The sequence below is a fragment of the Takifugu flavidus genome, chromosome 15 (genome assembly GCF_003711565.1).
Source record: "Takifugu flavidus isolate HTHZ2018 chromosome 15, ASM371156v2, whole genome shotgun sequence".
NCBI lineage: Eukaryota > Metazoa > Chordata > Actinopteri > Tetraodontiformes > Tetraodontidae > Takifugu > Takifugu flavidus.
Window position 1 is genome coordinate 3,882,289 of NC_079534.1, and position 122,504 is coordinate 4,004,792.

Sequence of the window (122,504 nt, forward strand, 5' to 3'; positions counted from 1 at the left end):
AACATCTGGAGAGGTGATAAACCGCTAACGGACGGAAGCTAATGCGTCGCCCACAACCGTGAAATGACTCCAGTACTCGTCAACGTCACTCTTCAAAAACATTTTATTACAATTATTTATCCTGTAGCCCAACAGCATGGGGGTGGGGGGTTGGGGGTGGGGTAGGGGAGTCTCTATGGCAGGTCACACACACTCACTGACATCATAGTTATCAACCAATCACATCGTTACGTTTACGTTACATCAGGAGTCTCAGACCAGCCGGAGCCAATGACCCCGGCTGCTTATGGGTGTGCACGTGCACGTGCCCGTGCGCCGCTGCTCTTGAGTCTGGGTGGTTGGGACCGGTGGTGGGCTGTCCTGCGTCCTTCAGGGTGTCCAGCAGAGGCAGCGGTTCACGGTCGCTAAACTCCCACCTGTGTCGTCAACATCGTCCCTGTTTAAGATCAGTAAAAAGCATTTTGGACCCATTCCCGTGGATCTTCCTGTCTCACGGCGACAGGCGGCGGCGGCGGCGGCGGCGGGTGGCTGCTAGCATCGCTAACACGGTCAACTGTGCTGCTCGAAAGAGATTTCTCTGACTTTTCAGGCTAAAAATGAGAAAAGGGAAACTCAATTTTGTCTTTTACAAACTAAGAACCCGACATTTGAAACTGAAAATGGTCTAAAGTGACCGGCGCTGCGGTCGTGTCCCACTCCCCACTCGGCCGTCTCTTTAAATCCATTCAGTTTGCATATATATATATATATATATATTATTGAGAAACTCGATCGTTTACCCCGTTTTATAGTACAAATACTTAAGTGACGGAGAAATCTGCCCACCAGGGGGCGCACATCAATATTATAGCCACCCACTGAAAAATACTATTTGCAACATTTTCAACATTTTTCAGTATGACAAAGTGACGCTCGATACAAAGACGGTGAAACATTTACAGGTCTGTACAAAGTCCCCCCCCCACCCCCCCGGGTCCGGCCCTGTCGGTGTTCAGTCGGTGAGACGGTGTGGAGCGGCACCACCCCGCCTCGGACACCTTCGGTTTTCATGGAGCCACTTCCTGTCAGCCGCGGCTCTGAGCCTGAGGTCCTGAGGCGTGACAGGAAGTCGTCTGCCTCCACCTTCTGCTCAGGAACCCCACCGCTAACCGAGTCGGCGCGTGTCGCTTATATAAAATACTCCTTCGGGTTTTCCTCGGAGGCGTCCTGGGACTCGGCCTGGCTGCTGAAGGGGAAATCCGGCCCGTCTTCCTGTTTGACCCCTTTCACTTCCTGGTTCCGGTAGGTCTCTTTTCTCCTGTAGAGGAACCTGCCAGCTATCGCCAGGCCCGCCACCATCAGGAAGATCGCCACGGCGATGACGCCTGCAGGGCAGAGAAGGTCCAGGTTTAATTCACTTCCACACAAAGCCTCTAAAACCATTTTCGCCTCTCTCAGCTGGATCCTCGGCTCCATTTTCACTGCTTTCATTTAATTTAGACTCCAAACTCAATTCAAACGCGCGATGAAGAGGTTGGCGGCAAAGGTTGGAATTAGCGAGCTGGTCCTGTAAAGGTTTAATTAGGGGACACAGTCGGGCTGCTTTAATGGACAACCTGAAATGGCTTCTCAGACTCACCTTATCTGTCTTCACCGTCTCAGATTGAACTTTTACAAGCCTCCACTCTGTTGCTCAGCAGATTAAATTAAAGTTTTAAATGAGTTTCCGATGGACTCATCGGTTTTTACGGGCGCTCGGTGTCTGTTTACGCCGACGCCGTTTCCATTTAACCTTTTCAGACTTCACAAAGCGTCCTGGGTCAGTCTGAGACCACATTTATCACCTCGGCTCATACGATCGGCCAGATTCTGCAAATGTCACAGCGCGGAAACGGGTCCGAGCTGAGATAAGGCTCAAGAGGAGCTCCTCCAGCAGATCAACGGGGAGGGGGGTTCCAGTACCTCCAATCAGAGCCGAGTCGGTCCTGATGGCATTGACTAAAGGCTGACCTGAACCCGCTGAACCGGACTGGTCTACAGCGGAGAGAAAGGAGGAGAGGTGCAGAAGGGAGGAAGATTAAAGTCCAAAACATGCTCCACAGGGGGAAACAGGAAACAGCTTTAGAGACATTTGTGTCCATTCTGCATGAGAGCGGACAAGGTTAGCACATGCATGCTAAGCTACACCACGTTTAGCTGAGGGGAGCTTCTGTGGACCGCCTCCTACCTGTCAGCAGGTGGGTGTCCTCTGTGGCGGACGGGTTGGCTGAAGCCGAGCCGCAGCCGGACCGGAGCAGAGGTCCGGTGATGGTGACGGGGCTGGTGTCCGGGTGGAGCAGCGCCGCTTTCAGAGGGCTGATGGAGTTAAAGCGGACCACCGAGAGGCAGCCGGCAAAACCCAGAGAGCCCAGCCGGAGCAGGTCTGGGTCCAAGTCATCAGACCCTGAAGAGGGACACAGAACAACAGCCAGATGAGAGAGGCGGAGCATCTGTGGGGGTAGAAGACAGCAGGAAGGTCTACGGGCAAACGGCTGCCTCGGCGTCCGACCTTTAACCGGGTTTCTATGACATCACCAGGGTCCTCTTATGTTGGAGCTCCGCCCCCAACACAAAAGCTGCTCGCGCTGCTCATACTCACCGTGGACTTTTCCTAAAACCAGGGACTTTATGGCGTTAAATTCCCCATCAGACGTCAGGTTGAAGTCCTCTCTGGGGTTCTGGTCGATCTGAAACAACCCAGACGATTGTTCGGAGGGTAAATGTGCGGCGTTGGCGATCCCGTCCGTACCGAGACTCCTTTATGATTGCGTCCTTTCCTCGAAGCTAAACTACACCTTTTCAAGCAATGTAGCTTAGCCTTCCTCATGCTAACTAGCTGAGAATTGGAATGCATTAGCCGGTAAACCCTATTAAAGGAGCATTCTCTCAAACGGGGAGCGTCCCTCCCGCAACAGCCGGAAAAGTAGAGCAACAAAACCAGGTCTGTAAGTAGCCCAGAGTCAATTCAGGCGTAAGTGCCTCATTTTTCCGGTGGACGTGAGCTCGGAGGAGAGCACATTATCCGGTCCACACGCGAGAGCACGCCGGCCATCACCGAACGGCGAGTCGGCGCCCTGAGTTGCTGCAAATGATCGAATGATTCAAGGCGACGGCGAAATGGAACGCTCATTTTTCACCGGAGCCCGGCGGCGCAGGGAAAACAGGAAGACGCGCCCGTGTGGAGCGAGGTCGCCTTCAGGGGCGAGGTCGCCTTCAGGAGCCAGGTCGCCTTCAGGGGCGAGGTCGCCTTCAGGGGCGAGGTCGCCTTCAGGGCCGAGGTCGCCTTCAGGAGCGAGGTCGCCTTCAGGAGCGAGGTCGCCTTTAGGGGCGAGGTCGCCTTCAGGGGCGAGGTCGCCTTCAGGGCCGAGGTCGCCTTCAGGGCCGAGGTCGCCTTCAGGGGCGAGGTCGCCTTCAGGGCCGAGGTCGCCTTCAGGAGCGAGGTCGCCTTCAGGGCCGAGGTCGCCTTCAGGGGCGAGGTCGCCTTCAGGAGCGAGGTCGCCTTCAGGGCCGAGGTCGCCTTCAGGGCCGAGGTCGCCTTCAGGGGCGAGGTCGCCTTCAGGGGCGAGGTCGCCTTCAGGGCCGAGGTCGCCTTCAGGGCCGAGGTCGCCTTCAGGGGCGAGGTGACCGCCACACTGGCATCCGGTTACGTGACGTTAAGCTCGTGTATCGTCCGTTATTAACGCGATAAGACAAACCCGCCGACGCAGATACGCAGACGACGCTCTGAGCTTCGTGACAAGGCTGCGGAAGACAAAGACTCGTTTCAGACAAGAAATTTAATCCGACTTTTAGACTTTTGAAGGGAGCCACCGTGTGACCCGAACTTTGGTGTCCAAGGCTATTTTTAACGCTGCCATCTGAAAAATTCCGCGCTCTCTGCGTCCAAATCCAACCGTTTCTAATAATTATTTAAACTTTGCGATAAACCGGTCATCAACATCCTCCGAGAAGGAGAAAGAGAAACAGAGGAATGGAAATGTTCTGTTTGAACAGGCCTCTCTGCTCCTGCTAGAACTTGCTCCACAGGCTCGTTTCGGTGATTCGCCTCGTTTGCATTTTTTTGGTCGCAACTCCCCGAAATCCTGTTTTCCCCGCGGCTTTGTGGCCGGAGCCGTCGGCTGGCAGCAGAACCCTGACAGATCTCGCTGCCAGGGCCCGAGCTGTCAATCAAACCTCACTGGTGCTGGCAGCCTTCCCTGCTGTCGCGCTACTGGATCAGAACCAGAGTTTAGATGCAGATCTGCACAAACTCTGCAGCCAATCACAACACGGGAGAAGTTTTCCGGTGCAAGCTTCCAGTCTGTGTGTGTGTGTGTGGTGTGTGTGTGTGTGTGTGTGTGTGTGTGTCACCTGCACAGACACAGACTCCGACAGCCTCCTGATGCTAACGCTGTGCAGCTGTCCGTTAGCCAGGTGTCTCGCCCGGCTCCTCATCACCTCGGCGTCTCTGCTGGTGTCCAGCTTGTATCTCACCTCCAGCTTATCTTTAGACACAGAAACACACATTTTCCCCAGTTTAAACTTTCCTTTTGATGTCCGCCTCCGCTCATCTCTCCTGCGGCTGGTTCGGCGATGTTATCGGAAGCGCTAAAGCGCTCCATATTAGGAGGATTAGGGCCTGATTCCTTATCAATAACACATCTCCAGATCTAATTAATTTTGCTAATAAGGAGTGGTTTAAGTGCAGATTTCATGAAAGCCGTCAAATCTAACCTTTAAAGATCGGAATCACATGTTGTCCCTCAGAGCTGCAGTTAATCACAGCAGAACCTGACGTCTCATTCATGTCCTTTTGATTTCAAAGCTACTTTTACCAAGACCAACATCTTTGGTAAATTTCTTTTTTGTTTAAATAAATGTATGTGTGTTCTTAAATAACAGCCCTCTGGTGGCAGACGACTTGTTTCTGTCTGAGCAGCGGAAAGAAGCGGAGAAACATTAATGAAAGGGGGAAAAACAGCTCTCAAGATTTAATTGGACACAGCAGCATAAGTGCTTTTACTTGACGGCTCCACGCCACAATGAAAGCCTCAACGTCCCGCTGTCCATCAGCGTTCTGACTCATTACCAGCAGAAAAGAATCCATTTACAGCTAATCCAGCCACGATGTGCCACTTTTACTGGGCTCCTGAGTGCTGCAGGTGCGCTTCGGAATTCAAAATGCTTCCTCCTGCTCTTAAAAGTCGAATTCCCAACTTAATAATTCCAAATAAACTTCTTAAATGCCAGGTTTTAGCAGGAACTTGAGCGTTTCAATAGCGGCCTCTAAAGACGTCCACCAGGCCTGAGTGAGAAGTTCTCCTCTTCCTCACCGTGTTTGTTGATGAGCACGGCGAGGAACTCTCTGTGGTACGAGCTGACGTAGAAGAGCACGGCTGGACTCTGGAACGTCCTGAAGCTCAGGGTCACGTTCTCTCCTCTCAGCGTCACGTCGGTGTAGATGGAGGACGGAACGGCGCTGCTGTTCCTGACCTGCTCGTACGGCTCTTTGAAGGTGTAGCTGACGGACGTCGCCGGCTTGAAGCTGGCTGAAACCTCTGGAGGCCGAGAACAGGTCAAAGGTCACGAGATGGAGCACAAATATCAGGAGTCAGAGCGAGACGGGGCCGTTACCATGGCGAGACAGACTTGGGAGGGAGACTCAGCAGTGATTGGCTGAAGTTTAAGCCAAGTGAAATCTCATTTTGGACCTTTAGCCTGTTGAACATCTGGCGAAATGTCAGAAAAGACGCACAAACTACTGTTGCCTGTTCAAAAAGCTACTAAATTCAGGGCTGAAGGAAAATCTGCAGAGCACAAACAGAAACTCAGCAGGATTAAAATGCTGTTGTAATTTGGGCCAAAGCTGCAGAGCACCCCCCCCCCCCCCCCCCCCACACACACACACACACACACACACACACTTTATTGCTTTACTGGTCTTATTTATAGATTTCTTTGAGGCGGAACGCATCGACTTTTGCGCCTTGCACAAATGCCATTTGTTTCAATTTGAGCCATCCCTCTTGTTTGGCCCTAAAGCTAAATAATCCGTCAATATAAGCAGGAAGTGAGTAATTCTCTTCCCGGCAGAGCGAAATTCACATATTCACACTCTGCACTCGGAGATTCATAATGAATTGTCGGAGGTTGTGCAGCTCAATTCGAGATTCCCACAGCAGCTACACAGCCGGGAGGATAGGGAATGCTGCGGAATGTTCTCCAGGATGAACTGCTCTCTGATGCCCCCCTGCAGAGGGAGGTGAATTAGCATTGTCACGCTCGCCGTCGCTTCCCCGTATGCTGATACGGACGCGGCGGCCCTGATTTAAGAGGGCAGAGAGTCGTCTCAGTGAGGAACACAGACGCATTAAGAGTGCAATGAATGCAAGATCAAAGGAAGGACGCAAAGAGGCCCCGCAACATCAAACAGGCACGATTAGCACGGCAGCCTTTGATGTGGTAGCTAAGTGCCCGCTGACGAGTGTTTAGTGCGTTAAAAGGTTCAGAGGAGTTGGAACGTGTTAATAGCATGCTAGGAAGTCTTAACGCTGCATGTGCACGTGCACGTGCAGCTGCAGAACTTTGCAACAAGAAGCTCAGGATGTTCTTCATCCACTTTCCCCCTTTTAAAGAGCCAAAACCTTCATCTCGGGTCGAATCCATTAGCTTGAATACGGAGTGAAGGATGGAGAGGCGCCGACAGACCAGCAGCTGCAGCAAGAAAAGAACCCTGAAGGCTCTAAAGAGCTCTGATACCTGTGTGGCAGAAGACGCCGGCGTGCGCCGAGAGCCCGCAGTCGCAGTGGAAGCCGTTGACTCGCTCCACGCAGCGCCGCCGTGGTTCTGGCAGAAGGAGCCGTAGCTGCTGCAGTGACCCGGGCAGCCGGGTTGGACCCCCGGTGTGATGCTCGCCCTCTCCTCCAGGTCCAGCGTGACCCCGTTCAGCTGCAGCGAGCGGATGCAGCCCCGGAAGCCCTTCTGCCTGGACGCGGTGCCTCCTGAAAACACGCAGGTCGCAATCAAGACGGCAACAGAAGCACGTTGACGTCAACCGGCCTCCTCTTCCCGACACCCTCGGCACCTAACGGAGCGCCGCTGCACGTTGGATCCTCAGACAGCTCAGCTCCTTCATAGCAGCTCATCAACGCTGAGACTCGTGGTGAGCAGCAGCAGCAGCAGCAGCAGTAGCAGCAGCAGCAGCATCAGTAGTAGCAGCAGCATTAGCAGCAGCAGCATCAGTAGCAGCAGCAGCTACAGCATCAGTAGTAGCAGCAGCATTAGCAGCAGCAGCAGCAGCTACAGCATCAGTAGTAGCAGCTACAGCAGCAGCTACAGCATCAGTAGTAGCAGCTACAGCAGCAGCTACGGCATCAGTAGTAGCAGCTACAGCATCAGTAGTAGCAGCTACAGCATCAGTAGTAGCATCAGTAGCAGCAGAGCAGCAGCTACAGCATCAGTAGTAGCATCAGTAGCAGCAGCAGCTACAGCAGCAGCTACAGCATCAGTAGTAGCAGCTACAGCATCAGTAGCAGCAGCAGCAGCAGCAGCTACAGCAGCAGCACAAACCCACTGGACACTGCTGCAGGAGTCCAAACACTGGTACCGTCACAGACGGCCTGATGTCCTTTTACAGGAACTCAGTGAGGAGGCGGAGGTGAACGGTCCAGAACCACAGAAGGAATCCAAAACAGAAGCGCGGGACCTCATCCAGCAGCACAGCCAGACGTTTGAATGTTAAACAGCAAAGACGCCGCTGAGGTACAACGTTTCCAAAAGGCTTCATTGTAGTCAGACGCTCCAGAGTGCAGCAGAGCGCCCCCTGTGCTTCAGCTGAAGCGTCGCCGGGACAACAAATGAAAGCTAATCTGAAAACGTCTGCAGGAACCACGGCTGAATGCTGCGGAATCCGCTGAGAGACGCTCTGCAGAACTAAACACAAAGATTGTGTTTCCTGATGCCCTCGCAACACCCGAATATCTCAGCGCGCCAGGCGGGCCGGAGAGTCGGCAGCTTATCTGTCTCCAGCAGGCTGACGCTGCTGCGCGTGGAATTTCATAAATATCGGCAATAATGAAGGAGAACATGAGAGAAATCTGCTCTTCATACTGGGGCCGCTAAACTGGGCCGCTAACGGCGTTCGCTGCTGTGCGGCGTCGCATTAGCAACAATTATTTAAGGTTGGCTGGTTGAGTAAATATGAAAACAGAAGACGGATTTGCTGTGGATGAATATTTTATAGTGTCTCGTAAATCTGTGTAGCTGCCATGAATAGAAGTAATAATGTGTCGGGAATGACTGCGCGGATTAGCAAACGTTTGCATTGTTCCACCACAACTGGCTGGATGGGGATCACGGCCTCGGCTGAAGGTCCGACGCAACCTGAGATTTCTGCCGAGTCACTGTTTTACGGTCAAAGTTCTGGAGCAGAAACGGGTTAAAAAATAATAATTAAAAAAAAAAAAGCGCAGCTGCCTCTCGGATGTGCAGACGGTTCCAATTCCGCTGCTCTTTTCCCAGTTAGCTAGTGATGAATCGCAGGTAAACTCTGACCTTGGCGCCGATTTTTGTCTGAGCAAATCCAGCCGATCAATAAACGCCGCTGCTGCTGTTTTCAGCCAAACCCGGTCAATATTTGCCGCTTTCGCCTCCCTCCAGATTATTTTGCTGCTATTTTGAGTGGATGTAAACAACGTTTGCAGAGGAAACCTCAGGGACGGTGCAGCACTTGACCTTTAGCGGCGCCTCTTTAACCCCACCGCTCCAGAATGGGACCGAGGGAGGAGATTAAATGGGGATCGCGTCGCTTCCACTTGGACATTAAAGACCATCCGTGATGGACGGTTGCTCCCGGCTGCACGTGACTGTTGTTCGACGGTCAGAAACCAACGACTCAGCGTTTTCATGCTAACCAGAGGCAGCGCAGCGCCCTGAGGGATCCTCACACATGTGCAGATATCCAGGAATGAAAGAGGATTTAAATCCTGATCACAACATCGGCTGAGTTTGACTGAAACGGACCTATGAACAGCTGGCTGTTGAGCTGCAGGTGGAAGTGTCCCTCGGCCGGAGCTTCCTGCGTGGCGGCGGGGAGGTCGTCCAGCTGAAGCGACGCCTCCTTGATGTTCCGCTCGGCCCGGACTCGGTGCCACCGGTTGTCGTTGAGCGGGACGCTGGAGTCCACGCGGACCTCCAGAGGCCCGTTGCCCACGTCGAAGGAGAAAAGCACCTGAGAGGAGGCTGGAAAATCGGAGGGAAGGAGGACAGAGGTGACGCACAAACATGTTTAGAGGAAGTGAAGGAGAAAATGTCTCCCGGTGATTTGGGCGGAAAAAAGTTTCATCTTCTTCAGCGAAATTTAAACAGTCTCAAATGAATAAACTCTCAGGCACAGAAGATACAAAAGATGTTAGCGAGCGTTCAAATGTAGCCGTGACGGCGGGCGCTAACTGGGAGAACGTTGTTGTTAGCATGAGTGTGTTTCTTCCCAGATTTTACTGCTCATCTGAGGCCTTTTCTGTAAACAGCAGCTTTAACTGGACCTGGTTCCACCAAACGAGCCGGGAGGAGGAAGTTCACCAGGAACGTGGTCTAATTACCTCTTAACGGCAAAAACAAGACAGCTCCCAACCAGCAGCGTAGCTACAGTTGTCACAGGATAATAAACAGAAGATGTTCTGTCCCGATCACGGATGAGCTGGGAATGTGTGTGTGTGTGTGTGTGGGGGGGGGTCTAAAGGTTTTATTCTGGGCCCCAAACACACGACCATAACTCAGTGGGTGCCGGAATGTCTTCAGGAATTCAACCTGAACCTCTGTCACTTCCCATCGCACCTCCAGATTCCCAAAAGGGCGAAAGAGGCAGGAAAAATGGAAGTAAAATTGTTTCTATTTCCCGTTTCTGAGCGGCGCGGAGCCGAGCGGGGCTGCTGTTCTGCTGCGGCGCCGACAAAAGACTGGAGGGGAAGCACCCAATCATCCGTCATCTTTTGTAGGCGGAAGGAGAAGATGTATTACTACAGGAGCGCGGAACAAGATGAAACAATATCTCAGCTACCCGCAGTAAGTCAATTTTGGGAAATTGTTCTCCAGCTCGCAGCGGTTCGGAGCGAAGGTGGAAACCTGCAACAGCGAGGCGGTATTCAGGGCAGGAAGGACCACAGCGTGAACGATTTCCCTGAGGAGAGAGGCAGTTAGGGCGCCACCGCTGGTCCCCTTGAAGCCCAGCTTCCTTCGAAATACTCCCGAGGACGACCGGAAAATAGTCCGGAAAAAGCTTAAAGAGGCGCCTCAACCTGAAGATGAGCGTCCGTCAGCGGGTCTCTACTCACAGCTCAGCTCGATCCGGATGAAGTCCTTGATTCCCAGGTTTTCCAGGAAGACCCCGGAGGAGGCCGTGGTTTTGAACAGGAAGGAGATGTCTGCGCTCAGCTCCCCGTGGAAGGTGGGGAAGTGCAGGTACGACGTCTCCCTGTCGAAAAACGCGGCGTTCCAGAAGTTTCCTGAGGGAAAAGGATGAAACGCGGTCGGTGTCAAGGAGGGACGGTTGCACAGGTGGGAATGCCGAACAGGAACAATAGAATTTGATCTCTGCTGCTGGGATAAAAGCCATAAGGTGGAAGATTCCTATCATTGTGTGTAACCAGGCAACTGGACAGCCGGCTGGACTTACTATCTCCATGACAACGGAGCGGGCCCACCCTGTAAGCTGCCTCTGAGCCGGGCCTCTGGATGTCACCCAGCAGCAGAGACCGGACCGGGAGGCTCTCCTTATGGGCGAGGGGACCCGAGTCCTGAGCCCTGCAGATAAAACGGGAGGAGCGGATGAGTGGAAAAGGGCCGTTGATGTAAACATTGTTTAGCTGTCAGACGGGAGCGGCAACGAGCCTCCCGTCGACGTTAGCGCCGCGCCGCTGCTATAAAAACGCCGGATAACCAGCCCGTCAGCTCCGGTGCCCAGAAAAGTCAGGTTTAAAAATAAATCCAGGAGTGGAAGTGCTGGGACGGAGGTGCGTGCGCGGCTTTTTGTGAGTGTGATGAAAAATTAAAGAGCGGCGGCGGCGTGTAAAAATAGTCGCTGCGGCACAACCGGCAACGACGGACGGCAGGAAAGGAAGCAGAGGCAGGACGGGTCCATGGAGTCGGGGGACAAACGTCCACCTTCCCCTCAGGGACACAATCTCAATCTTAACCCCCCCCGACTGTGGATAAGGGGAAGGCAGAAGGGTGGACTACCACTCTGCACGGTCGGCGTCGCAGTTGCAGTAGTGCTGCGGGTCCACGCAGTCGCCCTGCAGGCCGCAGGCGCACTGCTGGCTGCCCGGCTGAGCTCCGCCCCAGTAGGTCTGCACGCGACCCGGACCGGGACCCCCGACCCACCAGCTGAACGGAGAACCCTCTGAAACGCACAAGTGGAAAATGTAACTGGCCAGTCTACCAACACGGGCGCTCAGGTGCCCCCTCTGGTTACCTGGAGTGTTGAGGAGGCGGGACTTCCTGCAGTGATAGCTCAGCTCCTGCTGGCAGTGCTCTGATTGGCCGATAGCAGCCGCCAGCTGCTCCTCTCCCGCGGCGTAGTCAAAGTAGACGGAGCGCTGGTTGGCGCCCGGAGCCGCTCGTACTCTGGTGAGCTCCGTGTTGTTGTGCGGGACCTCCATCCACGTGTTCCCCTCTGCAGATCGACACTGGGATCAGGCTCAAACCGGACCTGTGGGGACGCTGTACACACGCTGTAAACATCAAACATGCAGGCGGGGGCGAGGGGAAACGGTGACGCCGGCGCCGCTCGTTGCCATTATGCTAATGTGAATCCCGCGGCGCCGCGGCGGGGCGGCTCTGCGTGTGCGTCACCTGTCATGTTGCAGTAGACCAGCTGCGGCCCGATCGGCCCGCTGCCGTCCACGTCGATGTAGAAGTGTCCCGACGTGCTGCCGGCGTGTTTGTACGCCTCGCAGGAGCGCTCGTACGCAGCTGGGAGGGGAAATAACGAGATCAGCTCAGGCGGGAATCAACATCAGAGAGACAGGAGAGGAGCTGCGGGGGGGACGAGATTAGAGGCGGCAGAATTCCGGACACACGCGTGACTCCGCGGATAATTCTCAGAGCGGGATCACTCATCACCGGGACGGGGACGACGTGCCCCCCCCTCCCCAAGAGCGCCTTATGAAATAAAGAAGCTTCCAGCTGGACTGAAACGAGCGCTGCAGCGAGGGGGGACAGGAATTAAAAATGGATCATCAACTCTTCCTCTGCCTCGTTCTCCAGCGTGTCCGTCACGCAAACATCACAATTCTCCGCGGATCTTCTGCTCCCTCGGCTCCGGAGCCAAAGGGCGTCTTCATCTGAAGGAGAGGAGAAGCTGCTGTTTGTTTTAGAACCTGCCTCTTTTAAACTGACGCGGACACAAAAATGGTGTCAAAAACTGGCTTTGCTCTCTGAAACTTCATAAAGATCGGAATGATGTTATTTTTAGTTTAGGAGGAATAAACTCGTGCCGATTTCCATAATCTGAAGCTCCGACATCTTTTCCACACTTCATCCCACTTTACCTCTTTCTTTCCTAAATCTTTCGCTCTTCACCATAAATGTCCACTTTAATGCACCGGGACATCACCTGACAGGTGGTTTCTCATGACGATCACATGACGATCACATGACGAAAACTGGCACTAGCTTGAGCTTAACATTTGGTCCAGAATGACTTCCCTTAACCTCGCTAAAGTGCTGCATTTCCGCCGCCTGGCGCCCGCTCGCCTCGTCTCCCCTCATCTCGACTCTACTTGACTCGACTGTTCTGCAGCGCGTTGCCAGGTGAAGCAGCCCACGCTGGCCGTGCACTCTGGAGACGAGTGGCGTCCCGCTGTTCCCTCAGGAGGAGGAGGCAAACGCTCCGGCTTTACCATCCTGCTTAAATCCACTTAAATCAATCTGAAGGCTAATGGCTAATGAGGGGAATTTAGGAGCCGCCTCGGCCGCCAGCGTGTTACCATCGAGCACAGGTGACTCACATGAGCTCAGCGTGCATTCGAGTGTTTGTGCCTGTGCAACCAGAGCCTCAGAAACGAAGCACCACTGAGGGAAAATCACACATTAATGCCAGACCCCCTCCCCCAGCCCCGCCCCCACGCCTGTCGGCGTTGACGGACAGGTGACTTACAGCTGTGGCAGGTGGCGCCGCTGTAGCCGCTGTCGGAGCAGTTGCAGTGGAAGCCGGTCCAGGACTGAGTGCAGCGGCCGCCGTGTTCGCAGGGACTGGGGGAACACCTGGGGGGGGGGGGGGGGACAGGAAGTTAGCAAAGTTCATGTCAAAGTTTTCAAGGTTTGTTGTAATTCCTCGACGCGCCTCCTCCGCCGCAGCTTCCCCTCCTGTTGTCTCTCCGCTCCTGGAAAGAGACGGATGCATCGTTGGATCCTCTGTGTGCTCGGAGACGTGGGAAAAGGCTTTTATATGGCAGCTCATTTGGAAACGGTAGCGCGGGTCGTGCCAACAATCTTTCAAAGACTCCAACAAAAGAGTTCACTTTTACCGCGACAAAGCATCAGAGACCTGTTTCCTATAAATATATTTCCCAGCAGCCGTTATCAGCGCGATACAAAACCGGATGATTTGGATCTCTGCTGAGGGAGGAGCGCGAGCAGAGGCGCGTTTTCATTATGCGGCCATTTAAAAACCGGTTTTCTCCGGTGTGAAATGAGGGTAAAAGCATCTAAAAGTCACATTCTGAAGGGCAGCGCGTGGGCGGCTGTTGAAGAGCAGCAGGAACCATTAAAAAAAGATGAAACACATCCCCCTATATTTAAATACCAACGCACCGACATGCTCCTCCAACGCGATTCTTGTTTCATATGTTTGATTTTGCTTTATTTGCTGCTGCCTCGCTCCCTCTGACTCTTTAGCATCGAGGAGAAAACAGATGAGTTCACAGAAAACGCCGCTCAGATTAAAGCGCTGACTCGGCAGGCTGTAATCTGGCCGCAGCGTAATTTGAGCCTCATCCGTCTGTGAGCCGGGGATGAGCTGTGATGACCTCTGACCCCAGGAAACAGAGAGGATTCACAACAGTCTGCAAACACACATTTTTACTATAACATGAGTTTTAATATGGATATCTGGGGTTTCCTGACCTAACAAAACACACAAGTGCAGACATAGTGTGTTGAATGAACCGTGTGTGTGTGTGTGTGTGTGCGTACATGTGTGGGTGAGGTTCTGAAGAATAATAATAATGTGATGGATGAAGGAAAACATAAACATGTAAATAAATCTCTTTAATTTGGCAACAACATGCAGAATTGAGTCTTTGGGGCGTGTGTGTGTGTGTGTGTGTGTGTGTGTGTATGTGTGTGAGTGTGTGTGCCCTGGAGGGTTGTTTATAATTGCTATAATTGCTTCATTATTTATTCTCTCATTTATTGTGACAGCACAATGGTGAAAAATCATTTCTCGCTCTCTCCGATATTCTTTTAATAATTCATCTTTGAGTCTGGGAAAATCCAGAAAGTTGCTAGTTGGAGGCAGAAATGAAAGTGCCTTTGAGCACCGCTGGGGGCTCACCTGTCGATGACTCCACACATGTCGAGCTGCAGGTTGCCGTAGGTCCCCAGCTGCTTCTGCTGGACCAGGATCAGGTTGACCTTTTGGTCGTCCAGAGTCAGCAGACTCATGCAGCCCTGGAAGACATGAAAGGGGTTCCTGCAGCCCTGCACGTCTCCCTCAGTGGGACAACCTGAATGGACACATCAGAGCCTTCATCTGAGCTTCGGAGGAGCTGTTTCTCTCTAATGTGTACAGGTTTTCCTCTTTTACCACCAAAAAAGATGCTGCTTTCAATGGCGACAGGAAGTGAGTGGCTGGCGTGAGCGCTGCTCCTCTCCTCTTTATCCACCACGATGCTCAGGCGGCCTCGCCTGCTCTTCAGCTCCGCCTGATGCCACTGGCCGTCATTTAGAGCCCAACCTGAGCGGCACAGCGGCACAAAAGTGGTGAAAAGTGGCGTGAGAGCTGAATTCCTCCTCTCTCTGTCACAGCAGGAGTTCAGCTGTTTCGATCCTCACCTGCACTGAGCTCCAGCAGAACCCTCCCAGCTTTGTGGATCTGCAGCCTCAGTCTGGCCTCGCTCAGGTAGAGCCAGACCACGCCCCCTTCCTGAGGCAGAGCAAAGGTGAGCAGAAGCCCCGCCCTGTTCCACGTCCTGAACTGGAACCCCACCGAAAAGCTTCCCGATGAGGACGCGGGCACCCCCGGCAGCTGGAGGAAGCTCTGGGGGCCGGGGAACGTCACGGCAACGGAGAGCGGCTCGTCACAAGAGAAGGTCACATTGCCCTGAGGGAGAGAGACACAGAGAGAGAGAGAGAGAGAGATGCAAATTAGATGAAGATGAGGAGGGACAGGAAAACTGATTACTGGATAAAACAACATAAAACATGAATATTAATCTGTTGCGGGGGCGTGACAATGTGACCTCTGTCGGGATGATCTCATCAGCGAGTCTCCTTCAGGAGGGCAGCGGCGCTTCAGGGATGGCGAGGGCAGAACGCCCCATCAGATTAGGACAGTAAACCAAAGTCGCTGCGCTCGGAGGGAGCAGAGATAAAGCCGGAGTGTAATGGGGAGCCCAGAGTGGGTCCTGACATCAGACCATTGTTTAGTGGCGGTAATAAGTCCTGCTGCAGCCGGGAGTTATTACAGTCTCCGCAGGAACGATCATTCTGGTCTCTACAAAGCTCCACGAGCAGGATGACATCCAACAGCCTTTTGTTGAGCAGCAGAAATGATGGACAGTCATTTTTGGGTTTGGTTGGGTTGAAATCCTCCTTTTCTCCTTTAATGCTCGGAGCTGCGTTCCCTCTCTGCTCAATCAAGCCACAATCGGGCAGTTCGGTCCTTCAGAGAAGCTCAGCAAACTTCCACTGCTGCATGTAAACAGCTCAAGGTCTCGGTGACCAAGATAAGGAGACGTTATCAGGGGTCCGAACAACGCCTGCGCTGCTCGTCCTGGTCTCATTCATCAAGGGAAGCACGCGGAGCAACAGCAGCGCCGGGAATTCAGGCCTGACACACGGAATAATCAATGACATCATTTGAAATAAAATATCCCCCAGATGAAAGGGAAGATATTGGCCTGAGGTTGCATCTGCACCAGGTTATCACAAAGACACGGAAAAAAAAGGCTCAACTGAACGGGAACAGAGCTGGAAAACCCAGGAGGACTTTTACAGAGAAACGGTGCCACATTCCGGGATCACCAGTCTCGGTCCTGTCCTCGGAGCAGCCACTGACTCACCGTAACGGCAACCTGGCGACTCTTCTGCTTGACGAGGTCGATCAGGCTGTGGCCGTTGTACAGCAGGTTCTCCAGGCAGCCGTGGAAGTTCCTCCCGGAGCGCCCTGGTGTCTCCGGACCGAGGCCCGGACCCCCGCCGACGTTCAGCTGCGCGTGGGCGAAACGCACACGGCCTCGTTTCAGCCACAGTGCTTGAAATTTCCCGCCAGCGTCGCGTGTTTTACTCCACCTGCTGCACGTCCCAGTGGCCGAACTCCGCTGGCACGCGGAGCTTCTCCGTGGTTTGTCCACCGTCACGTTGAGGTGCACGCCGCGCCGCTCCACCGCTACACGGTGCCAGTGCTGATCGTCCAGCAGGCTGCCCAGGGAGGCGAGGCGCCGGGGTTCCGCTGAGGAGGCCTGGCCTGCGACGACAAAGAGGAGAGGGAAGTTAGCCGGAGGGCGCGGCGGCTAATGAGGACGCGAGAGCGTGACGTCAGCAGGCCGATAAAAGCTTCACTGCTGTGATGAATATTTGAAGTCGTCGGTGTCCCACAGAGGTCAGCTGCCTCAGCACTGTGTGCCCAGAACCGGAGCCAAATATTTGATCATTTCTCATTCCGGAGAAGATAAAGATGAGCACATTATGGGATCCGTTTCCGCTGCGGAGAAACCGGGAGAAGCATCTGGAGAGAGTGGAATATGAAAAATGCAGTGGGTTTTCTTTAGGGAGCACGATTTCAACTTCAAACGGTCTGGAACAGCACGGACAAATGTATTTTTGATATTTCACCCCATTTCCTGTGAGCTGACTGCAGTCGGAGCCGGGACAGGAAAAAAAACCAAAACCAGCCGGAAAGAGTTCGGAAGTTGAACCGATAATGCAGCATGTCCACGGAACACAGGCGCTCCGGTCGTTTGATGGCAGAGAAGAGGAGTGGGAAAGAGACCCAGAGAGGGCCCCAGACACGCTGGACAGATGATCAGAAGGAACCAATAAAGCTCTACGATGTGGAAAAACTATTATCGGAGCAACAAACGCTGTGTGTGTGTGTGTGTGTGGGGGGGGGGGGGGGGGGGGGGGGGGGGGTTGTAAAGTAGGACGTTCTCAGAACAACAAAAGCAGTTCCTTCCTAATGAGTGTGCAGATCAGCCAGAACAGGATGCAGATGAAAAGCCTCAAAACTGATGGAACTCCTGCTGCAGCAGCATCGTGGCGGCTCGCTGGGATTAAAGGGCCAGAGTTCATCGCTGGCCACAGTCATCAGCTCCAAACTCAATAACCACACTGCAAACACACTCTGCAAAGCAAATATTTGAGCTCCGCGACGACACGCTCGGATTTACGCTGCCAGGGAGGCAAATCTGCCGCCGCTTCCGTCAACGTTCTCGCTCAAACTCTTGTTTTTCTGTCACTTTTGATATTTTCAAATTGGGTTGAGCCCAAAACCCACTGACCCCGACTCATTTCCGGAGTAATGAGCTAATAAATATTCCATAACTGTGAATACAGAGCAGAGTTTTTACGACACTTCTTTAACTGGCAACAACGATGATGTTGCTTCCTTATTTCTAAAGAACTGGAGTGTGAGAGGACACCACACACACACACACACACACGCACTCAGCAGCAGATGGGGTTTCATGATGGGAGCCCTGTGATGATTCAGCACACACACACCTACACACACACACACACACACACACACACACACACAGGTGCGGCAGTGAACAGGAAACATCCATCACCGCTGCAACAGGACAAAGATGAAGCCAAGTTCCCCGCGATTCCCAGCAGATGAATCCTTCCACACAAACCTTTGAAAGATGATAAAATATGTGTGTTTCTGGTGGATCTGCTGATCTCGGGTGAGTTATTGCTCTGTTGTTCTGGAGGATCCAGGTTGGCGTGAGTGGAGCATGCTGAGCGCCTGGTTTTGGATGCTAACATAAGCTCCTTAATCCTGCTATTTCTGAAGGAATGTTTGATTGGGACCTGCGGCGTTCCCGCCGTCCTTTTGCAGATAATCCTGCTGTTTACAGATAACAAGCAGATGTGCTGAAGCATCCGCCGGGCGGCTTCTCTTTACCTTGTCTGAGCAGCAGCTGTAGCTTCCCCCTCTCCAGCTCCAGGCTGAGGCCCAGGCCGCCTGCTCCTCCCGCGTGCAGCAGCATCCCAGAATTCCTCACCGTCTTGAACTTCAAGGTGACGACATCTCTGAAGGTGCGCTTCAACGCGGGACTCGGCGAGTACGTCAGGCTGCTGCCGCCGTCCAGACTCGCCACATCAGACGCTGAGAGACACGACAGAAATCCAGGGGTTTTAGGCTGAACCGTGTTTCATCTGCCACGTTCCTGATCCGTGTTTGCCGTCGTTATTGAGAGAGGCAAAGCTAACATGACAAGTGTTGTTCCTGCTACACCCAGACTCATCATCAGAGCTGCCCCATCCTGTCTGGGATGATGCTAACGTGAGCGGCGCCATCAGGTGGCGTGAAAAGGCTGCGAGTGAAGACCAAGACTCACTGTAAGGACATCCGTACGCCTCCAGCCGAAGTCCGATCCTCCCGTTGGGGTTCCAGCCCAGAGGAATGAGCCGGAGGAAGCGAGCTACGACCGGCTGCTGCAGCTTGTACTGGACAACGCTGTCGGCGTTACTGTTTCCTGGAAAAGACTGAGAGGACAGAGAAATCACTGAGCCTCCAGACGTCTACGTCAATCATCGAGGTAACTAAAGACAGTGGAGGTGCTTGGGGCCCTGTGGCCCCACTGGTGTTCATTTACCCCCCATAATGGTCCCTTAAGGGCAAAAATAAAAGCAGAGATTCAGAATGAGACACTCTTACGCCCCCTTGCTGTGCGCATTCTTACCTCTAGATGCCACCAAATCAGACTGGCTGGTAAGAGCAGGTCCATGATTAAACTGGCTATAAAATGCAGAGACCCAAGCAAATAAGAAGGAAGAAAATCTGCCCTGAATTGTTCCTTCCTGAGCTTTCCCTTCTTCAAACGCCTAATTAACTCTGCGTATCCCCGATATGACCGTAACCTTCTTCGGGTCTTCTGCCTCTGTTGCTCCTCACCACCATAAAATCTAATCAAAGAGCTGTGAGATTGAGACGGTGCTTAAAGGCGCCCCAGGTGTGCTCTAAGTGCTCGGCGCCTGGCTGCACGCCGCCGCCGCCTGTCCGTGCAGCCCTGCATCCTTCTGCAGCAGCGTTTTAAGACAGCTCTGCACAGTCAGCAGAGCTCTCTCAGGGGTTGATCCATTATTAATGAAGAGTCAAAGGCTTCTGATGGCTGTGATTATCGTCCCCGCTCGCACCCATCCCCGCTGCGCCGCTGCTAGCGCGGGAATCCAGCACCATCCGAAGCCAACCTGGCTCGTCTTTATTTTTCCTTTCAGCAGCAGCCGATTCTTCATGCTGCAGTGCTGATGTGCAGCTGACGAGACAGTTCACACGGAAAACAACACGTTTCCATGTTAAAATGACAATGAAACTGTTTTTTGATCTCCTTCTTGGCGCCATTTAAACATTTTTTTTTTTTAAAGCAAAATTAGCCTGTCCTGTCTCCAAATATGACAAAACACCTTAATAGTGGGATAATGACAGCGATTACGCCTACGCGAGCAAGCGTCTGACTGGATTTCACAATAAAGGTGCCGCAGGGACTCACCCCTAAACTGTCCTCCTGCCGGTACTGTTTCCAGTTGTGTCCCGTGTCGCTGAACATCAGCAGGTAGGAGGTCAGCCAGTCGGAGCTGCCGTAGCGGCCCTGCGTGGCCACCGCCGTGACCTTGGTCCGCTCGCCCAGGTCGGCCTCCAGCCACTGGTACCTGTCGGAGGCGAGAGGAGACCAGCCTCCGGCTCCTGCAGGGGGAGGGGGGGAGGTTAAGAGCCAGGCTGGCTTATTAAATGTCAAGCTGGCAGTAAAATGTGATAAGGTCTGGAGTCGCTGCTGTGTTTGCACGTGCGTGTTTGTCAGAGGAATGGAGCACTTGACCTTTCGCTGTGGGCTCCTGAATAACTCCAAAGCGTCTCGGCTTTTATTTGCACTGCTAGAACAGATGATTTCAGTTCAAGAGACGCCGCCGAGGAAGGAAGAGGGTGTTGGATGGGAAGTTGTTTTTAAACCCATTTCAGTTCATTTCGTCCCCATGAATCCAAAACGGGACAGGCAGCTGCGGGAACGGAACCATCCGGAACCTTCTCGTTTCAGACGACCATCAACGAGTGAGCTAATAACAGTTGGCTCCATCTGGAGGTTATTGAAATGTTGTTTTACTCACAGATCAGAGGCAGATTATTATTACCTACATCCACAACATCAGAAAACATTAATAGAAGGCTGCCGTGCATCGATTTGTTGTGCGGAACGCCGGATATTTGCATCTTTTCCAAAGGTGCTCACAGTCATAGGAATGAATTATCGATCGCTGGGCTCGCTTGCAGGTCTGGATCCTTATATAATAACATCAATGAAAGGTTGCAGCGCCGCGCATCGATTTGCTTTACAGTTCTGGAGGAGGTTGGAGTATTTCGCCGCCCTGCATATCACCAAAGGAGAGCGGTGCAACATAAGCTGCAGTCAATAAAAGTTATCTGTGCAGGTGTCACATGGGTTGGGTTTTATTCCATAGACATCATAATTAACAAGACTCCTTACGGTGACCAAAGCTTTTGACCACATTGACCCCATTTAACTCCTGATGCCCAAGAGAGAAAATCAGTGTCGTTCTTTGAACGAATGCTTCTCTTCCTGTAGAAAGATTAAGAGGCCGATTTTATATCGTCTATAAACACACACCGGCGTTTCCCTGTTCCAGCTTTGCTAAGGCCACAACTCTCCTGGTAGGAAGCCCGCGGTTCCTTCAGCTGGACCACCAAGAGCTCAAGGTCAACCCTTCCAAACAGAATGACTGATCATAGAACCTGTCGGCGGGTTTGAGGAACAGAACTCTGAGCTGAGCTAAATGTCCAGAGGAGCGAGAGACCTCCGCAAACACAAATTAGCATCTTAATCATTTGTAGCACAAATGTACATTTCGTGTTTTGCCTTGCTGCTGTCAGGCAGACGCGCGTCAGGTGCTGGAACGAGGCCGAGCTGGAACGAGGCCGAGCTGGAGCTCAGCGGTCCGACCCAATCGTTGCCAGTCTGGTGGTGGATGGAGCCTGATGCTCAGATAGGCTGACGCTAATAAGCAGCTGGGCTAACAGCAGCGGAGGAAGTGGAAGCAGCAGCAAGTGTAGTCATGACGACTTGGACACGGACGAGATCAGAGGGGAAAAGACGGAGGAGCACGGGGGGGCTCAGTTTTGTCCACCCTGTCAGGCGTAATTGAAAATGGCGGGCTGACGGCTGACGGGCGGCACGCTGCCTGCCACAGCTGTCACTTTAATTCTCCCGGCTCCTCCGGCGTCCAGCAGGGCTGCATGTGCGTCCATCTACTGCACAACTTCAGTCGGGAGTGTGATGTCACTGCCGCAACGGCCAATTACGCCGACAACCCCCATCAGGCTTCTACTTTAATAATCATTTTTAAAACATCAAAGAGTGTAAAAATGGGAAGTAGTCGTGTGGCTCAAGAGTTTACAGAGAGGAGCAGGACTGTTCTCTCATCCCTGTGTGGAAGCTTCATTCTGACCCTTTAGATACAAGAACAACAGATGTGTAATGAAGAGGGTTTGTAGTTAAACTCCTCTCTTTGCTTCACCTGCTGTCGCAGGTGTCATACCCCACCTGTCCACTAGAGGTCCTCGCAGCTTCTTTCTCATCTCTCGTTCAGCTTTGTTAGCATCTGTTCTGTTTTTGTGAAAAGATCATCCCTCTGTCCCAGTCCAGACCTTCAACATCTGGCTTCTATACTGAACTGTTGCAGATGTAGGAGACACGGTGCCCCACCTCTGGACGGGCCTGACAGCGTAGTTTTTCTCCTGTTCAATAAATTAACGCAAATATTAAGGATCAGTGTGGTTCTACAGCCAATGGATGGATGATCCGAGGACGGCCTGGTAGATCCCTGTAACAAGAGCCCTTCTCCGTTACTGAAACGTTCTTTAAATTCTGCTCTGTTTAAGTGGAGAAATTCACGCTTAACCAGACTTTTAACTTATCGAGTGCAGCACTTCATCTCAGCCACTCTGACACATTAAAACTCAAAGGCTTCGTGTTACTGAAGCGGCGGCAGTGAGAGTTCCCGGCGAGGACGGGAGCCGCTCAGGCTGAACGGCTTCACCTTTGAAGGGAAACCGAGCTTGACGAGTCGTCTTTCTCCATCCTCTGGATGTATGGATGAGGAGAGAAAGGGCTGCTGAATCACCATTAATAATGCACAGATATTCCACCTGATGGGCGCTCAGACACCGACAGGAACACGCACGCGAGGAGATGTGAGCAAAATGAAAAGTCGAGTGCAGAGAGGCAGAGACAAGGGTCCAGGTAGCAGGCAGCCCCTCTACCGTGGCCCCCGACCGGCCGCGTGTCATTTGCATGAAAATAAAGCCTCTAACAGGTCATTTTAGCAGCCTGACAGGATGTCAGGTGGCTTAATGGGCCCAGTGAAGCGCCTGGGCGGGAGACCAGACGTAGCGGAGCTCTTTTACTTGAGTTCTGCAGACGAGAAAGCCTGGACGGATGATTTGATCCCAAACGGAGAACATTGAAATGCAGATTCGTTCTGCTGCTGGTTTAATTACAGCAGCAGCAGCAGCAGCAGCAGCAGCAGCAGCAGCAGAGCAGCAGAGCAGCAGCAGCAGCAGCAGCAGCAGCAGCAGCAACAGCAGCAGCAGCAGCAGCAGCAGCAGCAGCAGCAGCAGCAGCAGCAGCAGAGCAGCCGCAGAGCAGCAGCGCAGCAGCAGCAGAGCAGCAGCAGCAGCAGAGCAGCAGCAGCAGCAGCAGCAGCCGCAGCAGAGCAGCAGAGCAGCAGCAGCAGCAGCAGCAGAGCAGCAGCAGCAGCAGAGCAGCAGCAGCAGCAGCAGCAACAGCAGCAGCAGCAGAGCAGCAGCAGCAGCAGCAGCAACAGCAGCAGCAGAGCAGCCGCAGAGCAGCAGCAGAGCAGCAGCAGCAGCAGCAGCAGCAGCCGCAGCAGAGCAGCAGCAGCAGCAGCAGAGCAGCAGCAGCAGCAGAGCAGCAGCAGCAGCAGCAGCAGAGCAGCAGCAGCACAGCAGCAGCAGCAGCAGCAGCAGAGCAGCAGCAGCAGCAGCAGAGCAGCAGCAGCAGCAGAGCAGCAGCAGCAGCAGCAGCAGCAGCAGCAGCAGAGCAGCAGCAGCAGCAGCAGCAGCAGCAGAGCAGCAGCAGCAGCAGCAGAGCAGCAGCAGCAGCAGCAGCAGCAGCATCAGAGCAGCGGCAGCAGCAGCAGAGCAGCAGCAGCATCAGAGCAGCAGCAGCAGAGCAGCAGCAGCAGCAGCAGCAGAGCAGCAGCAGCAGCAGCAGCAGCATCAGAGCAGCAGCAGCAGCAGCAGAGCAGCAGCAGCAGCAGCATCAGAGCAGCAGCAGCAGCAGCAGAGCAGCAGCAGCAGCAGCAGAGCAGCAGCAGCATCAGAGCAGCAGCAGCAGCAGCACAGCAGCAGCAGCAGCAGCAGCAGAGCAGCAGCAGCAGCAGCAGCAGCAGCAGAGCAGCAGCAGCAGCAGCAGCAGCCGCAGAGCAGCAGCAGCAGCAGCAGCAGCAGCCGCAGAGCAGCAGCAGCAGCAGAGCAGCAGCAGCAGAGCAGCAGCAGCAGCAGCAGCAGAGCAGCAGCAGCAGCAGCAGCAGCATCAGAGCAGCAGCAGCAGCAGCAGAGCAGCAGCAGCAGCAGCATCAGAGCAGCAGCAGCAGCAGCAGAGCAGCAGCAGCAGCAGCAGAGCAGCAGCAGCATCAGAGCAGCAGCAGCAGCAGCAGCAGCAGCAGCAGCAGCAGCAGAGCAGCAGCAGCAGCAGAGCAGCAGCAGCAGCAGCAGCAGCAGCAGCCGCAGAGCAGCAGCAGCAGCAGCAGCAGCATTACCAGTGAAGCCGTCAGTAGTTTCTGACCAAGGCAAAACTGCTGGGGGAAGAAAAAGCCGGCTAATTAGTTCTTAGCGGAGAAAACGCGATGAGGGGAACTGATGATTGCGAAGGAGCAAACAGCATTTTAAGCTGATCGTTTAAAGCAGGTGTTAGAGACGGGGGGAGGGAAAGTGAAGAATAACAATAAAAACAGGCCAGCGAGACCGACACAGTGAATCATTTATCCTGCTGAGACGTTTCATCTCAAATTGGCTGCTGACGGAGCATTTCATCCCATTTCTGAGCCTCGAGCTGCCGCCCCCTCCCCCCTCCCCCCTCCCCCCCAGGAACCTGCACACGCCACCTTACAGCAGCCGTGTTGTACACACTGATATATTTATACGCTGGGCAGCCCCACATGCGTCATGGGGACACGTTCATCAGGGCAGAGCTGCCTGATGAAGCAGTGGGACAGAGGAAACAACAGCACGGAGAGTTTGTGGATGAAGGCTCCATCAGCTCAGCAGGATCTGGGTCACCTGCAGTTACAATCAAATACGCTATCAACTAGCCTGCCTAGCATGATGATAATAATTACCGGCTCGGGAGCTGCCAGCGTCTTTGGCAGTTTGAGTTGTTCCTGTTGGAACTAACAGAAAAGAATCTCGTGTTTCTTTTGCAGCATGAAAACTCCAGTCGGGAATTCTAAATTTATCTTTCAGATGGAGGTCCGCGCTGGAAATCTGTGGATTCAGTCGTGTAAAAATCCATTTTGTTCCCTGGCAACCGCTGTAGCTCCTCCAACACTCTTGAGAGGAGGATCTTCTTATTTCACGGCTGTATTCTCACCCTGAATCCTGTTGTCTCACGGTTGATCAGCTCTTTAAGAATAAGTCCAAAAGCAGAGTCGCTCAGGATGATCTCTGCCTGCCTGACTCCACCCTCCAGCCTTTCCATTAAAAAGACAATATTCTCCATAACAGCTGGCTCTCTTTAACGTCTTTAACTTGAAATTACCCCTCTAAATTAGCCTATTATTGCTGCTGTTGCTAAAACCGGCAACGCTCTGGTGAGAAACGCTGTTTTTTTGTGTTGCTAGCGGCTTCGCTGAGCTGCAGCTCTGAGAACAACTGGAGAAGGCAGAGAATTTGCTCTCACAGCAGGGGGGACACAAACACAAGGAGGCGTTGGTTTATTCACGGAGCTCCTCTGAGTCTGTTCTGGGAAGAACACCTGAATCCTGTCACATCCCAGTCGGACTCAACAACCAAGCGTGCAGCAGATCAGAGCCCAAAGGCTGGTGTTTGCTTTAAGGCCGCGTCCATTAGAGGAAGCGAGGTTCTGCACGGCGCTCTGCAGCCTCCCGGGTGCTGAAAATCCTTCCGAACTTAGATGAACCCCCCCGCTGGTTCTGTTCTTTGATGCTGGGATAAAACCGCGATCTTCCGTCTGTTGCCTCCACCCCCCCCACCGCTGTTTACAGCGTCTGTGCAGAAAAGACAACAAATCTGCCAATTTGTTTTATTTTAGCATCTTTGTGAGGATCCCTGGAGGCGACTCCCCGAAGATGGAGGAGAAACAACCTGGAGTTCTCTCGAGCAGACGCTCTCTCCAACAACAACTGCTGCCCATGACCTCCTAAACGGACCTTTAACGGACACACAACCCCATCCAGGCGACCTTGAACGCACCTGAAAGACATCCAGTCTGGCATTACCGCAGATGGACGCTGGCGTGACCTTTGTTTATGGTCCAAACAAGCTCCATATTCAGGCTTTACAACCACGAGCTTTGTGGATTTCTTCCCCGGTCACGCACATCACAAGGTTCTCATATTTCTGCCACATAAATCAACAAACATTAACGCTTCTGAAGTGAGTCAGAAGGGTTTTTAAAGCCTCTTCTACTCTAATTGGTTTGGGATGACATGCAAATGTGGCGGAGGTGGATGGAGAGAAGGTGTAGGAGGGCTTCTCCAGCACGGCTCGCTCAGGCGGGGGGAGGAACTCATCCTTACCGTCCCTGCGGTTGAGTTTGGCGAAGCTCGGCGCGTGACTGCCGGACAGCTGGGAGGAGCTCCTGAAGGACGACGGCGGCAGACTGGAAACCAGCGCGGCGTCGCACACCTCTGTCGACCAATCACAGAGGAGGAAGGGAGAACGGTTAAAAACGGGCCTTTAGCGTCAAACAAGTGATGCAATAAACCACAGCCAGCAGAGGTTTTCAGCCTTTAAATTTTGTCTTTCATCCAAGCCAAACCATCATCTGGTCGCGACGATATATTGTTACCATGGAGACCGTGACCTGACCCAGGAAGTGGGTTTTAGCGTGCGTGAAGCTTCTGTGAGAGCCACCTTCAGACGTTGGTGTGGCCCCTCACCCCTCACGTATGCGTTCAAATGTTTCTAACATTCACCCTTTCATTGGTAAAAACACGCAGGGTAAATAATCCCGCCAGCATCCGAGGCGCAGAGCATCATAAAAATAACCGGGCGTGAGCAGGTTAATGGGAGACAGAAAACCTGCATGCGCGGGGACATATAAATGCAGTTATTACGCACTCACATGGAAAAAAGGTCCATCGTTGTGCCCATTAAGGCTGTGAATTAACACGAGTGTCGGTATAAATCCCAATCAATGCCACACGGTTGTGTTGGGCAGGTGTGAATGACTCTCTGCTGTAATGGCGCCATGTTCCAGCAATAATGTCCACTCAGTGGAATGAATGGTGTAATTTTGCAGAGAGGGATAAATGAATGCCGTAATCATGTCGCATTGTGGAGATGGATGCCGCTCCGGCTGCCTCATTACGGGCGGGATGCAGATGGAATGCCAGAACGAAGCCAAGCGCTTCGCACCGACGTGGATGAACACAAAATAGGGACATTAAACAAAGATGAGCACTTTCGCTCCGTTTCTCCCCCAAATCAGCGAAGAATTAAAAGAAGGCAAAGTGTCTCCGAGACTCCGCTAACGAGTGTCTCCGAGTCTTTTAAGAGCCTTCGAGAGGCTTTCCCCAGCTCTGTTTAGCTTACAAGAATTTCTAATTGAGGGTAACACGCGTGGCTGCCGCAGAGGAAGAGAGGGGGCAGGAAATGATCCGTGGAGCCGCTGCTGTGACAGATGATACAAGAGGGAAAAAAAGAAATGAGAAAGGAAGCTGACAGGCTCAGGAAATAATAGACTCCCTCTTTTAAGAGCTGAGAGCCTGAACGTGTCTGAGAGACAGGCGGGAAACTGGAGGATGGGACCAAAAAAGACGGATGAAGCATCAACACAGAAGCCCAGACGCACCCGGAGTCTCAGGTCATCGGCCCAGACGGGAGGGTTTGGGTTATTCTGGTGCCCACCAGCAGGGGGAGAGATCAGAAGTGAACCACACCCACAAAGTATCTGAAGTAAAGAGTCAAAAATGGACGTTATTGTTATTAAGTTAGATTTCCTCTGGTGTTTTTCCTGCTGCTGTATAAAATGACATTGTTTTGATGAACAAACATGATTATTTTCAGGTCTTAAACATCTTTTATGCTCCTCAGTACGTTTTTCTTCACTTTTTGCTGATTCCTCCTGTTAGCTTCTCAACGCTAGCGCCAATATGTCTGCTGCTACGACTGGTTACAAGTACAGTTGCACTGTATTCACACTATTTTTACTCCAACTGCTTTAGGAAAGATTCTTATATTTATTAAACTAAAGTTTGTGCCGTTGTCGCACTTTTTTCCCCACAGGCAAATATGCTGACTCATTGATATAAAGGAAAAGTGTAAAGAAAGAGTTCTTTGAGACGCAGTTGTTTGATAAAAATGTGTTTTTTTCTCCATTAAAGGTCAAATTCTCTCCAGGCCATGAACGAATTCAACCCATCTGGAATTTTTTATAAAATGTCTCTGTCGACGTTTCTTCTTGAATTTTAAACATTACTGGAATTCAACCGAGTTTGTAGGCATGAAGCCGCGTTGGACAGTGTTAAAACAGCTTAACTCTAAAATTTGAATGCCTGGAGGGACTTCTGCCTTTGAAATGGTAAAATAAAAACATAATTTGCTCTTTCCCCCCACAAACAGCAAGAAATGTAACCGCAAAAAGTTCAAAAAAAAAAAAAAGTGTAAACCGCACAGAGTTTTTCTGTAAACAGATCATCCGAAGAAAACGTGTTATTTGCTTCCGAAGACTCCTAATGAACGTTCTCCACTTCTGAGACAAGAACCCATTACTGCGACATCGCTGTGGTTTAATTCCCAGATCACGACGCCCCTAACGAAGCGTCAGTGTGGATTAATGTGTCGACACCAGGGTAATTCAGGAACTTTTACCAGTTTAGGATGCAGAAATACCGGAATTGTTGGTAATTTGTAACATTGTGTTTCTGTTTCTGTTTATACAGGAACTCGACCCATCTACTTCCTGTTTTTGTTCAATTTTCCCTCCATTTTGTGAACACACCTGTTTCCTGTTTGTGGTGATTAGTTGGTGGATATTTAAGTCCGTCTGCCGTTCAGCCCACGCCGGATCGTGCCATTAAGCTCCCCACGTCTTGCTAGTGCCTTTGTGAGTGAGCCGTTTGGTTTTTTTGTCGAGGGTTTTTTGTTAACGAGGCCACCGCTTGAGCCAATTGGTTAAGAAAGAGTTCATTTCTCGAAGCTTCGTGTGCACACGAAAGCACCTAGTGGCCAAGTGTATAATCACAGGCAGCAGTGTCTGAACTACAGAATATGAGATGTATTGAACTTTTTGGTCCTGGTCTCAATAGTTTTAAACAATTTCTCTTTTTTGACACACCCTCCCTTGGAGGAGCCCCCCCTTCACAAGGCACAGACGATGCCGAGCTGCACAAAGAGACCAGTGCAAGCGAACGCAGCCTGAAGGGTTTCTATAGCTATGAAACCACTTCCTGAACCACGTGGTACAGCCGGGCAGCGGGGCTTCGCACGTCATCGTTTTTGGCTCCTCCCCTAAATGAAGCAAGCCTCGATACGCGCTTTGTAGCCTCGGCACATCTTGTGACATCACTAGTTTTTGTCTTCTGCTTGTGTGAATTAAAGAAGAGACACAAGATCCGTCCGCATTGTCGAATGTTCATCCCACCTCGGATTCCTGCTGATCAGTGGATGAAGACCTTAATCTTCTTTAATCTGCCTAATCATCAAATATTCGAGTCTTACTCTGTGCCTGCTTGTGGGTCCTTCTGTCCCCGAAACCGTAACAGCAACCCCGACGAGTCAGAGCCAGTGTAGCAAGTCGTACAACCCAATACTCTCGCCTCCTTGTTCTGGGAACCCACTTGTGCTTCAAACATCCAGCGGAACCTCGGCTGTAGGTTGGGGGGGGGGTTTAGTGGTGATAGTTCGGGTCAGGTCTCTGTGGACATCCTTACAATGATAGTAGTATGAGGGAGTGTGTGTGTGTGTGTGTGTGTGTGTGTGTGTGTGTGTGTGGGGGGGGGTCATTTGCATTGATGTGCGTCTTTGAAAATGCAGAAAAAAACGCCAGTGTTTTAACTCAGAGGAACTTCGGCATTTGAGCGAGGGCGTTTGTGACACCAGAACCATCCGAGCGCGACTACAGGGAGGATCCAAATGTTGAACACCTGCTGGACTCGGCAGTCGCTGAACCGCGGCTGTGACCGCGTCTGGGAGGGGGTCCCGCTGAACGACGTCCTCTGTGGACAGGAAATGAGTCCAGGATTCGAGGAAAAAAAGCTGTAAAATGGGGCCGCAGGCGCCACCTACAGGAAGCTGCCTCACACACCCAAACCCGTGTCTCTTGTCGCCACTGACAGTTGCTAATCGGGATCAAATGACCATCATGATATCCCACCATTGTCCAGGACTTTCATTTCGACCTTCTGGTGGTTCCAACTGAACGATTTATCAACCCCGATCAAATGAGCGATCAATGTTTTCCGGCCCCCTCAGGAGAAGCTCCGAGTGTTCATCCATCAACTCCCAGTCACATTCATCATTGAGGGTGAATAAACCGTGCGTCGGGCTGAAAAAACTCTTTTTTTAAATCTCTGGATGGGGGGGACCTTGGACCTGTCAGACACAATAAATCCCTTCTGACATCAGAAGGGGGGGGGGGGCTCATTCAGCTGCTTTGTTTGCTGCTTCACTGTGTGGTTGAATAGCAAAGCAACCACAGAGTTTTTCACTGAATCCCAATGAGCTCCATCCATCACGTGAACAAACAGCGGCGAGTAGAAGGTCGAGCTCTCGGAGCCCTCGGAATCTCGGAGCCCTCGGAGTTCTCTTGGAGCCTCACACAGCCGGACATCAGCGCCGCTCGGCGTGAGTCGAGCCTCATTCAGTCATTCAGCGCACGCGTCAGTCAGCAGAATAATGAGGCTCCAGAGCGCTGACAATCATCCACAGGCAGAAACGGACACTGTCGACGTGCTAACAGCACTATCAGCGATCCACAGGAGGAAAAAAGCTTCCTTTTAACATCAGAGAAATTCACTGTACGGAATATCTGACCCTCGCTGACCTGCCTCTGAACTCAAAAATGACCAGTTTCTTATTTACATTCTTGGGCTGATCGGAAAAGCTGATTAAAAGTGCTGAATTATTCATCGGGATCTATTGCAAAGCTGCCTGTGGTCGGCTTGTTAATTGATTAATTGAAATGCAGAGCAGCATGGCGTGCTAACTAATATCCTGAAGGTAAGGACATGGCGGGGGGCTCTCCACTGCTAGTTTAATTAGCATTGCTTTGACACATAATTAATAGTGCAGGATGAGAGAATCTGACGGGGCTTCACAGCAGCATATGGCACCTGCTGACTACAGCCGGCAACAACTTGCTTCAAACGTGAAATTTTCGCATTTATCTGTGAACAAACTCCCGATTTTCGATGTAAAACCTGGTGCTGAAACTGCTCGTCATCGTGCACGTCCTCCTGTGGTCTCGGAGATCCAACCAGATTGTCTCCAGGGCCCAGGTGAGTCGACCCTCAGCCCCTCCCTATATCTGTTTTCTCTCCGTTTATTCCCCCAATTACATGATTATTGTTTGGGAGCTGCCGGCTGTAACAGCCATAATCTCTCCGGGTGGGACGTGAATCATCCAGAATCTACTCACTTAGCAGCTGCAGCGACTGCGAATGAAACACCATCTGTATCATCCGTCTTCTGCTAACCACCACTTATTCCCAGCATAGGTTAGAGGGGGTGGAGCCTAAGGCAGCCGCACCTGAGAGCCAGGAAGACTCCGCTACGGCTAAACTGGTATCCGATGCTAACGAGGAGACAAACCTAATACAAGCTAATTAAATGACGCCAGTATTTATACTGATACTTGGACCAAAGTAACGAATTAGCGTCAGGATGACAGATAATGTGATATTAACACAATGAAAGCAGCAGGTGCAGAACACCTCCAACGTCTAAAAAGTCATTTCTTTTTTGGAAATACTGTATATTAATAATGTCAGAAAAATCTAGCAAAATCCCTGGACTTGCAGGCATTCAAACACGCACACACACACACACACACACACACACACACACACACACACGCACACACACACGTGCGACTGCAGGGAAACAGAAATCTGTAAAAGTCTCATCTCCTCATTCTGCCTACAAACCCCAACACTTATCTTCCTGCTGGTTTCTCCTTCTTTATCGCTTCTCTTGCCGCTCTCCTTCATACCTGCATCCTCCCCCCCCCCCCCCCACCTCTTCCCCCAGTTTAGGAAAAGTCAAACTTCCTCTCAGATGTCAGACCTTCAGAATGCAGATGTGGCCTGTGCACGTACAGTGGAGCCACCGAGGGATAAAATGGCAGGAGAAAATGTCACTGCAGCCGAGGGAGCACTTTATCCTCTCCCCCTTTTTCATTGTCTTTCTCTCCCACTCCTCTCCTCCTCCTCAGTCTCACTTCAGTGTCTTTAATTCCATTTAATAATCTCCAGAGCTGAAACTCAGCCTCCCGACTCCGCTCCGTCCTCCTCCTCCTCCTCCTCGGCTCTGCGGTCACGCTAGTGCGATTTCATAAAAGCGGCGCGGCGGTCGGGTCAGTTAGCATCTGCAGCAGAGAGCGTCTGAGCTGACTGATGCCCCCACAGATGCCCCCTGACGCTGAAGGCCGATATCAGCCGAGCCTGCAAAGGATCAGACTTTTCAAGGTGAAACTGCTCATTCTGAAACAAAGACATGAAAATGTGACATTAAAAGTCCACCCCCCACCCCCAACAGCACCACCACCATCAGTGCTTGAAATCCGTGATCTTGTATACAGTGTTAAAATCGTGTGTGTGTGTGCAGCAGGACAAACACACAGCAGGGTAATTAGAGGAGCCACATCTGGCGGAGGAGCTGGAATAACCTGAGGAGACCCCTGAAGCTGCTGTTTATGCCCCTGCACGTTAGTGGAGCCTGACTCCTGACTCCTGCAGCATCACACCAGGAGCGTCAGCTGCAGATTCTGGACGCCCGTGGCCAGCGGGCTGCTGGAGGGGGGGGGGGCTCCTCCCCGCTCCGTCTGTCGGTGACGGAGTGTCGTAACCTCCGCGGATGAAAGCGGACCCACAACCGGCTCCGACAACAAGTCATCTCAAATGATGCCGGCGTCACATGACAAATGGCTTTACTTGCAGGCAGCCAGGCGCGTCCGGGCTCGGCCTTGAGGGAGCGGGGCAGCAGGGCCGCGGACGGCCCCGCTTAACTACCCGTTCCGGGGTTAATAAACCCAGATTCACGAGCTGTGGCTGCACCTACGCTCAGTAACCTTGACTTCATCAGATCCCATTCATGGCCCCGCTTTATCCACACGCATTTCCATAAACGACACAGAGGAAGAAATATGGTGGCGATTTATCGTCCACGAGCGGCTCATGAATCATAAAGGGCTCGGAGGTTTACATTTCACCGTATTCACGCCGAACGCCGCCGCACACCTGAAGCAGCGGCTCCCTGAAAGGTGATAAATCCAGCAGACACCTGAAACAGGCTGTTGGATTTGCAGCCAGCTCAGCGTTTTCTCTGCCAGATTAATCCCAGAAAAGTTGAGGAAAACTTCAGGAGAAGCTTGATTAGAGGGGGGCGGAGTCAAACGGAGTCAAACGTTCCCATCAGTTGGAATCCCGTCTGTCTCCAGCTGACAGAACTCTGGTTTCTGTCACCTTCTAATGGAGTTTCTATTTAGTGGCTTTTAAGATAATTCCGTCTCTGTTCCTCCCAGCAGGCAGTAGAAATAAAGGGAGCACTCTTGGAAACTTTAGTGTCGAAACTTTTGCAGCCGAAGATGAACCTTTGCGCCGCCTTCGCCTTAACAGCCGGTAATAATGATGAAAATGCAAATCAGCAAACACAAACCGGCGGGAGTGCAGCGGTATTATCTGTCATTAGGGCTGGATTAAAGTCATTTAGTGTTCTCCAGATTATCTGTCATTAGGCTGTGATTATAGCGCAGACTGCAGTGGTTTTAAATCAGCCGAGGGGGAGACGAACCCCCCGGGGGAGACGGACGGAGGAGGAGCCAGATGGAAGGAAAGAGCGGGGACGCCCGACCACAGCACGACCGCCGACCCGTCATGAGCAGGGGCCGAAATTCAAGTAAAAACACTGACAATCAACGACCAAAACACCTTTGGGTTTTTTGTTTTGACATCCTCTTAACTCACATGATATGATCCATTCTGAATTTAACGACTTCAGTTGGTGCTGAACATGCTGAACTTGCATTTAGAGGAATGTATCAATATTAGCTCATATTTAGGAACATGAAACCCTCCAAATGTCCTTCTACATCACAATGTAATCTCTCATCTTGAGTGGCAGAGCTAATTGGAACATTTTAGCCACTTCGGGGAGCAAACGTCTGCCGCTCCTGTTTCCGGCTGGTTGCAGAGCCTCTGTAAACATCACAGCCATTGAGCGCTTTTGCCTCCTGGTAACGAGCAACAAATGTGATTTTGATTCCATATTATGAGTCCTGGTAATGGTGAAAGCTGCACAGACGCAGTGATTATTGAAAAAAAAATCAAAAAGCAAACACGGGGAAGACAAGTCGCAGTTGATGATGTCATCAATGATGAAGAACAGGGAGCCATTTGGACTCAGTTTGAGCCTTTAACGACCAACTCCAGAGCAACAAGCTGCTCGTCAGGTTGATCAGAGGCTCCAAACTGCCCCCCCCCCCCCGGAGAGAGTGGATGGTGTGTGTCCTGTTGGACTGGGGACCTGCCCAGCGTCTCAACTAAGAGGACTCAGCTTCTTTTTTTTCACATGGAAGGTTTGAGGAACATGAAAAATGACTTCAGACGTCGGTAAAGAATCCCCCGACCTGATTTTACCCCCCTGTACTGTTCCTGCACAAACACGCTCACATGCATGAAACCCTCGCATCTCTAATTTACAGCCGGAGCCCGGGGAGGAGCCAGAAAGGGCCGAGCCAGACTTCCCCACAGAGAGATATTCACTGCTGCGTGGAAGCAGGTCAGGTGTCTCTTTCACCTACGGCAGCTGTATCTTCATGGTAATGTGCTTACCTAAACTTTAACCCCCTGTCTGCCTCAACCACCTGAGGCCGCTCCAATTAATTTAAGTCCACGGCGGAAAAAGGAACATAAATTAATTTATTACAGCTGCACACCCACTCACACATGTGAACCCCCAGCTCTGCTTTAATATGTTAAAATGTGCAAATATCGGAAATATTCATTCCCATCAGCCTCATTACTCTGTGTACATATGCATCCCATATTCCCTATAATGAGCTAATCTCGGTGAGCATTTATGGCTCATTGCGCATCAGTGTGAGGCTTTAATAATTAAAATATGATAGAAATGTGATCGGGATATGGTCTGAAAGCGACACAGAAGCACAGTTTCACTCCACGGCCGATGAGATCATCTCCAAACCACCAGGAAAATAGGAGGGACGAGCAGAAATTTACAAAGCACTTTTGGAGCCGCGTCAAGCCGAGCAAGAACAACGGCACTCGGAGAAAAACTGCAGTTTGTACAGGCAAAATTAAGCACCGCTGGGGTAGAATCACCGTGGAGAGGAAGCAAGCCCAAAAGGTCTAAAGGTCTCGCTTCAGCCACGTTTTACCACTTCAGAGACACCTGAGCCTAACTTCACAAAGTACTTCTGGATATCTCAAGAATCCATTTGGTAAACCACAGGATGAGCTGCATCTCCACCAAACTGCTGCTGTCAGCCGGACGGCCTCTAGGTGGCAGCGCTGCGCTCCCCCGTCAAACGCTTTAGACAATAGGAGAGCGTAAATGCTGCTAGTTCCATTATCAGACATCTTCCCTCTCTTCCACCTTCCCCATCGTAATAACGCGGTTACAACTCAGATTAACAATGTTTGAGTCATTATGGAAACTCTCCAGGAGAATGGCTCCATTCTACTCTTCAGTTTTATTATTCTCCCCTAATTAGGCCGCATCATTTTGAAGCATTTACGCCCTCGCAGGCCTCGATTGTTGCTTTCAATAAAAGAGCATATGGCGGCGTAAACAAGTGTCCTTTGAATATCTCGTTTCCGAGACAACTCGTGCTTTATTCAGAGCTCTGTGTGTCCTGAGGCGTCGGTGGGCTCTGCTGTGTTTTCCTGAGGGGAATATAAGCTAAAACCTTCATCCTATGAGCGTCAGATCATGTGAAACCGTTTAATTGGCAGAATCTGAGGCACAACGCAGTGATGAGACCACGCTGAAGAACCTGACTTCAGTGACCTCCAGCTCACACACCAGCCCCCACATCTGCCTCAGCATCTGTCAGGTGACGCTGCGTCTTCTTAGAGGATCCTGCCCCACATCTGCCCGTTAAAGCGGGCGACAGGTGCACATCTGACTGGTTAACTCTTTGGATCCTGTAAATCTGTCTTGGTTTACACCCCAGTGGACAGATTTCTCTGATGGACGCGTCCCCCCGCGTGATGGCACCTTTCATTTGGATCAGCGTCTGTTCCCGCGGCGTCCTCCTCCCATCAGCATCAGTGGGAGATTGAACGCTGCGACTTTGCTGCCCCGCCGGGTTTTCGCGCCGACTTCCTTGAATCTCATTAGACGGAGTGGCAGAGATACGCGGCAGCTTATCGGAGCAGCTGGTAAAATATGCATTTACCCCGTTATCGTTCAGCACCGCCTACATAACAAACAGCGCGGCGTCTCCGAGAGCAGGAATTATCTCCCTGCTTTCCTTCTGATGGGCTGGACATGATGTGTGCTGCCGGTCAAATTACACAAGATAAACAGGTGCAGTGGGTCTCAGGCGCCCTCTGGTGGTGAGCTGCAGTAATGGATGAAGCCACACCTTCCTCCTATTACTTTAGGTAGCTAAAATTCCGGATCCTCCTCATGTATAAGTCTAATTTCACGGACTCACTGCAGGGATTCAGCACCCCACCCTGGTCCAGACGCTGCCCCCCAGAGGCGTCCACACCCTGATGGGCGCAGAGCAGCGTTAGCATCGCGCTCAGCGCTGAAGTTTAGCGGCTGCACAGAAGGAGGCAATGACAGAAAAATCGAGGCAGGAGGAGAACAGCAAAACAACAGATGCAGCGGGAGGGCAGGGAGGCCGGGGGGGGGGGGGGGGAGACGGGTGAGACAAGGAAGAAAACATCAGGAGAGGGTGGCACAAACGGCCAGTGGGGGAGATGATGGTCAACTAACGTGGGGTCAGAGAGAAGGCAGCGGTGGGGGGGGGGGGGGGAGACGGGTGAGACAAGGAAGAAAACATCAGGAGAGGGTGGCACAAACGGCCAGTGGGGGAGATGATGGTCAACTAACGTGGGGTCAGAGAGAAGGCAGCGGTGGGGGGGGGGGGGGGGGCAGAATTTCAGCTGTTTTGGTGAAGCTGCAGGAAGGTGGAATCATTTTATGATCTCCTCCCTCCTCCCTGCACAGATCCATCTCCATCTCCAGGATTTTACAGGCAGCCGCGGAGGAGACCAGCAGACCCCAATCATCACCGTGCACCTTGCTGCACGTGACATCCTCCTGGTGAAGAAGCGCGCGTCACTGAGGGGAGAATGTGAAGCAGAATGGAACCGCGGAGCCACAAAAGGAAGGGCTGTCAGATCGGCTCAGGCGGGAGGGAGACGGGAGAGGGGGGGGGGGGGGGGGGGGGGGTCACACGCGCGAGGAGGGAACCCGTGCAAGAGTGTCGGGACAACTCATGATGCAGAGACAATCGCGCACGCTCAGAGCTCGGATCAAAGTTTCGACAGAAAAAACTTATTATCCGAAAATCCAACACTCTCTCTCTGTCACAGATACACACAAACAGACACGCACGAACACGCACGCACGCACGCACGCTTTCCTCTGGAGTCCGTGAACGCAAACATCCTCGCGCTGCGCTGAGCACCAAATTGACCAGAAAACGCACCGACAACGTTCGTTTAGGCGACTTTTCTGACACGTTTGGGTGACTTGCTGGTTATTTTAGGATCTGTCGTTTTTAAAGACGCACTTTTTAGTGCTCAACTTCCGCCGAATGAGGATTCAACCACAGGTTGACCTCCTCCCCCCCCCCGAAAAAAGAGAAATTTGACAAACCGCAGCTAAACACATTAAAGCCACTTAATCCGACCAAACATCAAACACACTGATTAAGCTTCTGACATTAATAAAACCGGACATTTGCGTCGCTCACCTTCTCCTGCTGCCCTGAACGAGCTGGACAGAACCAGGACGACCAGAACCATAATCCCAGCGACCCCGCTGGTCCACAGATCCATGATGAAGCGGCGCGAAGATGCACAGAGGAGAGAGACGGCAGAGCAACCTCTCCTCTCCAGCTCCAAGAGAGGTCTCCTCTGCTCTCCAGACCGGAGGGAGGGAGAGAGAGAGGGGGGGGGGAGAGGGAGAGAGGGAGGAGAGAGAGAGGGAGAGAGAGAGAGAGAGAGAGGGGGGGGGGAGGGAGGGAGAGAGAGATAGGAGGGAGAGAGAGAGGGGGGAGAGAGAGAGAGAGAGAGATAGGGAGGGAGGGAGAGAGAGAGGAGAGAGAGAGAGGGAGAGAGAGGGAGGGAGAGAGGGAGATAGATTGGGAGGGAGAGAGAGAGAGAGGGGGAGGGAGGGAGAGGGAGAGAGAGGGGGAGGGAGGGAGAGAGAGAGATAGGAGGGAGAGAGAGGGAGAGAGAGAGAACGGGAGAGGGGGAGGGAGGGAAAGAGAGATAGGGAGAGAGGAGGGAGAGAGAGGGAGAGATAGGGAGGGAGAGAGAGAGATGGGGAGGGAGGGAGAAGAGAGAGAGAGGGGGAGAGAGAGAGAGATAGGGAGGGAGGGAGAGAGGAGAGAGAGAGAGCTGGAGGGAGAGAGATGGGGAGGGAGAGGGGGAGGGAGAGAGAGAGGAGAGAGAGGGAGGGAGAGGGAGAGAGAGAGGGAGAGAGAGAGAGAGAGAGGGAGAGGGGGGGAGAGAGAGGGAGAGAGAGATACTGAGGGAGAGAGAGAGAGAGATAGGGAGGGAGAGAGAGAGATGGGGAGGGAGGGAGGGAGGGAGAGAGAGATAGGGAGGGAGAGAGAGAGAGCGGGAGAGGGGGAGGGAGAGGGGGAGGGAGGGAGGAGAGAGAGAGGGAGAGAGGAGAGAGAGATAGGGAGAGAGGGAGAGAGAGAGAGCGAGGGAGAGGGGGAGGGAGGGAAAGAGAGATAGGGAGAGAGGGAGGGAGAGAGAGGGAGAGATAGGGAGGGAGAGGGAGAGATAGGGAGGAGAGAGAGAGATGGGGAGGGAGGGAGGGAGGGAGAGAGAGATAGGGAGAGAGGGAGAGAGAGAGGGAGAGTTAGGGAGGGAGAGAGAGAGAGAGAGGGGAAGGTAGAGAGAGGGAGAAGTTGTCTTGAGCGCACTGTTGCTGTATCATCAAAAATTCACCTTTTTCCAGGTTTAACGTGAAAAATGCGCGTAATAAAGCGGCGTCCATCTGTGGGCGGAGCTTGTGCTTCGCATCAGCGGGGTCTGCTGGAGGTTTATTCCTGATAGAGGCAAACGTTGCCGTGTCTCTCTGACCATTTTTGGTCCAAATAAACTCATTTTAACTGGTGATTTACCAGCGACGCGAATTATAAATATGGTAAATAATGTTAAATATAATTCACAAATTACATAAAGTATTTATCAGACAGACTTCCTGGAACCCGAGACAGCAGCTCCAGTTCCTCCCATCACGTTTGACTTGAACCTCCTATTATCTTTGTGCCTCCAGTTAAAAATAAAGACATTTTTGGGACGAGATTCCGTATAATCCACACGCTCCTCAGCAGGAGCCCGGAGTGCTTCAGTCTCCCAACGCCGAGGCGGGAGGACACGAAACATTTGGGAAGCAAAAGTTTAAAGACGCTTCAGATTTGTCACCTTGAGCTGAAATAAATGAGACGAAAAGACGAGAGAAAAGAAGTCAAAGGAAAACAGGAAATGAGCCCAGAATGAAGGAGGGAAAGATGGAACCACGTCACCAGAGGGTCTCCCACAGGTGAGCGTCACACACGCATGTTGCTGGCGGTTTCCATGGTAACGCCTGGTGTCGGCCACCGGCCAGAACCCACTTCTGTGACTTCTGATCTTCAGACACTGATGATGGGGCGAGATCGGGTTCCCCTAAGTTTCTAATGAGCCAGGAAACCCAGATCCATCATCCCTCCATCATCCCTCCCCCCATCCATCATCCCTCCATCATCCTTCCATCCCTCCATCATCCCTCCATCATCCTTCCATCCCTCCATCATCCTCCATCCATCCATCATCCCGCCATCATCCCTCATCCATCCATCATCCCTCCATCCATCCATCATCCCTCCATCATCCCTCATCCCTCCATCATCCCTCCATCCATCCATGCATCCATGCATCCATTATCCCTCCATCCATCCATCCATCATCCATCCATCCATCCCTCCATCCAGCCATCATCCCTCCATCATCCATCCATCCATCCCTCCTCCATCCATCCAGCCATCCATCCATCCATCCAGCCATCCAGCCATCCAGCCAGCCAGCCATCCAGCCAGCCAGCCAGCCAGCGAGCCAGCCAGCCATCCAGCCAGCAGCCAGCCAGCCAGCAAGCCAGCCAGCCAGCCATCCAGCCAGCCATCCAGCCAGCCAGCATCCAGCCAGCCAGCCATCCAGCCAGCCAGCCAGCCAGCCATCCAGCCAGCAGCCAGCCAGCAGCCAGCCAGCCAGCCATCCAGCCAGCCATCCATCCATCATCCATCCAGCCATCCATCCAGCCAGCCATCCAGCCATCCAGCCAGCCATCCAGCCAGCCAGCCATCCATCCATCCAGCCATCCATCCAGCCATCCAGCATCCATCCATCCATCCATCCATCCATTATCCATCCATCCATCCATCCATCCATCCATCCATCCTCATCCATCCATCCATCATCCATCCATTATCCATCCATCCATCCATCCTCATCCATCCATCATCCATCCATCCATCCATCCAGTCCCCAGGAAATGTGAGAACTCTCTTTCATCAGTCGATGCCTCCTGGTCTTCATGCAGCTCACGTCGTCGTCCGTGAAAAGTTCTCTGTTGGCTCAGACGAGCATTCCTGTTTGTGGACAAGAGAGGTTCTGTCAGGCTTTGTGTTCAAGAGAGTCCTGAAGTGAGAGAGGGAGTCGTGGGGGGGGCATTTGATAATGACAGCCCACTGAGACGAAGGGGGAGGGGTTTAGAAAAGAGACGAGGTCAGAGGTCACATATAATGCTGAGAGACCTGTGTTTACATCAGAGCGGGGGCTTCTGAGCAGGTCCAACCCGTCTCTCTGTGTTAATGGGCACATCGGCCTCTGCAGTGACGGCTGATTTGTCGCCCCCTGGTGGTGTTCTGCAACACAGATGCTAACGTGCGTCAGCTGAGACTGAACATAAAAACACATCTAGTCCATTTGTATTGCTAATCTCTGCTATAAGTGCGGTCTGATTGCTGTTGTAAGTTTGAATGAGTCATTTATTATTGATGTAAAAAGGAGAAATCTGACTTTGAAGAGCTTAATTTGCCCTGAAGGAACTGGCTGATGTTCCACAGGAGGAAGACAAGGAACAGGACAAAACCCAGGCCCGGGTCAACGGTTCCCGCAGGGTGTTGCTAACCGAGAAGATGATGCTGCTGAAGCCAAATGACTTCTGATCCACTCCAAATCAGCTCGGAACTCAGGTTTTAATCATTTATTTCCCCCTCTAATTGACTCCTAACAGCTGAAGCAAACGCGCAGGGCACGGCGTGCTTGATATCATCATCTGGTCAGCGCGTAATTAGGAATTTACCCCAGTTCCATTTTTCATCTGGTTTCCTTCAGTCTGAATTTATTACCACACAGCCGCTGCAACATTCTTCGGTTACTTTGGGAGCCCTTATTATGAGGAAGAGTTAATAATTTATGTGCAAACATTGTGAACATTTGGCCGTGGGTTTGCTAATTATTCTGTTTGATTCTGTGGTTAAATATTGAAACGAAACAGGCGAATTATCCCATTAATCAGTTTAACTCCTCTGTCAGAGGCAGCGACAGGTTTCGCACCGCTACCTGAATCATTCTTCTTCATTTTTCTTCTCCTGATTGATGTCTGGAATTCTTTGTGTCATCCATCAATAAAATCTCCGTGTGGCTCCGTCCTGATGACAGAACCTGGTGGTGGACGCTCCTGCCGGAGTGCTCCACCTTCACAGCAGAGTCTGAGGCATCAGGATGGTTCTTCTTCTGTAGTTTTATCCTTCCTCGGCTGTAGGTGGCGCTGTCTGTCCCACCATTCCGGAATTTAAGCCCACTGGCCAGGAACTGGTTGAATTCCAATCACCCCAGTGGGTTTATTGATATAAAAACAGATCTATATTATTCATGAGGAGCAGAAAAGGACATCAGAGCTCTTAGAACAACGCAGTCGTGTTTGTCTGCTGGATTCTGGTTTCATTTCTCAGCTGCTCTGTCAGATCTGGCCGCCGCCGCCGCCGCCGCCGCGGAGGCTTTTATGCCTGCAATTAAATATGAATCACAGAGAGGGACCTCCAAAGGTTCTCCTCCGGAGAGCATTCACAGACGCTTTCAAAGCAGCAGGTACGAAATGATAACAACAGGCCGTCAAACATACAAACGGCGTGACAAAGGCAAGTATTGACGTGCGTGCGTGTGGGTGGAAGGCAGATGTCAGGAAAACACAGAATTGAATAATTAAATATTCTGACTGTCCTTATGTGTGACTTTCTGTAACTCCAGACTGTCCTCCGTTCGAATGATGGAGAACGAACTTCAGAAGTTTCCTTCTGTAGGCTAGACGTTAGCATGTCGGTGCAATGCCCGTCTCCGCCAGCAGGGGCGCCAATAGGTGATTTATTGCTGCCTGAAAATGCGACTTCAGGCTAAAGATTATTTAAAATTCAACTTTTTGGAAGCTTCAGAACTAACTGTGGTTGACTGGACCCTGTTTCTGTGCTCATTCCCTTCATCACTGAGTTGATTTAAATCATTCTGACGTCATCACCTGCTAATAAATCACCAGTCAGTGCTGAATTCAGCTGCATCTGCTGACGGAACCACGAGGAAACTGTTGAGGGCTGCATAAACTAAATGTAGACATACTTTAAAGCTTTAATTACATTTGAATCTCATCATCGATTTCCTGAAACTGACTGAAAACACATTTATCAGCTGTTTTTCCTGCTTTCTGGAGCATTTTCATTGTCCTTGTGATCAGATCTTTGGACTGAGATCCAACTCTGGTTCCTCCAGCTTCACAATCGATAATTAATCCCATTTCAGGGCCTTTATTAAACTCATTCTTTTCATTAAATTAATGTTGGAAATGTTGAGAGGGAATTAATCAGAGCCCAAATCCTCTTCAGCTGTGAGGAAATTAATCACGCAGATAAAGATTATGATGCAGGAATCAGAATTAAAGGGATTTTTGTCTAATCGTGAAGCAGAACAGTCAAAACAATGTTTTTCTCTCTTTTTTTAAAATAAAAAAACAACTAATGGCAGTGTTGAGAACTTTGAGAGGTGAGTAAGAAGGTTTGGAGTTTCAGCCCAGTTCCTGTCCTGATCCTGCAGCAAACCTTCAATCCAACAACATTCCGGGATGTTCGGAACGCCCCCCCCCCCCCCCCACCTCCGGGACCCCCTGCAGAGGCCCCAGCAGGTGACTGATGCACGCGGCACCGGCGCCAATCATGGCGGCGGCGTTGATGAAGAGTCCGACCCGTGACGGCTGGTCCAGGAGCGCAGGAGCAGCTGTGGGGACACGACTCTCATCAGGACCAGGGATCATCTATTTTATGACCCCTGGTGGTGATGAATTCCTCAATTTGCTCCCGTTTATGGGGCGACTGAGCAGCCGACCCAGACTTTTACTGGCGCCTCATGCTGTCGCTGCTGCCAGCTCGCTTCCACCCGACAATATGTCCACTTATCCGGGACAGTTTCTCCTCCGTGGTCACAGCTTCGGTCGTCTCGCCCCGGTTTCCCACTGCTGACAGCACTTCCTGTCCTTCTCCGGTCGTCGAGGTCGGCTGTACTCAGAGCTCTTTAGGATTCTTAATTCTCCCGCTGCGACGCTCAGGGTCCAATATCACGCTTCACGACTCTCCTGGGGGCTCAACAGCTGGACGCAAACATCAGAAAAATCAGCCAGTCACGGGCTCTGGAGCGTCCAGTCGTTCAGGCCGTCCCGCCGCGCAGCCCTGGGCCGTCGTCATGCTCCACGATACCATCGGCGCCCTGCTGTCCTGACGATAGTGAGCTAATCAGGCAGGAAATGGAGATGGCGATGGAGTTGTGCGGGAGGAATCGACCCCCCACCCCGAGTGTCAGACGCCACCTCTCCGCTCAGGTTTACGCACAAACGTGGCGCCACGATGCTAACACGCTTATTTAACCCACCGTTGATCGCCTTTGTGTGATTAAAACGAATAAACGTGTCACGCCGCTCCATGTCGTCGAGCAGATGGGATGCATCCTCGCAGCGCCGCACAATAGCCGTAATGTCGCTACAGCATAATTCCTAAAACGGCGCCGGCCGGCTGCCCATCCGGCGTGATTCCCAGAGACGGAAACAGTCCAACTTGTCCAGCATCCTAATTAACGACAGTTTAAAGAGGCTCTCTGGACTCAGCTCTTCTGTTGCATTCAGGCTCCTCTGGGTTTTTTTCCTACCCCGCCGCTGTGGCAGAAACGCACGGAGTGGATGAAATCTGGGAACGAGGAGCGCCGCTGGCGCCGCTGGCGCCGCGGACGTTGTTAAAAAAAGCTCTGTGTGGTTTATGCGGCTGTTTGGATTGAATTTGTCTATATTCAGATGCTGTTTGTCTCCCTGAAGGGGACCCAAATGGACCCACAGCTACTTCCTGTTCCTGTAATTAGCTCTGAAAATGTCCCTTCTGGGCTACAGTAGTGGCAGACCAGCACCCGTGGAGGGTCAGCTTCAGAGACAGCTGATTGGGCGGATTTTAGTTTAAAGAGTCATTTTATCGGCCCAACATTTTGAGAAGGGAATTGGCCAAATGTGCAGCTTTAATAAGCCCAACTTCTCCTTTATTGTTGCCTCTGGCTGCAGGGTCGCGCCCCCCCCCTCCACATCTGTCTGTCCATCAGATAATAACCCCTCTCTCTCTCTCTCTGGTCAACGACCAACATCGAGTTTGGACCTGTTTATGACGGCTCCATTAGCACCGAGTTAGCATCCCGCCTGCTAACAGCCCAGCTCTACTGCCACAAACAGGCTGTAAACTAGTGGTCAGACTGTTTTAGCCTCTGTTTTTTGACATTTCCCATCAACACAATCCCACGCGGGATTAAACCTCGGAGAACATTTTAGTGCCCGCTGACGGCTGAATGTCAGAGCGTCCTGTTTTTACCTGACGTCAGACTCCTCCTCATTCCCGTCAAAGGTCAGACTCGATCTACTCTGACAGTAATGGCGAGGCCGTCCGAGGATGAAGGTAAAACACCTCATTTCCCTCCAGGCTTGTGCAGCAAAGGTCAGCCGACGGCGTGATGTTTGTGCCAGAGACTCGCCTCAGACTGTTGGGTGGCGCTCATCAGGTGTGTCTGGGGACGGTTGTCTGCAGCGGCCCGAGCGATGAGCCTGGAATTAAGACTCACAACGAGCCTCCTGAGCCCCGGCCCAGACGTCCGGGTCTGGACGGCTGCGGGGTCAAAGGCTGCGGGGTCAAAGGTCACCCAGAGGTGGGTGAACAGAGAACAATGTCAGTCTAAGTTTGTGTGTGTGTGTGTGTGTGTGTGTGTGTGTGTGTGTGTGTGTGTGTGAGAGAGAGAGAGGTAGAGAGAGAAATTTACAGACAGTTCTCTTGGTTTATGTTTATTTTTAGCACTAATTAGATTTTAAATTTCTGCTTTTCGCTGCATTTGCAAGATTAATCAGTTAGATTTTCCACATTCGATTCCTAGAGTTTCGTCAGCTTGTCTTAAATTTCCGCCTCATGCGTTTCTCTCTGCGTTCAACATCAACGGGTTTCACCTGTGTCCCGTTACTGGCCCCGCCCACACCTGTCTGATCACCGCCAACCTCTCAGTCTATTTAAAGGCTGCGCTCGTGTCTCGCGGGTTCCGTCGTGTTTCAGTCCAGCTGCTCCTGTCTTTGCGTTCAGAACTACTACGGTTTAGTGGCGTGCACGCATGCCCACGTGCACGCCCCCTGTGGTTCTGTCCAGGTTCTGCCTGCTCGAACCAGCAAAAGTTATTTTTGGACATGATATGACGTCCCAGTAGAGAAGTGTGACGCTTCTGTTTGACCAGTGTTCCCATCAGTGGGTCTGGACTGGCCGTGTGAGCAGGACGCTCTCGGCGCCGTCATCATCACCGTTTGCCGCCACGGCGCCGCCGCCTCGTCCAGAATGTCAATGAGGAGCCAAATCCTTCCACCTGAATGAATTATCAACGCCTCGATTCTCATCAAAGTCCTCGCTGAGCCTTTGCTAACACACTATTATCTCATTTGTGGCCACTTTGCTTCCTCACATGCTCAGACTGGTAATGTCCCGGGGGTGGGGTGGGGGGGGGGGGGGGGGTCACAGATGATTCTGTGGTCAATCACATGGGTTTCAGAGAGACGAAGGCAATTTGTCAGCACTTCCTGTTTACTCACCTTTGTTTTGAGCAAGTTTGAAAGTTCCCTGCGGGAACCTTGACGCCCCCCCCCCACATTCTGGACCACACAAAGGTGTCCTTGTAGCTTAAATCCACCCTTTAATTTCAGCCCCCTCAGATGGTTGATGTGACAAAGGGAACCAAAGCGCCTCTCATGCCCCTGATGGGGAGCGTTTTAATTGCTGGGACTGTTTTGGCTCCCAGGGACAGAAGCACCGTCCTAAAAAATGGTTTGGATCCCTCTAACTTCCAGCTGGTCAGCTGGGACTGACGGGATCTTTGAAGACCTTTTCAGGAGGGTGACTTCTCGCCGTCGTGTCGGAGATGATTCCGTCATTTCTGGCCAGCGTTTCAAAGAAGTCGTCTGGTTTTCTCACGTCCACCGAGCTGCCCTCCGCTTTGAGGAGCCTCATTAGATCCCCTGAGGATGGTCCCGTCAAAGCCTGACTGACAGGCTAACGTGCTAACGACCACACTGGTTAATTATAACTCCTGAGCTCTTCCTCCTCCCGATGCTCAAACATTCAAGTCACATCCAATCTGAAAAAGCCCCAAAATAAACCAAATTATGAGTGAGTTCTACTGGCGGGATGGTTTCCTAACATGCTAACTTTAGCCAATTTGTTTAAATATTTGCAATCAGCAGGACTCCAGCTTCTCACCTGCAACATTATCATCGAGGCCTTTGGGTGTCACAATTACGTGCATGTTCGTCCTCAATTATCAGGTGGAGGAGTAATTAATTCCCTCCCCCAAACATGCGGATTAGCCTGCCTGGACATGCTAATTCCCCCCTCTCGCCCGGTGACCGCTGTGACAGACGCCAGCACCTCCTGCGACCCTGATTAGGAGCAAACGTTTAGTTGTCAGCTGTGATCATTAAAACAGAACTAAAATAAGCGGAGGAAAATGACGAGATTGCAGCAGGAGCATCTCTCATCTCAGTCGTGACCTTTCTGCAACACGTCTGTCTCAGGGATCATAGCAACAGCGCTCCCGTGCCAACATAAATAGCACGCCGCCATTGTCCCTGCGTGGTTGGCGTCTCTGTTTCCAACCCACGGCAACCATCTGTAATATAGAGCATCGATGTGCTCAGGCAGGCAGATGAAGTGATGATCAGAGGCTCCGTTACAGGATGCAACAACAGGACATCAGTTTGGTGTGGGGGGGGGGGGAAGAATGACGCCTCTGTTTGTGGGGCGCATCGACCTGGACGTGATGGCGAGAGCAGGTTTCTGTGGTTTCCAGTAGGTCAGTGAACTGGGACAGGACAGTGGGGCCGTGTGTTCAGCTGCTGAATGGAGAGTCCCGGGGGGACACCGTCCTCCTACGTTTGTCCCATCGTCTCTCATTTATCGAGGTCAACCCCCCCCCCCCTCCCCGATGGATCCAGGAGATCATTGTGTCAGGATGAAAACCTGAGATCGAGACGGTTCCAAAGCCCCTAAAACTACGACGTTGATGAGAAGCAGGTTCGATTATTGGATTTGAACCAGATTAAAACTCCACACCTGCTGGAGAAAAGCCCTCTCGTGCAGGTCACCATGGTTACCGCGGCGATCAGATGAGGGACTCCTGTGATTGATCGATATCTTGTCACAATATCTGAGCTGTGAGCCCTCACGTGTCCGTCTGGGTGGTCGGACTCCGGCGCTTCTTTGTGCTCAGACTTCAAAACGACGTCAGAAGTGTCTAAAACTGCAGCAGCTGAGGATCTAAAACGCTGCAGCCTGGCACTCAAACAGCCTCATTTTCATACCAGCAAACGCACGTGATGAGCACTAATTGGAAGGTTTATGTCTATTTGCTCAGGTTTATAACAAAAAGGTGACAAAGCAGAACATTTTCTCATCAGGTTGATGTTCAGAAGAGAATTTCCATCCACAGCACTGATCTCATCCTCACAAATACTGATTAAGCTCTCGCTTTAAACTAGCATCAAACCACCACTTCAGTATTCAAATGTTGCTAAAACTACTTGAAGCCCACGCTTTCCTGCAGACAGTGAAGGCATCATTCAGGTTGTGTCCTGACTGAGCTGTTTCACCAACAGTTGTAGAAGAAGTTCTCTTTCCAGGGAAGACCAGGTTTCTGGTTAAACGACAGTAATTTCCCGGATCAGTAATGATCTGAATCTTCTCACACAGGTGAGTTTAACCGGAGGACCGTCTGAGCTTAGCCGAGCCAGAGGAGGAGACGCCAGCGTGTGTCGGCCTTCCGGCTCCCACATAATATAATCCTAATTATCGCTAAATACAGGAAAAATGTTCCAGACGCACTCCGCCTGCATCCTCAGGAGGGAAATGAAAGCGAAAGCATCAATCGCTGCACCCGATCAAAGGGATCCTAAAGCTTTGTTTCTGCCATCTATCATTTTTCTTTCCTCTGCTGTTGATCCTGGCTGAAAGAGACTTGGAACATCAGCAAGACAATGTGGTGAAAAGAGGCCGTGGGCCGATGGCGCCCATGGTGAAATAGAAGCTCTGCGCGTCGGGAGACGGCGGCGTTCCGATCAAATAGATGACAGGTCGCATTCATCAGTGAGGCTGCACTATAAAAGCGTGACCACGCAGAGAACAGAAGACCCGGTCCTGCAGGCGGAGCGCTGTAGAGGAGAAGGTCAAAGCAATTCCAGAGCATTTTAATTGTAAAATGGCTTTTGCTGTTCCGACGCTTCGGCGCCGAGAACAAGATGGCGGCCGGATAACGTGAGTTCAGAGGAACCTGGCTGCAGAGGCGGGAAGAGCATCAGACACACACGGGCCGGAGGAGCCGCAGCGCGTGGAGGAGAAGCTCGTTAAAGGTGGACGGCAGAGGCGGAGGATGCTGGGCGGTCCTTCACAACGGCGGCGCCGCATCTGGTTCTGAGACCAAAGAGCAACGATCTCTTCAAGGAAAAGGCAGAGGACACCCCATGTCCCGTCTCGTGTCCACCTTCAACACACTCATCTTGGAACACTTTGCGTGCACTCTCGGGCCACCAGCAGCTAGCCCATCTGCGGCTAATCTCGTTTAGCTGCGGACTTTTCCCTCTTCCTGCCGGTTTTTCCTGGCAGGTGTGCGAGCGTCTGTTTGGAAGCCTTTTCGTCCTTTAGCGCTGCTGCTGAACTTCACAGCTAATCTGTGTTTGCTGTCTGGTTCCACGCGTGAATACACACCACGCTCCCGGAGGGCTCCTTCAACGCTCGCATCGCCGACTTCAGCTCCGAACACGATCCCATTTGCCCAAATTGACCCCCACAAAGGTTCAAATGTGGTCAGGTGACGCTTCAAACCGAGCCCCAGGGGTGACGGGCTTAACGAAGAGTTTGCCCCTTTAAACGCAGCCTCATTTTCTTGCCGCTCAGACCTCTGTCGCGGTCCAGCAGTCCCCTGAATTACCCCCCCCCACACACACATCTGCCCCTTTTATCAGCATCTGCAGGAGAACTGTGTGGGCGCCGGCTCGGCTCGTTGCGTCTCCTCCCGCCAAGATTCACTGAAACCCATCCAACACAATCCTGCCAAGTTTCAAATCCCCACTATTGTTTTTTAATTATGAGCCCTGGTGCAAAGTGGTTTTCATGCAACAAATGCAGCAAAATGACTCAAATTATTATGATAATTGAGATATAAAGTTAGCTGCAGAGTTTTAGGGTCTTTGTGAATGATTATCGAGCGCTTTGTTTTATTAAAGCCGGTCCGTCTGTGTGCGCGTCGGTCCAGACGACCTCGAGGTCATCGGGGAGGAGGAGGAACAGGAAGAGGTGCGAGCGGACGAGGTCAGAGGTCAGGGAGCCGGTACTGGTCAGTACCAGCACCAACCCTGCGGATCCAGCAGATCCCCACCAATAACCGCCATCATGCTTGGCGCCGTCTCGTCCTCGCCGAGACTCCGATCGGGCTCAGTCACAAGTTAACTCTGTTTCATGTCCATAAAAACTCCCCCATCTGAAATGATTCATTACTCTTCAGGCTGCTCAGCGGCTCCAGGCAATTTCACAGCTATTATAACTGTTAGCTTTAGCGTCGGAGACGCGTTCCCTCAGAAAAGACACGCTATCAGCCGGACAGAGGCCGCCTTTCTTGATTTGAGCTCTTGAATGAGCAGAACGTCCTTTTACTCCGTTATCTGAGTCTGGGAAAAGCAAATTCAGCAGCGGAACCCGGTTTCTTCCCGTCAGTGTCAACAGCACAACGTGAACAAAGACACGAAACGAGCGCTAATGTTTATCATCTTTCGCAGCACGTCGCCGCCACGGTGCCGCGTTTGTGCCTCGGGCGGCTTCGAGCTCGTCAGCCTCATTGCCAACGACGTCGGTGCCAGTTCAACTTTTTTTTGCTCCTATCTCATAAATAGTTTTGAAATCTCTTATCCGGTATCGCTAATGGCTTCTCCTCCATTATTCAGACAACATTAGACTGCCTGGATGGGAAATGTGGCTCCAATATTTCTCATAGAAAACTCTTAATATTAGGTGGAATTTATCCCTGAACTGTGAGTAAGCAGGTTCATCTCCATCTGTTTGTGGTTAAAAGCATCAGCCTGAGGTGCTGAAAGAGTTGAAACCCCCCAAACTGTTGTTTCCTGCTCAGCCGGCGTTCAGCAAAGGCTTTCGAGGGTTTTAAACCTGCGTTGTTGGGCCCTCAGGGTCAGTGAATAATGAAATAACGATGTTTGTTTCAGCGTAATTAAAAGTTTATCACAGGTTTGTGCAACAGAACTTTGTGGATGACTAAATTAGGTTCATGCAGGGGAAAAGACATCTGTTGCATGTTGGGAAATCTCGTTTTCGAGGTTTTGATTGACGGGTGATCCTGGTTGACATGACAACCCCTCCCTGGGCTTCTAACACCGGGACAAGATGAGGTGAATTATTTATCATCTGAGTCTTGCAGGTTAATAATAAAATACAGATGTAAAGTCGATATCAGACACATCAGCACTCCGTCGTCCCACTTTAACCGTTTACAGCTAATTTTGCTCCTCAGCAGCTCAGCCAGTCTTTTACGGAACATTTACCGTCTTTATCTCCTTTCTGCAGGAAAACTGAACCAGAGTCGAGACTAAAGGCAAACAAAGGAGGGAAGAAGGGAGCGTAGAGGCCCCGGCGCCGTGTCGCCTTTGATGCTGGAGTCTATTCTTCACAGTATTGATCAGTGTGGATGATCCCGGGTCAGGTGTGCTCGAGAGCAATCAGCCGAAGGGATGAGTGCAGCGTTGGAACATCTGAGTCTGACCCGGGAGTCGATGTCTCTGCTCCGGCGGCTATGCTAAAGTGATTACAGGAAGCTGCGACTCTCTGAGCGTCTATGGGATGGAACCGATTCAGCTGCACCTAATCCAACACCCGAGGAGCTGGGGGGAACGCCGGGATCCCGGAGCCGCCGTGTCGCTCAGCTTCCAGTCGGATTAGTGACGGAAACATGGAGAAAACATCCAAAGAGGCCGGAAAAACATCCGTGCCGGCACCACGCCGCCGTCGGTGCAGGATCATCAGAAATGAAGACGATTCGGGAGGCGCTTTCCTGTGGAGGCTCGAGGGGGCGCCGCCACGTGAAGGATCCTAATATCAAAGCGTGGGAGGTTTTCAAGCGGAACCTGTTGACAGCGCATGAGGAGGAGCGGAACTTGTTGGGAGTAATCAGGCGAGACGGCCGACAGGGTGGCCAGACGTGAGAATCACCACCAGCCGGCTCCCAGAATGCTGTTCTCCAGTTCCTGCTCCAGCTCACTGATTCAACGCTGCTGTTTCCTGTGAATGAATTAACCGGAGACGGCGTGGGGACTCATCCCGGCAGCGTTTCGGTGCGGCGTGCTAATCTGCCCCATCATGTGGCCTTTATGGAGGCAGCTGCGCCCTCAAGCACCACGCAGAAACTTCAGTATTGATCCGACGCTGCGCCTTTGAGCACCGATCCACATCAGAGGAGCAGTTAGCAGATGCTTATGAGCTGCGCCAGCCAGAGCAGCACGGTGACGGGCTGGTGGACGGACGCCATCATCGCCGCCGCCACTCCAGCATCAAAGATCTGGAGCGTTCTTCCTGGTTTTCACAGCTGCCAGGTGAGAAGGGGCCCAAAGCTGGCGATGGTGTGTGTGTGTGTGTGTGTGTGTGTGTGTGTGTGTGGTCATTAATATCACTCCCGCTCTCCATCCTCCTGTTGCTGCATCAGCTCAGGAAACGCCTGAATTAGGACGTGGCGCCAGCATCGCTGAACACAACATTCTTTTGAAACGGCTGAGAATTTTGATCCTCGATGATCAGAAGACAAACTACAAAATCTGCTTTTTGTCGGGTAAAATCTCCAGTTTCTGTTTGTTTAGTGATGATTCCTCCTCAACTGCTGCCCCACGATGTTTTTACAGTAGTAAATAGAGCCGCAGCGTTAAATAGCTACCTGCTAACGTGAGTGTAGCATTAGACCTGTTGTCATAACGACTGCAAAGGTTGTTTGTTTTTTTTTGAATGTGGCTGCTAAACTAAAGCTGCGAGATGAATGTTGAAGGGTCAAAATGTGTCTCACTTGCTTTCAAATAGACGCCTGGAAATGAGACACCAGCGAGGCCGCGGAGCGCGGCGGACACTCCGACGGTGAAATCGAAGGTCGGCAGATTTCACGGTGAAGCGAGTTCGGTTATCAAAGGCAGGAGAACGAAGCTTGGCCGAGCATTAAATTACCATTTATTAAACAGTGAAATGAGAGCATGGATTTCAAAAGGCTTGGGGTCACTTTAGTCAGGGTCAATTTAGCCTTTATTAATCCCTTCAGAAAATGAATATTGCAATTTGCAAACTGCATTTAGCGCTAAATGTTTGTAATATTGTGTGGAAAGAAGCCTGAAGGGGCGTAGAACTACAGAACTTAACTACACATCATTTATGACCTTTTGTTCATTTGCTTTTATCTTTACTCTGCTAAATTCAGGGCGGCTCGTTATCGGTTCCAACATCTTGAGACGAATATCGGCGCCGCAGGACTCAAACCCGTCATTACCCTCCAGCCTGCAGGATGCCGGTTCCACATCAGAGGACGCTGCAGGATGGGGCTGCACTCGCCCCCCCGTGGTGCTGTGTGGCAGCAGCGCGAGGCGGCCGCTGCTGCGCTGCGCGGCGAGCAGGCGGAGCCGACTATCACATCCAGACAGTTGTGCTGTTTTTTGTTTGATGATGCCTCTGGATGAACTGGCAGCGGCGTGAGTGTGCGGGGTGTTGACTCAGCTCGCAGCGGGGAGCACAGAGCTCCGGTGGGAAGGGGGGGGTTCCCTGATTAATGGCGGTAGGCTTCACCATATGGGATGTGCAGAAAATGGCAACATGCATGAGGAGGACGGAGACTCTACGAATCTGAAAGGGGAGTTTGGAGGATGAAGAGTGCTGCAGTGCTTATTGTCACCACTAGAGGTCAGCAAATCTGACACATTTAGATGACTCAGTCCAGGTGGAAACCGTTTTTTTGGGGGGATTTAGTGCCGCTTTTGCAGCCACAAAGTCAATCTTTCACCCCCACCCTTCCTTCCCGGAGCATGACAACAGCCCGCTGGCCACATTCCGTCCCTTTGGAGAGCGGCTTGGCTCCTGTTTGTCATTTCCCGAGCGGCCGGCGAGCCAGCAGGTATTAGCTCTGCGTTATCAGCAGGCGCCACAAAGAGCTGAGAGGTGCTGGGAGGGGAGCTGCTTCTCAGGGAGGCAGGTAGCGACGGGGCCCTGATGACGGGGCCCGACACCGATCCAGGACTGTCGGCAGCTTACCTGTGGCAGCCAAACGCAGCGTGCTTCAAAAAGTAGCGCAGAAACCGACCGACCTTTGTTTGCATTGTTGCAGCCGCGAGCGCTGCGATTGGCCAGAGGTCGCCCACAGGGTGGGAACGTGTCTGGAGAACAAGCACTTCTCAGTTATAATTGGGGTTCTTCTTGTTTGTGTGGCTCAGGAAGAGCCAGGAGAAGCAGCTTTCAAAGGCCAGGGGAGATGTTTCCAGCACAGAACCAAATAAAACATTTAATTACCAGCTAAACCCTGATGGATTCAGCTTTTTAAAGCAGATCGGTGCCAAAACGGTTTGATCCAAACTACACAAGCGCTCGTTTCAGTCGTTTAAATTCACTCACTGATAAATCATTTGGCTTTTGCACAGAAAAAGACCCTCTGTTCTTCACATCAATGATGTTTAAAGTTAGTTTCAAACTGAATCTGCGGCTGTTTTAGATTTCTATTTAAGACTTATTTGAAGCCCCTCACACTTGCTCCTGAGGTGGAAAAAGACATCAGGAAGCCATTAAAATCTCACTTTGAACTTACAATCACCACCTTTAAAAGAGAATCAGAGCTCAATCAATTCAAACTGGTTCATCAGAGTCTAACAGACACATCAGGAAGGAATCTGAAAATCTCAGTGACAACAGAAACGTGAGCCCAGTTTGAACTTTTCCGACAGCTTTCATTTATCCATTTGGCCAAATGACGGATTTATTCTCAGGTTTCAGGTTGATATGAACAACCGAGAGACTTTAAAGCAATACTGGATCTGCAGGAAAGTCTGTGCATCCGTGTGTGAACAGGCGCCGAGGTGATATTATTCTGCATATTTTATTCTCTCGCGTCTATTTTCAGAAGTTGCAAATGTAAATGTGATGAAAAGAAACATCGCAGTGGCGCCTTTTCACTGCGTCAGACGCCCTGAACCACCACTCTTGCTTTTTCTCCTGCTTTTCTCTTTCCTGTTTCCATCAGAAGTTGTTTTTGTGTGGATAAAACAATTGCTGCAGAGTTAAACATTCGTGGGGGTTTTTTCCGCGTGTGTAAATTGGTGACGGATCCACTGCTGAGCCATCGATGCTAAGGAGAGACCTTTTCATTCCACTTCAATTTTACAGTAACTGCATTATTGTTTTGCCGAAGAAATGCAGGTGGAGGATATGAACTTCCCTGTGGAGCAATCAATGCTATGCTACGGTTGAAAGGGTGGCTGTTTTTCTTCTTCTTCTTATATGATTGAAGTTTAAAAGGTTATTACATTTTCCAGGAATCAAGCTGTGACCTCCTGGTGGTTCTTTTTCTCTTATTATTTGCTGTAATGGTAGCCACCATTCACCCTGAATACTCTGACCTCAATTATATATTAATACATTTGCAAGAGATGTCTAAAAAATGAGTCCTATTTTAAATAGAATTAAAATTAATGACATACATTTATGTATAAAAACTCTCGCTTCTTTGCACCTCATATTTGGTTTTTCATGGCGTCATTAGTGTAGATCTCTCATCTACCTGTAGGGGGCAGGCTACACAACAGTCGCACGTCCCACCGGAAGCAAGTGCAGTCACGTGACCTTTACAGGAACTAAATAAACCTTCCCGCGTAGTAAAATCAATTTACCGAGACGTTTACGTTCACGGATTATTGAGATGGACGATCTGTATTTGGATAATATCGACGAATTTGTCAACGATCACAATAAAATAGTGAGTGTGCACTCTAATGGGCATTTTTGTGCTGCTTTTGTCGACATCAGGGGTTAGATAATGCTGTCTTACTGACGCTGGTAGCACGATTGAGTGCGTTCATGTGTATTAAATATGCATTCATTTACAATGAAACATCAGGGGTTCTACAATGATATTTAATGTGGATTACGGTTTGGTTTACGTAATATTTACGTCTGGCATGCTTTTAGATACGTTAGGGTTGACTGTGTTCTCAAACCTGCCAGCGTGGTGATAAAATAAAACTTTAAATATCATTACGGAAGCAGAATAGAATCGTATTTACACAGTAGCAAATGACGGTGATTAAAGTAAACACAGTATTCGCTTGGAAAATAGTTAAACTATTTTTTTTCTGTTTGCCAGGTGACTTACAAATGGCTGAGTCTCACCCTGGGAGTCCATGTCAACACCGCAAAACAGTGAGTTCCATTATTGTTCTCAAAGCTCATATTCTGAAAACAATTAATTATGTTATGTTATGATTCCAGATTATTTAATCTTTTCTTGGTTCCAGTCACCGTTTACCAAAAGGAAACATAAATGTGAATAAAAAGGTCAATGATAACAAGACCGCGTGTGTGTCGTGTTCAGGATGCTTTATCATTACTTGGATCACAAGAGGAAAGAAAGTTCAGCTCAGGTCCATGCAACTTATCTCGTGTCTGGAAAGTTGGTGGATAATGGGCAAACGGTAAGAACCGTCCTTGACAATAATCTTAATGCAACCCTGTGTTTGTGCTGATGATGTTGCTCCTCAGGGTCACCGGGTGTCTGTTGTCAGAGAAGACCAGTTGGAAGGTGTGTAACCATGCATCTGCTGTCGTGCTGCACACAAAAGTTCGGTCCATCTTTTCCCCTGGCTGAAGAAACGTGTGGCTGCTGGTTTGTTTTGCAGACGTTAAATCCAGGATGAGCCCGATCGTCAGTGTCCACATTTACAGCGTGCAGAAAGCCTTACTGAAGGACAGCGGTCCGCTCTACAGCGTCGATTATGATGCCGTGAAGGACAATCTGCAGAACTGCAGCAGGTTGCGGTTTCACTCGGCCACATCTGCGTCGCATTAAGGTCCCAGCGACATTCTGACACTTTATGCCACTTCCCATTAGCAGATACGGAGCCGTCCGCTGCTCCAGTGCTGTTCCCATGTCCTCTCTGGAGCTGCAGCAGGCCAGAGGGGCCCGTCAAGCTCTTCCACCTGAACCCGAACAAAAAAAGTCCTCGGCGAACACCGACACTAACGTGGTTTCAAAACCTCCTAGTAAGCCTCAGAAAGGCATCATGGGAATGTTTGCCAGTAAGGCTGCTCCGAAGGCCCAGGAGAGCAGCAGAGACAATAAGTCAGAACAGGAGGAAGCTGCTCGGGTATGAGTCTGTGTCATCATTGGGTTCTTAAAGGTAGATTAAGAGGTGCAGTTCTGTTCAGTCAACTTTTTTAAAATTTGCATTACAGGTTGATCCTGTCCAAAGTAAACCTGCGAGAAAGCCAAACCCCGGGGCAAATTTCTTTAGGGTTCAAACATCAAGTGAGTACAGCTGATTTTGGATATTGTGGATCACAAGGAACCCCAGGGAACAGATCAGATTTTAATCACTGATGTTTTTAAATGCTGATCTGAACATCTGTAGATGGTTTCCTGTCTCTAGAACGACGAAGAATTAAACATTCAGACCTCCCAATTTGTTTTTAGTTATTTAAGATTAAGATGTACTTTATTCATCCCCGTAGGGAAATTGAATTGTAGTAGCAACCTATACGAAGTATAGACACAGAATAAATAAATACAAATAAGATTAGAATGTTATAAGCATATATACAGCATATATTATAAGCATATATATATATATATACATACATAATATAATATATACATATTATAAGCATTTTTCTGTTTTTGTAGAAAAAGCGGCAGAAGAGAAAACCTCTTCATCGCCTCCCCCAGCAGAACAGAATCTTCTGCCTTCAAAACCACAGACAAAGCAGGAAGCTGCAGCAGTGGAGGCTCCGAAAGACGCAAAGAGAGAGTCCAGAAGGTGGGACATGTTCACCGGCTTTGACTGTGGAGCAAATGAATGTTTCTCATTTTCCATCCGACACATTAAGGGATTTCATTGATTCGTGTCCTTTAAAACTGAAGCGTCCACTCTGACGTCATTTGACTTTGGTCCTGAATGTGAATCTAATGAAATATATTTTCTCCCTCTGGAAGCAAAACCAAACGAGTCGAGTCCGACAGCGAGGAGGACAAAACCGAGAAGAAAAAGAGGCGCCGGATTAAGAAGCCTGACCCAGACAGCAGCGACGAAGATGGCGAGTTTCTGTTACTCTCATTGAACGTTTCTCAGAAAAATCAACAAATGGGAGAAAAAAAATAACTTTTTATTGACGTTTTCAGTCATTCCGGATTCTCCACCGAGGATGGAAACGAGACGACTGTCACCCAGTCCCGAGAAGGAAATTCCGCCTGTTACTCGTTCACAGGTTGGCGGTTTCACTCTTCCCCTCCTTTCAGTCTGAAAAAAATAAACCCTGTATTGTTTTTTTTACAGTGCGGAAACATTGAGGGGAAGGTGAGGAAGAGGAGACGCGTCCTGAAAAGTCGTGCCTTCGTTGACGATGAAGGATGCATCGGTACGGAATCCAGACGGGCGGTTTTAACTCTTTAATCTGCAGCTGCAGAAATCACAGATTTCTCTCTGTCCTGTTCAACAGTGACGGAAAAAGGCTACGAAAGTGAATCGTACTCTGAAACTGAAGACGACGTTCAGGCCACCAGACAAGCAGGGAAAGACCCGGTCCCAGCAAAACCAGCAGTCAGCAACAAACAGGAGGACAAGAAAGGCCACAAGAAGAGTTCAGCTAATGCCAACAAAGGAGCCAAGCAGGCGTCAATCATGGGGTTTTTCCAAAAGAAATGATCTCTGAAGGAATACGAGAACACTTGGAGGACTTTGGTTTCATGTACCCCAACCTTTCATTGATGTACTTAATAAATATTTCAATACTTCAAGTCGCTTTTCTTCTATGTTGAAGCCTTTCTTTTTTTTAAAAAGAAGCTGAGTCAGACAACTCTGGATTAGCCTTTATTGAGCACAATTATTAGCAAAATTAACAGAGCATCAATAATTCAGCATCTGCAAAACCGGTTTGGCCTCAGGCCCTGGTCAACGTATCCGTTCCCTGATAATGATCTGCTCAGACATTACTGGGGATGATCAGCAGACCCCTGCTGGGGACCATAGCGACAGCCCACAGGAGGATGCTGAGGAGAAGCAAGGAGCAACCGAGACCGTTCATGCAAACTGGGGTTTAATCCACAGAGGGCAGCGTGTGACAGGTCAGCTGACCGTAATTTGGGTCGCTCCAAGTCTCCCTGAACAAGCTCCACGGGCTTCACATCGTTCAAGCTTTTACTGCAGATGCCATCAGCTCAACATTGGCTCCATCCAATTCCTCTGGGATCTTCTTCCAGCCTGGATCTTCAACTGCACGACAACCAACAGCCAAACGCTGGAACCAGCAAAGTCACAACAAACCATCAAGACACATTCATCTATGTGACTGGTGGTTCAGGTGGACACGCACCTCTCTGAAGCTTCCTGTTGTGGAGCAAAGGTGTATGATGACCCACAGCGGCACTGGGATGGCAGAGGAGAACGTCATCATCCATCCCAGCACATACGCCCAGTTGGGGTAAACGTACCAGTCGTTAATCTTCAGGTCTCGGTAGTCACTCAGGTAGAGGACGTAGGAGATCTGAAAAGTGTTGAGATGGTTTGAGTGGTCTCGGGAGCTTTGGTGGACTCCCAGGCTCGTTTCCTTGAGTTCAGGACAGCACATATTTACCAGCAGTTAAAAATGCAGCCCTGTCTGCACCTTCAAATCTAAATGGTGCCGGAACCCAGTTCAGTCAGAACTGGACTTTGGTGCTCGCTGTTCTCGGCAGGGTTCAGAGTTAACTTGAAATGGCTCTGTTAGCAGACAGCTACTGTAGTCATAAAGCTACTGATTGTAGCATTATTTGGTTGTGTGGAGACGTATACCTGAGTGTCATCTGCGTATCTGCAAACTCTCGTCGTGCTGTGTTTGGAATCAAATTCAAACTCCCCAAAAAGGGGTTTCAGACTGACCAGTGACAACACGGGAGTGACATATTTCCAGCAGATTTTGAAGAAAACTGGCGGCCTCTGTCCAGTGTTGTTACCGATGATGTCGAGCAGACGGTCGGCCCCTAAAATATGTCATACTTAAACGTCAGATGGATCGTGTCTTTTCACCACAGGACAACATTGCGAACGAGATCAAGAAAATGGCACCCACCAAAAATCCAGCCCACTGCCACAGTTGCACCGATTGTCAAAAAGTTTTGACAAACTCTGGTTCCACCGTAATAATCGATGAGATAGAAAATGTAAATTCCTCCCTAAAGACAGAAGAAAATGTGAAATACCAAATCAACATTGCACGGAAGCTGTGCTAGAAATGGATTCGCTGACCTCAGTTACGAACAAAATATCAAACAGGAAGTTGGCCAAACAGACGACCAGGACAAAGAGCTCGTGTCTTATGGGGGCGCGCAACACCTTGGGAAACAAGTCGCTCACTGTGGTGATGAAGCTCTCCACCGCCGTGAACTGAGGACAGAAACAAATTTTACTTATGCGTGAAGACTTTCAACAGGTATCCCGACAGTTGTCATTACTTGTGTATCGACAGCCAGCAGAACGAGCATCAAGAAGAAACAGGCAGTCCAGAACTGTGGCAACGGCATCAGAGCTGTCGCCTGAGGGTAAGCGATGAAGGCCAGACCTGGACCTGAGCGCTCAGAGGAGAGACCATTCAAACACTACCAGATTTAATCTCCTTGTGTAAAACATTTGACATTTGAGCGCCTTACCTGAATCAGCCACGGCGTCGATTGTGACGCCCTGTTTCTCAGCCATGAATCCCAGAACGGAGAAAACAACAAATCCCGCAACAAAACTGGTGCAACTGTTGAGCAGACAGATCCACAGGCAGTCCCTGGAGGACACACACAGGAAATGATGTCCAACCTTCTGATGAGAACTAGGTCTTTTCCCCTTTTCCACCTTGTACTCACTTATAACAGTTGTTGTTGTGTTTATTGTAGCTGCCCAACACGATCAGATTTCCGATAGCCAGACTGTACGAGAAGCAGATCTGAGATCCTGCCTCGATCCAGACCTGCCAGGACACAAAATTGTCTTCAGTGTGCAGGTCTTCACCCTCCCCTCCCGGTCATGTATGTCATGTATTCTGGAACGTATCAGTCATACAAAGGACACGGGTTCAAGTCCTCTGCAGTCTATACCTTGAGTAAACTGTGCTGTGTGGCTTGAAATACCTCAAGGTTGGCGAGGTCTTGTAAGCTTGGATAAAGGTAGAAGTAGACCCCGACAAAGGCTCCGGGCAGAGTCAGCCCCCTGACAAGTAAGATCAGCAGCATCACATATGGGAACGTGGCCGTGAAGTACGCCACCTTCGAGAAAAGTAACAGAAAACACTTAGAAACAGGCGTTGGCTGTCAGAGGTTCGATGTTTCTACTGACCTTTCCAGTGGATCTGACACCTTTCCAGATGCTGAAGTAGCAGAAAACCCAGCTGACCAGAAGACATAAGGTCAGCTCCCAACTCACGCCGCCCACCTCCTCGATGCCTCCGGACATGCGGAGCATCCTCCGCCTTAAGAGACGGGAGATTTAAGTTTGAAATTACCCCGGCAGACTTGGGTCTAGGCCCTATTTCTGTACTCACTCCCAGAACTCGGTGGCAGCAGAGGTGGCGTTTGGGGCCGCCGTCTCATTTGTTGTCAGGTTGACTAAATCCCAAAGACTCACACAGTTGGCTGGTTCACAGGAAGAACATATAACAGTTGATGGCTGAACGTAACAGAACTCTCATCTAGGTCTGTTCCAGTAACACTAGGCCCGCGAGAAGAGACAGTAATGTAAAATCATTGATCAGAAATAATAAATGACGATGGGATCGTCAACATTAAGCATAAACACTAAAACGTCATCAATTCAGTTTATGACATTTATGAAAGAGTGTTTGTCATCCACACAAGCAGATTATTGGTAATTAACAGCGTTATTTTACTGCATCGGCATTATTTTACTGCAGCAGGGCCTCAGGCTTCAACTGTTTCAGCATTTCTTTATTATAATGACATTTTTATAAGGCAAATTTACCTTATAAGTGCACAGTACAAAGCCACTTTATTTGCAGAAAATGATGTAAAACTCTGGCTACAACCCCTGAAAACCATTAGTGATGCATGCAAAAAACTTCCTGTGAGCGAGTTTCCCAACATTTAATATAATATATAAGTTAAAAAATCAAGTGTCATGACACAGGTGTTAACAATTAAAGGTTCAAATACAGCATCCGTGTCAAATGCTGATGGATTTACAGATGAAGATAACCCCTCAGAGGCGGACTGTCTGACCTGCATTTCTGACTTAGTTTTCAGAGTAAAAGAACTTCAGATTGATTGTCTCACCTGTGTTCCAGGTGTTGTTACAGGTGGCCCAGGGTAGCTCTGATCTGAAGGAGAACACCAGGTAGAACAGAGCCCAGGCTTGGATGATGATGTATACAAACTCATAAACCTTTAGAACCAAATATCCATATCCAACCCCTGGAATAAAGAATGTCATTCTCTTCAGATTTATAGACCACAAATGGTTTCTGTTCTGCTTCTTGCATGTCCTGTCCCACCTTGAGCCAGAGTACAGACCTTCCTCCAGCAGGTGATGAATCCTTCCTGGGTGAACTGACCCAGTGAGGTCTCGAGTAAGAACAGAGGGATCCCAAAGACCACAGCCAGCAGACAGTAGGGGATCAGGAAGGCACCTAGAAACCACTGGGATGCTTAAATGAGGAAATAAAGAATGAAATAAAATCCTTTTGTGAAATACATTAAAATAACTCACCTCCACCATATCTGTAGCACAGGTACGGAAACCTCCACACGTTGCCCAACCCAACAACGTTTCCTGCAACCACCAGGATGTATTCTGTCTTACTGGCCCACTGTCCTCTGGCTCCCACACTGCTCTGATCTTCTTTTTCTCTTCTCTCCATCCAGACTTCAGTAACTTCACTCTTGTAGGTTCAGTAAACCAGCAAAATTCTTCTGCTCGTGATGAAGTGGACTATTGTTCTCATGTATTTTGAAGCCACCAATGTTGTCTTGTATAAATATGCAGACTTTCTTTCTGCCCAGGGTCATGTGACTCAACAAACAAACCTGTTTTTTACAGTCTGCCCTGCCTTCTTGTTACTGTTTGATTTCCATCCTCCTAAACTCATCTCATCAGTCAGTCGCATCTCCCTCCTTCCTGCTCTTCATCTCTATTCACTTCAGTAGACAAGCAGCCTGATCCACCTCATCTCCCTGATGGACTATCCTGCAGTCTTTCTTGGATGGATTTCATGGTTTACTTGACTCTTGGTGAATGACCCTGGTGAATACAGCAGCCTGCTGTCCTTGGCAAGTGTTGCTGTTGTTTTCCTGATTCTGGTCTGTCTGGGGCTGCTTTGTCCTCTCCTGTCATCATATCAGTCAGAAGAAGATTCTCTGAATCTTCTGCCAAAGTGAGCCTACTCTGCCTCACACAACCTGCTGGTTCCACTTCTTGTTTCTGGTCCACAGCCAGTACAAAGGTGATTCACTTCTCCTCTGGTGGGTTTGTGGTGTGAGTCAAGTCACCACCCATTATGACTTTGGTGGTTTTCAGAAACGCTGTTTCTATTATAGTTCCCCCGACTGTGTACATTTATATCCTCAAGTTTGTGTGACTGAAAAAAATGCCAGTCAACAACTGGCTTTTATTGATACTGTTTAATATCGTGGCACTCAACTTCATCACCTGCGAATCGGCACGTGTGCATCAACAGTCTCATTTAGCTTTTGTTTTCACACTTTTGAACCAGGTTTACAGATTAAACATGGCACGCAGTTCATCCTCCTTTAGAAAGGCTAAAGTTCTGTTTCTACAGATGGTGTCTGACTGTCAGTCACCCTCTCGATTTTTGTCATTTGCTGGATTAGATCTTCAGAAGGCCGACAGAGGACAGTCAGGCGCTGGAACACACAAACATAAGCAAGTTTTCAAATCATCCACATTTCTTGAGGTAGTTAAGATCATTTCTAATTAAAACCTACTGTAAACTCATGGCCTTTCTGACCTTTCTGAAGGTTCCTGCTGTCGTACACATTTGTCCAGCTGCTTTTATTGGCACCATGGTAACCGAAGAGAGTGTCATAGCCCAGCCAAGTGTGTACGCCCAGTCAGGGTAAACGTAGGAGTTGTTGACCAAGAGGGGTTTGTAATAAACCATGTACAGAATCAAGGAACTCTGTGGCAATATAAACACAAGAAAACACAAAGTCTGGTAAAGTGCTCAATGGTTTTCCTGCCCATTTCCTGTCAGTAGAACAAATTCTGACCAGTGAGAGCAGAGGACTGATGAACTTCCAGCACTGTTTGAAGAAAGTGGACGGCACCTGTCCCGTCATGTCTTCAATGAAGATGATCACATTGTCGGCACCTGATGAAAATCCAGTTCAGTTACCTTTTAGCATGTTGTCTTAGAATGATGATGTTTGTTTTTAGAGGAAAACCTCTTAATTATCCATCCAAAGTGCATATTTATGTTTGAAGAGCACTTTGCAAAAGATTTTTAAAAATGCAAGTGAGGAATATGTTGATTTATCAGGCTGCCTAAAGCTAATGACAAATCAAAACATTCTTTGTTCTAAGTTTCTTTTTATTTATTCTGTTTTAGGTCTTCTCCTTCCTCGTGTTCATTGATCATCTCTTGGATCTTTGGATCCACTTTGGTCCCTGGACTGAATTTTTCACCTGACATGAAATGTCAAATAAGATTCCAGGTTTACTGAGGTGACAGATGTTAGCAGCATCTTCCTTAAACCATCCTACCATCTTAAACCACCTGAAACCTAATAATTACTAATTACTTCTGCACCATCAAAGCCATTATGCATCCACGGTTTATACAAATGAGGTTTTGAGGGTCGTTTGAGTTGAGATTATGACACCATCATTCTTCCCAATGAATAGTAAAAGAAGGGAGGTTAATTATGTGATACTCACTTTAACTTCCATTTGTCACCACAGAGAAAGTCAATAATGTATAGAAACCTGCTTACCAAATATCCAGCCCATGGCAACACATTCACAAATAGCCATAAAATTTTGACACACCCTGGTGGCACCGTAAAAGTCAACGAGCAAGAATATGTAGAGCCCCGCCTGCAGCAGAAAGAGAGACGATTAGGCCTCTGTGTCAATCAAGATGAACTTTAACACATTTAGATTTTGGCTAACCTGGGTAACTAAAGTAAGGTGCACGAGGAAGCTGGATACACAGATGATAAGAACAAAGATCTGGTGTTTCCCTGGGACGCGTAACACCCTTGGGAACAAGTCGGTCAAGGCAGTGATGAAGCTCTCCACGATGACAAACTGGGTAAAAACCACTCTTGGTTCAATTCCCTGTTGGAAGGTACCAGTTATAACTGTTGAGATAATGTGACTATTGTAATTACGTGCGTGTCGACAGTCAGAAGAATCAGCATCAGAAAGAAGCAAACGCTCCAGAACTGCGGAAGCGGCATCATAGCTGTCGCCTGGGGATACGCAATGAAGGCCAAACCCGGACCTGCGAGATCAAGCAGGAGACCCAGTTCAGTAGAGGAACACTTGTAAACCAGTCATTTTTCTTTGGTGATCATAGTTTACCCGATTCAACCACATTGTCAACACTAACGCCTTGTTCTTTGGCCATGAATCCCAGTATGGAAAAGACAACAAAACCAGCAACAAAACTGGTCCCACTGTTGAGCAGACAGAGCCAGAAACAGTCCCTGGAGGACATGGAAATTTAAAAACTCATTTTCATTTTAATAACTTTGGCTCTGATTCCACCACTTACTTATAACAGTTGTTGTTATATTTGTTATAGCTGCCCATGACGGTCAGAGCACCGGCGTTCAGGCTGTAGGAGAAACATATCTGAGATCCTGCATCGATCCATACCTGCAATATTTTTAAAAATATGGTTAGAAATGTTGGGGCCGACACTGACTGAATGAAGAAGAAGAAAAACACCTCAATGCTGGCCAGGCGGTTCAAGTCTGGAGACAGGTAGTAGTAAATCCCATCCATAGCTCCAGGTAAAGTCACTCCTCTGATAAAGAGGATCAGCAGCATCGCGTAGGGGAATGTCGCTGTGAAATATGCTACCTTTAAGAAGAAGTTACAGCCATAATTTAGAGACACCATCAGACTTCTACTTATAAATTTGAACATGTAAGCAATAATTGCCTCAAGAATAAGGAAATATAACTTTATTTATCTTGGTTCTAACATAACTCATCATGAACAGTCATGGGTGTTCATGGTGATCAGCAGTGGGCCGAGTACGTAGCCATGTGGTGTCCCAAGAAGACATCAAGATTGCAACAAATAACCAAATTCTCAGAGGAGGAAGTTAAAATTGGAACAGATATTATAGTCGTATTGTTACTTTACAAAAACATCTAAAGCTAAAGCTGTCCTCTGACCTTTCCGGAGGATTTGACACCTTTCCAGATGCTGAAGTAGCAGAAGATCCAGCAAGCCAGAAGACTCAAAGCCAGTTCCCATCTCACACTGCCCAGCTCCTCAATGCCTCCAGACATGCCCAGCATCCGCCGTCTAAATTATAGAGACATTCAGATATTAAAACAAACAATAAATAACAAACATGTTTGTTAATAAGATGTCTGCCATCCTCATTCATTAATGACACACAGGCAATAAGCTGAGTCCGAGAGGTTTGCTGAAGGAGCTTGTAAAGTACACATGTTGTTGGTCAGGTTCTGTCAGGAGGACAAAATCTCTCAACTGGTAGTATGACCCATTTTGTTACTTTGCGATTTGGCCCATGCATAATTTTCACCTTTTTGGGGTTTGTGAACAATTTTTTTTCCTCATCTACAGTATATCAGGACCTGAGGACCATTTGGTTGCAGTATTTATTGTAATGAGCATTAATTTATTCGTATTCAAACAAAATGATAATAAAAAAGCCAATGTAATGGAAGAAGAGGCTCACTCCCAGAATTCCACAGCAGCAGGGGTGAAGTTTTGTGGCGACGTCACATTAGTTGATGAGTTCAAAATCTGAAGACCCACACAGTTTCCTGATTTAAACCAAACTCAGATGTATTACACTCCATCAAATAACGGTTAACATGTTAACAAATAGGGAAAAGAAAAGTTAAATGATCTAAAGACCTGTGTTCCAGGTGTTCTCACAAGTGGCCCAAGGAAGTGGCCATCTAAAGGAGAACATCAGGTAGAAGACCGCCCAAACTTCGATTAAAATGTACGAAAAATCGTAAAATTTCATCACCAGATGTCCGTAACCGATTCCTTAAACACAACACAAAATATGTTCAGAAGTATTTTAAAAGTAAACAAGCAAAAAATATCTTATCGTATCCTCTCACCCTGAGCCAGTGGACACAATTTCCTCCAGCAAGTGACAAATCCTTCCTGGGTGAACTGACCAACTGAGGTCTCCAGCAAGAACATAGGAATTCCATATAACATGGCGATCAAACCATATGGGATGAGAAAGGCACCTGAAGGGATACGAATTATTATAATGGAGGATGACCACTGCTGTCATCATGATCAAGGTCCTTTGACTTCCTAAAAACATCAAGATTCCTGACTGAAATCACAGAGTTCTTTACTCACCTCCTCCATTTTTGTAGCACAGGTAAGGAAACCGCCACACATTTCCCAGCCCGACCACATATCCTGCTACAACCAGGACGTACTCTGTTTTACTGGCCCACTGACCGCGTTCTGACCCGTTCTGGTCCATGTTGGAAGCAGAGTTGCTGTTGGAAAGAGATACATGAAATGTTACACCTACCTACAGTACAATACAGTAGGCCAGCCAGTTATGCTGATGGTAGCAGGTTTGGTTCTCTTGGCTTTTCCACACATCAGTTTGATTTACAGGAAGGCAAGATTAGACCGAATCGTGCGTTCATAGCAGCTGGGTTGAAACAGACTAGTCTGAGAGGACTTGATAAAACTTTATCTTGACTTTACCACCTTTGAGCCAAAGTCAGGGTAGAGTTTTATATACGGAGTGAGTGTCTTAGGTTGGGGTGTTGGGTAACATTTTGAGCTGCTTCCACAAAGCTGATATTTCACCTGCAAAGTAACTGCACACATACAGTTGGGTTGTTAAATTTAGATGAGTGTCAGTTACACATACACTCAACCAGTTTCATGATGACCATTGCTTTTTAATTTTCACAATTAAATTCACCAAAGTTAGGCACACACATACACAGAAGCACATGCACGTCAAAAGGGCCATTAAAATGTCCTGACAATACAAAGACATCCTCACTTTTCAGATGAAAATGCTGGTCCTCACTATGTACCATACACACACACACATACACACACACACACACACACACCAGATTATATGAAATTTTCATTTCAAATCATTTCATAATTTAAATCCGGTTTTGGATGCCTTAAAATGAACCACTTGTTTCGACCTCATTTAGTAAAATAAAAACATAAAATACAGTTTTACCATTACATGACACCATTCAGACACCTAATAGTTGTTGCCGGGCAACCATAAACATTCAGTTTTGCCATTTGAATCCAAGATAAGCTATAAGTGGTCATGTTTTAACTCACATGTTCAACAGGTTGCAGCGACAGCACAAAGGTGGAGCAGAAGGGCAGAGGTACTGGGCTAATGGGGTCTAATGTAGCTGGAATAATAACTGGGCTAATGAATGTTACAGATGGATGATCTGTAGTGCTATTCCAAGAGAGGTTCCTAGTATTGAAGTATTAATAGAAATAAACCTCCATCCATGTGGTTACTTGTACATACTTACTTAATTCATAATCTTTATTATCCTGAGTCCAGCCTTTTGTGTTCATATAGTCAAACTTCTGCCCAGCAAATAGTAAAGTCTTTTTTAATGCATCTGTCATGTTGATGTTTTAATTTGGCTTGAAGAGAACCAGGAAACACTGGTGAACAGGGAAAACTAAGGAAGACCAACGAAATGGAGCTTCAGATACAATTTCTTTACAGAAACCCAAAAGCTGGAAATCATGTAACTAAGCAGAGCAGCCACTACTGTAGATCCATGCTGTGGAACATGGAGATGAACCTTTTATGGTCAAGATATGTTGAAACTGCAGATGCAGTCAATTCAACAGTGGTTCGATCCACTTAACATCCAGGATGGTAACAAATACAGAGAGGCAGAGTCATAGTTTTAGCAACTCGGAGTCAGAATAGGTGGGCCCGGGTCTGTGTGATGTCTGATAATCCATTACTCCATAAATTAAATAAAAGCAAACTTGTTGGGGTTCAGGGGTTGTGTCTGGCTTTGTCCTACAGGGGGTGCTTTGGAGCACAATTGGCAGCAGCTGGCACTGCAGGCAGGCGCACCTGTAGGCAATTTACATCTTGCCGCCTATTTAAGAAGGTTGTGCCTGCCTGTCAGTGTCAGGGAGTTTGTTCAGCGGCCCTCGTTGTGTGTTGGTGTGGTTAGGTTTTCCCTAGTTGTGTGTTTGGTTTCCGTAGCCAGAGTGTGGTGGGTTTTGCCTCTGGTTTGAGTTTCCTGCAGTCCAGGAGGACTGCTTCTGTTCCCTGGTGTTCTGCAGTTCTGGAGGGCCGCTCCTGTTCCCGAGTTTCCTGTGCCCTGGAGGGCCGTTTCTGTTCCCGAGTGCTATGCAGTCCTGGGGGGCTGCATCGATTCTGGTGTTTCCTCGGCAGTCCTGGAGGACTGCTTCTGTTTCCTGGGGGGCCGCTTCTGTTCCCTGGTGCTCGGCAGTCCTGGAGGACTGCCCTCGTGTTGCTCCCCCTTCCTGTAAATAAAAACCTTTTGACCATTTTACCACTGTGTCCTGGCCTGCGTTCGGGTTCTGTTATAAACCCACGTTCTGTAACACAAACTAACAGAAAAGCTCGTCAAAACAAAGCAATTGGTATTGTTAATAAAGGTTAACACCTTCTTTCAACTTGAATTGATGGTCAGATGATATGATTTGGTGTAGAAAATCAAAAAATGCAAAACATTTTGGCTTTTTTGCTTTAATCCCTTCATCCATCAGTAAAGTTGAAGAAAATATTATAGGATTAAAGGTTCACTTATAGTTGAAATGCACCAGCTGATTATGCTAAAGTGTCACGTCAGCTGTCAGTGCAACATCCGTTCCCTCGTCTCCAGTCGCTCTCTTCAGATCTTCATCGGGGCGACAAAGCACGGACAGACGCTGGAACAAACAAGACAAAATCGTTTCCATAATCAGCAGGACAGGTGCCAAAGAGGACGTGATGTCTTTAACATGTGGCCATTCAAACCAACTGATAAATAATTGAATCCCCCATTCCAGGCAGACCTCTCTGAAGGTTCCTGCTGTCCTGCACATCTGAATGACGGCCCACAGTGGCACCATGATGACAGTGGAGATCGTCATCATCCATCCCAGTGCGTACGCCCAGTCGGGGTAAACGTACCAGTCATTAATCTTCAGGTGTTTGAAGTTAACGATGAACAGAATGAGAGAAATCTGCAAAAATGGTATGAGTTATGTGTTTCCTGTGGTGGCCTCTGACCCTGTCCACCCATGACTCACATTAGGAAAGGCCTGAATTAAATTAATTTATCTTTAAGATTTCTACTCCAGGTTAATGGTTCAGGTTGCAAACAAGTCTGGAGAGTGGTTAGAGAAGAGATCGCAAGAAAAAAGGCTTTTTTAACTCACCAGTGACACCAGAGGAATGATGTATTTCCAGAGCAGTTTGAATATAATGAATGGTTTAGCTCCTGTCATATCTTTTATGATTTTCATGAAACGGTCAACCCCTGAAAAGATGATTACTGAATGAGTCAGGTCTTATAATCAAACAAGATGGAGGATATCTTTGTAATTTTTTGCACTTTTTCAATGAAAAAAAAATAAATTATTATATAAGATCCACATACATACTGATTCAAGCTCTTGCAGAACCACATCTGCTCCAAATTCCCTAAAAATTTCATATTTCATCAACAGTCACACTATACACCTGAGAGCTGGACCTCCTCCTGACAGTTTTCTCCATCTCAAATCTTTCACATCTCAACCCTATCATGTCATTTCGACAATAATTGTTGCAATTACAATATCAAATTTCACTGTTATGCAGATGACACCCTACTATATCTCTACCATTTACACAAATCACTCCATGAACTTTAACTGGCGGAAAATTCAACTGTCCAAATCATCACTTGAACCTCCTCCATCTAACACATCACTTCCATTCTAAAACACCTTCACTTTTTCCTGGTAAGGTTCTGAAGGTAAGCTGAGTTTAAAATCGTGACATACCAAAAATCCAGCTGATAACCAAACATTCACAAGGAGCCAAAAAATAGTCACAGAATCTGGTTGCACCATAGTAGTCGATGAGCTGGAACATGTAAATTCCTCCCTAAACCAGGAAGATAAATGAGATTTCACTTCAATGGCCTTGTTTACAAAAAGTACCTTCTCAGTAAAGTTGTCACGGTAAAGATTTGCTCACCTCAGTAACCAACATGAGCTGAAACAGGAAGTTGCAAAAACAGAAAATGAGGACAAAGAGCTCATGTCTTATAGGGGCATGCAACACCTTGGGAAACAAGTCGCTCACTGTGGTGATGAAGCTCTCCACCACTGTGAACTGTGGACAGAGGCAAACCAAACCAACTTTACCTGTGGTCATAAATATTGTCAAATGTCAAAGGGACAACTATTACATGAGTATCAACTGCCAGCAGAAGGAGCATCAAGAAGAAACAGACAGTCCAGAACTGTGGCAACGGCATCAGAGCTGCTGCCTGAGGATAAGTGATGAAGGCCAGACCTGGACCTGAAAATGAGGAGGATCTCAGTTAGTTGGTTACTTTCAATATAATCTGAAAACTTTAAACACGATTGAATGTAAATGACCTGAATCAGCCACGGCATCGACGGTAACACCCTGCTGTTGAGCCATGAATCCAAGGACGGAGAAAACGACAAATCCCGCAAGAAAACTGGTGCAACTGTTGAGCAGACAGAGGAAGAAACAGTCCCTGGAGGACAAACAACTTCATTATTATGGTGCTATTTTGTGTGAAATTATCCCGTGTGCAAGAGGTTTTTCAAACAAAGAGTCAACGGGACTTAATTCAAAAGGTCTCTGAGCTGAAAGGCGAAACAAGACTCCCCAAGAGACATCAACGTACTATAATACCGTCTGTTGTTGCACTCACCTATAACAGTTGTTGTTGTATTTATTGTAGCTGCTCAGAACAATCAGATTTCCTGTAACCAGGCTGTATGAGAAGCAAATTTGAGATCCTGCCTCGATCCAAACCTACGACGACACAAAAATGGATCCTAGTCAAATTGTTTGGGTTTTTTTTGTTTTTTTTCAAAACACTGTTGATACAAAGATATGTGTTACACCAGCAGGTCTCACTGGGTGTGAACCCTTGGATGCCTCAAAAGTTTACTCTTAAATCTATAACCTTTGGTTTGACCAACATATCAAACAACATATACATAGTTTTCCAAATCAAAAAAAACTTTAGTCTGATTATACATGTAATCTTCAAAGTACAGGAGAAAGGGTAGAGGCAGATTTTTAAGAAGAAGAGGAACATTTTGTTTTAAAGTCTTTGAAGAGTCGCCTGCAACACCTTAAGGTTGGCGAGGTCTTCTATGCTTGGAAAAAGGTAGAAGTAGATCCCATCGAAGGCTCCGGGCAGAGTCAGCCCCCGGATCAGTAATATCAGCAGCATCACATACGGGAACGTGGCCGTGAAGTATGCCACCTTTGAGAAAAGGAAATAGATATTCTTTTGGAATCCTTTTGGTTTTAATGTAAAGGTTTCTAAAAAGATTTCTTCATAGAAGGTAGAATGTATCGCCCGTTTCATCAGACCTTTCCAGAGGATCTGACACCTTTCCAGATACTGAAGAAGCAGAAGACCCAGCAGGCAAGAAGACACAAAACCAGCTCCCATCTCACACTGCCCAGGTGCTCAATGCCTCCAGACATACCGAGCATCCGCCGCCTGAGAAGATGTGAAATTTCACCCTGACACCAATTTTTTACTGTTTTATTCACTAACTGATGGTCACGAGATTCTTGGTTACTTTCACTCTGTGATGAAAAGTGTGAGTTAAACATGTAAAACTCACTGCCAGAATTCAACAGCAGCAGAGGTGGTGTTTGTCATCGTGGTCTGATTCCCCGTCACATTTGTAACATCATGGACACCCACACAGTTGCCTGATTCAGAGAAAGGACAAACAAATGAAGAATTCTGACTGTGACAAATGTAATTGAGCCCCAAGAATCTTCCTGTTGGTGGTTGGCCCACAGGAAGATGAAGACATGTCCCTGTTTTGGCCTGAAGCCACCAGCCACCAAGGGATCACGCTCTTCACTGTACTAAGGCTCTATAGAGGGGAGTTTATCCATCAGGTCAGTCCAGGTTCAAGAGAAAAAAGTTGCAGATTTCGTCCTGGATGTGGAACATTTGACTGGCTCCATACCTGCTAAAGGGTGCTGCAGCTGAGGGCAGCTTGGTCATCTATATTCATGCTTTACAGACTACAAAAGGCTGATGATCATGTCCCTCCATATGTTTTGTAGAGGATCCTCAGTGAGTATGGGTTGAATTGATGAAGTCTTATGGAACTTTAATTTCAGGTCAAGGCAGCAGCCTAGCTGGTAGGACAGAAAACAATGCTGGACTGTGGCTCTTGTAAGACTGGGACCAAACTTGTCCTATTTGCTTGATCATATGGTGACCTTCACCACTCAGTAGAATTAGAATTTTTTGTACATAATAATCATGTTAACAGGCTGAAATTTACTCAGTAAATGCCTGCTGGGACATATAATAACCATGATCATTATGTAACTAGAATAATTATGCCTCTGCTCTGAGATGAACAAATGCGGATGTTATCACCTTTCTTATTAAACATTTGTTGTCAGACTCTCACCTGTGTTCCATCCATTGTTACAGTTGGCCCAAGGAAGCTGGGATTTAAATGAGAACACCAGGTAGAAAAGAGCCCAGACTTGGACGACGATGTAGCAGAAGTCATAAAGTTTTAGTATTAAACACCCATATCCAATCCCTGCAATGAGGAGGAAATTTCATAGAAAAATTCATAGAGAATAATAGAACAGATTTTCTCTGCTTATCCCACCTTGAGCCAGAGGACAGACCTTCCTCCAGCAGGTGATGAATCCTTCCTGGGTGAACTGACCCAGTGAGGTCTCGAGTAAGAACAGAGGGATCCCAAAGACCACAGCCAGCAGACAGTAGGGGATCAGGAAGGCACCTAGAAACCACTGGGATGCTTCCATGAGGAAATAAAGAATGAAATAAAATCCTTTTGTGAAATAACTCACCTCCACCATATCTGTAGCACAGGTACGGAAACCTCCACACGTTGCCCAACCCAACAACATTTCCTGCAACCACCAGGATGTATTCTGTCTTACTGGCCCACTGGCCTCTGGCTCCCACACTGCTCTGATCTTCTCTTTCTCTTCTCTCCATCCAGCCTTCAGTAACTTCACCCTTGCAGGATCAGTAAATCAGCAAAATTCTTCTCCTCGTGATGAAGTGGACTATTGTTCTCACATAATACGAGGACACTAATTTAGTCTTGTATAAATATGCGGACTTTCTTTCTGTCCAGTGTCATGTGACTCAAAAAACAAACCTGTTTTTTACAGTCTGCCCTGCCTTCTCATTACTGTGTGATTTCCATTCTGATCTCTTGCCTTGGACGAAAATTCTACTCACTTTGCTTCGCCTCTCTTCCACACCCACCTGATTAGCTTCTACTATTCTTACCTGTTGTTTTTACTTAGCCTGTATTTAAGCCACTGCAGTTCATTCACGCGTTACCAGATTGTTCATTGCTTCATTCCTTGCTTTCCAATTCTTTACTTTGTACAGCTTAACTGGTCTCGACCCTGCCTTCCTTGGACATTCTTCTTCGTCATAAACACGACAACCTTTCATCCCCGATTAAGAGTTTTTGCCCCCGTGTTTGTTTGGACCCACATCCTCCTGTAGCTATGTGGGTGTTTTTAGCCTTCCACTTTGCATGGCTTCGTGATTAACTATTGTGCTGTTCTCCACAAGTCACCAGAAAAGTTCCTTATTAACTATCCTTTGCTGTGCAGCTTCTGGATCCTACCACACACATGTCAGTACAATCTGACCAAGAATGGACCCAGCACACACTCTTTCACCAATGGCTCACTTCAAAAGGATTGAGGAGGTTCTGCAGCAGCAAAAGACTATGATGACTGCAGCCACAGCAGACGCCAGTCAAGCAGTATAGTCCCACGAACTCCCGCTAGCTGGGCTAGTAGGACAGCTACAGCAATTTTCCACCACACTTGAATGATAACAGACAACTTTGCATTACATTTATCAAACTCATGGAAATTTAAGGTATTCCATACAGTTCAGTGTTCAATGTTATCTGACTTTCCAGATGTGAATTAAAGGCAGAATTGTATTTTCAGAGTTATTCACGTCTGCCTGAGTGGCTTATATTTGGTTACACTGCCATTTGAAAAATAAAGAGAAGTGTGACAATGAAAATTGTTTTATAATTGTGTACATTTGCATGTAACGTTTCTGGTTAAAAAAACATCAGAAGGATCTACTGGCCCCCGGGCATCTTCACGTTATCAAATCTGGCCCACTTTGCAAAAAGTTTGGACACCCCTGATCTAAAACTCACTGCCAGAATTCAACATCAGCAGAGGTGGTGTTTGTCATCGTGGTCTGATTCCCCGTCACATTTGTAACATCATGGACACCCACACAGTTGCCTGATTCAGAGAAAGGACAAACAAATGAAGAATTCTGACTGTGACAAATGTAAATGAGCCCCAAGAATCTTCCTGTCGGTGGTTGGCCCACAGGAAGATGAAGACATGTCCCTGTTTTGGCCTGAAGCCACCAAGGGATCACGCTCTTCACTGTACTATGGTGCTATAGAGGGGAGTTTATCCATCAGGTCAGTCCAGGTTCAATAGAAAAAAATTGCAGATTTCGTCCTGGATGAGGAACATTTGACTGGCTCCATACCTGCTAAAGGGTGCTGCAGCTGAGGGCAGCTTGGTCATCTATATTCATGCTTTACAGACTACAAAAGGCTGATGATCATGTCCCTCCATATGTTTTGTAGAGGATCCTCAGTGAGTATGGGTTGAATTGATGAAGTCTTATGGAACTTTAATTTCAGGTCAAGGCAGCAGCCTAGCTGGTAGGACAGAAAACAATGCTGGACTGTGGCTCTTGTAAGATTGGGACCAACCTTGTCCTATTTGCTTGATCACATGGTGACCTTCACCACTCAGTAGAATTAGAATTTTTTGTACATAATAATCATGTTAACAGGCTGAAATTTACTCAGTAAATGTCTGCTGGGAAATATAATAATCATGATCATTATGTAACTAGAATAATTATGCCTCTGCTCTGAGATGAACAAATGGGGATGTTATCACCTTTCTTATTAAACATTTGTTGTCAGACTCTCACCTGTGTTCCATCCATTGTTACAGTTGGCCCAAGGAAGCTGGGATTTAAATGAGAACACCAGGTAGAAAAGAGCCCAGACTTGGACAAGGATGTAGCAGAAGCCATAAAGTTTTAGTATTAAATACGCATATCCAATCCCTGCAATGAGGAGGAAATTTCATAGAAAAATTCATAGAGAATAATAGGACAGATTTTCTCTGCTTATCTCACCTTGAGCCAGAGGACAGACCTTCCTCCAGCAGGTGACAAATCCTTCCTGGGTGAACTGACCCAGTGAGGTCTCGAGTAAGAACAGAGGGATCCCAAAGACCACAGCCAGCAGACAGTAGGGGATCAGGAAGGCACCTAGAAACCACTGGGATGCTTCCATGAGGAAATAAAGAATGAAATAAAATCCTTTTGTGAAATAACTCACCTCCACCATATCTGTAGCACAGGTACGGAAACCTCCACACGTTGCCCAAACCAACAACATTTCCTGCAACCACCAGGATGTATTCTGTCTTACTGGCCCACTGTCCTCTGGCTCCCACACTGCTCTGATCTTCTCTTTCTCTTCTCTCCATCCAGCCTTCAGTAACTTTACTCTTGTAGGTTCAGTAAACCAGCGAAATTCTTCTGCTCGTGATGAAGTGGACTATGGTTCTCATGTACTTTGAAGCCACCATAAAATCTGCTTCTCATTATAAATTCAACAGCCATTTGTTCTTGTTATTTGACTTTGAAGCAAAATTTAAATACAAGTCGTGTCTTGTAGAAATGTGCCGACATTCTTTGTGGCCAATGTCATGTGACTCAATGAAAAACCTGACTTTTTTTTGGTGTTCATCTTCTCATCAGCCAGTTGCACCTCCACTAAGAGTTCTCTCTCCTGCTTTTCATCTCCTTTCACCTCAGTGTAAAAGTGGACCTGATACACTCCGTCTTCTCCTCTGGTGTGTTTTTGCTGTCATGGAGAACCAGTCACCATCCATTGTGACTTTGCTGGTTTCCAGGATCCTGATTATACTGTAAAGTTTCACAGCTTCATCAGAAACTCTGTTGAATCCACAAGAACCACAAAAGTTGAAAGCATGAGAGTGACATAGCACAGCCTTCTGGATTTATTTATAACCTGGAATGAACACAATCATCAGCAAGTGGTCAAATGATCCGCGTTTCTGGAGGTATTTCAGGTAATTTCTAATTAAAACTGACTCTCAAATCACGGTCCCTGACCTTTCTGAAGGTTCAAGGAACTCTGTGGCAATATAAACACAAGAAAACACGTCTGGTAAAGTGTCAATGGTTTTTCCATTGTAGCTGCCCATTTCCTGTCAGTAGAACAAATTCTGACCAGTGAGAGCAGAGGACTGATGAACTTCCAGCACTGTTTGCAGAAAGTGGACGGCACCTGTCCCATCATGTCTTCAATGAAGATGATCACATTGTCGGCACCTGAAGAAAATCCAGTTCAGTTACCTTTTAGCATGTTGTCTTATTATCCATATTTATTCAGGCTGCGCAGATGTGAGCGTCAATCCAGCTTTGCAAGACAGCCAGAGATGAATTAGGTGGAGTTTAATGTACTCTGTGGGGCCATTGTGCAGATTGCTTACATTTAAATTTACATACCAGCAGGTATCTGTGGGGTTTTCATGCATTAACCTTGATGTCTTTCAATGTTGGATTAAATGTTGACCTATGGCTGACCATAGTGCTCCATGGAATGTGTCATGTGTCATTAATCTACATAAAAATCCAAAATAAAGGAAGAAAATTAAAGGAATCTCTTTCTTCTCCATGTGGAGTCCAGCCAAAGGCTGTGCAGATTGACTATTTCCTCCTAAATGTGGTGACGCTACACATAAAAGCTGACAATGGAAGCAACTGAGGCAAATAAAACTATCTCTGGTCGGAGCTGTGCCAGACCCAGTCACCCAAATCAGACGCTGACCAGAAGAAGAAACTTGGTAAGGAGCTTAATCACAGCTCAAACACCAAACCTGTCAAGAAGAGAGCTGCCAGATCTGAGATCATGAGGGGCCAGAACTGCACAACTGGAGGAACTGGAACCCATTAAAGAAAGGGACACGAGTGTGGCTACTTTTAATTGTATTTATTTAGATAACCGGTAAAAGGACACATTTATTAACATCTAAGCATTTAGCTACAGTGTCATATATTCATTATCAGGTTAAATATTTATTTTTCTGCCTGTGATTTTGGTAGGAGGTAGGAGTGACTTTAAACATCAAAGACTTTGACTTTTGTCACATTCAGCAGGTTTGGCTTGAGTATTAAGATGTTTCTGTTTTTAGGTCATCAGTGCAGATGACAATTCAGCTCTTCCAGGATCAGCTTTTGTTCTTCCCTTCTGCCAGGCTGGATGGTCAGCGGGCCGACAAAGAGTGGACAGACGCTGAAAAGGAGTTTAGGAAGCTTTCCAGTTGTGACCCATTTCACTGATACACCAGGTGTAGAACAGAAGCAGTCCAGCAGACTAATACCGACCTGTCTGAAGGGCCCTGCTGTCAGAGACACGTGCCCGATTATCCACAGTGGTACCAAAATGACAGGGGACATCAACATGAACCAACCCAGGCCAGGCACCCAGCCAGGGTAAACGTACCGGTCCAGCTGGAGGGGTTTGTAGTAAACCAGGTACAGAAGGAAGCAAACCTGTAGCACAGAAGACAAGAGCGTTTCAGGGAGAAAAACCCCTAATGGGTCAAGATTAATCTCAATTACCCCTGAAAACGCAGGTATGAAGATTTTCCAGCAAAGTTTGAAGAAAATGGATGGTTTGTGTCCCGTCATGTCGTCGATGATGAGGACCAGCCGATCCACCCCTGATGAGAGATCAGATCACAAAAGGTTCCATCACACTTGTTAAAGCAACCCGACTGATCTACTGGGTTTAGTTGGCTGATCATCATTAATCTCACCAAAAATCCAGCCCACAGCCAGACATTCACAAATAGCCATGAAGTTATCACAGAATCTGGTTACGCCATAATAATCAATGAGTTGGAATATGTAATTTCCTCCCTAAAAAGAAGGGACCAGATGATTTGTTTTTCACCGATTTATTGAAAATGAATTTGTAAACTGATATTCTTTACTGACCTGAGTAGCCAGAATGAGATGTACAAGGAAGGAGGACACACAGAGAAGAAAGGAGATGATCTCGTGTTTCACTGGGGAGCGAAGCAACTTTGGGAATAAGTCGCTGACTGAGGTGATCACAGCCTCCACACAGACAAACTGTTGGAAAAACAAAATCAGCCAACTGCCGTCTGGCCTCAAAAAGATTCCTATTCCAACCCAAAGGTTGTTACGTGAGTGTCAGCAGCCAGCAGAATCAGCATCAGGAAGAAACAAATGCTCCAGAACTGAGGCAACGGCATCAGAGCAGCTGCCTGAGGAAAGGCGATGAAGACCAGACCTGGACCTGCGAGGTCAGGTAGGAAAAGGAGATCAAATTGATTCAGACCCGTTCAGAGGGTTCAGTCTGATGCGGTACCTGACTCAGCCACGGCGTCGATGCTAACACTGTAGACCTGAGCCAAGAATCCAAGAATGGAGAAGACAATGAATCCAGCAACAAAACTGGTCCCACTGGTTAGAGCGCAGATCCAGAAAGCGTCCCTGGAGGACAGAGATAGCACCAGACTGATGACATACTGATGGATACACCATCCTGTCAACTCAGAATTGTTCCTTTACTTGTAACAGTTGTTGTTGTATGGGTTGTAGCTGCCCAGGACAATGAGGATTCCTGAAGTCAGGCTGTAGGAGGACAGTATTTCAGAACCTGCCTCTGTCCAGACCTGCAACAAGTTGGAGTGACTCCAGTTTACACTGGACTGTCAACTGGGATGTCAGGACAAACATTAGCAAACCTTTGTGACTAATTAAACTCAGTCTCTTTCTGCAGTCATGGTGTTGTCAAGCCCTGTTAGCCAATGTGTGGGGTTTGGCCCCATCTAGTGGTAGAAGAGCACACTGCAAGAACTTCTCCTCCTCGACCTTAGAACACTGGAGGAATTTGAAATTTAGTTTATCCTGTTGGGACATGGACCCGTGGTTGAGCAATGGATGCTCACCAAAAATAACCAAGTTCACCACATTACTATCTTTGTCTTGGACACAAAGGAAAGCACCGGAACACAAATGATCCATAATTCCTCAGGTGTGAAGACCTGATCCAGCAGCTGACACTGGCTGACTGTGGCATGTGACTCTGAGGTCATGGGGTCATATAAAGGCTCGGCTCTACTCTTATCTCTTACATCTGCTCTCGTCAATATGCAGCCTTTCTTCACAGCAGCGATGTGAGAACCAGCAGAGGATTTTACCAAGAAACTGCAAGTTCAATTAGCCACCAAGTACAAGGTTTACATTCTAAGGAGCATCTCTCCCTCTGGGACTGGTGACACCAACTGGGTCTAGCCAAACAAAGCTAAGCTAAGGTAGGCTAAGGTAAGCAAAATATAAGTTTGATTAGATGCTGTATTTGTGTTGTCCTGAGTTGTTGTGTTCAGTTTGAGTCAGGTTACGGTTTAGTTGCCTTTGCCACATTGTTAAATCCATAGACTCGAGCTTGCTTGCATCATTAAATAACCATCCTTCCTCCAACCTCGAACTTAATGAAACTCGCATACACACGTGTGCACACGCTTATGGCTCACTCTAGAATCAACAGCAACATTTTTTTGACTTTTAACTTCAAATCATGTTGTAAAAAGTTGTAATTTTGTTTTTTTTAAAAATTATTTTCAGGATGTTTACAACAAGATTTGCCATCTTACAAATACATTTACTAGCCAAGTCTAAACATTAAATGTATTACCGGTACGTGTTAATTGTAAATAAATGTTACGTGAAAATGTTAAATCTAAATGTTAAATGAAATTAAATATTTAGAAAATGTTAACAAAGTTGCATTGCCTGTAACAGGAAGTACCAGAATGAAAGCCCGGGAGCGTGTGCTCACAGAAGCAAATAAATGAAACCCAACGTATTAGGGAAATTAACATTTGTTCATCTACTATCAGGACAACTATCTCAAATAAGAAAATACGTTTTAATGTCCGTTTAATTGTGGGTGCCTGACTTGGGATCAGCCAGCCACGAGGGAGCTCACTGTGCCTGGGCTATCATATCTGCCTTCCCAGGGGCCTGGTCGCTCCCGAATCTATCCCAGTTACACTGTACCTCTACTGTAGGGTTGCCAAACGTCCCTTAAAACAGAATCCTCTCATAGTTAGAAACCAAAATACTTTGTCCTGTATTATGAGAGTCAAGAAATTAATGAATGATGGGTGCAGCCACCCTAGCCTGAAAATAAGGAATAATCACTAAAAGATGTGTCTCTTTTGAATCTGATTCTTAAAAATCCTTGTTGGATGATTTTTATTAGAAAGAATCAGGGCGGTTCTGACTGCTGCTGTTCTGGAACAGGCTTCTCGTTGACCACCCCCAGCCAGTTACTGGTCATTTACATTGAAAAAAGGAGTGGTTAAAATAATCATTGAAGACAGTCAAAATTTAGGATCAAGTACCTCTATGTTTGCCAGCCGACCCAGCTGTGGAATCAGGTACTGTTTGATCCCGTCTGAAGCTCCTGGGAGCGTTGCAGCTCTGGCGAATAAGAACACCAGCAGCACAAACGGGAATATGGCTGTGAGGTACGCAACCTTCAAAAAGATGACAGTGATTATTTCATATCAACTCATTCCAGCTGAACTGTGCTTTCACTGAGACGACCTTGCCCATGGATCTGACACCTTTCCTGATACTGAAGAAGCAGAAGAGCCAGCAGAGCAGAAGACACAGAGCCAGCTCTGATCTGACGCTGCCCAGCTCCTCCACACCTCCAGACAGTCCCAGGAGCCGCCGTCTGAGGAGACAGAATATTTCATTCTGTTTCCTTCCTGATTTCATTGATTTTTGAATCAAAACGTGATTTTGGATTGTTTCATTTACACAAAGGCAGCATTTACTCACTCCCAGAACTGAGTGGCAGCAGATGTGGGGTCTAATATCCTGGTTTCATTTGCTGTCTGATTGGCTGCATCAAAGTCCCAAACATCCCGACAGTTATCTGAGATAAAATTCCACTGTAAATTCATTTTCCCAAACGTTGACTCCATTATCAAAAAGCCATCTTCACTATAACCTGTTTTATTTATTATTACTTTTGTTTAAATGTTTGTCTATTCTCGCTGGCTCAAAAATTGGCTAAATTTCACCTGTGTTCCAGGCGTTGCCGCAGGTGGCCCAGGGGAGCTCGGATCTGAAGGAGAACACCAGATAGAAGAGAGCCCAGACTTGGACCATGATGTAGGTGAAGCTGGCCAGTTTCACCATCAGCTGTGCGTATCCTATTCCTGAAAATCCAGTTAATAATGTTCTTTGTTTTTCAAAACAATTTTGAATGTCTGTAGAATCATAAACTACCATAATTTTGATCCTCTCACCTTGAGCCAGAGGACAGACCTTCCTCCAGCAGGTGATGAATCCTTCCTGGGTGAACTGACCCAGTGAGGTCTCCAGGAGGAACAGAGGGATCCCAAAGACCACAGCCAGCAGACAGTAGGGGATCAGGAAGGCACCTAGTGGGTGTGTGAAAGCATCAAAACAGGCATTTCTCAATATTTGATTCAAATATTGATATTAATCTGATAGTCGTATGCAAATAAAAATGACCTCCTCCGTTCTTGTAGCACAGGTACGGAAACCTCCACACATTGCCCAAACTGACCACATTTCCAGCAACAACCAGTATGAATTCTGCTTTACTGGTCCACTGTCCTCTGGCTCCACCAGCTTTTGGCTTCTTTGCTTTTTTCCTGGGTCTGTCCATCCAAGCGTTATGTGTCCAGTCAGGAAAGAATGAAACGTGTCGGATCTGTTCTGGTCCACCTGTGTCCTCGTCTAAATTTCCATAATTAAATGCTGAAGCCGTTCAGTCTGAAGGTGCTTTTCTGCCTGTTCTGAGTGCCAGAGGGCATCTGATAAAGTCATGACCCCAAAATGCAAAATTACATTCAAATTTCAATGGCAAACATTTGTGATAATTAAGATCCCAGACACTGTTTTTTTCTGTCTGTTTTTCATTAGAATTGAGCTGCAGTGACTGCTGAGCTGATCATTATTTAGATGATAACAATGAAAAAAGAAGGGAATTGTATTAATAATCAGTTCTGCTGGAGGCTCTCCCCATCTTTGGCCCCAGTCATTTTCATGTTTCTGGGTTTTTTTTCATTTCATGCTCCTCATGCCACTAATCTCCTTTTAATCCACAAGTTTATTCACAATTTAAAATCTAGTGTAATATCAAAAATTACACTGGATTCCCATGATTCAAAATTTGACTATTTTCATATTGGATTTGAGAGCTTGAAAATTTACCTCCTCCATTTTTGTAGCACGGGTACGGAAACCTCCAAACGTTGCCCAACCCGACAACATTTCCTGCAACCACCAGGACGTATTCTGCCTGACTGGACCACTGTCCTCTGGCTCCCACACTGCTCTGCTTCTTTGTTTTTCTCTCTTCTCTCCAGAAGCATCTAAATCTTAGTTCATCTGAGTTCAGTAAACTTGCAAAATCCTTCAAATTCAAACTTCTTTCTTTCACTTCGAAGTCTTTTGATGGATTCTTAAGTTAGTTTATACATATATATTTCCTTACCCTAAAGCCTGTGGCTGGAAAACAGGAAACTGATGTAAGGCTTTGTTTATCTTCGGGGTTAGGTTGAATTTTCAGTGTCTCTCTCCTAGAGACTGGGCTATCACTGGCCACAGGGATGACACCTCTCTGTGTTTGGTGAACTGTTAGTTGACAAATATCTGCTATTGAGTTGTCGCTTCGGGTTGACCACCACCAGGAGGACTGTGGACACTCTCACCAATTGAAATGCTTCATTCAGAGACTGCTGAAGGTATGAGGAAAGAGGCTAAAGCTTTTTTGCCAGCAATGTCCAAATACCCATTGAGGAATGGTTAATATGTACACTTGTGCTACCATCCTGGACCATTCCACTGTTGGGGTTAGGACATTTACTTCATTCCTGCTGAGCGACTGATTATGAAAGTAAACCTACATGCAACAAGACAATAATAACCAGGATGCAGCTGTCAGCTAATAGGCTTAGCTGGAGCGTGAGTCCTTTGGTGCACAGTCGCTGGGTCGATGGTACGGCCTGCAGGTACAGTAAATATGTAACTTTGTAAATGCCCCAGACTGTTTTTGTCATTATGAGGCATAATGGGTGAAAAGTGGAAAAGTGGTACAAATCCAGGCCCGTATTACTGAGTCCTCCTTTTGTTCTGACGGATAAAGAACAGACAGCAAAATATTCTTTGGGGACTTGTTGCTCGGTGACATTCAAACCTGTTAGCTCACACAGCTCCAACTTCCGCTGTGAGTGCAGACTGGCCAGTAGAACTGGTATTTGGACTAGCTCAACCCTCCAGCATGAAAAAGGATATCCTTTGCTGTCACAGGGCGTGGCCAGAAACTGTGCTCAGCCGCGGTTTCTTTTTGCTCCATTACAGCATCTGTCGGATGAGATCAGGCATTTCTCTTGAGGAGGAAAACTCGCAGCTGCAGCTCCCAAACAGACGTGAGGACAGCTGAGCTAGAAGCTGCGCCTGTGTCTCCAGCAGGGTGGGACAGTGGAACCAGTGTTGATTTCATTTCCCCTACAGTTTGCTTCAAGCAGCTCAAATAAAAGGCTTTTCAAGTTGTGGTTTTTCTTATCTCACATCCCGGAAAACCACTGAGTAAATGGGTTTTTGTTCCTGTATCACATCAAAGGATTTTACTCACCCTGTTTATTTTATTTCATACACTTTAACAAAACAGTTATGTCTCTTGAAGCTCCAATTTCAGTAGAGTTTTTTTTTTATTTTTTAAAAGAGTTACTTTCGATCAAATAAAGGATTGGGTCCTTTATTAAAGTTCTCCAAAACTGCAGGTACACCAAAGGCCAGAATTCCATTTGGCTAACCACAAAATGGTCAACACTGTCTGCGCTAAACAAAGGTGCATAATGGAGGAGATCCAGCGATTGATCTCTGTATGGGATATTTAAACATTTCACATTTGTCCTCTGCAGAGACCTTAGCATGGACTGCAGCTTTCACGATCAACATGTAACATGTGCTCGGCCTATAAAAAGCTCAGAATTATTGGCATCCTTTTAGTAAACTGCCAATCATCTGTGGCACATTCTACACTGCTTCATAATTCAGGATAACAAGAACAAACTAATCTGAAGTGCTAACATTTTAGCGCGACTGGCCTGGTTGAGATCTTGAGGCCACGGTAGTCATATGGACCACCAATCCCACACAAGGTTTGCCATTCCAAACGTTATTTTGTCATTTTTGTGGGTTTAAGAGAACATCCCGGGGTTTGTGTGTTCTGCGGGAGGTGTGCGGGCATTTCTGTTCCACGTGACAACAGCGGCGGCGGCGGGAGCGGCGGGGTGACGTCATTGGGATCCACATCCACGACGGCGGCGGGCGGGGCGAGGCGCCGCTCATCCACCGGTATCATGGCTTCGTAGCTGGAGGGGGAAGCGATCGTGAGGAAAACAAGGACTTTTGTTCAGTAACCGACGGTCGATCGCCCTTTCCGGAGCCTGACATCGGTACAGTGGGGCTCGGCCTCCCTCTTCGCCCCCACGGCCGCTCCTGGCATCCAGGATACACTTTGGGTTGTTTTTTTTTTTTTTTAATCGGTGAATTTCCATCCGTAAACCGTGGAAGATGGCCGACCCGGCGGAGTGCACCATCAAAGTGATGTGCCGTTTTAGGCCCCTGAACAGCTCCGAGGTGACCAGGGGCGACAGATACATTCCCAAGTTCCAGGGGGAAGATACTATTGTTATCGGGGTAAGTTAATTCTGGGTGCGAGCACCTGTTTGGCTCGCCCTCTGGCGTGGCCAATAGTACGCCATTTTTGATTGTCTAGCTAAGGTAGTTAGCCCCCTAGCATGCTAGCTAAGGCTAGCGCACAACTGACCTGCTGTTGCTCCGCTGGCCTTAGCTGCGGTGCGGCTAGACAAGGTTTTTGTTTTGTGCGTTAATTATTCGTTGCATGTTCGGTAACACCCGGCACTTGTCGTTTTAAAAGCCCGGTCGCCCTTGGCTAGCTTTGCCCTGTCATGGCTAGCGAGCTGTCATTCAACAAAGCCACAACAGCGGCTGACACAGTTTAAAATGTCGCCAACGTTAGCCTGCCGCCCCGCCGTCGCCGCATAAATGAACTCTTTTCGGGGCCTCTGCAGACACAAAGCCGCTAACTGAGCAGTTTATTTCAGCATGAAGCGTGAGACCGTTGTGATTTACAGGTGATGAGGGGAGGCTAGGCCAGCTGGTGGTTGACAGATTAGCCGGCCTGGGCTAGCTGGCTAGGTTTAATATTGATGCTTAAGCTAAAATGTGTTCGCCGCTTGCTCGACTAATCGTTGTTCAGCTTAAGCCGAGGTCATGTGTGGACCAAATAGCCTCGATACAAGAAGAAAAGGCAGGCGATGACAGTTGAGATGGCAGTTTAAATGCAGGCTGGTGACGTTCCTGATACCCGTTGACCTTCTATAGGAAGGCAGTTTCCCACCCTGCCTAATGAGTGATTAAGGTTCTTTCTTGAGATTATTCCATCTGGGAATAAACTGGAGCTTCTTCTTCCCACTGTGCTCATCATGAGGGTGGCATGTTTTATTTCCAGAGTTTGATGGAAACATGGCAGAAGTGGCAGATTTAAATAGACAGGAGTCTAAGGCTTTAATACGTGTGCCCCCCTCCCAGATATGTCACTTCTTTAAAAAGTTAAAGATTACTTTTCTGGAGTCACACATTGTCACGTTGTGGACTTTGACGCCTGAGTCTTTGTCCCGTTTATGGACTTTACAAGGCCATAGAACCACATCCAGAAGGGCTTGTGTGCGATTATGCTCTTTGTTCCAGTTTCTGTCATTCACATCCGCTGGTTTGGGGGTCCAATGTGTGAGGTCGGGGGTTTCGCAGGTCCGGTTTTGGGTGGGTTCAGCCTGGTGCTGCTGCTGTCATCTTCTTGGCTTGGAGTCACTTCAGCAGGCGTAACCTCGGTGTTCCTGCGTTCTCGCTGCCCCTGAGGCCTCCTGGGTAATCCCCCTGTGTCTTCTGTCCTGGTTACCAGCTGTTTGACCAATCAGGGCAGGCGGGATGGGCGCTGGGCAATCTCTCCGGTCGGGGGGGTAATTATCGTGTTGATGCCGTACGTCCACGGCCGCGCCCAGCCTGTGGGGAAGCTGCTGACACCAGACGCTGTACAGCTGATGGCAGAGTCGATGGAGGGGCGCCCACATCGGGAGCGCCTTGTTTCAGACACGCCTGATCAAACATCAGCGCGCCAATATCACCGACGAGGGGGAAAAGTCAGCCTGGGATGGAAAGTTCAAGAAATATTGTCCCTTCCGCTCAAACATGAGTGCATCACAGGACATTTTAGGGCACTTAAAGGTTACCTGTTACCTGTGTGTGTGTGTGTGTGTGTGCTGCAGAATAACCCCAGGTTGTGTACGGAGCACCTCTTTCTATGATCACGGTGCTGTAATTACACTTTCAGAGAGTAATCCCATTAGACAGACGTGTCTAACGAGGACTCCGGCACCGGCGTGGACTCTAAACTGGGGCTTTGCTGCTGTTTGCTGACACAGTCTGGCGAGACCGATACTGCTTTATTACACCGTATTGACAGGTTTCACTGCCAGCATGTAAAAGGAACAGCTGAAGTGCTGCAGGTCTGCAGAGCTGTGCAGTAAAATGACCACCGGGGGGGTGGAAATGCCCCGCCGTACCATCGTCACACTGCTGCCGGGGGGTTTATTGCTTTATTGGAAGCAGTGTAGTTCAACATTATACTGCATTTAGGCCCAGAGGTCTGAAGCGAGTGATGTAGCAGCCAATCAGGTGGGAGCGTGAAAAACCTACAGATATTTCCTCCGTTGAATGATGGTGTCAGTGCTTCGAGGTTAAAAGCCTCAGACGTGAACAGCGTGGATCGTTGTGATAGCGAGGCCTGTTATTCAGAGGCCCGCATCCGCGTTTAATCTCGCAGGGACATCAGGAGCGGACTTTCCTGCCCGGTAATGTTGACTGGAGGCAGATTAGACTTCCTGATTACATCCTGGTGGAGAGTTGGGAGACGCAGAGGCTGTTGACGGACACACAGCCGCCTTCTAACGCCCCCTCTTTTGGTTTTTCCAGGGGAAACCGTACATGTTTGACAGAGTTCTGCAGCCAAATACATCACAGGAACAAGTGTACAACACTTGCGCCCAGAGAATTGTTAAAGGTCTGGGAGTCAAACAGAATCAAAGAAATAAGCCAAAGCCTCTTTTTCTGAACCCTTACAAGCTCTCTGGTGCCTTGCAGATGTCTTGGACGGATACAACGGGACGATTTTTGCGTATGGTCAGACATCATCGGGGAAAACACACACCATGGAGGTAAGAGCGGCCCCCCGGGGCCTCGGTCTACGTTTACCCGACGAGCTGCTGACGTTTGTCTCCGTCTGCGTAGGGGAACCTCCATGACACAGACTCGATGGGAATCATCCCCAGGATAGTGCAAGACATCTTTAACTACATATATTCTATGGACGAAAACCTGGAGTTTCATATCAAAGTGAGTGAGGCCGAGCCCGCAGAGATGGCTGGAACAAGGTTCTCAGGCTGGGGACACTAATGGGGCTTTTTTATTGGCTCACAGGTTTCCTATTTTGAAATTTACTTGGACAAGATCCGGGATCTTCTGGACGGTAGGTTGTCTTGTTTGTTCCGGAGGCGTTGGTTATAATTAGGTGTTATTTCTTGATTATGCTAAGCTAAGAAGGCTGCTAAACTTGTTACTTTCCTCTCGTTTTCAGTGTCGAAGACCAACCTGTCAGTGCACGAAGATAAAAACAGAGTTCCCTACGTCAAGGTGAGGACTGACCTCCAGCCAGGGCTGGTATCTGTCGCCTAAGAACCCTTCAAACAGGCTGTGCTTGCTTTATTTTCAAGGGTTGCACTGAGAGGTTTGTCTGCAGCCCCGAGGAGGTCATGGATACGATTGATGAGGGCAAATCAAACAGACACGTAGCGGTTACAAGTAAGAGGCCGTCCTCCTTCCTGCAGTTTCTAGGCCTCCTCAGGCGGGTGCGTTCTGAGCGCGTCTGTGTCGTCTCTCCCCCAGACATGAACGAGCACAGCTCCAGGAGCCACAGTATCTTCCTGATAAATGTCAAACAGGAAAACACGCAGACGGAGCAGAAACTCAGCGGCAAACTTTACCTGGTGGACCTGGCTGGCAGCGAAAAGGTAGGAAGATCCACCGGCTATTGCTTCGTTATTACGCAGATGGTTGTTCCGACGACGTGCTTGTCAGTGTTTAATCGGTTTCTTTGTGTCTTTGTGATGAACAGGTCAGCAAAACTGGAGCAGAAGGAGCCGTGCTGGACGAAGCCAAGAACATCAACAAGTCTCTGTCGTCCCTGGGAAACGTCATCTCGGCTCTGGCTGAAGGAACGGTCAGTTGCTCCGACTATTTATCCCACACGGATGGAGATCTGTGACGTGCCGGTCAGGAGATGAGCCGATTCAACACAGCAAATGTTCCCCACGCCGCCGTTTAAAACCAGCAACTGAAGCCACGTGGTTGGAAAATGGCGCTTTTATCCATCTGCAGCCTGGCTCGCTGCAGAGGCGACACTTGGCTCCGGGCGGCGTTCAGTGTAACGCCGCACATTGTCCTTAATAAACCAATATTTTCTACTGTGGGTAAACAACCTGAGGGAGGCTGCGGCTGATGTGTCTGCGGTGTTGTGAAACAACTGCGCTCTTGTCTTTCACTCCCCCCAGACCAGCGTGTTTAATAGAATGAAGGATGCTCAGAGCTGCCGCGGCTTTGTGGCTGGGATCAATACCCGCTTGTATCAGGATATTTCTTAGTTTATACCAGCTGTACCATATGAGACGGAACACATCTATCTATGCGCTACATGGTTGAGGAGCTGGGATTTGTTCGCAATGTCAAGTCTTTTCACATTCTTTTTTTCCTGTTTCTTCACGTGTGTGTGTGTGTGTGTGTGTGTCAGGCTTACATCCCCTACAGAGACAGCAAGATGACCCGGATTCTGCAGGACTCGCTGGGTGGTAACTGTCGAACCACCATTGTCATCTGCTGCTCGCCCTCCTCCTACAATGAGGCTGAAACCAAATCTACCCTTATGTTTGGACAAAGGTTCGTAGGCCAGCAGCAAGAAGACAGACGCGCTGCTCTCAGCATTTGATCGGTTTCAGTGTCGTCGTTGGTACATTTAGACATTTTTGGAATGATCACACCTTGCTTTGTCATTTCCCTCCCACCCACCTTCAGAGCAAAGACCATCAAGAACACTGTCACTGTGAACATTGAGCTGACAGCAGAACAGTGGAAGCAGAAGTATGAGAGAGAGAAGGAGAAGAATAAGACCCTGAGGAACACCGTCACCTGGCTGGAGAACGAGCTCAACCGCTGGAGGAATGGTGAGGAAGACTCCTCAAAAACGTTCCCAACGGTTCACGTTGAGGAATGTGGTGTTCGTCATTCTCACCAAACCTTGCTTTGCGAGCAGGCGAGAGCGTGCCGGTGGAGGAGCAGTTTGATAAGGAGAAGGCCAAGGAGGAGGTGCTGGCTCTGGACAACATCATCAATGACAAGTCTGCGTCCACTCCCAACATGCTGGGCATCCGCCTCACTGATGTGGAGAAGGACAAGTGTGAGGCCGAGCTGGCCAAGCTCTACAAGCAGCTGGACGATAAAGTGAGTGTGTGTGTGTGTGTGTGAGTCAGCATCTTCTGTGTTTACATACAGGTTTGTGGTCTCAAAAACGAGCTTCCAATAAGATGGTTTCCGAAATGTAAACAGAAATGCTCATCTTCTTGGTTTCATGGCTCTTCACAGGATGAAGAGATTAACCAGCAGAGTCAGCTGGCCGAGAAGCTGAAGCAGCAGATGCTGGATCAGGAGGAGGTAAGTGCTGGAGGTCTGATGACAGTATATGTCTAAGATCTTTAATAAGCAGATTTTTTATTGCTCGCACCGGATTTCTGCCAACATCAAAAAACTGCGTGACGCTTTTGTGCAACGTCTCCAGCTCCTGGCCTCCTCTCGCCGCGATCACGAGAACCTCCAGGCAGAGCTGAACCGCCTGCAGGCGGAGAACGAGGCCTCCAAGGATGAAGTGAAGGAGGTCCTCCAGGCTCTGGAGGAGCTGGCTGTGAACTACGACCAGAAGAGTCAGGAGGTGGAAGACAAGACCAAGGAGTTTGAGACCATCAGCGAGGAGCTCAACCAGAAATCAGTGAGCTGACTGACTCTTCCAAACATTTATTGCAGTATTCTTGATGGTCCATGTAGAAAAAGAAAGATTGAACCATCTCTCTCCCTGCAGTGCCTCCTGTCATCTTTGGACTCTGAGCTCCAGAAGCTGAAGGAGATGTCCAACCACCAGAGGAAGAGGGTGACTGAGATGATGTCCTCGCTGCTCAAAGACCTGGCTGAGATCGGCATCGCCGTGGGCAGTAACGACATCAAGGTAGAGGACGGTCGATGTGGAGAAGGTGCTGTTGAGCGTTGCTCAGAGATTCACCTTTTCTCCTGCTCAGCAGCAGCACGAGGGCGGCAGCGGCATGATTGATGAGGAGTTCACAGTGGCCCGTCTGTACATCAGCAAGATGAAGTCGGAAGTGAAGACCATGGTGAAACGCTGCAAACAGCTGGAGGGCACCCAGGCCGAGAGCAACAAGAAGATGGACGAGAACGAGAAGGAGCTGGCTGCTTGTCAGCTCCGCATCTCCCAGGTGTGTGGGCACCAACAGCGAGGGGCAATAAAATGAAAAGGAAGCCATCGGCGTCTGCGTGTGAGGACGCTGTCAGCATCTAAAACTCCTGCTTCTCCTCTGTTTGCCAGCATGAAGCTAAGATCAAGTCACTGACCGAGTACCTGCAGAACGTGGAGCAGAAGAAGCGGCAGCTGGAGGAGAACGTGGACTCTCTCAACGAGGAGCTGGTCAAACTCAGCGCTCAGGGTAGGTCACCGCTCACCTGCAGGAGAGGCACGAAGGATGAGATGATTATCTGGAGCAGGATGTAGTTGGTGGTGACTGTCAGTATTTTAGAACCACGCTGCGTCCTCTGTGTTTTATAGAAAAGGTCCACGCGATGGAGAAGGAGAATGAGATCCAGACAGCTAATGAAGTCAAAGTGAGTTCCTCAGATCCACCCATTTACTTTAAACTCCATTTTTGTCTGGAAGTGTGAAATTCCCCTCCTTTGCCCGTCCAGGAAGCGGTGGAGAAGCAGATCCACTCTCACCGCGAAGCTCATCACAAGCAGATCAGCAGCCTGAGGGACGAGCTGGACAACAAGGAGAAACTCATCACCGACCTGCAGGAGTAAGACTGAAACTCAACTCCAGCCGCTCAAACAGGAAGATCCCTCTGCCTGATGTTCCCCTCTCATATTCTGGAGGGTTTAAACCTACTTTTCTGTTCCAGCCTGAACCAGAAGCTCATGCTGGAGCAGGAGAGGCTCCGGGTGGAGCACGAGAAGCTCAAATCGGCCGACCAGGAGAAGAGTCGCAAGCTGCACGAGCTCACGTATGTTTCACGCTGACGTTTGTTGGGGCGTCGCACCGTCTCCTGTTTGAGCGTTTGAATGTTGCTTTGCAGCGTGATGCAGGACAGACGAGAGCAGGCCCGGCAGGACCTGAAGGGACTGGAAGAGACAGTGGTGAGTTCATCTGCAGCTGCTGGTGCCCTCGCCTGGGCCCTGGGTGACTCCTGGGTGACTCCCCTTTTCCTTTCTCTTTATCCTCTTCCTGACTTTTCAGGCCAAAGAGCTGCAGACTCTGCACAACCTGAGGAAGCTGTTCGTCCAGGACTTGGCAACCAGAGTGAAAAAAGTAAACACTCGCCACAAAATGGCTGATGGGACGGCCAGCGTCCTTGAGATGGAGTGAGTGGTCTTTAATGCTTTGGGTTGTGCCTGGTACAGAGTGCAGAGATGGACTCGGATGACACTGGGGGCAGCGCGGCACAGAAGCAGAAAATTTCCTTTCTTGAGAACAATCTTGAGCAGCTCACCAAGGTTCACAAACAGGTAGGAAGCTCACCTGAAGAAGGCAGCCCGGTTTAAAGTCTCCGCATTTAGAAGTGAACAGGGCCTGAACTCTCCCGCAGCTGGTGCGTGATAATGCAGACCTGCGCTGTGAGCTTCCAAAACTGGAAAAGCGTCTTCGCGCTACGGCTGAGCGGGTCAAGGCCCTGGAGTCTGCTCTGAAGGAGGCCAAGGAGAACGCCGCGCGTGACCGCAAGCGCTACCAGCAGGAGGTGGACCGCATCAAGGAGGCCGTCAGGGCCAAGAACATGGCCAGGAGGGGCCATTCGGCCCAGATCGGTGAGGAGAGCACACTGGGGGAGGAGGGGGGGCAGGAAGCGCAGGATAAAACCACAGTGATGATTCTTTTCATCCTCCCCACAGCCAAGCCCATCCGGCCCGGGCAGCAGCCGGTGGCGTCTCCCACCCACCCCAACATCAACCGCAGCGGAGGGAGCTTCTACCAGAACAGCCAGACGGTGTCCATCAGAGGAGGAGGCAGCACGAAACCAGAGAAGAAGTACGTTTCCCTCCCGTCCTGTCAGGGCTGGGCAGGAACACACGCGTGTGTTGGGGTGGGGGCCGTCCTCCCCATGATGTAGTGTTCCCGAAGCTGCGTTTTAAGGCTGCGTGTCAACCTCATGTCTTTGTCTTTGCAGCTGAATCCAACGGGATCGAAGGACGACGCCATTGAAGGAGTCCAAACTCACCCCCTCCCTCCCCCCCTCCCCCTCCCCCTCCCCCACCCATCTCAACAACCTGTCATTCCATTACAGCCAAGAGTCTCCACCTTAATGGAGGAGTTTCTGAATTATAAATATATATAAATATTCCTGGCCTGTACAGCTCCACGCCCCACTCCTCCACCCCCCCACCCCCACCCCACTCCCGGCCTGTCATCATGACTTATCTCTTTCTCTCTTACTGGATGTAATGATAATGATATAACAATTAAAAAAAAGACAGCAGAATTACTTTACCCACCAAACCAAACAGTCTTGAGCGCAGCCTCGGCAAGCGAAACCACGCACACCTCAAAATTGTGGCTTTGGTTTTGTTTCTTTTTTCCTCTTCTTGTTTTATTTTTCTCCTCTTTTCTTTTGCACAGCCAGTCGTCATCTGTCGTCGTCGTGCGAGTAGTTCTGCACTGTGCCAAGCTGAATGTAAGGGTAGCAAAAATCTGAATAAAATTTTTTAAAACGACCAAAAAAAAAGACCCTACCGTGAGAAATAGGTCGACCCTGTAGGCTAACCTCTGTACACGTCATGGTGTTGATTGTTAACCACACTTTTCTCTGGGTAGATTTTACAGCTTCTTTCACATGGTAAACTAAAGGGTTTGAATCGGCTAGATGGCGCATTACTGTACAGATCTCGTTAAATTGGCACTATTCACACACTTCCCCACTGTGACGGGGGAAATCGGCTGCGAAGAAGGATTTATCGGCGAAACGCCGGGCCGTGTGACGGTGTTCTCTAGGTGTATTTAATGGCATTTCCTGTGGAGGCCGATTGTTTTTATCGCTAAGTTAAAAATCGTCTATACACGTCGTTGGTGACCACAGGAGGGATGCAGACTGTAGAAAGGAAGAGAATCATCTCCAGCTAACACGACAGACTTCCACCTTTTAGCCTAGTCTGTGCTGCGTCGCTAAATGTCCCGTTTTTACTTCTCTCGGTGGTTAATAACGCTTTGCTAATGGACGCTAACTATTACTGCACATCGGGAGCACGTCACGCCGCGACGCTCCTCCTGTCCTCGTGGGGGCGCAGTCGCTCACTCTTGTTGGGGTGTGTCGTCGACGTTTTAAGTTATAAACCGTTGTGTTTCCTGGTCTGCTAAGGGTTCTCCGCAGGGGGAGGGGCTTACTCGGACGCTTCTCGCCCGTCTTCGTTGTCGCGTTTTGATTTAGGAGCTGCAGCTGTTTGTGTCCCCATTTGTGGTTATAAATTTGCAGAAAGCAACTTGTCATGCTGGGTTTTATGTACTGTATCTATTTTCGTCGTTCTGTAGCTGCATATTTGAAGTTTTTGGGGGCGGGGTCAAAATGGCGTGCTGGTGTCAGCTGATGGTACAGACCCGTGCGGCTGATCAGCCAGTCGGCGAGCGGGGGTCTAACATTGCACAACAATCTTCTGGCATCACGCGGGGGTTTATTTATCAAATCTAGTCAGTGGTGTAGGATTTATTTCTGTCATTTTTCTTGTTACTTTAGTGTCTTTTCATGATTTTATTTTATTTTTTACATATCCGAGTTTGTTTTTGCTTCTTTGAACCCTGTGACGAGGCCCCAGTACATTTGGCAGAGAGCTTGTAGTGATTGTAACTCCCAGCATGAGAACACTAACATCTCGTGCAAGTGCAATATACTGTAAAATACACTGTACATCAGTCGGGTGGCGGTTGTGATCCGGGTGGGAGCGGAGCGGCGGCCCTGCTGCGCGGCGTCAACGTCCCGCCGCCGACCTCTCGTTTGCTCGGCGGCTTGACGTTTTGTTCCCGTAGTTCTGAAAAATGATTTTGCTCTGAGATGAAGCGTCCGTTCGGCGATGCAGCCAGTGGGGCGTTGGATAGCACTTCTTCACGTCGTTGGTAGAAACACTCCACGTGTCTGTGAGGTCTGTCGTGATGTGTCCAAAGCCCCGAGAACGGACGTCCCAGCGTCCCCCGCGGTGTGTCCAGGTGGTTTCTTCCCTCTGTGTAATCTAGATTTAGTACAAACTGGGCAGCATGTACCTCAAAAATGTATAGCCTTCAACTTTTCACCAAAACTGGATATGAACCCGAGGGGAAAGTAGTTGACTAAAAGGGGCAGAGAATATTTGTGGTGTTTACCTAAAATTGAATTTTGAATTCTGAATAAAATAAAGTGTAGCCACTTTTTTTATTACTGTGTAATAGTTGGTCAATTTTTAATGGGCAGTCTTGAGGATCCATCAGTGGAAGAAGGTACTGGATCATTCCTGGAGAACCGGGGCACATAGCAGGGCTCTGACATGGACAGAAACGGGATGTTCAAGAGATCACAGATATGGATTGATTGCATGATGTAAATGTATGTGTGATTAAATAATTATGAGAAAATGCTTGATTTCTGCTGTCATTTGTCTCAAATGAATCCGCTTTCAATCTTTGACATCTGAGACAAAAGAGAATAGCTAATATCTAGTTATGGCTTATTTGAGAACATGTCTCTCAATTACAGCTAAATTGGAAATACTAGTTATTTTACTGCAGATAAAAACTATGAAATTACCAAATAATAGAATCGTGGAGATGGATGAAGAAGCGAGTCGTAATTATGGTATTTGTCTTTAATCTAAGGCTGATGCGTTACAGTTGATTATAAAATGGTAAGATCGTAGCAAAGTTTACATTATTCTATATAATACCATTATCATTATTATTTGTAGTTTCTCAGCCAACCGTTGGGAGGCGCTAATTCCCCGCTTGCGTCACGAACACCTGAGGGCACGGACAGCAGCGCAATGGGGATCGCGAACACTCACTCCTACAGGGTTGAGGGTGCAAAACCCGAATTCCTTTACTGCAGTTAAAAAAAATACAACACGGCACAAGAAGCGACTCTTACCGTGAACTTGCGTCAGTAAAGACTGCGGTAAAGTTGATCTGGGCGCCCACGCCAGGGCCTGAAAAGGCCTGTTAGTGGCGCATCGTCTCCATAGACGATCTTTTCCACTGAAGGTATTGCCAAAGTTGGCTGGGCAGCGGAGTCCACAGCCCAGCGACGCTGCTGCGGATTACACCGGGACGGAGCGCCGCTCTCACAGACCTGACAAGTAACCAGCGACTTTGACACGGTGGCCGGTCGGCAGGGAGATAAACGGCAACCTAACCGCACCTGGGGCACCTGGAGGGCGTCTCTCTTCCCTCCGAGAACTGCTTCGCACCGGGAGAGAAGGTAGGTCCGGTCCGACTGCGGAGGTGTTCGGGACACGGTGGAATGTTTAGCCAGGAAGCTAATTAGCCCGCTAACGTTAGCAGCAGCCCCGCGACGAGACAGGTGCTTAAAAGTGAGCTTTTGTGCGAGGTGCGAGCTGTAACCATCGACCCGAGCTTCACCACACGCCCGGTTCGGTTCACGAAGCTACCGGGAGTGTCCTTCAGAGCCTCCGCAGGTGGGGGATCTCCGGACGGACCGGAGCTGTCAAAGTTGGCAAAACCAACAATTTCGCCATTTTGACAGGCGTTTCTCAGCGTTTGGGTCCTGCGAGGTTGTTGTTAATCAACTCATTTATTCATTAGTTTGGACCTTAACCCCCATAGATGCGGCGGAGCTGCAAATATGAAGCAGATTTGAGACCTCCGCAGGTGAGTTGTTTTAACCTCGCGGCGTGATTCACCTGAACTTTACGCCGTTTTTCAGGGGCGTTTTTCGTGCACCTGCGCGACGTTGTCGACGCGAAACGATCCTGCCGATGTCAACACCGACCAACAGCTTGTGGCTGACAGTTTACGTTCCAAAAATTCCACTAAATGTTCCCAGCGTTGGGATTATATCATCTCTGGAGGCTGCAGTTGCACAACGTGGACAACCAGGAAAAGTGACCGTAATGTGTGCTCCTATTTATATATATAGACACACAGTGTCTATATTTAAAATCAAATCCCTTCCCAGGGCTTCGACCCTCCGTGGTAAATCTGACCTCTGCACAGAGCAACATGCGTGAATACGCCAGGTGAGTGTGACGTCAGACCTCCGCTCCCTGGCTGTGCTGTAACTCGGGTGCCGCCATAAAGAGGCGATTTATGGGCTGCTGACTCTTCCTGGGGAACGGCACTCGCCACCACCTGCTCGCCATCGCCGCGGCAACTGCGCCGGTGCGGTTTGTCAGGTTCAAGGCCGCCGTGGCTGTGCCGGTTGTGACGGACCCTGGGGAGTTGGGTTTCGCGGAAAGAGACGGGCCGAGAGGTGCTTAAGTGGGCCAGGCTGTGCCGAGGCCGGGCTATGAAAGGAAACAGGCCTACTTTCGCTCTGCTCGCTTCCCCAGGACATCGTCGGCCTGCTTCACCCCACAGATCACTCATCCACCCTGAGAGGCTCAGAGAGGCTCCTCTCACGGCCACACAGAAACTGCTGTCGGTGGATCTCTGAGGGATTGTTGTGTTGAAAGAAAGTAGATCCCTCGGGCAGGGATCCATTGCTCCTTCCGTGTGGGTTATTGGCTCAGCCGGCTTGATAATTGCTCTGAAAAGCTGCTTCTGCTTCCTTAACGAGTTCCTCTCTCTGTTGTCGGCCCCCATCGCTGCCGCTCGGTCGCGTCCTGGCGAAAACATCGTGCACCCGCTGAGATCCTCCCTCCAAAGGTGCCGCTTGGTGTTTTGCTGAGTCAGTAGAAGTGGGGAGGGTGTGTCTGGACATGTGCTGACGGCAGCAGAGGCTCCCAGCTCGCCTCGGCTCTTCCTCGGCTCTTCCTCGGCTCTTCCTCAGCTCTTCCTCAGCTCTTCCTCAGCTCTTCCTCAGCTCTTCCACGGCTCTTCCACGGCTCTTCCACGGCTCTTCCACGACTCTTCCTCGGCTCTTCCTCGGCTCTTCCTCTTCTCTTCCTCAGGTCTTCCTCAGGTCTTCCTCGGCTCTTCTTCGGCTCTTCCTCTTCTCTTCCTCTTCTCTTCCTCTTCTCTTCCTCGGCTCTTCCTCTTCTCTTCCTCAGCTCTTCCTCAGCTCTTCCTCGGCTCTTCCTCGGCTCTTCCTCGGCTCTTCCTCGGCTCTTCCTCGGCTCTTCCTCAGCTCTTCCTCACAGCTTCCTCAGCTCTTCCTCAGCTCTTCCTCGGCTCTTCCTCAGGTCTTCCTCGGCTCTTCCTCGGCTCTTCCTCGGCTCTTCCTCGGCTCTTCCTCTTCTCTTCCTCAGCTCTTCCTCGGCTCTTCCTCTTCTCTTCCTCAGCTCTTCCTCGGGTCTTCCTCTTCTCTTCATCTTCTCTTCCTCGGCTCTTCTTCGGCTCTTCTTCGGCTCTTCCTCTTCTCTTCCTCTTCTCTTCTCTTCTCTTCCTCGGCTCTTCCTCTGCTCTTCCTCGGCTCTTCCTCGGCTCTTCCTCGGCTCTTCCTCGGCTCTTCCTCTTCTCTTCCTCGGCTCTTCCTCGGCTCTTCCTCGGCTCTTCCTCAGGGCTCTGGCCCCCCATCAGGGCTCCACCTTCGTGTCTTCCAGCCCACCCGTCCACCTTCAAGCTCATTAACCTCACATCAAATTAAGGGCTGATAAGGCTCTGAGGAGATTTGTGCTGAGGGATTAATCGGAGCCCATCGGACAACAGGCCGACCGGCGCCGCCTGCGTCTGACATCCAGAAGGAGCTCTCGTCGCTGGTTGGGGTTTTTGTAACCATAGTAACCTGTGGGGAGAAAAAGTGTCGATGTTTGTAATGTTTACCTGTTTATTTTGAAGGCTTCAGACTTCCTCTTTGTTCTTTAGCATTAGCATGGATGTTAGCTGGGCTCTAGCTTAGCGGACTCGGGTCTGTTGTGCAACTCTGGCTTCTGCCCATCTGCAATCAATGAGTTTTATTGATCAGCCGGCGTTTGTGGTCGATATTGGCCGAGTTATTGCAAAGAGTCGGCGATATCTGAGGGTGAAAGCTGCTCATTTATCAGTCCAGGAGAGATTATTTATTCCTGCGGTCGCTCTATCAGGATTGATCCAGGGGTTGAGACCTAATTGTCCTCTAACCAGGACCGGCTCATAATGACCCTTCCTGATATATTTATATATATACACACAGTGTGGAACGCCACAATGGCAGCAGAGGTTGTACTTCGTGTCTGAGATCTGGAGTTAGCGTGACAAAGCTAGCGTGTTGCATGTTTACCATCTTGGCATGTCGGTTTGAGGCCACGCTGGCTTCCACTCTCTGCAGATAAAAGACATTTTTGGCTCTGTTTTACCGGCATTCCAGGAATATCCCAAACTCAGAAGCTGGTGTTGTCATGCAGCCTCCAGCAGCAGAGGTGAGACTCCTACAGCCGTACGTGGTGTAGGAGTTGTTTTTCTTCAGCTAGCTTTAGCGTTAGCTTCACTGTCCTCCTTTATTTATGGAACAGAAGGAGCCTGAGGCTATCGCAGAAGAGCTCATCCTGCCTCTGGGCAAACCTTCACCTCAGACTTTATAAAGCTTAGCTTGATATCAAAGAAAGTTACAATTCCATGCTAACGTCTGGCTACATTACCTGTAAACACTCTTAGCATCAGCTGAGTAATGAGAATTATTAAAAAGAGCTTCGTGGAGTCACTGTAGCGCTCATGTGGTTGAAGGTGTGTGTGTACAACATGTGACCTCAGCGGGAAACTATGTGTGTGTGTGTGTGTGTGTGTGTGTGAGACGGTGTGATTCAGCTAATCTCAGCTTGCTTCACTTGCAGCTTGACTGATCTTCATTAGCAAACGGAGGATCAGAGGAGTGTTGGTGCTCTTTAACCGCCCTTGTTTGCTCCTCCAGCTCTTCTGATGAAGCCATGCTGGTGAACGTCTTCCTGCGGTGGTGAGCAGCCCTGTGGACACTCCTGAGGCGCCATGGCGGACCTGCCCATCGCCCCGGGCGAGGTCTACATCGAGGTGGAGTACGACTACGAGTACAAGGCCAAGAACCGCGTCATTACCATCCACCAGGGGGAGTGTTACATGCTGGTCAAGAAGACCAACGAGGACTGGTGGCAGGTGAGGAAGGAGGAGGGCTCCAAAGCCTTTTACGTCCCTGCCCAGTATGTACGGGAGGTCCGCAAAGCTCTCATGCCGCCCCCTAAGCCCCTCCCACATCCTCCTGCTGCCTCCGGGAACCCGCCTCCACATAACGCCTCCGCGGTCAAGGGAAAGCCCACCAGTCTGGACCTGGGGCTGCAAAACCAGCCTGCAGAGAACCTTCACAGGCAGGAGTCCAGCTACCGGCGCTCGCCGTCCGCACAGACGGCCGCCACCGACCGCTTCAGCCCCCCCATCCACCGCAGGGACAGCAACAACCATCGGACCCCCAGCTCCCCCACCGACCACGACCGGGCCCTGGCAGAGGGCCCCCACCCCGACGCCAGAGGCAAGTCCAGCACGTTACCTCGCGCCAGAGCGCGGTCCCCCGAGCTGGTCCGGGCGCCGCTGGACGTGGACAGTACCCAGGGCTGCGACTCTGCGGGCGAAGAGAGACGCACCAACGACTCGGAGTCGGGAGACGAAATGAGCAGCAGCTCCACCGAACAGCTCCAGGTAAAGGCACCCCGACAGAAGCCTGATCTGAAGGTGGCGCCAGAGCGCCCCCCGGTGGCCGAGTGCAGTACTTCCCATTATTCCAGGTGTGGCTGCAGCTGGTGCATCCGTGTGGTTTGAACTTCCTCTTTCAGTGGCACCATATCTGGTTTAACTGCGGGTGCGGATGTTCCGGCTCTAATCTCTCCCACATTTCTCATTTAAATCCCTTTATTTGCTCACACGTCAGCTGTCGGTCCTGGTTTAGTGACCTGACCTGTTTAGTGACTTGTGTTTAAGGGAGAACGAGGCCTCGGGAGTGTTTGGTCACGGAGTCAGAGGGTCAGTCTGGGGGGGGGCGGGGTTCTCAGGCCCCTTTCCAGTGTAAATGAGTTGGGCTGTTTTGATGCACTGACCTCGGATCAGTGCGTCCCCCCCCCCCCCCCCCCCCCCGACTCCTATAATGCGCTTTAAAGGTCAGCTGACAGCAAGCGTGTGCAGTTTCAGAGCCACAGTGGACTTCCTTCCTGTAACAGGGCTGTGGTTTCAGGTGGTGTCGGGACCGTTGTGGGTTATCAGCAGTTTTAGCCCCCCCCCCTCCCAGCAGGTCCAGGAGTGCCACCGCGTCTCCGACTTCCCATTGACCTTTTCCAGGTTTTCCCACATTGCTGTGAAAGAGTGAAATTACAGCTTTTACGCCCGTGTGAAGGTTCTGGTTTGACCCAGCTCCTCCTCCGGCTGCAGCCAAGCTTTAATTCTAAGTTGGCGTCTTTTGTTTACCGGCTGTTTTTGTCTGGCTGCCGAATCGGAGGTGTGCGGATTCAGCCGACGGGCTGGAAAGTTCTGCTCGGATTCTGACGCGAGGCGGCCACGGCGGGCTGCCCCCCCCCCGGAGCAGAGGTCCCCTGTAGCTGCAGAATGATGGCTGCCAGGTTGTCGGCGTTTTAATTTGCTGCTTGACTGCACCTCCTCAGCCTGATGTTCGTCACCGCTCTGTCTTCAGGCTCCTAACGACCCGGCAGCCAGAACAATAAACGCTGTTGGCACCGACGTCCCATTATCGTCTCCGCACATTAAAACTGGGCTGCCGCCCCCAACATGTTGGAGTGGAGGGGGGGTCGAACGCCCATGACCTTCCCCTGGACCCCGAGTGTGAAGGGTTAGGTGTGTGTGTGTGTGTGTGTGTGTGTGTGTGTTTCCTGGACAGGGAAATCATCCAAATTAGATGGTTTTAGGTTGGTTTCTTGGGTTCTCTACCATCTTGCTGACAGATTCCAGATCACAGCTGGTGACCTCCTGTCACAAACACCCACGACTCCTCATCTGGGTCACCGTGGATCCGACCAGATGGCGGCCTTGATTAGGATTCTGTCTCCCCCCGTTCTGGAATGACCAGCGTGGCTTCGGGAATGTGCTGTTTTTGTCACGGGCCGGTGAAGTCTCCGTCTTGAGCGCCGTGGCGAAACGCTTCCCCCCGTGGGTTCTGTTGTGTTTGCGGATCGGAGTGTCCCAGATGTCTCCTTGTTAAACAAAAGTGACGCAGCAAACGGGACTCCGCTGGGAATGAGCGGGAACGTCCCAGCGGAGTCGTGCAGACGGCTCGGTTTTCTGGCTCGTCGTTGAGTCCCGAAGGCTTTTGCAACACGTTCGGACCCAAACAGCCAAGAAAAGCTCAGGATTCAACGCTGGGATTCTCCCACTGGCCCGTGTTCCGTTTCCTGGATCTCCTCAGCCGCGATTGAACGGATCATCCGGTGCAAAGTGTAAAGGCAGATGTGCTTTATCGACCCTGCGCAGCTTTTCCTAATCCCAGATTTGTGTGTTTCCAGCTCCTGCCGCTCCGTCCTGCTTCGTGTGCCACTCCGAGCGGCAGGTCAAGCTGTGGTGGCAGCTCGGAGAGAGAGAGCGTCACTGACGGGTCACTCTGTTTATGTAAGGACCTGTGGGGGGGACCGGCGTCTGCTGGAGTGGCCCCCCCACGGAGGCTTTATCTGGTTATCACAGTGACATGTCAGTCAGCCAGAGAGTGTGTGGATAGCAGATAGCTGCTGCGTTTCTCCGCATCCTCCCTGTCAGCGGCGCGGCTCCGTCACCATCCCTCTGTAGCGGCGGCGGCGTGGCTACAGGACAGGATGTACCCCGACGGGAATGAGACGGTAAGACGCTCCAGCACGGAGCGACGTCATCAGAGGGCCGTCGGCAACCTGTGTCGTCGTGGAGGGGAGATTCCCCGACACACTCGCACCGGCGTGTTTGGATCCCAGACGGGTTCAGACGGCCGATCGGGCAGCTTTTTTCCAGCCGCCGCGCCGTGACAAAGCGACTCTGCTGCGGGAGCGCACGGGTGGTGGGACGGGACGGTGGGGGGGTGGATGAGAGGGCGCGCTCGCCACGCTCGGTTACATAAGCTCCGGCTACGTAACACTTGTTTGGACAGCTGGTTGGTGAGACGAGCTCGGGGCAGACGGAGGGAGGCTAGCGGGTGAACCTCTGTTTGTAGCTGCTGATGGCGGCGGAGGGCACAGGCGGGAGTCGGAGGAGCTCTGGGGGCAGCGAGCAGGTTCTGGCTGCCTTTGGAGGACTCGTCCCTGTCTTCAGACACAGATTTCTGTCTGTTCTGGGCTCAAATCTCCACCAGAAATCTGAGCTGCCACTTAATGACCGAGAGCCGCCTGAACCGTATAATCTGCCGGCCTCAGTGTAAATAAAGGATTGTTTCCAGCCCTGCCCCTGTGTGTGTGTGTGTGTGTGGTGTGTGTGTGTGTGTGTGTGTGTGTGTGTGTGGTGTGTGTGTGTGGTGTGTGTGTGTGTGTGTGTGTGTGTGTGTGTGTGTGTGTGTGTGTGTGAAACTGAATGTAGCCTTTAAACTATTCAAACACACTGCTATTAGCTTAGCCGTAGCGGGCAGGTCCGTATGGTCACCGGCGCTCTTGCAGGCCACCGCCGGGTCACCTGACCTGATGTCTGCCCCTCCCCCCCCCACAAACCACGCCCACAGTAACGAATTTGGCCTCGTGTGCAGCTGGAAGCGATTAAATTAACGGGGTTTTATGGAGGCAGATCTTTTTAAACCTTTTCCGTTGTGCAGCTCGATCAGTGATGTCAGCTGGTTTTGCTCCAGGTCAAAGGTCAGAGGATGAAGAAGCCAGGATGGTCGCATGAACAGAAGCTCCCCTCTCTGGTCTCAGAATATGACATGTCACCACCGATCTGGTGTTTCGGTGCCGAATTATTTACCCACCAGCTTCACTACCATGTTTTAAACGCACGCTGGCGTGCACGTGCATCGCCTGCTCTTCCTCTTTAAACGCACGCTGGCGTGCACGTGCATCGCCTGCTCTTCCTCTGGTGTCCTGTAGGCTGGAAGCTCCTTAACTGCAACTCTTCTAGATTAGATTAGCGCACTATTTTAGCCTCTCCTTCCTCCCTCATCTCCTGCTGCCTATTTTGTTTGCATCAAACATAAAATTCCACATTATTTGTTATTTTCTGTGCAAAGTGCCCCCCCCATCCCCTCCGTCACCCCTCCGTCACCCCCCCCCCCCCATCATGTTGAACTGGTTTCATGCGAGCAGGTTCAACTCCAGACTCCTCATTTGTATCCAGGACCAGAAATACAGGCCTGGTGGCTGCTGGGCTGCTGCCTTTCCAGAGCACTTTCTGATGCTGGCTGAATCACGGCGGGAGGAACAAAGCGCCTGTTGTTGTCTGTTGTTGTCTGTTGATGTCTGTTGTTGTCTGGCACTTTCACACGCGCTCCTCTTCGCTCTGGCCTCTTGTTTTACAAGTCATTTCAATTATTGAAGTGTGATGAGCTGGATTTCACGTCAGTTTAAAGTTAGCACAACAAGGTGCAGCATTTAGCCATGGGGGTTAGCATTTTAGCACTCAGCTCCTCTGAGGACCAAGAAAAGACGTGGATTGTTTTTATCTTTCTGGATGATGCCGTATTTACTGTCGGCCTCCAGATGTTTAGTATTCCAGATGTTAAGGCCAGTCTTAGCCTGGCTCTAGTCTTAGCCTGGCTCTAGTCTTAGCCTGGCTCTAGTCTTAGCCTGGCTCTAGTCTTAGCCTGGCTCTAGTCTTAGCCTGGCTCTAGTCTTAGCCTGGCTCTAGTCTTAGCATGACTCTAATCTTAGCATGGCTCTAGTCTTAGCATGACTCTAGTCTTAGCCTGGCTCTAGTCTTAACATGGCTCTAGTCTTAGCCGGGCTCTCGTCTTAGCATGGCTCTAGTCTTAGCCTGGCTCTAGTCTTAGCCTGGCTCTCTTTTTCTAACTATATCAACTATGTGTTTCTCTGGAGCTCATATTTGAAGTTTTAACCTGACTCAATGGAGGCGTTGTGACATGAGCCGGCAGCATCATCCTGGAGCGTTGCCTCTTCCTCATAGCTGCTCTTTAATTGCCCCGCCGCCTCCTCCAGCAGGTCGAGGCACGTGGACTCTTCCTGGTCGGTAGCGGAGCAGAAAGGTTGTCCTCCCTTCCCTCCTCCACATTCATTAAAGCGTGCAGACGTGTTGCTGCACGATCCCGCTGGTGGAAAGAATGTGGAGCCAGTGACCAAACTACCAAACTACCAACCCCGGTTCCTCAAGTGTAAGCAGCATTTGAAATGTGCTCATTAGCTTCCAGTGATTTAAATACTGGTAACGCCGTCGTAGCGCCGTTAAGGAGCGCCGACAGAGTTTTGAGGGATGTCTGAGCACATTGTCAAGTGTAATTGCGCTCCATGCTCGTCTAATTGCCTTCTTAGCCTGCTTTTAATTGCCGTGTCATTTATTGTTCGCGTGCTGCTGCTCAATCTCCCCACATTGCCGTTATTGTGCCCCTTCGTGCTGTTTAACTGTGTTTTAACGGCACTCTGGACCCGACGGCGTGAAAACCTCCTTTTTCTGTTGTTTTCCAGCCCGTTAAGTTTGACTGTGGGTCTGTTTTTTATTTTTATTTGATGTATCGTAAAAGAGGCGCCGATATATCAGGATTAGGGAACCGTGGAAAGGTCACAGAGAGCTTCTGCTCCGTTGGAGTGGTGCCGTCTGTTGTTCTGTAGACACGCGGTGCTGCTGACGGCGTGGGCGTGTGAGCGCTCTCGCCTGCCCGCGCACGTCGTCCTTGACATTTGGCCGAAGGGGCCAATATTTGCAGGGGAACGGCGTCGGCTCAGTCATGCTAACAAGTGGTCTCGCGGTCATCAACGGTGGATTGGAGCAGCTAAGAATGCACGTGGCTCCGGCCGTGAGTGCTCCGAACATGGCTGAAACGGACCGGGACCGGTCGGGGTTGCCTGTATCTTGATCCTCAGACGCGTGAGGACGCAGTGATCAAGATTCCATCGGAAGGCTGGTGGTGCAGTTGCGTAATCCTGATGGAGAATATGGATCCGGGTTTGGAGTTCAAGCCTCCTCAGAACCCGACTCAGATGAGAGAGGACCCATTAGTGCACGTCAACACATCCCCCTGTCCCAGCACTGACGCCACCTGTCCACCCCACTCCTCTTATGTAATCACACACACACACACACACACACACACACTCATTAGCTCCTGCGTGCTAAGCTTCATGCAGTCAGCCGTCATTAGCTGCAGCTATTCAGGTAAAACGACCTTTAGGGGTTAATCAGCCACAGCCAATCAAAGCTGCCTCCCTCCATCGCTCCTCCTCACGACTCTCCCAGGACAGAGTGTTCTGCTCGTGGCAGGAGAGGGAGAGCGAGTCAGCGGGTGGCCCGATGCCCCCCCCCCCCCCCCCCCGCTCAGCGGTTCCTTCAGATCTCGGATGGGAATCTTTCCTTCCGTCTTTTGAGGAAGTGACACTGTTTGTGCATGATGTCTGCGGGGAATGAGCGCGTCCCCTGTGGAGAGGGCAGGGTATCCTGACAGCTGCTGATTCAGACTCGCAAGCATATGGTCACACACACACGCACACACACACACACACACACACGCACACACACACACGCACACACACACGCACACGAAGAGTGAGAGTTCATTTCCTCCCACACTAATCACTCTTCGCTCTCGTGAACTTGCGCCTTTTGACACATTTTGTCACGCAATTCTCGCTCAACGACATCATCCCGGGAGCGGAGCCGCCGCGCTGGACCCGGGTTGAAAAGTGACGCTGGCTGACTGGACCCACGGCCTCTCCGGGGCGCAGAAAGACCCTGTTCCATGTAGATAACGGCTCCGTATTGTTACGCTGGTTATCTGGTGAAGCGTCCAGCTCATGCCTGCTAACTCCAGCAGCTCTTAACTTAAACATCCTTTACATTCTCCACTTCAGGTTTTCTAGCCTCCAGTTTAGCTTAAATGCTCTGATGTTGCGTAACGGCCTTGGGTGTTGCCAGCACTTTGAGGTCTGTTGTGTTGCCAACAGAGAGTGTGTGTGTGTGTGTGTGTGTGTGTTTTCTATTTCCTCCCACTTCTTTATTTCGACCATTTTCGGAGTCTGAGTTGAATCTTTTATTTTCTTTGTTGCTGGAGTTTTGTGGAATTTCTGACACATCACAACAGCCTGAGGAGTTTCTGTTTGCACCGCTGGGCCACGTTATTTCCTGTGCTTCCGGTTTCAGTCCGACTCTGGTTTCAGTTGTCCAACATCCAGCCTGGTTCTCCCAGTAACCTCTTCATCTAACTCACATTTGTGTGAATCACTTGTTAAAGTGTGATAAATATAGGTGGGTCGTGTGTGACTCAGAGGAAAAACCTCCGCCGTCGGAAAGCAAATGTCACCTGCACTGGAGCCGTTCCCATGGATACCAAAACTGCTAAATACTTCCCATTACCATTGCGCAACGGTTTCCACTCATGTCCGGTGTGAGCGTGCTGAGCCGTCCTCGCCACGATGGAAGCAGCAATGGCGGCGGCGTTGACGGGCCAGCACACTTTTCCTGCTGTTCGCCGTTGATTTTCCCTACAGTCAGAACTGGGAATGTTCCCACGCGGCATGCAGCCGAGCAGGTTCGTCCGTGTCCGACGGCGATAGAGGCGAGGACGGCTCATCCCGCCGCTCCGCCCCCTCCCGCGTCCACACGTTGTTGTCAGGCTGCCCCCTAATGGACGCCGCGTGGAATATATCTACAGGGACGCTCCGGTTCAGGGCCGTTTCCTCTCCCACTTCAGATTTAATACACGTTAATGTGCGAAAGGTCCTCCAGGCTGCTGCGGAACTGCTGATAACGGCCACAGAAATGAGGAACTCCTCAGCACCTTCCAGGCAGCAGGAACTCTCAGCGGTGGTGAAATACGGCCGCCATCCGTCCACCATCAGGACCGCCCCCTGGGCTCTGCATCACATGCTCATGCCGCCTTATACAGGAACTCACCGCAGACACCCCTGGGAACGATGGCGGCGGTCCGCTCGAGACGAAGTTTGTGCAGGTGGGATCAGGAGGAGGACGACGAGGTGTTCGCCTGCTCGCCCCCGGAGGTAACGGAGACGGTGGAAGGAACTTGGAAATGAGGTTTATCGGCAGTCAACTGCAGCAGGTGCTGCTGTCCCGGGACCGCTTCTGGTCCACTTTATATTGGATCTTTGTGGGGGTTTCCAGCGGTTTCATGCATATTTCATCCTCACTGATCTGTGTGCAGCACATCGCCGGTGTTGCTATGCCTGACATGACTTCAGCCCTCTCCGGCCCCACATGCTGGGAAGCTGCTTCTATTTTTTGATTTAGTTTTGGATCATCGAGCATGAAATAATCTCGCTGATTCTGCCCTCGACGGGAGCGGCAGCGATGCTGCAGATGCTAAATTCCCCTTTCAGACTGGATAACTGTGTTCTGTCACGTGCCAGTGTTGAAACTTTTTCAGGGTTCTGTGTTCAGGTTCCTGCGTCCTGTTCCACGGGAACTTTTCTGCAGGCTTTCAGTCCCGGCTGAGCCCATTTAACCGGGCTCCATTTAAACGTTGCGCCGTGTCTCTAATCACAAGATAACGCTTCCTGTCCTTGAAAGCTTCTCCGTCTTGGTGTGTGGTGCTGAATTTGGACAGATTGTTCCATCAGTGTTCGGGCTGCGTCAGTTTCTGTTCCTCGTTTCAAACCGACGTTACGCAACGTCTGCTGTATGAGTTCATTAAATTCCTCGGCTCCGTGTCAAAGCGAGCGCTCTCAAGCCGTTCCCGGAGCCATTTTTGCCGCATCATTTGATGTTAAAGGCTTTTCCTTTGTGCTGCAGTGGCGTCCAGGGCTCAGCGGGGTGAGCGGGATGTGATGGCTCCGCGTGGAGCTCAGTGGAAACGGCCATGGAGGTTTTTAATGTGTAACTGGGGTCAGACGGTCCCTGTGCTGACGTGCAGCTGGTGCTTTCTCTCCTCAGACCGTGTCTTCGTCAGGCCAGGGCCGCTCAGAGTCCCCCGTCTACACCAACCTCCAGGAGCTGAAGATCACCCAGAGCACCCTGCCCCCCGCCCCCGCCGGCTCCCCCCTTCACGTCCTGGGTGACTGGGAGACCTACAAGGATCAAAACGGCAGGCACTTTTATTACAACCGCTCCACGCAGGAGAGGACCTGGAAACCGCCGCGAGCAAAGGACGTGAGCACGGGGAGCTCCAGGCACGACAGCCAGAGCACGGGCGAGAGCTCCGAGGTACAAACGCTCAACCTTCCCTCAGTCAACATCCCATCATGGCTCCGCACACTCGTTCATTTAGCAGTCGCTGTCGGCCAGGGTTGAAAATAGATCCCGCTCCTGACGGCGGTGGAGGGTCATCGAAAACATTTTAGCTGTTATGGTGAAAGCTAAACGCAAACACGCGCTAACGTAGGCGTAAACCTGACCTACACGGGAGTTTAAAAACGTCTCCATGGTTACCGGTGCGGCTCAGAAGATGCAGGACTGCTGCCGACAGTTCGGAGTGCTCACTTTAATCAAACACACAGAATTATCCCACAATGGAACGTCTGGGCGGCGTGCACACCCTCTCCCCCCTTAACAAGAACACCGAGCCAGCATCCGGCACGAGTGGGAGCAGCATGTGCAGAATTATGACAACCGTTCCACATTTGATTTGCCAGACACAAGCCTTCATCTGAAGCTATGTGAAACACAAAAACAGCCCTCAGAGCCTTTCCAAGGGGAGAAATGAGTGTTTGTGGCGAACAATGAACGGGTGGCTATTTACTGCACAACACTGCCACCTACAGTCAGAGGGGCGTCACTGTCAGTACAGTCTCGGAATAATCGCCAGGGGTTCTTTACTTTTCTGGGGCTTTATGGTTCCTTTTAGCGTATTAAACTGGTTTGGGGCAGTTCTGTTTTGGGGTGCATGGTTGTCTTTCCTCTCTTTACTGTGTGGTGATTTCTCTCTCTCTCTCCTCCCTCTCTCTCTTCACCGATGATAGATGGCTCCTTTCTCTCTCTCGCCCTCTATCCTTCCCTTCCTCTCGCTCTCCGTCGGTCACCTCCAGCCTCTGTCTTCAGAGGACACCTGCTTCAGTACCTACTCTAGCCAGTCGGACAGTCAGTATGGCTCGCCACCTCGCGGCTGGTCCGAAGAGATGGATGAGCACGGACACACGCTGTACATCAGCGACTTTACTAACGAGAAGGTACCGGCCACACGGGGGTTCATCTGCTGCTTCTTCACTGGTGACTCGGGGTGATTTATGCTGGGTATTACACTAGTGCATGACTCAGATGTTTCCTCTGTGATCATTAAATAGACCTCTGGTCTCAGCGTAGCACACATCACCACTGCAGAAGTCTTATTTCTGATATAAAACGTGTTTCTGACACCAGGACAGAAGCAACGTTAACAATGAACACTGGAAATAATTAACGTACAAGTGCAATTGTTTATAATCCAGGCTGGCATCAAAGGAAGTGTTGCCGTTTATTCCTGATGCCTTCCTGTGGGTTTAGCGCTCACGTTAGCTGGCTAGCGTGTTGTCTAACGGTCCTCCACTGTCTGTCTGTGCGTCATTAGTGGCTAAAGCACGTCGACGAGCAGGGACGACCCTATTACTACAGCGCCGACGGCTCAAGGTCAGAGTGGGAGCTTCCCAAGGTGAGAATCAAAGGAGTAAGTCTACAATCTAATGATGCCAGACGATGGAGAGGAGGAGGGAGCTTTTGAGTCACTGCTCAGCCTGATAAATGTGAAGTGTGGAGCCTCCAGAGTCCCACAGCTGCTGTTGTCTCCTCCCAGTACAACCACTCCCCTCCTCAGCTCTCGGGAGACGCTCCCAAGACGCGCAGCTTGGACAGGCGGCAGGTGGAGCCCATCGTCCTGACCAAGTGGAGACACAGCACCTTTGTGTCCGAGCCCGGCGACAAGGTCTGACTCGCACCTCTGCAAACGACACTACATGTGGGCGAAAGAGCGTTTCCAGAGCCCGTGGGGTCATCTAACCTCTGTGTGGTTGTTCACTGTGTGTTGCTGCCATGAGTTTCAGTACTAGACTGGTTTGCTTTGCAGCGGCTGTTAAAAACCCGGTGTTTCCGCCCAGGCTCCGCCCGCCCGCACTCCTTCAAACACCAAGTCAGTAGGTCGTCGGCCCGAGCCGCCCGGCGCCGCGGACCATGAGATTGCATGTCCTAAATGTCCAGGAGTAACAATCACACCCCCCCCTCCGTCCTCCAGCTGATTGAGTCCCTTCATCCGAACCTCCGATCACCAGTGATTTGTCTGGAGGAGTTTCAGAGATGCAGCATGATGAGAATCTGCCTGCAGTTTTAATTAAGGACAGTTTAGTTGATCATCGCTCCACTAATCACCCTCCCTCCCCCCCATCCGTCTCCGTCACCGCTCACTCCTCCTCCGGTTGTTGTTGAATGTTTCATCCCTGTCTCCCCAGCAGGACGCTCCACAGCCCCCCTCTCCCGACTCTGACTCCTGCCCTTCATCTCCCCCCACCTCTGTTAGTACACCTTTTATTTCCTCTCTTTTCCTCCTTTGCTTTGTGTCCGGCCTTCCAAATCATCTGCTTTTCCTAATATTTGACGCTTTGAAGATTTTTATCTGGATGTTAAAGGAAGTAGCGGTTGGTTTTAATCGGAGTTCCGCATCCACTCTGTCATGTTTGGGCGTGTTGAGCGGGATTAAGGAAGGCAGACGTGATTGCTCTGGTGGCGGGGTGGATGGTGCTTCAGCGCCATGTGTTTTCCTCCTCCTCGCCGTCGAGTGTTTGTGGAGAATGTGACGCGTGTGCTGATGACTTTATGTCCTCTTCCAGCCGTCTCAGAAGTGCGGCCTCCTGAACATGACAAAGATCACTGAGCACGGAAAGAAAGTCAGGTGAGCGGAGGAACTCAGGTGCTCATTCTGCTGTTTTCACCCGTCTGATATTCCGACATTCCCTCTTCGTGCTGCAGGAAAAACTGGACTTCCTCCTGGACCGTGCTTCAAGGTTCCGCTTTGCTGTTTACCAAGAGTCAAGGAGGCGGCACCAGCTGGGTTAGTGACACAAAACAGATCCCTGCAGCCAGATCCCGAGGCAGGAAGAGCCCGAGGTCCTTCAGGGGCCCGACCGCCGGCCTCACCTCTCTCTCTCCTCCATGTTTCATCCCCTCTCCTGTGGTTTCCCTCCCCACAACCCTTCCTCGTCCCTCCATTTTCCCTGTCCTGTCCCGCTCCGTCCACCCATGTAGCCGTACCACAACGGCGCCTCCCTTCCTGAATTTCTCCTGTCGCTGTTGAGTAGCTGGAAGCCGGCTGCTAAGAAACACCCCGCTGTCTCCTCTGAGCTCCACAGATCCTCCTCTGTATGTGCTTCCTCCTTCCTCCTCTCTGCTCCTCTTCCTCCTCTGCATGTGGCCTCCCCGCCTGTGTCACGCTCTGACAGGCGGCCGCTCGTCAGCATGTCGCAGGACTGTGCTGACATGACGGATGTGTGTGTTTGGCCCGAGATGGCTCAGGACTGGTGGAGGCCTGCAGGGGTGTGTTGGTGAGCTCAGGGCTGGGCCGCAACACGCTTCCGTTCTTTTAGGCACCATGAATGCGCTTCTACACAGCGGCCTTGTACGGACGCACTTCCACGCTAGCACACGGGACCATACGGAGTCGGCTCTGTGGAATCTAAGCACCCTTTCACTTAGCTTAACGCGCAGCATCGACAGCGGCCCCACCTGAGCCCCACCTGAGCCCCACCTGAGCCCCACCTGAGCCCCACCTGAGCCCCACCTCGCCTCTGGGCGCTACAGATTTCCATCAAGCATGCAGCATGTTTAGTAGCTCCCTACGGAGTTTCCTTTATTGAAGCCGGCAGCCGGCCGGATGATGAACCAGAGCGCCAGGTCACCTGATCCTCACACTCATGCATGACAGAGCGCTGCTAACGTCCCCGAGCAGGTTCTCCACGCCTTCGCATACCTCAGGGGTCTATTTGTTCTTCTTCTGTCCAGTTCGGAGCCAGTCAGTCCAAACCAGAGTTCACCGTGGACCTGAGAGGGGGCGCCGTGGAATGGGCGTCCAAGGACAAGTCCAGCAAGAAGCACGTTCTCGAGGTGAGGCGTCGACGGCAGGAACACCTAAAAGCTTTGATCTCCAGGGTCTTTTCACACGGCCAGTGTTTTTAACACCAGCGGTTTCTCCTGCAGCTGAAGACTCGGCAGGGCACCGAGCTTCTGATCCAGTCGGATAACGATGGCGTCATCAACGAATGGTTCCGAGCGCTGCAGGACTCCATCAGCACCCACGTGAGTTCCACTAGGACTCCTGCCAGTCCAGGCCTTTAGATCTGTCCTCAGTCCGCTTCACACCGAGGTCGCCGACGGTTCCGATGTTTGTGTTTGTGCGCATCAGGCCTGGGAGTCTGACGAGGCCATCGAGGAGGACATGCCCGAGTCTCCTGTGGAGAAACACGACAAGGACAAAGAACACAGAGACTCCAAGAAGAACAGAGGTCTGTGTGGGCTTGAATGCAAAGGGAAACCTCAGTTGTGTTGAGGCGAGCGGTGGACAACGCTGTCCTGTCTCTGTCCTGTCTCTGTCCTGCAGCCATGAAGAGCTCCACCAGCATGGACTCCTCCGACAACAAGAAAACCCGACACAAGCTGAAGAAGTTCCTGACCCGCCGGCCAACCCTGCAGGCCGTCAGAGACAAGGGCTACATCAAAGGTGCTGGGCCGGCCCCCTGGCGTCGCCCCCCTGTGGCGTCCCCCTCGTCTGACCCCCCCCTCCTGTGTTTGCGTCCCTCAGATCAGGTGTTCGGCTGCAGCCTGTCCGATCTGTGTCACAGGGAGAGCGCCACGGTGCCCGCCTTCGTGAAGATGTGCATCGACCACGTGGAGAACAGCTGTAGGTGCTGGTAAAAAGGCGGCGGACTCTGCTCCCCCTGCAGGTCCCTGCTCATCGACACCTTCTCCCCTCGTCCCCTGCAGGTCTCTGCGTTGACGGGCTGTACAGAGTCAGCGGGAACCTGGCCGTCATACAGAAGCTGCGCTACGCCGTCGATCACGGTGAGTTCCCGTCCAGATCCTCCGATTCCGGGCCGCAATCCAGGCTGAGCGGAGCCTTTGTGTCCAGATGAGAAGGTCAACCTGCAGGACGGGAAGTGGGAGGACATCCACGTGACCACCGGAGCGTTGAAGATGTACTTCAGGGAGCTCCCGGAGCCGCTCTTCACCTACGCTCTGTTTCACGACTTCGTCAGCGCCATCAGTGAGTCCTGCGCTTTCTACACAAACCAGAACCAGAACCTCCCTGCTCTTCTGGATCTGCTGAGGTCCGGCAGAAGGACCGGTGCCTTCTCCAGCCTGGGTCTTCACCACCAGGAAGTAACATTCAGTTAGAATATTAATGATCCTCCAAAAAAAACAGTCGATCTTCGCTGATATGATGAAAGATTTTGGGGTAAAATTTTAAACCTTAAATATTACCCAGAATCCATCTGTACAGGCGTACCTGTCGCTCTCCTGGCCACTGGGGAAAAGCCCCATAATCCCATTAATCCCCCGTGTAATCGTCTCCCAACGCAACAACGGTTGGATGTTCCTTCAGGCTTTGGTCTCCTCTGTCCTGCAGAGATCACAGATTACAAGCATCGAGTTCAGGCCATCAAGGATCTGGTCAAGCAGCTGCCGAGGCCGAACCACGACACCATGCAGGCGCTCTTCAAACACCTCCGCAAGTAAGACGCGCATCAAAGCGCCGTACTCATGATCAAAGAGTTATGGCTGCCTGGGGGAAAACACCTGTATCAGTTAGTCTGCCATCATTTATTATCAGGCACTAGAGAACTACAACTCCCACAATCCCCCTCTCCTCCCCATCAGAAGTCACATCTTTTAATGTCCCTCTAGGGTGATCGACCACGGGGAGGAAAACCGCATGACCACCCAGAGCGTGGCCATCGTGTTCGGCCCCACGCTGCTGCGGCCCGAGACCGAGACCTTCAACATGGCGGTCCACATGGTCTACCCGAACCAGATCGTGGAGCTCATACTGCATGAGTACGAGAACATCTTCGGCAGGTAGAGAGAGGCGCCGGAGGGCGAGGCTCCGACGCGCTCCCCCTGACCCGGCGCCGACCCCGGGCCGGGCCGGGGCCGGCGGCGCCAGCATGTTCGTCACACCCCCAACCTTTCGGACCAACGCGGATACGACCACAAAGTCGTGACCACACAAAAGCTCCTCGTTTCCTCCCATTTGTGCATCGCGCTCCTGTCGCGGCGGCGCCCTCGGACCGGGGCGGAACCCCGTGGGTACCGAACCGCCACCTTTGGATCCTAAACGTTCAGACACTGAAGAGAGGAGGAGGATCGGGCATTTACCCTCTGCTGCTCTTTTCCTTTGTTCTTCTTCCTTTGTTCCTTCATCTCCTCTGTCCTTGAGCGACGGCCCGGCCGTCTCGAGGTCATCGCTGCTGACGCACGCCTGCACGCCGCCCCCGGAACAAATCGCCCCGCAGCGCTTACTTTAGACTACAGCTCACCTCCTCTCTGGCGTGAGAGGCGGAGCCTGTCCACCCTGTCCATGACTCTGAACGCCGTCGGTGGGCGTGGACGCGGCGAGGGTGATGTCATGACGACCTATTGTACAAATGGTGTGCCTGGACTGAGAATGTGAAAGGAGGGGGGGTGGGGGGGGGCTGGTGTTTAATAAATGACCTGGGGGGGGGCGGGGTTACCTGAGCAGCAGGTAAATGGAAAAATGTAACTTTACCAAACTGGAATAAAGAGCTGGAAGAGACTAAACAAGACTTCTGGTTTTTGATTCAATATTCAGACTCCAACAGTTGTGGAACGTTCCAAATGAACCAGTTTGGTACGTTCCACCAGTTCAAGGACTGGTTCTGTCAGCCAGGAACCACCAGCACCTTCAGCTGCAGGTGAGCTAATTAGCGTAGCTTTTTCTGGAATCAAGAATTCCCCAAAATTGCTCCAGTTGGAGCAACTGGAGACTGTTGACTGGGTCTCACTAGTGTTACTGGTCTCACTGTTGTTACTGGTCTCACTGTTGTTACAGGTCTCACTGGTGTTACTGGTCTCACTGGTGTTACTGGTCTCACTGGTGTTACAGGTCTCACTGGTGTTACTGGTCTCACTAGTGTTACTGGTCTCACTGGTGTTACTGGTCTCACTGGTGTTACTGGTCTCACTGGTGTTACAGGTCTCACTGGTGTTACTGGTCTCACTGGTGTTACTGGTCTCACTGATGTTACTGGTCTCACTGGTGTTACTGGTCTGGTTATAGTGGGGCAGTTAGACTTCCTGTCCTGGCTATAGTGGGACAGAGGGGCGAACTGGACTGGGTTTAATGGAAAACACGGGCTAATTGGACTGGTTCTATTGGAGCAGAAGGGTAACTGGGCTGTGGCGTTTTTAATTGACATTTTGATCTGACGTCGTCTGGCCGCGTTAGCGAGTTAATGAGATCTGCGGCGAAAGGCCGACGTGCTGCTCCTCGGAGACGCTGTGACATTTCTGTTGGAGATGATCGATAAGTGAGCCGACCTCAGAACAATCTGGTCCAAACAGAACTTTAACTTCAGGAGACGCCTCAGGATGAAGTCTGGCCGAGCAAGCGGCTAACGGGCCAGATTAGCTTCACCTCTCTGGATTTGTTGCTGCTCCTCGCTAAATTTATCCCCTCGCTACATCAAAGCCAAACGTTTCCCTTTAGTCTGGCGGTTTCCTTAACGCTGCTGAGCGGGGAAATCTTGTAGATCCCTTTGGATCCGGGGGGTTCCAGTTCCGCAGGGAAACGGCATCTTCACATCCGTGTGGCCCGTCCGGTCACTCCGAACAGGCTGCCGACAGCTTCTGTCCGTCGCTTTGATATCTGGGAGCGTTTCCATCATGGCCGCCGTCTCCAGGGCAACCATCCCCCGTCTTTCATCCGTCCTAGAGGTGTTTTGCTGGAGGAGTCGTGCTGGCAGATGTTCGGATGCAGAAGTTTCCACCACTAATCCGGCCGTGTCGAAGTGATGCTACGGCCTTTTTTCCCACTCCGCGGGTTCAAACGCGGTCGGCGCTCCGGAGCCGCTTGTTGCTCCTGTCGGCGGCTGATAAACCTCCGGAGGAAGCTGCTCTCGGCTGGGTCCAGTCAGACGGCCCCAGCAGGTACCAGAACAGCAGCTCGTCCTCTTTGTGACGGCAGCAGACAGACGGACGCCGGCGCCTCAGGAGCGTCGTATCCATCAATGGGATGGATGTGGTGGGGGGGCTGGAGCTGCATCTCCTCTGTTCTCTGGAACCTTTCAGGTGTTCCAACGGACACGAGGAGCGACGGGAGCTGAGGCGGACGGAGACGATCAGCTGGACATCAGGACTGACGCTGAGGGGGGGACGTTCAGCGGCCTCAGCGTCCAAAAATCCACAAAGCTTGTCTCTAAAAACCGATTATGAGGCGCCAGAATTGAGGAAAACCGAGCCTTATAATTTCCCCTGGCTCCTCGAATGGCTGGAAGTTCTGTTAATTTAGGAAGCGATTAACATTAACATGCTACAAAAAGATTTCCTATATTTTGGCATCACTACACAGGGCTAAGGCTAATGCTAGCTAAGGTTGTAGCTGCCAGTTCACAGACCTGAGAGGTCCCTGGTTACCGCCGGGGTGGTTCCTGAACCTGTGGTGAAGCAGGTCTGTGTTGGACCCCTGGGAAACCACCCAGGCGCTGAGTGCTGCCCCCTCGTGGATGAAGGCGGTACTGCGCCACCATATTCGGTGCATTTTTCCTTGAAACGTCGCCTTCCGCAGCAGGTTAATCCTCGGGGAGCCGCGGCTCCAGGCTCCGGAGACGGAAGCATTTCCAGGACCTGCTGTTTGCCTGGAGGAAGCCACAGGCTCAGCGTTCACCGCCAGCAGGCGCCGTCGTGGTCACATGACCCATGTTTCCCAGAGTCTGAAGCGCTCTTTGTGGTTTGATGCCAGTAATGTAAAAATGGACGTTGTGTTGGTTCCCTCCCAGTTCGCAAAAACATGGAGCTCATCATCACCACCATCATCACCATCACCTTCATCGCCATCACCTTCATCACCATCATCACCATCATCCTCCAGGATCCAGGAGTCTCTCCAGGTTCTGTTTTCAGGTCTCTCACAGCATTATTGTTCTGATCCTGACCCGCTGACCTTCCCTTTTATTACTCGACCTGGGGGGGAACTCTGATCAGACCGGCTGGCCAAAATGCTGCATTCCATTCTGTCACCATGGTAACTGTTTTCTGTTCACGTTTCTTTGACAAGAACACATGAGGTCAATGTGGGCGGAGCTTGTTAGCTTGCTAGTGCTGTCCAACCTGCGGTTCGTGGCCCCTCTGAGGTCCATGCAGATGTTGGAAGTGGTTCCTGACCCGAACATCAGCATCAGATGTTCTAAGCTAGGTCACGCAAACATGCAATTTAAGGCTAGCGTCTCTTGTCTATCCTAGCCTGGATTCCGTGGCTGGTTACGTAAATGTGAAAATATTTACATGATCCAGATTTCAAACGTCTACAAAAGATCTAAACACGGTGAAGAAGAACAGAGAGAAGACGAGTGGACAGAAGAAGTCCCCAGTTCTCTAATTATAGAAGGAATTAGCATTTCTACTCCTCTGGGTGCTGATTAACATCATCGTTAAGATCAAAAGATCACTTAACGCAACATCAGTGTTGTAATTTAAAGAAAACAAGGTCAGACAGAGTTGGGGGCATTCCAGACACACTTTTGGAAACTGCAGAAGGTTTCGTAACAGGACCAGCTTGGCTTTAGCTCGACGTAGCTGTTGCGTCGAAGATACTCGTGGCTCCACTCGGAGAATCGCTTCTGACCTCTCCACAACTCCATAATCCGGTTTCCTCTGGTCCCTCTGTCTAATTTCATAAAGCCGCCAGCAGACCTGGCTTTGGATCGCCGCTGCACCTGGATCAGTTTGAATTTTAATCTTCCAGCAGACGTCATTGCATCTGTAATTGTCCCCATTTCTTCGGGGGTCGGCTTTGCCGTTTGACTGCTAATGACCGCAGAGGTTCCACAGAGGCCACGACACAGGTTGCAGAGAAGACGATGGTGTTCTGATGCATTTGTGTCCCCCTCAGATCAAAGAAACATCAAAGAATTGCGATAGTTGAGTGGAGGATGAAGCTAAATCAGACCAGAAATAGAGGTTCTCAAAGTTTGTTCAGGCGGTTTTTCAGAGCGTTTGGAGGAAACTCGGGTGACCTGGGAGGTGAATTACTGTGGGTGCCCGGAGCTGTTCTGGTCCACGAGGTTCCTCCCTTGAAGTTTCATTAAGAGTGGAGGCAGCGGCTCATGACAGGAACCTGAAACTGGTCCGGAACATTAGAGCAGAGGTCAGGTGTCATTAGCATCCCGGTTAACGAGCATATACCAACAATTGGGATGTTGCATACCGGTCAGAATCTTGTGGAAAAGGAGGAGGGGCTTATGATCGTCGCCCGCCACATATTAGCGCCCAGAACTGTTCCGCCTGCTGTACTGATGGAAAAGAGCATCCCTCTCTGTTCTAGCGTGCAATGAGATGTCTCCTAGCAAGCAAATCTTTAAACTCATTAGCTTTAATGCTAAGAAGGTTCACATCGATAGCACAGTTGGGATTTGTACCTTGCAGCTTTCACAAGCTGCAGAAATTCACCTCTCAGACGTTGTAAATTACCAGTCTGAGCATGTGAGCAGCTAAAGTAGCCACAAATTAGATAATTGTGTGTTAGCAAAGGCTCAGCGAGGACTTTGATGAGAATCGAGTTAGTATTGTTAATTTGTTCAGGTGGAAGAATCTGGTTCGCTGGGTTTTTATCTCCCTTATTGATATTCCGGACGAGGCGCTAGCGGCGCAACAAATGGGTGATAATTACTGAGCCGAGAGCGTCCCGCTCACACGGCCATGTGACTGTGGCCAGTCCAGTTCCACTGATGGGATTACTGGCCAGCCCTTAATGGTCCTCATCCCAGTGAGTGGTGATTTTTTAAAAATTCTGTGAGGATGCGGAGCAGCTGGAGAACTTTTATCAGTCTGGATCGTTTCCACTCAGAGACATGAGCAAAAACAATGGATAATTGTTCTCGTTAAATAACATTAGCACAGTTGGCTAAGGAAGGCTAATACTGTTGCTGCGGCAACATGACAGTCGGGAGGAATAAAACTATGCAAAAACAAAAGATTTGGACTTCTGGAGTGTGTGAAATACACATATCAAGGTTACCGTACGGACTTCAAAGGGCAACGCTAACAACATAAAATTAGCTAGCTAGTTGTTATTTTACACGGCTAAACGCAGGTGTTGTCATCTTGTGAAAATTATTCCACAAACTTGTGTTGGAACACGTTGACGTTTGAGACCTGATGGCTAAATGAAACCTTAATTACTGTAAATGCAGGTCCATTCAATCATGCTAACGATCCCGCAGGAGCTGAGCTCCCCGCAGCGGCGTCTTTCATTCTGTGTTTATCGTGACCGTTCCAGTTGTGCGGCGTTTCCTTTCCTCTCCGTCTGGATCCAGACAATCATTCCTCTCATTGGGACGGAGGAAATTCGCTCGTTAGGCGAGACGGAGCCTAAATTAGTTCCAGCTGTGAACAAACGACCTGCTGACTCACGTTCTGATGAGGAAGAGCAACATTCCTATTAAACGAGCTTGATCGTTAGCACCTCACTTGGGGGGAGATCCCTGCTAATGCCGGACGGAAGGTCAAATGTTTGGAGATTCAACGGCCGCAGCCCCCGACGGACGGTCCGAGCTCGCCGACGTTGCCGTTTGATTGGCTGACCTTCGTAAGGTGTTAATTCTGTCTGGTCATTAGTGTCAGCGGAGAATGAAGCTGACCTTTGGGAGGGCGGCGGGCATGACAAGAGCGTCTGGGAGAACGTTAGCCGCTACGCATGCAACAGGAAGTGGACGCTCTGATGAGAAACCCTCATTTTCCCACTGTTTCCATCGTGGAATTGAGTTTGTTGGCGTGTTTCTCCTTCTGCCTGTAATGACTGTTTCCAGAGGACTCATTTCACAGGTAGACGGGCGGGAAGATGAAGGAAGTGGGGGGGGGACAATTAGTGGAGTTCCTGATCAGGATGGTGCCGTTCCTGAGCAGATTCCTGAGGAAACAGACCTTCAGCTCATTTTCCACTCAGAACTTTGGATTCTTTTCTCTGAGGTTTGGTTGTTTTTTCTGTCAGGTGTGTGAGTGGGGGGGGGGGTGGTCGGCGTGTTTCCAGACTGTGAGATGAGTCTCAGCGGGACACCTCAGACTGTTTCCTCTCGGCCTGCTGTCGCTCTGCTCTGGGGGGTTTTCACCAGCACAACTTCCTACACTGACAGTC

The 122,504-nt window shown here is 49.9% G+C and overlaps 8 protein-coding genes and 1 pseudogene across 31 annotated transcripts; 3 read left to right on the plus strand and 6 right to left on the minus strand.

Annotated features, from left to right (window-relative positions):
* Positions 1–385: 385 nt before the first annotated feature.
* On the minus strand, positions 386–38,002 carry LOC130538828 (contactin-associated protein-like 4; annotated as a pseudogene).
* A 17,567-nt stretch (positions 38,003–55,569) lies between these two features.
* pold3 (polymerase (DNA-directed), delta 3, accessory subunit) lies at positions 55,570–58,758 on the plus strand. 3 transcript variants are annotated; one of them, XM_057057044.1, is made up of 12 exons: positions 55,570–55,725; positions 56,113–56,168; positions 56,341–56,440; positions 56,508–56,547; positions 56,645–56,777; positions 56,857–57,112; positions 57,201–57,273; positions 57,649–57,781; positions 57,958–58,058; positions 58,144–58,229; positions 58,298–58,379; positions 58,461–58,758. In XM_057057044.1, the coding sequence occupies exons 1-12, from the start codon at positions 55,669–55,671 to the stop codon at positions 58,664–58,666; spliced, it is 1,323 nt and encodes a 440-aa protein (XP_056913024.1). In that variant the 5' UTR covers positions 55,570–55,668; the 3' UTR covers positions 58,667–58,758. The 3 variants fall into 3 exon arrangements, with proteins under 3 accessions (XP_056913024.1, XP_056913025.1, XP_056913026.1); XM_057057045.1 differs by having other exon boundaries at positions 56,860–57,112; XM_057057046.1 differs by lacking the exon at positions 55,570–55,725 and having other exon boundaries at positions 56,264–56,440.
* On the minus strand, positions 58,741–63,496 carry LOC130538974 (sodium- and chloride-dependent betaine transporter-like). Its single transcript, XM_057057039.1, has 14 exons — positions 62,705–63,496; positions 62,490–62,624; positions 62,253–62,409; positions 61,524–61,601; positions 61,319–61,451; positions 61,114–61,248; positions 60,850–60,953; positions 60,646–60,770; positions 60,451–60,563; positions 60,245–60,382; positions 60,069–60,171; positions 59,879–59,979; positions 59,334–59,504; positions 58,741–59,258 (listed from the first exon to the last, which is right to left on the minus strand). Exons 1-14 carry the CDS (start codon positions 62,853–62,855, stop codon positions 59,151–59,153), a joined length of 1,752 nt encoding a protein of 583 aa, XP_056913019.1. The 5' UTR covers positions 62,856–63,496; the 3' UTR covers positions 58,741–59,150.
* Positions 63,497–63,600: 104 nt separating this feature from the next.
* Positions 63,601–69,792, minus strand: LOC130538978 (sodium- and chloride-dependent betaine transporter-like). Its single transcript, XM_057057043.1, has 15 exons — positions 68,522–69,792; positions 67,547–67,692; positions 67,294–67,428; positions 67,079–67,216; positions 66,897–66,984; positions 66,364–66,496; positions 65,909–66,043; positions 65,733–65,836; positions 65,540–65,664; positions 65,347–65,459; positions 65,126–65,263; positions 64,948–65,050; positions 64,225–64,325; positions 63,963–64,133; positions 63,601–63,858 (listed from the first exon to the last, which is right to left on the minus strand). The coding sequence occupies exons 2-15, from the start codon at positions 67,674–67,676 to the stop codon at positions 63,754–63,756; spliced, it is 1,719 nt and encodes a 572-aa protein (XP_056913023.1). The 5' UTR covers positions 67,677–67,692; positions 68,522–69,792; the 3' UTR covers positions 63,601–63,753.
* Positions 69,793–69,922: 130 nt separating this feature from the next.
* Positions 69,923–74,821, minus strand: LOC130538976 (sodium- and chloride-dependent GABA transporter 2-like). Of its 2 annotated transcripts, XM_057057041.1 has the most exons (14): positions 74,292–74,808; positions 74,087–74,221; positions 73,877–74,014; positions 73,064–73,154; positions 72,804–72,936; positions 72,559–72,693; positions 72,130–72,233; positions 71,825–71,949; positions 71,632–71,744; positions 71,418–71,555; positions 71,222–71,324; positions 70,613–70,713; positions 70,247–70,417; positions 69,923–70,120 (listed from the first exon to the last, which is right to left on the minus strand). In XM_057057041.1, exons 1-14 carry the CDS (start codon positions 74,440–74,442, stop codon positions 70,025–70,027), a joined length of 1,734 nt encoding a protein of 577 aa, XP_056913021.1. In that variant the 5' UTR covers positions 74,443–74,808; the 3' UTR covers positions 69,923–70,024. The 2 variants fall into 2 exon arrangements, with proteins under 2 accessions (XP_056913021.1, XP_056913022.1); XM_057057042.1 differs by lacking the exons at positions 69,923–70,120; positions 70,613–70,713 and having other exon boundaries at positions 70,260–70,417; positions 74,292–74,821.
* A 426-nt stretch (positions 74,822–75,247) lies between these two features.
* LOC130538980 (sodium- and chloride-dependent betaine transporter-like) lies at positions 75,248–78,118 on the minus strand. Its single transcript, XM_057057048.1, has 4 exons — positions 76,868–78,118; positions 76,663–76,797; positions 76,453–76,590; positions 75,248–75,737 (listed from the first exon to the last, which is right to left on the minus strand). Exons 1-4 carry the CDS (start codon positions 77,016–77,018, stop codon positions 75,643–75,645), a joined length of 519 nt encoding a protein of 172 aa, XP_056913028.1. The 5' UTR covers positions 77,019–78,118; the 3' UTR covers positions 75,248–75,642.
* A 216-nt stretch (positions 78,119–78,334) lies between these two features.
* LOC130538975 (sodium- and chloride-dependent GABA transporter 3-like) lies at positions 78,335–83,302 on the minus strand. Its single transcript, XM_057057040.1, has 14 exons — positions 83,146–83,302; positions 82,917–83,051; positions 82,689–82,826; positions 82,444–82,540; positions 82,204–82,336; positions 81,999–82,133; positions 80,161–80,264; positions 79,958–80,082; positions 79,773–79,885; positions 79,561–79,698; positions 79,380–79,482; positions 79,183–79,283; positions 78,946–79,113; positions 78,335–78,853 (listed from the first exon to the last, which is right to left on the minus strand). The coding sequence occupies exons 1-14, from the start codon at positions 83,300–83,302 to the stop codon at positions 78,749–78,751; spliced, it is 1,752 nt and encodes a 583-aa protein (XP_056913020.1). The 3' UTR covers positions 78,335–78,748.
* Positions 83,303–85,959: 2,657 nt separating this feature from the next.
* Positions 85,960–96,699, plus strand: LOC130538398 (kinesin-1 heavy chain). 2 transcript variants are annotated; one of them, XM_057055892.1, is made up of 26 exons: positions 85,960–86,343; positions 88,699–88,786; positions 88,867–88,940; positions 89,014–89,118; positions 89,203–89,251; positions 89,360–89,415; positions 89,496–89,583; positions 89,668–89,792; positions 89,897–90,001; positions 90,569–90,714; positions 90,850–90,998; positions 91,088–91,275; positions 91,417–91,485; positions 91,610–91,816; positions 91,907–92,050; positions 92,121–92,315; positions 92,426–92,543; positions 92,663–92,718; positions 92,800–92,909; positions 93,012–93,113; positions 93,186–93,246; positions 93,347–93,418; positions 93,511–93,615; positions 93,696–93,912; positions 93,997–94,132; positions 94,272–96,699. In XM_057055892.1, the coding sequence occupies exons 1-26, from the start codon at positions 86,218–86,220 to the stop codon at positions 94,273–94,275; spliced, it is 2,895 nt and encodes a 964-aa protein (XP_056911872.1). In that variant the 5' UTR covers positions 85,960–86,217; the 3' UTR covers positions 94,276–96,699. The 2 variants fall into 2 exon arrangements, with proteins under 2 accessions (XP_056911872.1, XP_056911874.1); XM_057055894.1 differs by having other exon boundaries at positions 92,124–92,315.
* Positions 96,700–97,139: 440 nt separating this feature from the next.
* On the plus strand, positions 97,140–116,835 carry LOC130538399 (rho GTPase-activating protein 12-like). Of its 20 annotated transcripts, none has more exons than XM_057055895.1 (19): positions 97,141–97,535; positions 101,061–101,815; positions 110,117–110,386; positions 111,142–111,348; positions 111,726–111,821; positions 111,948–112,076; positions 112,218–112,280; positions 112,597–112,659; positions 112,975–113,036; positions 113,114–113,195; positions 114,143–114,244; positions 114,338–114,436; positions 114,543–114,642; positions 114,738–114,857; positions 114,939–115,037; positions 115,121–115,198; positions 115,266–115,400; positions 115,764–115,869; positions 116,042–116,834. In XM_057055895.1, exons 2-19 carry the CDS (start codon positions 101,135–101,137, stop codon positions 116,214–116,216), a joined length of 2,667 nt encoding a protein of 888 aa, XP_056911875.1. In that variant the 5' UTR covers positions 97,141–97,535; positions 101,061–101,134; the 3' UTR covers positions 116,217–116,834. The 20 variants fall into 20 exon arrangements, with proteins under 20 accessions (XP_056911886.1, XP_056911875.1, XP_056911892.1 ...); XM_057055897.1 differs by having other exon boundaries at positions 97,144–97,535; positions 111,726–111,806; XM_057055896.1 differs by lacking the exon at positions 97,141–97,535 and adding an exon at positions 97,781–97,945 and having other exon boundaries at positions 116,042–116,835.
* Positions 116,836–122,504: the final 5,669 nt, after the last annotated feature.

Bases quoted from the DNA above. Each gene is read 5' to 3' on its own strand.
- LOC130538978 (XM_057057043.1), bottom strand. From the start codon at position 67,676: ATGGACCAGAACGGGTCAGAACGCGGTCAGTGGGCCAGTAAAACAGAG. The intron at 66,985-67,078 runs GTCTTTAGATCA...GGTTTAAATCAG, and splicing joins TGAGAACACCTGGAACACAG to GAAACTGTGTGGGTCTTCAG. The intron at 64,326-64,947 runs GTAAGCAGGTTT...GATTTTCATCAG, and splicing joins TGCCATGGGCTGGATATTTG to GTGCCGACAATGTGATCATC.
- LOC130538974 (XM_057057039.1), bottom strand. From the start codon at position 62,855: ATGGAGAGAAGAGAAAAAGAAGATCAGAGCAGTGTGGGAGCCAGAGGA. The intron at 60,383-60,450 runs GTAATGACAACT...TTCTGTCCTCAG, and splicing joins TGCTGGCTGTCGATACACAA to TTCACGGCGGTGGAGAGCTT. The intron at 60,172-60,244 runs GTCAGCGAATCC...TTCTGTCTTTAG, and splicing joins ATATTTTGTTCGTAACTGAG to GGAGGAATTTACATTTTCTA.
- LOC130538975 (XM_057057040.1), bottom strand. From the start codon at position 83,302: ATGGACAGACCCAGGAAAAAAGCAAAGAAGCCAAAAGCTGGTGGAGCC. The intron at 82,541-82,688 runs GTGAAATTTAGC...ATTTTATCTCAG, and splicing joins CGGCAACGCCTGGAACACAG to ATAACTGTCGGGATGTTTGG. The intron at 82,134-82,203 runs GTCGTCTCAGTG...ATCTTTTTGAAG, and splicing joins GTGTCAGATCCATGGGCAAG to GTTGCGTACCTCACAGCCAT.
- pold3 (XM_057057044.1), top strand. From the start codon at position 55,669: ATGGACGATCTGTATTTGGATAATATCGACGAATTTGTCAACGATCAC. The intron at 57,274-57,648 runs GTGAGTACAGCT...CTGTTTTTGTAG, and splicing joins CTTTAGGGTTCAAACATCAA to AAAAAGCGGCAGAAGAGAAA. The intron at 57,782-57,957 runs GTGGGACATGTT...TCCCTCTGGAAG, and splicing joins GCAAAGAGAGAGTCCAGAAG to CAAAACCAAACGAGTCGAGT.
- LOC130538399 (XM_057055895.1), top strand. From the start codon at position 101,135: ATGGCGGACCTGCCCATCGCCCCGGGCGAGGTCTACATCGAGGTGGAG. The intron at 114,437-114,542 runs GTGAGTTCCACT...TGTGCGCATCAG, and splicing joins AGGACTCCATCAGCACCCAC to GCCTGGGAGTCTGACGAGGC. The intron at 115,199-115,265 runs GTGAGTTCCCGT...CTTTGTGTCCAG, and splicing joins GCGCTACGCCGTCGATCACG to ATGAGAAGGTCAACCTGCAG.
- LOC130538976 (XM_057057041.1), bottom strand. From the start codon at position 74,442: ATGGAGAGAAGAGAAAGAGAAGATCAGAGCAGTGTGGGAGCCAGAGGC. The intron at 71,556-71,631 runs GTAATAGTTGTC...CTCTGTCCACAG, and splicing joins TGCTGGCAGTTGATACTCAT to TTCACAGTGGTGGAGAGCTT. The intron at 70,418-70,612 runs GTGAGTTAAAAA...CCATTTTTGCAG, and splicing joins TCATTCCTCTGGTGTCACTG to ATTTCTCTCATTCTGTTCAT.
- LOC130538980 (XM_057057048.1), bottom strand. From the start codon at position 77,018: ATGGAGAGAAGAGAAAGAGAAGATCAGAGCAGTGTGGGAGCCAGAGGA. The intron at 76,798-76,867 runs GTGAGTTATTTC...AGTGGTTTCTAG, and splicing joins GTGCTACAGATATGGTGGAG to GTGCCTTCCTGATCCCCTAC. The intron at 75,738-76,452 runs GTGAGAGTCTGA...TCTCTGAATCAG, and splicing joins TAACAATGGATGGAACACAG to GCAACTGTGTGGGTGTCCAT.
- LOC130538398 (XM_057055892.1), top strand. From the start codon at position 86,218: ATGGCCGACCCGGCGGAGTGCACCATCAAAGTGATGTGCCGTTTTAGG. The intron at 90,999-91,087 runs GTGAGGAAGACT...CTTTGCGAGCAG, and splicing joins GCTCAACCGCTGGAGGAATG to GCGAGAGCGTGCCGGTGGAG. The intron at 92,719-92,799 runs GTGAGTTCCTCA...TTGCCCGTCCAG, and splicing joins AGACAGCTAATGAAGTCAAA to GAAGCGGTGGAGAAGCAGAT.